A 144,179-nucleotide genomic window follows, 5' to 3' on the forward strand; every position below is an offset into this window, starting at 1 on the left:
TGACTTTCAGCTTGTGACGGCTACTTGTGGAACAAGGAATCTCCTACTCCTGGGGCCACCCATATCGAATAATCTTCTGAATGAATGTCATACTACCAGATCCACTTCCTCTCAGCAGCCTGCAGACTGTTAGGCATAGAGGAATCCAATGATGCTGGCCAGGGACCCAGCCCACATGTCCGGAAGCCTCGCAACCGCAGGGACTGGTGTTTAGACACAACCGCACCTCGAGGGACCTGTCCAGACCCTGAGACAATAGCGAATGAATGATGAGCGGTGCTAGACATGCTGTCGGGTGACCCAAGCAGATCAGATGCAACCTGAACACAGTGGGACTATGGAGAAAACATTTACATTTGAGTGGTTGAGCCGGTTGGAGGCAGAGATCTGGAGGCCTTGAGCCACTAAAAGGGCCTGTAAACCATATTCCCAATCGGACATTTAGTTCTACTCTGAGGCTGCGGCCTGGAGCAATTTTTTTGTGCTATTGCTCTGTGTTACTGTGGTTTCTTAAAGGTGGGTACTCAGACAATATTGCAGCACGCTCACTATGTCATGATCACTCACATACTGTGGCTCATCACAAACCTACTCCGAAACCAGGGTGGGCGGGCAGGACAATTACTGCTGGGTGACTCCAATACTTCACTCTAACCCTAAAAACATACACAATACTCTGAAACCCGCCACCCTTAACGTAAAGGGGCTCAATAATCCAATTAAGCGCCGGGCCGTCCTATCATATCTTGAACAATTGGGAGCAGACTTATGTCTTCTTCAAAAGACAAATCTGATCTCAAATGATTGGTACCCATTACGCTCCTGGGCTTTTGCACACCAATTTTCCTCCTCAGTCCCAAAGAAGGTTGCTAAACTGGTCCCCTGCTTCTTTCGTGGCAAAGTGTGGCCCAAAGGAACTGAAACCAGAGGCAGACTCTTGGCACACACTATGAGTATAGGCAATCACACCTTCCCCTTAACAACCCAAACAATGTTCCAAACAACGGACAGGAACCCTTCTTGTGCCATGTGGTGACAGAGGTGTTGTCTGCCCAAGACAGGGTGGTGTAAATTTGGTGTTCAGCAACGATCTAGATATTTCAGCACAATGTTATAGTCACACTGGAGTCTTATCACAAGAAGGGGGACAATGGATACATGAGATGAGCCTATGGGATATCTGGCGTGAACAACAATCACATATGCAAGATTAAGCCTTCTATTCGCACACCCATAAAGCATAAGACCGCCGTGATCACTTTCTGGGGGCAAGGGAGCTCCTCGATCCAATCATGGCCTCGCAGATTGAACCACAGTCTCTTTCTGACCATGACGCAGTATCCCTTGCCATGGTTCTCCCATTAGTATCTCAACCCTCTCTGTTGTGGAGGATGAGGGAAACTTTGCTAGATAGACCAGAGGTAGTGAAACATATCAACCAGGCGATAGCTAACTTTTTAGAAACAAACGATACACTGGATACCTCCATCAACGCACTATGGGACACCCTTAAAGTAGATGGGGAACTTATCGCACTTTCAGAAGCGGCTAACAAATAGCACAGGGATGAGAGGGAACACTTACAGCAACTACAACACTCCTTTTACAGCATCGGACGCGTGTGGCCATCTCCTGGCCATTTGGCTGAGAGCACAGCGACAAGCCGTGGGGTGCCGCAGGTGGCTCTGACATTGTAGGAGTCAGCCCCGTAGCAAAACCTTGCGTGTGTTTATAAAGAGCTCTACACAGGTCAAGTCCTAGACCCAGCAGGACCGGCCTTGTATCTCCAAGTGGCTAACCCCTGAACAGGCAGATACTTTAGTCTGTCCCATCCCAATAGAGTAAGTCAATTTGGCCTTTGCGTGACAAAACCCCCTAAAATCGATGGGACCAGACGACTTCCCAGCTCTCTTTTATAAGGCTTTTTCGTTCGCTCCGATACTGACCCGCCACTTCAATTCAATAGCAGGTCCAGACACAGTCCCATCCACGATGTTAGATGCGGCCATTGTGGTTCTCCCCAAATCCGGAAAACACAAACAACTGTGAAGTTCTTACAAACAAATATCCTGTCTTAAAGGGAATATTAAATTATTCACCGGCCAGAATTGCAGCGCGTTTGGGGCCCCATATGCCGGGCATGATTGCCCGGACCAGGCGGGGTTTGTACCTCATAGGTAGTGTGGGAACAATACTAAACTTATCCTACATATGATAGATAAGGCCAAGTGGTCTGGGAGGGAAACTGTACTCTTGAGTATAGATGTCGAGAAGGCATTTGAATGGGTCCATTGGCCTTATCTGGAGGCCACGCTTCTTCATTTTGGTGTCGGAAAGTGCTTCTGCACATAGGTCCTTAACAATTATGGACGGCCCAAAGCGACAGTCCAGATGAATAAGCAAACCTCTGCCGCTTTCCAAATCATTAGGGGTCCTCATCAGGGATGCATGCTTTCACCCCTGTTATTTGTCCCATACATGGAGCCCATGGTCCATTGCATTTAAAATAACACCGGTATTACAGGCGTCACGTTTGGTGGCAAAGAGCACACAATTAGCCTCTACGGGGATGATGTGCGGGTGGCGTTAGATAACCTGTGTATGGCCCTTCTGGCATTTCTTACCGAACTGGAAACCTTTGGGCAGACGGCAGGATTCCGCTGTCAATGTCCACAAATAACAGGCCCTTAACCTCTTAGCATTATCGTAGAGATCTGTGAGGTCTGCACACATAACATGACTACATTTGTCCTTCACTGGGCATCAAACACCAAATTTTAGCGCCTGACTCTCTGAGGGTAGTGTTGCAGAGCAGTCTAAGGCTTACTCAAGGGAGGTGGTGTGGGCTAGTAATTACCATTTGCAAGTGTGCAGAAATAACACTCAATAATTGATTGTTCAGTCTGTACTTTGCTTTATTAAGGTAAGAGCACGTTTATTAAAAACACACTACTCAATACTATGCACCAATTTACAAATATACATAAGCTGTTGGAATTACTTCGGAACATTGCATAACATCTCCAACCCTCCCCCGCAGGGGGGTGGGGTCTAGTACCACCACTCCCATGTATGCACATCATCTTGCCCCCAATGCAATTAGTTGAACATAACCTGGAGCAAGGGCCCTGTGCACTTGCACCATCGCAGTGGTGTCCCCCCATTACCTCAACAAGCATTAAACAGGGATACACCTGCCTTGGTGACACATGACCCTGACTGAGCATCTCCTGCTGACCATAAAGTATGCACCTCTACATCTTAGCTCCTTCGGCGCTCATGATGAAGCCAGCTCGTCATGAGCCACGGTGCTTGTGTGCTCATGACGAGCTGAGCTCGCCATGACCGTTAGAACACTCGCACGCTGGGCTAATTCCCCTGCTGTGTGAACATTCTAAGGAAACGGGTGTGGTCATGACGAGCACACGACCACCGGGCTGCATGACGAGCTGAGTTCGTAATGAGCACTGGGGCGCTGTGCGCGCCTCCCCTCCCCCCAGCACAGCGGGGGAAAGGTGTTAGGGCTAACAGTCTGGGTTCTTTACCTAAGCACAGCAGCAAGAATACATGTTTATGTACATTTCAGAAGGACATTTGGGTATCATTAGAATGCTTTGCAAACACAGCCCTTAAAGGCATAACAGATGAAATCACCAGATTAGGATTATGCATATACAGCAAGACACTCTGTCTGACAACATAACCAGTCTTTGCTTATAACATAACCATTACCATGTACTTCACATTAAACATTAAACTTTAGCCCCCTAAAAGAAATAACCATTAGTAAATGCAGTTCACCTCCAGGGGATGCCCTTCTCCAGACATCCCTTGACTCCATGGAAAACTTATCAATGCACCCTCAGCTGAAGAACAAAAGTTCCAGCCCACAAGGTGTTAAACACAGGCTGAGCCCTTGAGGGGTTATTCTTTCCAATTCCTAAGACACTTAGGGTGTGACTTTTCTCCAAGTGCAGGGGGGAGACTGCGCTTCTCAAGCAGCTCCCCCTGCACCTGCACATTCATGTGGTGGTAACCCCGTCCTCCTGGGGCCACCACAAGGAAAGAACATGCTGTTTTGACCCTGCAGGCCGATCCTGGTCTGCAAGGTATTATGGGTAGGCCCGCATATGGAAGCAGGGGCTCTCCCGCTGTGCCGGGGAGAGCCGTGATCATCTTTCTGGCACTCCTCGCCGCCTCCTGGGCCTCGGTGGGGGGCCCGGTCCCACCTGAACCCCCAGGTAAGAGGATGCGGCTCGGGAAGCCCACCCCGCCCGCTCCGCCAGTTGTTGGGGGGCCCGGTCCCACCCGGACCCCCGACGCCGACTCCGTTCTTCCGGCGGTCCCGGTCCCACCCAGGACCCCCACTTGCCTCTATGTTGGAGGGCAGCCTGGGGAGCCCACCCCCGGCTGCCCCTGCCGGCTCCCCGTACGACCAGCACTATTGAATATATGACTTTACCACGAATACAAATACTCCGCATGGCATTACCACGCGAATTTTACTTCGCAAGTGGCTGTACCACGCAGCTTTTTAGAACGCAAGTTCTAAACTCGCATTTCAAAAACGTTACGTTCACCTGCTCTTACTTCCATCCTCCATCGAAATATGCGTAAAAACACGTCTTCCAAAACTAAAAAAGGACTTCAATTATGACGTACTCGCCACGTCTTCGGTGCGGCTCTTTTCTTTTTTTTTTATTGACACTTTAGTGCGTTTTTTCATTGTATGTAGCCTGCTCGTTTTTTTTTTTTATGGGGGGGAGACCCCCCCAACCTCCCAAGGCCACGCAGAACTTACATGGTGGACGACCAAAAGGAATACCACTTGTGTGGTAAAGACGGTCGTTGAAGGCTCCCTCGTTGAAGAGACGTTTGCGGGGTAAGTGGATCGTTGAAAACGTCATGCGTGGAAAAGACTTTGTTGTAAATGATGTTTCCCAGCACTATTCTGTGCTGCCGGGGGAGCCGTCCGAGCAATTCTGGTCTGCCAGCGGGCAGACGCGGCCTCCAGCAGTCCTGTTGGGACCTCGGGGGAGTGCGGCGGCACTCCCGCAGCCTTCTCCTCGAAGTCGGGGCCCGGGATGGGGTACAAGGCCCCTGGATATCTTCGGCGGGGGCCAGGGTGGGCTACTCGCCCTCGGTTGGTTGAATTGTTATAACTTTCTGAATAGTGCTGAACCCTTTTGTGTTTAAAGCAGGCAGAGGAGTTTGGAACTAGAGTTGGGAAGACAACTGACACAAAAGGAATTGGAGGAAGTGTAATATAGGGCATGCCATACTGCCCACAACACAGCCAGTTTATAAGAACGACACTTCCTCCCTTTTTTCTTTTTTCTTACTTCCTTCTTAGGAACTGTGATTCTCTCTAGCGACAATTCTATAATTCAGGAGCATGAGCCACTGGACCAATATCCAGGTCCTTGTCCCCCCTGTTGCTTTTTAGAGCTACTAAGATAGCCACATATTGGTACCTCACACTAGTGCGTCTCCACAAGGTCAACCCAATACGTAGTGCTGAGTGCTGGAGGGGCTGCGGCTCCCCGAACACTGCTCCATCTGCTATGGGACTGCCCTAAGATCACATGCTATTCGGATGCAATCCTTAATGACATTGACACACACCTAGAAACAAAGCTACAAAGATTCCTGCCTACATGGTCTTAGGGCTCCCAAACATACTTTCTTTCCCACTAAAGTCTCGTAGGGGTGGGCAGATAGGGTTGTCCCTCAGACCGGCTCTCCAGAATATCCTCACTCAGTGGGGAACTGGACATACCCGGACACATCACGGATATCTGTATCACTTATAGTATATTCTAGGGATGGAAAAGATCACACTTACTTTGTCCACACAGAGCAACTCCTATCAGGATCTCTGACAGCCCATATATAGGTATCTTATCAGTGGAATTCTGGGAACTTGCCTGCCCCAAGTATCTGTGCTTGTTACGTTTGACAGATGTGACTACCTCTACACACCCAGCCAAGACCACTTAGGTTGCCCACCACTGTGACCCATGGGAGCCACGAGGTGAGGCATGACCACCGTTTCAAACCTCGAGTTAAGCCACTACTACCTGCCACATCCCTATGTTCCATCCATGCTTCTCCATGCCACTCCACTCTTCACACCTCCGCCTCACCACATGCAACGCCTCTCCTGTTCCTGTTCCACGTTTACTCCTCCCAGGCCTTCCCAGGATCTGCCCCAATGGACCAGTGTATCTTAAAGACTGTAGAGTTGGTATCTTCTTTCATAAGGTGTGCCACAGAAATAGTATAGTTGTGGACTCTGATGCAGGTGAATATGCTTCCAACTCTTTAACTGTTAATAGGAGAAGAAAAGGGGATTGCCTTTTATCCCTGTAGAAGGAGACATCTAAGAGGTGCAGTGCAATTTCCCTAGAAGTCTGTTTCTTTTGATAGAAATGTATTAAACACATCGGGACAGGAATGGGCAATGAGGATCTTTAGAAATCAATCGGCATGGAGTTCAGGGGATTTTGGTTGTTATGTGAGATGGCAACACATGAGTATTCACCCATAAGGCATATGTAAACTATTATGCAACTGTAATCTTAATACTGAAGAGTTCCTGTCCCCAGGGTTGTTACAGATGCCACAGGATATTTACATGCTAAGATTATGGTGAAACAAAGTGCAGAAATCGTGTGCAAATCTGAAATGGTGTCGGCAGTGGGATTGATATTAGGAGGTTATGGAATCTGGGTTGATCAGAGTAAAAGAAAAAAGGCAGCCTTTAGCACATGGCAAAACAGGAATCATGACGGCAGTGCATCGTTCCATTTAGCAGTTTTAGGATTTTGATTCCATGGGGCTAGATTATGTTAGTGAGAGGAGCTATGTGGGTGTTGAATAGAATGAGGGAAAATTATTGGGATACTCCCCAGATGAGATTGGCAGCGGTCGAGGTTTAGGGGGCCATGCTGACTGAACGATTAAGCGCACCCAGTGAGGACAAAGCCGACTTAGTGGAAGAGCAGTCATTGCATATATAGGAAAGTAGGAGATGCTCTCATGGTTACCCCCACTTTTTGCTGGTGTCATTATGTTTTTCCGACCAGTCTGTCTGGGATCCTGCTAATCAGGACCCCCGTCTCTGTGCTTCTTCCCTAAATTGGATCATGAGCACTTAGGTACACCCCAGATAGGCTACTGGTTTACGCTTTAACTCCCTAGTATATGGTACTAAGGTACCCAGGGCATATGTACATTAGGGGTCCCCCATGGGCTGAAGCATGTATTATGCCACCCATGGGAGACCACTCAAAATGTGACTACAGGCCTGCCATTGCAGCCTGTGTAAGTTGGAGCTAGCACCACTTATGACAGATATCGTTTTTCTCATATCTGAGGTCCCTGAACTTAAAACCTAGAAGTCACCCATATGGCAGGCGTTCCAATCCTGGAGGCAGAGTGCTCGGTTATAAGTGTGAGGGTGCCCCTGCATGAGCAAGACACCCCTACAATCCACAGAGTCCATTCTCGCGGGTTGTATGTGCATCAGCATTACAATACATAGAGTGGCCAAGCGTCATTACGCGATGGCTAACTCTAAACTGGCTGTAATGAACTCAGGCGTGTTTAGTATAAAACATGCTGGAATTATACCCCAACAACATAAATGGTGTTGCAGGTATGATTCCATCCACTATAGGGCCCCTTCAAGAAGCCTTCAATATTCCCGGTACCAGTCTTCCAGAACCAGACAGACAGCAAACTATGGCTGTTGATGACCAGAGACACAATTCTGCCCTCCTGCTGCTCAGCCAAGCTCAGGACAATATGTTTCCTGTCACAGGGAGGTATGACCACCTCCCATACAGGACTTAGTGTATTGGGCCATGGTGTGGGCACTTGCCAGAGCCATTTGACTGCTTTGAAGGGCACATTTAATGCCCTCCTTGCATACTCTAGTTGGAACCAGTTCAGGGAGCCGTTGGCTCCCACTCTTGTGCGAAACTGGAGGACACAGGAGTATCCTCCCCACTGTCCAGCTTCTCCTGTGGGAGGGGCCCCTGAATCGTCCCAACCCTTCCCTTAGGGTACTGAAGGGCTTATCTGTGGGTGGTTCCTTAGATTCTTCATGGGACAAGATTCAGATCAGAAACCACATCACCTTCAACCATCTGGGCACTTTGGACTTAGATGGACTTCACTTTGGGAACTGAGACTGCAACTGGGAAGACTCCTGCGGCTCCTGGTCTAGTCATCCTGCCAGTCTTCTGCATTGTCTGTGCTCCATACAAGTTCTTCTACAGGCCTGTGGACATCTAAGACACCAAAAGCAATCTCCCTTGAAGTGAAGTAGTCACTTCCCTGCATCTGCAGGCACGCTGACTGGTCTACTGTCCCTGAGCTCCCACGGACTCCAAAAGGTTCAGCAACACAGGTGGTGTTTCTGCAACTCCGTCGAAGCATGCACTGTCTTCACAGTAAGTTTCAAGCCAGTATCCCTCTTCGGAACTGCTGGAGCAGTACCCCTGTGCACAGCATTGTCTTGCCATTGCCAAGGCTTGTTGACTTTCTACACCAGAGATCTCTGGGCTCTAAGAAGCTCGATCCTCAAGCATCTCTTGCTCCAAGATCTTTGTCCTCATCGCATCCTCTGCACCATGGGCCTTCATCATTAGTGAGCTGCTTGAGGTGCTCTTGCCACTCCTGTGCCTTTGGCCCATGGGTTCTCTTGAGGGTCTTATTTAACTCCAGTGGGCTCCCCTGCTTGCATGGGCCTGCTCTGACTTACCTGCTCGTGGTGAGTCACTTGGACCTTGGTGGTCCCAAAACTGCACCTTTTTCGTCTACAACATTTGTTGCAGTTGCCAAGGCTTGTTGGTGCTCCCGATGGACACCGACCCCCTGGCTCTTGACATCCGACGTGGGACAGCTTGTGAATGGCTCCTGATATTCCACAGCATTGCATGGTCCGCACAGCTGCAGCTTCAAGGACAGGTCAACTCTGAATCTCCGACACCTGTGGGCATTCGTCTTCCGTGCCTCCTAGTCACTCCTGAGTGGCATACACTCTGTCCCCTATGCTTGCAGGTACCTCTCATCATAAATCCACCTTTGGGTTCCACCAGACTCTTTCACCTTCTTCGCCAGCTGCCTCTTCACTAAAGTCCTCCACTGTGGTCTACAGCGGTTTCCAACGTCACTTTGCACCTATGCACCCTGGTTCCCTGGTGTGGGTATCCTGGTTTCCCGGGTATACACGAGTGGGGTGACTGGGAAGGGTCCTTCTTCTTAAAAACTGCAACCGCAACTTACCTATTGACGTGTATTGAGTACACGGCCTCCGTGGGGTTTCTGGGTGCTTACCTTGGGCGTTTCCTTGGGTCCCCTGCTTTTCTACTTCTTCTGGACCCTGTCTCGACTTAGGCCGTGGTTCACATTCCACTTTCTTAGTATATGGTTTAGTCTCCCCTGGATACCACTGTGTATTTGTACTACTTACATGTTCTATTGCCAAAGTATTGTGAGTATATTTCCGTGTAGGAGATATTGCAATGTGTTTGGGAGTGTTTATAATAAATACATATTTTTATAACTATACTTTGTGGTTCTTTTTCACTTAACCTACACTACATGATTAAGTATTAATCAAACACGCTTCTTTACACTAATTCTGGACTAAGCTTGAAGATTGCTCTCCACAGGTACCACTTAGAGAGCTTTCTAAGGTTGTCAAAGACCATTTAAATCACCATAAGGGTTGTCTGGATTAGTGCAGGTTGCTACACTTACATAAGTGGGCACTATATACTTAGCGTGCCTTCTACAGCATGCCAGGTTTGTGGAGGTTTTGAATGAGGATCTGGTGGGAGACAGTGTTGAAAGTGGTGGACAAATTGAGTAGGAAGAGGTCTGCTGTGTCCCCTCTGTCCCTGATTAGTCAGATGTCGTCTGTGGCAGCAATGAGTGTGGTCTTGGTGCTGTGGTTATGCCTGGATCCGAATTAGGTGGGGTTGTGAAGGTGGATGTTGTTTGGATGGTCAGTGGTGGAAATGGCCCTTTCTAGGGTGCTTTCCCTCAACTTTTTGCTTTTCTCTTTCCAAGTTTTCATTACTCTGGATGCTCGCCGTAGGACTAGTACATTTGGCACTGACATACAGGATCAAAGTGCTGTCCTTGACTGATACATCCTGTGGATCGGTGTATGTATGATTAGCTGATTCGAGTTAGCAGTAAGTCCCTTGTTATGGGTAAGACTTATACCAGGGGCATGTATCTTGAATGCGACTGTGGGCCTGCTGCACTTGTTGCACCATCCACGGAGGAAGCTCCTCGATTATGCCACAGGTTTTCCCTGGTTGGGCCTGTGTGTTATTGTTACTCGGTTTGGCATTTCAAAAGCTACCTGCTAGGGTTTGCGTGTCTCCTGCTACATCGGAGTCCTCCCTGGTGACAGGGTGCAGTGGTGGGAAGAGGTTGGGCAAATGTGTGTATGTGTGACCTTCAAGAATCGTGAATGACACCGGATGGTGTGTTCGGTATGATGAGGCCACCTTCTCGCATTGGATTAGCATGAGGGAGTGTAGGGAAAGGCTTTCAAGCATTATTTCCTACGGGCAGAATAGTAACAGTATAGAGTTTGGTATTGGTGAATTCTTAATGGCGAATCCTCTCTGGTAGTGGGAGGCGGGTCGACATTATGGTGCTAGATATGTCACTTAGGGAAAGTGAGCATTTTAATGCTTGGGGCTCTGTGTGCCTGACCGCCTGTCTCCTAATTGAGCATAGGGTGCTAAGGGGACAGCCACATCTTTGCATTCCTGATAGAGGGCCATAAACAAGGGTTTCATGGGAAACTGTGGACCTCGGACTCTACGGGGCTTTTATGGGACAGTTATGTGGGGGTGAAATTGGCACCTGCATTGTCATGCTCCAAGAAGGGGACTATAACTTGGTGGATTTTACCTGGACTTTGCTGGCCTGCAGCTAAGTGCCAACTGTCGTGGCCTGGGTCTTGAAGTACTATCCAAGGGCTGGCGAGCTGGCCTTCTGTCCATGAGAACCAAGGGACACAAAGGATCCCACTGTCTCCAGGATATCCTAAGCACCTGATTCTGGTTGGGACACAGACCGTCCTGACATACATCATCATCTTGCTGTGCAAGAGGAGTCTGTACAGAAGATCATCAGCCATGTGAGGTGCAGGGCCATGAAGAGTTTGAGGAATGCAGGGGAAGCTTGCAGAGTCTGATGGGCACATGCTTGCAACCAGGGGACCTGTGCTTGCTTGCTCTCCAGAGCATGTGGTATCCAAGGGGTGTTGGGGGAACCTAGACCAGGATCTGAGGCTTTCCTCGACCTCCAGATAGTGAGAACAACATGGCCTGACATCGCACCATCTGTCCGAGGTCGTTCGCTCTCTCTCCCTGGACCCACAGCACAGGGTGCTTTATTATGGAAAATACGGTGATGAGACCCGGGAGGATTTGTGTGTCTTGTGGGCACCTGAAGCTGACTGTCGGGGTCTACGGCAGGTCACATCTCTGCTTGAGGCGAAAGCATTTCTCTAGATGGGTAAGCGTTCCAGCTTCCTGGGTCACAACCTTGTGTCTAAGGCGGGTTAGTGGTCTCACATTCAGGCAGGTGCCCTGGGGAACCTAGAGGTATAATCCGGATGGACAAAGCTAAGAAACTGTTTCTTTCCATGTTAGGTGGTTACGACTGTCTAGTCACCAGGGTACCAGCTGGGGAAAGGTGTATCATAGGCTGGTGGAGTTGAAGTACTGAGGGGTTGGGTCACGAGGCGTAGTTAGAGATGGGTGACTGTTTGACCTTTCTGCAATGGGAAAGTCTGACAATTGCATATAACTGTAAAGCGTAAATACAGTGTGTGTTCTGTTTTGATTTCAATAGAGAAGTTAGACAATTGATTATAACTGTAGAGTGTATATAGAATGTGTATCTTCTTTTGATATGTGTGTGTGTGTGTGTGTGTGTGTGTGCATGCGTGCATGCTTGTGTGTGTAATACAAAGACAAGTGTTTTTATACATACGGCGTGGAGTATATTTGTACAAGGGGTGTTGCGGGAACCTGAGCTGGGAGCTGAGGCTGTCTTTGGCCTCCAGATCGGGTAGACAACAGTGCCTAACATCACAGCCTCAGTCTGAGGTTGTTGGCTCCTTCTCCTTGGACCCACGCCACAGGGTGCTTTGTTTTGGAAAACACTGTGACAAGACATTAGGGGTGCAGGTGCCATCGGTCCCCTGGAGGTCTAATTTGGATGGATGAAACTAAGTAACTGTTTCTTTCCTTGTTAGGTGGCTCTGTCTGTGTAGTCAACAGGGTGCCGGCTGGGGCAACATGTATCATTGACTGGAGGCATTGAAGTACTGGGGAACTGAGTCACGAGACATAGTCAGAGACTGGTGACTGTTTGACCTTTCTGTAATGGGAAAGTCTGACATTTGCATATAACTGTAAAGTGTATATACAATGTGTGTTCCATTTTGATGTCAATAGAGAATTTTGACAATTGTGTATAACTGTAGTGTATATACAATGTGAATTCGTTTTGATTTCAGTGTGTGTTTTTTGCATACAGTGTGGAGTCTATTTGTAGCATATGAAGTGTGTTGCGAGGTGGGTGTGGTGCCAATACTTTATCTCTCAATAAAAGAGAGGGGCTCTTTCGTACCAAAGAGGTAGGGCACCAATTAGACCAAGGTCAAAATTTAAAAATTATGGCAAGATCAATAATTTAACTCCCATACGCACACACCAATAATCAATCAATATCATCAAAACATATATTTAAGTTAAAATGAGTGAATATATATACACAGTTTGGGCCCAAAAACAGCTTAATATGTATTCTTTTAAAAACATAGTCATTACTAAAAACAGCAATTTGTGGGATGCCTTTAAAAATAGAGCATAAAAAACATACATCATATTAAACAAATCACACAATATTTTATAGTCAATAAACCCTCATTAGACAGACAACACTTTACACTTGAGTCCTGAGAATAAGCCTGACTGCTCGGTGCCAAGCTACCAGAGGCTGAGCACAAGTTATCAAACAAGTGCATCATACTCATTCTATTTGGAACGGTGGATTCCGACTGACTTCGATGCGTCTTAGCCAGCCTGAAACCACTGGGTCTAACAGTCAGTGAGTCACTTGTTGATGAAATATTCCATAACTTTAGTAGGCTAGGGCAGCAAAGACATTGATCAGTAGTTGGCCAGCGGCTTCAGGTCCACTGAGGGTTTACTCAAGAGGGGTAGCACTGTGGTGCTCTTCCAGGCCCCAGGGAAAGTGGCTGTGTTCATGGAGCTTATGAGTATCGGGGTCAGAGCTGTGCTGTGGGTCCCTTGGTGAAGATGTGGTGTGAGCAGGTGTCCGATGGTTCTCCTGAGTCAATGGAGTGCATGGTGGTTGTGGGTTCTGACCTGATAATGGTGGGCTCTGGTGGTTAATCTCAACTGCAGGATGGCTGTGTTGGAGGAGGGGTTATGGCTGTTGTCAAAGTTGTTGTAGATGTTTCTGATCTTTCCACTGAAAAATGTGAGACCTTGGGCTTATGACAGGGTGATGGTTGTGGAGCTTGCAGTTGGTGAGGTGAAATCCCACACAATGGTGAAGATTTCTCTGGCATATTTTGTGCTGTTTTTATGCATTTGGTCAGTGCTGATCCCTTCGCGGATCTGATTTGCTGGTGGTAGAACCTGAGTTTAGATTTTTGGTGTTTTTTTCTAGTTTCATCGTACTTCTGTCACCATCTGTTTTCAAGTTGCTTGCAGTGGTGTTTGGTGAGTCTCAGTTCTTCTCTATACTAACTTGCTAGCTGGCTGGTCCTGGGGGTGGTCTTAGTCAGGCCCAGGTTATTGGCACAGGAGGTGATCCAGGCATCACATTTGTGAGAGGTCATTGTGGTGTTGTGATTGATGGGTATGGAGCTGTGAAGTTCGTATTTCTTCTGAGATCCTATTACCGTTTAGTAGGTCTGTTTAGGGAGGAGCTGTAATGTGCCGGAGGTAAATGAGCAGATCAAAGCGGTCCATCCACGTGAGGGGGATGGGCTCGTCTACCTTGATGTACTTAAAGTTTGTGAATATGGGGTTCAGGAGGTGTCCAGTTCATGGGTTGGAACCTCAATTTGCTGAGTGAGTGCAAGTGTGGTTAGATCCTCACAGAGGTTGTTGGTGTTGGGGTCTGAGAGGTCCTCCAGTTGGCAGTTAAGATTGCCAAGGACAGTGAATGAGCTGGAGTCAAACACCAGAAGGGCATTGAAGTCCACAGTGCTGTTGCCAAGTTGACCAGAGGTCCAATAGGCTCGTAGAGGAGGGTGTGATGTCAAGTTTAAATGATAGGTGTTCCATTCTATCGCTGGTGTTTGTGGGTGAGGTGCATCAGTGGATTTTTTTTAAGGTGATGGCTAGTTGTCCTCTCTGTGTGCAGGCCCTGTCCTGTCCTACGATCTTATATCCAGAGGGAATCTCTATGTTGATGTTGGGGGCTGATAAAAGGTGAGCCATGTTTCGGTCAGGAAGAGTAGGCCTGGTGAGAGGACGTACAGGATGTTCCAGGCTTCTGTGGCATGTGTGACGAGTGAATAGGTGTTGAGGAGCTGGCATGACAATGAGGGTTTAGAGCTGTGTGGGGCGGTGGTATGGTGTGCTGGGTTGTAGCCAGGGCACAAATGGGTACAGACAAGCTTGCCTTTGGTGCACCAGCAGCACACCTGCTGCGTGTCCACACTGCGGCTGCCATTAAATGGGAAGGGAGGAGTTCTGGGGCTAAGGGAGGGACTAGTGTGGGTAACAGCAGGAAAGCAGATGAGGGTACGGTCCAGGGAGGAAGGCAGGAATGCCATGGGGGAGAGGAAGGGCACCAAGGAGGAGCAGAAGGCTGGAAAAAGAAAAGTTGAGAGCAGGAGGCAGGTAGGAGGCAAAAAGAGATGAAAAAGGGTGGCAAATGGGCTGAAATTAAGCATGGGCGGAAAATCCGTTACGCTCGCGGATTTTGCGGATTTTCGGGAAATCCGCAATCCGCGAGATTTGCGAATTTCCCGCAAAATCCGCAAATCCGCGAGCAGCGGATTTTGCTCGCGCTGCTCGCACTGTTCGCTTGAGTTCGCGCCCCGCGAATAAGTGCAAAATTGCAGAAATACGATCTTAGCAAAACTGAAAGTAACTACTTACCAGGTTCAAAAGTTCAGGCACATCATTAGTAGCCATTTCCTGTAGTGCTTCCTGAGGGGCCCCTCCAGAGTTCAGTTGCCAGTTGAAACTATTATGTGACCCTGCTCTGAACCTCAGAATAGTTACACATATGCCACAAAGGTCCTGAATTACAGCTAAGGGAGACAAGCAGGAGCCAGGCTGGAAGTTAAAATCCATTAATCAGCCCCTAATTCATCATTGTCAGTTGGGGCAGGGCAGGTGTTGTAACTAATTTTGCAACAATGAAAGCACTTAGCAAGTGCAAAAGATCACTAATCAGGGCGCACTAAGGAAGCAGGTGCCAGCTAAAAAAATATTCTGTGACACATTAATCAGCCCCAAATTAATTCAGGTCACTTGAGGCAGGGAAGGTGTGCTTTGCTTTGCCGAAAATAATGTACACTGGACAACCAGAGGGTGTGGTGATGAAACAGAGGGTGGCATGGGTGGGCCAGAGGGTGGCATGAGTAGTCAGAGAGTGGCAGTGGTGACAGAGAGTGGCAGTGATGAAGAAGAGTGTCCCAAACAGGCTGGACACGTAGAAACAACAAGTTCGCAAAACTTGCGACCCGACAGGTAAGTTCGCAAATTGCGAAATTGTAAAAACCCTCGCGAACTGGCAGAAACACGGGCGAACACAAAAAAAAAAAAAATCCGCAAATTCGCGGGAATTCGCGGATTTTGCGGATTGCGAATCCGCAAATCCGCAAAATTCGCGGATTGCCAATCCGCAAAATCCGCTCATGCTTAGCTGAAATAAAAGGCTCACAAGTATTGCAAATGTAGGCCAAAAGCAGAGAGAAATAAAATGGCCATAGAGCACAGAAACAGTGAGAGTGCGCAGAGTGAGAGAGAAAAGGGGTAAAGGCACAAGAGCGGAGCAACAGAAATAGTGCGGAGAGTGGGACAAAAAAATAGGTAAAAAGAATTTTATGATAGGGGCTTAAGTTATAATTAGCTTTCTGAACTATAACTGCCAAATGTCAGTGGTTTTCCAGGTTAAAAATATAACATTATGATTAACATTGTCACTTAAGTATAGTATCACTGTTAGAATTGGGGGTCTCTGGTTGACACAGGTAGGTACTTGTGACAAGCAGGGACCCTCTCCTCTAGTCAGGACAAGGGGGTCAAACTCCTAAAATAACCCCTGCTCACCCTCTAGGTAGCGTGGCATGAGCAGTCAAGGCTTATTTCAGAGGCATTGTAAGTTAAGCATTTGTGACCATATACAGTAACCCAGTGACAACACTACAAATGGATACCACACAAGGTTTTATATAAAAAAGAAGTATTCTTTATATAGAGTTACCACAAGACCAATAAACGACAAAAAAAGAATCCACAGTACTATTAGGTTTCAAGAGTTCTGGTTAAAAAGGCTTAAATCAAGGTTCTGTGTGAGTCAGTAGCCCTGGCGGGCTACAGAGTTGTTGAAAATAACAGAGTCTAGCAAATCCAGCAGACCGGGTCGGAACGGGCCCACTCAAGTGTTGACAGACTCAAACACAGTACCTTTTCCTTGGGGCGGCCGGCACGGATGTGCGAGCTGGTTCCGGTGATCGTCGCGGTGCAGAAAGGAAGCGTTCCAGGTTGCGTTGCCCCTCGATGCGGTGCAGGCAGCGGCCCGTTGACAGTCAGCGGATCCAAGGCTTGCGCTGCTGGGCGAGACGGTGCTTCGATGCGGTGCTTGCAGCTTGTGGTGCGGCGAACAAGCCGGAGTTCGCGGGCTGGTGTCGATCAGTCCGGACAGCGGTGCAAGTCGGGCGGTGTGTCGCGAAGCATGCGAGGCGGTGCCCAACCCTGGTGCGGTCACAGGACTCGAAGTCAGCAGCAGTGACAACTTTGGTCAGACCAGTTCAATTCGGTGTAGCGAGGCATTGCATGTCGCGGTGTCCTTCCAGTCGAGGTGCAGTATACGGCTTGTTGACGGAGTCGGTGAGCGCAAAGCTTGCGTTGTTCGAGGCGGACGTTGCTTGGTTCGGTGCCTACAGGACACCGGGCTGGTCGTGAGAGTCCGTCAAAGCTCCCTGCCTCTGTAGCCACTTGTTTCCAGCAGCAATTCAGAAAGGCTGGTGAAGTCCACTTTTCCTGGGACTTCAGTCAGGGGGCAAGTTCTCTTTCAAGACCTTAGAGATCTTTGCACAAGTTGAAAGAAAAGTTCACAAAGTTTTTTCTCCTCCCTTTGGCACCAAGGCAACCACTGCAGGCCAATTTCTCAACAGCACTTCAGCTTGGGAACAGTCCCTCAGTTTCCTTCAGGTTCCTTCTCCTCAACAGAGGTTTTGTCTTGTAAGTCCAGAAGTGATCTAATTTCATGGGATTAGGGTCCCAATACGTATACCCCAAAATGCTTTGTTTTCTGAGGGGAGAGGGGCCTGTGCCCAGTTCAAGCCAGTTCTGAAGCACTCTGTTTACCAAACTTCTCCTTTCCTTTCACAGGGCAGGCACATCAGACGCCCCACAGGAGGTGGAGCCAGCATTGCGGAAGGCAAGTACAGTCCTGGAGCACTTTGTTGACAGTCTTCCTTCTCTTCTTTCAGTGTGCAGGGCAGACACATAAGACACACCACAGGGGGTGGAGCCAGGATTGTAGAGGGAAGGCCCAGCCCTATTCAACTCCCAGGTGCAACTCCTCTCTCCCATCTAGATGCAGATCTCCCTATTCACCACTGGGCAGCCCCAGCCTGTCTCCTGGAATTCTCCAGTCCTGTCACACACAAACCCAGACAAGGAATACACAACCTCGCAGAGGCGGACTCAAATGGTTAGGCAAGCAAACACCTACTTTCTAAAAGTGGTATTTGCAAACCCAGAATATTAAAATAAACTTTACTAAAATATGTATTTTATTATTATGAGACCAGGCATAATAAACTCGAATTTCTACCATGTTGCCTGAGTCTGCTAGGATTATAAACGTGTAACAATCCAGCAGCCCAATTTGGCTTATGGAAAACAGGTAGCTTTGCAATAGTGAAAAACGAAAATGTCTGTATTCACTACTAGGACATGCCCACACATCAGAGCTTGTCCTACTTTGTACTTACAATGCACCCTGCCCGTAGGCCTACCATAGGGGTGACTAATATGATGTCAAGGGAAGGTTTAGGGACTGGCAAGTGGGTGCACTTGCCCAGTCAGCATTACGGTACCAGACTGCACGCAGGCTCTAGAATGGCAGACCTTAGACACTGTTATCAAGGCCGCTTCTGTGGGTGGCACACCCAGTGCTGCAAACCCACTCGCAGCATTTGGATTTACACGCCCTGGGCACACTCAGTGCACTGTTCTAGGGTCTGACAAGTAAACCAAACATCCAATCATGGAACCACTAATCAATACATCCATTTACAGTAGGGAACACTTGCACTGTGGCACTGGACAGCAGTGGCACAGTGCCCAAAGCATCTAATACCAGCAAAAACACATGAGGCAACAGCAAAAAATGGAAGGGAGACCCACGCCAATGGTCCCAGGTCTAACATGTGTCCCCTCCAGCTGAAATGTGAGGAGAACTACCCTACCTCCTGGGAGTTCTCCTCTTCCATTCCAGCATCTGTCGCTAAGAGCATGCCCACTTTAGACCTCTCTAAGTGGGGCTTAAGGCGGTTGACATGCAGGACCCTCAAGGGGTTCCAAGGAGACCGCAAGTCCACCAAGTAGGTAACTGGACTCCTGCACTCCACAACCTCAAATGGTCCGGTCCACTTATCTTGGAGCGCACAGGGCTCCACTGGGGCCATGACCCACACTTTCTGACCAGGTTGAAGCTCTACCAGAGTAGCATTCTGGTCGTACCACCACTTCATCTCCTTCTGGCTGGCTTGCAGATTCGCCTCAGCGAGTTGCCTGAAACGCCTAGTCTGGTTCCTGAAGGGCAGCATGTAGCTATATACATCCTGGGGAGGTTTCCTGGGAGATTGCTCCCAGCCTTCCTTGACCAGACTCAGAGGTCCTCTGACAGTGGTCCATAGAGAAGCTCAAAGGGACTGAACCCTAGAGATTTCTGTGGCACCTCTTGGTATGCAAACAACAGGCATTGTAAGAGGACATCCCACTTATACCTCATGGGTTCCTCAAGACCCATAATCATGCCCTTTAGGGTTCGGTTGAACCTCTCAACCAACCCATTTCCTTGGGGGTGGTAAGGAGTGGTGAACTTGTAGGTTACCCCACACTACCACAGGGACTTCATGTACTTAGAAATGAAGTTGGTGCCCCGGTCAGACACAAACTCTAGAGGGAATCTTACTCGTGAGAAAATTCCCATCAGTGCTCGTCCCACCACGGGGGCTGTCACTTTCCTCAGAGGTATGGCTTCCGGGTACCGGGTGGCATGGTCCACTAAGACCAGGATGAACCTGTTGCCTATGGCTGTCTTGGGGTCCAGTGGCCCCACAATGTCAATCCCCACCCGCTCAAAGGGGGTACTGACCACAGGGAATGGCTTAAGAGGAGCATCCTGCTTCCTCCCACTCTTTCCACTTGCCTGGTAAGTCTGACAGGTCCTGCAATGAGTGTCTGAACTCTTGCGCATTTGGGGCCAATGAAAGTGGGTGACAAGCCTCTCAAAGGTCTTGTCCTGCCCCAAATGTCCTGCCAATGGCACATCATGAGCCAGCCCCAGTAGGAAGGTTCTGAAGCTCTGGGGTACCACCAGCACATGGGCTGGACCAGGCTCAGCAACCTTAGACTCACTATACAGGAGACCATTCCCCTAGTAGATCCAATGTGACCCAGACTGATCACCTGCTGCCTGGCTTGCAGCCTGCTGCCACAAGCCCTCAAGAGAAGGGCATTCTCTCTGCTCCCTGCAGAACTCTTCCCTGGAGGGGCCTCCTTCCTGCTGCCAATGGGTCAGCTCAGGTAGGTCCCCCAGTTCAGCTACTTGTTCCCCGGTAGACTCCAGGGCATCTCCCTCAGGGTCTACCTCCTCCTGGGCCGTGGGAACTTCAGGGGCCGGTTTCCCATGCCCCCTGCCACTTTTCTCTAGGGCAGGTTCCTAGGCCTCCCTCTCAGGCTCCAGGTCCTCTTGAGCACCCCTACTGGCTGCCATTAACCGGGTGGTCACTCACGCCCAGTCAGGCAGACTCACCATCCTCAGGTGAGTACTCTTCTCCACCTTCTCCCAAGGTGAGCTCTCCAAATCGTTTCCCAACAAACAGTCAATAGGCATGGTGGGCCTCTCAGCTACCTGAAGAGTACCAGAGACCCCCTCCCCCACTAAAAGGGAACCTGAGCCATTGGAAAAAGGCTCTCTGTGTTGTCGGTGTTAACAACTCGGCAGAATGCATGGGGGAAAACCTGCTCTTGAGACACCAGGTGACACCTGACAGCTGTCACACTGGCTCCTGTGTCTCTAAGATCCTCCACCTTTTGGCCATTGATGGTCACCCACTGCCCATATTTCTCAATGTTGTTGGGCAGTTGGTTTTCTGGGACCACCTCACAGTCTCCTAAAGAGACAAGGGACATCTCTGCGGGACCCCACCCACCTTGGACTTCTACCTCCTCCCCAAAGGCTACACTAGCCATCTGCTTGGGCGGAGCACCAGTGGGTGCTGGTTTACCAAACAGGCGGCACCTGGTATCAGTCGCCTTATGACCCAGGTCCCCACATCTGTAACATTTATGGAGTCCCTGTGGAACAGGATTACCTGTCGGGACGACTGGCTTTTTCTCAGGGGGAGGCTGGGAACCTTTCCCTTGGTTTCCTTGGGAATTACTTTGGGGCCCTCGGCAGAACTCCCTCTGTTTACCCCTGTCCCCCCACTCTTCTCCTGGGGACCCTGCCCACCTTTGGCTGAGTCTCTCACATGACCCTTGTGGACCCTGGTACTGACCCAGCAGTCCGCCTCCTTAGCAAGCTTCCTAGGGTTAGTCAGCTTGCTATCAATCAGGGTCTGGCGCTGCTCTGGAAAACAATTATCAGACAAGTGCTCCCATGCAATCAAATCCAGGAGACCTTGAAAATCCTTAACTTTGCTGCCCTTTACCCAACCATCCAATGCTCTGCGAAAGAAAGTGACATACTCTACCCAGGTACTATTTTCTATCTTTTTGCACTTCCTGAACCTCTGCCTATAGAGTTCAGGCATCAAACCATACCTAGTCATGAGTGCATCTTTCATGTGGCTATAGGAATTAAGGACTTCAGAAGGCAAGTCCAACAGCGTGTCCCGCCCCTCACTAAGGAACCTTCCAAACAACCCCGCTCCCCAATCTCTCTCAGGAACCTGGTGGGAAGACATGGTTACCTCATAGGCTCTGAACCACTGCCCAATATCATCATTTAAAAAAAAACTCCTTTACCACATCTTTGGGGATGAACACTCTACCTTCCACAGGCGCTGACTGTGTGCTGCCACCAGAGGGAGTAACCTCTAGGCTCCTGGCTTTCAGATCCAACTCCCTCAAAACTTTGTCATGATCCAACCGTAATCTCTTTTCCACTAGAGGCATTTTCTTGCTTTCTAGCTCCACTTCTAGAGCCCTTTTCTTGCTTTGTAGCTCCAGTTGCCCATTCAACTTGAGCTTGGCCATCTCCATTTCATGCATCCTGTTTTCTTTCCTGCCTGCCAACTCTTCTGGGGACAGACCTCGGGCAGAAACACTGCTACCCACTGGAGAGGGTGCACCCCTCCTCTCAGGATCCAGTGGCCCACCAAGCTGCTGCTCTGCATCCTCATCCACTAAATCACCAGGGGCATTTCTTGCCGCCATCCAGGCCCTCAGCGCCTTGTGGTAGTGCTCCTTCTTGGTGACTCCGGTCAGGGGAATTTAAAACATTTTGCAGAAGCTCTTGAGCTGCTTGTTGGTGTAACTTTCTAGTTTCTCTTCCTCTCAGTCACAGTCAGCTGATGCAACGTAGGCTGTCTCCTCCACGATGACTGAATCAGGCCTGATTTAAAAAAATTGAGATCTCTGGCAAAAACAAGTATCAGATGTACGTGGCTGCGTTATGGTCTGCACTCACTAAGTAGTGTTCACCAATCACTGTACATGAGTCACAAATGCAAATTCAGAATCCCTTCCGCTGCCTACCAATGTTAGAATTGGGGGTCTTTGGTTGGCACAGGTAGGTACTTGTGAAAAGCAGGGACCCTCTCCTCTAGTCAGGACAAGGGGGTCAAACTCCTAAAATAACCCCTGCTCACCCTCTAGGTAGCGTGGCTTGACCAGTCAAGGCTTATTTCAGAGGCGTTGTAAGTTAACCATTTGTGACCACATACAGTTACCCAGTGACAACACTACAAATGGGCATCACACAAGGTTTTATATCAAAAATAAGTATACTTTATTTAGAGTTACCACAAGAGCAATAAACGACAAAAAAAGAATCCACAGTACTATTAGGTTTCAAGAGTTCTGGTTAAAAAGGCTTAAATCAAGGTTCTGTGCAAGTCAGTAGCCTGGGCGGGCTACAGTGTTGTTGAAAATAACAGAGTCTAGCAAATCCAGCGGACCGCGTCGGTATGGGCCCACTCAAGTGTCGACAGACTCAAACACAGTACCTTTTCCTTGGGGGGGCCGGCACTGATGTACGAGCTGGTTCCGGTGATCATCACGGTGCAGTAAGGAAGCGTTGCAGGTCGCATTGCCCCTCGATGCGGTGCAGGCAGCGGTCCGTTGACAGAGTCGGTTGATCCAAGGCTTGCGTTGCACGGCGAGACGGTGCTTCTATGCGGTGCTTACAGCTTGCGGTGCGGCGAATGAGCCGGCGTTCGGGAGCTGGAGTCAATCAGTCCGGACAGCGGTGTGACTCGGGTGGTGCGTAGCGAAGCGTGCGAGGCGGTGCCCAACTCCGGTGCGGTCACAGGACTCGAAGTCAGCAGCAGTGACCGTGTCGGTCAGACCAGTTCGATTCGGTGTAGCGAGGCCTGGCACGTCGCGGTGTCCTTCCAGTCACGGTGCAGGCTATGGCTCGTTGACAGAGTCAGTGAGCGCAGAGCTTGCATTGTTCGAGGTGGACGTTGCTTGGTGCAGTGCCTACAGGACACCAGGCCGGTCGTGAAAGTCGGTCACAGCTCCCTGCCTCTGTAGCCTATTGTTTCCAGCAGCAATTCACAAAGGCTGGTGAAGACCACTGGTCCTGGAATTTCGGTCAGGGGGCAAGCTCTCTTCCAAGCCCTTGGAGATCTTTGCACAAGTTGAAAGAAAAGTCCACAACGTTTTTTCTCCTCCCTTTGGCAGCAAGGCAACCACTGCAGACAATTTCCCAAGCAGCACTTCAGCTTGGGAATAGTCTCTCCTCAGTTTTCTTCAGGCTTTCTTCTCCTCAGCAGAGGTTTCGTCTTGGAAGTCCAGAAGTGATCTAATTTCATGGGATCAGGGTCTCAATGCTTATACCCCAAAATCTTTTGTTCTCTGAGGGGAGAGGGGCCTGTGCCCAGTTCAAGTCAGTTCTGTAGCACTCTGTTTACCAGACTTTTCCTTTCCTTTCACAGCACTGGGCAGGCACATCAGACGCCCCACAGGAGGTGGAGCCAGCATTGTGGAAGGCAAGTACAGTCCTGGAGCACTTTGTTGACAGTCTTCCTTCTCTTCTTTCAGTGTGCAGGGCAGGGACATCAGACACACCACAGGGGGTGGAGCCAGCATTGTAGAGGGAAGGCCCAGCCCTATTCAGGTCCCAGGTGCAATTCCTCCCTCCCATCTAGATGCAGATCTCCCTATTCACCACCGGGCAGCCCCAGCCTGTCTCCTGGAATTTCCCAGTCCCGTCACACACAAACCCAGACAAGGAAGACATAACCTCGCAGAGGTGGGCTCAAATGGTTAGGCAAGCAAACACCTACTTTCTAAAAGTGGTATTTGCAAACGCAGAATATTAAAATAAACTTTACTAAAAGATGTATTTTATCATTCTGAATCCAGGCATACTAAACTCGAATTTCTACCATGTTCCCTGAGTCTGCTAGGATTATAAACGTGTAACAATCCAGCAGCCCATTCTAGCCTATGGAGAACAGGTAGCCTTGCAATAGTGACAAACGAAAATGGCTGTAATTCACTATTTGGACATGCCACACACATCAGGGCTTGTCCTACCTTGTACTTACAATGCACCCTGCCCGTAGGCCTACCATAGGGGTGACTAATATGAAGTCAAGGGAAGGGTTAGGGACTGGCAAGTGGGTGCATTTGCCCAGTCAGCATGACAGTACCTGACTGCACGCAGGCTCTGCAATGGCAGACCTTAGACACTAGCAGCATTTGGATGTACACACCCTGGGCACACTTAGTGCACTGTACTAAGGTCTGACAAGTAAACCAAACATCCAATCATGGAACCACTAATTAATACATCAATTTACAGTAGGGAGCACTCGCACTGTGGCACTGGACAGCAGTGGCACAGTGCCCAAAGCATCTAATACCAGAAAAAACACATGAGGCAACAGCAAAAAATGGAAGTCGAGACCCACGCCAATGGTGCCAGGTCTAACAGTCCCTTTAAACTTTCGTTTCTCAAGTTAATTTCTAGTTTACTTTATAAAGTTTTATATAGTATGCACATGATCCCAAGGGATATCAGAGCGCTTCACAATTACAGATGGTCAAGTTTAAGCAGGCATCAAATACATAACAAAGTCAACAGTTACAAAGGGTGCAACACATCATCACAGTAAGTACAATGGATGAGGGAGTAAGTCCAGTATCTTCAAGCAAAAGATCGGAGCCCAATTATGGTATGTTCTCGCACATAAGGAAGCGTTTTACTTCAATTTAGAAGGCAACCGTGGAGGTGAGACTGCGAATTTCAGGAGGGAGAGAGTTCCAGATCCGTGGAGCGGCGCCGGAGAAAGCTCTTTGACAAGTTTTCTTTTTTCGAACTACCTGTGGTTTCAGAAGGAAGGTATTAGCGCTTCTTGAGCGTCTTCCACCTCCAGATAGTTCTAGCTGTTGGCATAGGAACATGGGGGTTTTGAGAGGATGAGCTTTGTGAGTCAGGCAGGCGATCTTTAGCTGTATTCTTGCTTCAAAAGGCAGCCAATTTAGAGATTTTAGGACTGGGGAAATATGTGCAGATCTTTTAGTGCCCGTGGTCAGTCTGGCCTCCACATTCAATACAGCTTTACATGGGTACAAGGTATATTTTGGGAGGCCACATAGTGTGGCACTGCCATAGTCTAGCATCGGCAAAACCAGCGCTTGAACAACCTGCTTGAAGTCAGCTTGTGGGAGCAAAGGTTTGAGATTCCTGAGTAGTCTCATCTGGTGATTCATTCCCTTGCAAACCTTACTAATGTGGTTCTTCAAATGTAAGTGTTTATCAAGGGTGATTCCAAGCAATTTGGCTGAATCAATGATGATGGAGGGGAACTTGAAAGCAGTGAGATGGTTCAACCAGAGGACTATGTTGGGGGTATGATTCGGAGGAGGAATGAGCAAGAATTCAGTGTTAGAAGTGTTGAGTAGGAGGTTGTTCTCCGTTAGCCAATTTTGAGTGTTTATGAGGGTAGTGTTGAGTGACGTGCGATTGTCGCGGGAAGGAGATTTTCATGTTATCTGCGTACATGTGGAAGAGAATGTTCATTGAGTTTAGTGTATTTGCATGTGGTTCCAAGAATAGGTTGAATAGTATGGGGGATAAGGCGGACCCTTTTGGGACACCTATGGATACAGGTGTGGGCTGTGATAGGGAGTGGTCACCTTTATTCTTTGGGATCTGTGGTGGAGGAAGGGTGAGAACCATTGCAGCACCAGATCAGAGAGTCCCATCCTGCGTTCCATAACTGATAGTAGATTGTCGTGATTTACACTGTCAAATGCAGTGGAAAGGTCAAGGAGGATCAGGAGGCAGGATTCGTTGTGGTCGAGCATTTTTAGAATGTCATCGAAAACATGGATAAGAGCCTATTTAGTGCTGTGTCCGCTCTGAAAACCAGATTGGTGATGGTCTAGGAGTTATTCACTGGAGGAGGGCGCAGAAGTCTCAGAGTGAGAGACTGAGAGAGTGCTCCGATGAATACAAGCTAGGCCACCGCCCTGCTTTTTTGCTCTGTCGAGACAAATTATGTCATGGGAAGGAGGAACTAGGAGGTCTAGGATAGGAGAGGAGGAGGAATTCAACCAAGTTTCGGTAAGGATGATGATGTCTATCTCCTGGTATTAAATGAGGTCTAAGATATCCGAGGCGAGTTTTTCTAGGTTTGGTTTTAACATGAGGTCTTTTTTGTATACCTGAGTATAATGACACTTTAACCATTGCTTTTTTCAGTGAATGTATATGTTTTTTAAAATGTAAAGTAAAATCTTATTAGTATAGTTCAGTTTAGTGCCAATCTTTTCTTTAGTTGTTCTAGTAAATTTTCAGTAGCTTGCTTAATTTCTCAACTTAATGTTTATTATTATCCAGAGGTCCCAGGATGCTTCAGGAGGACCATTAGAACTTCAAGAAGAGCCCCACAGGAGTACCAGATCTGGTATATCTTTATCCGGAATTGTTTCGTTTTTGGATGCTGCAGTACCTAAAAATGGTACAGCAAGACCTCTGACACAAAGCACAAGATAATTTATTGCATCAATTGCTCAAAGGTGGCTGTTGCAGGAGGGCAGAGTAAGGTTGCAAGAGACAAATTGGTGTGCGAACATCTGTCTTACCAGAAAAAGTTGGTTGTTTGCTTAAACTCCAAGTTCAGATGCCCATATTTTGTTTAATTTGAACCCACACAAAAAATAGAAAAAAAATTGTTTAAAAAATAGAAAATGATTTTTATTAGAAGCCCCTTTATTGATTTAAGAAAAGAAAAATGTGATGTTTGTTATTTTTGTCTGTTTATGTCATTATATTATTACAGTTTGCTACAGCAGTCTATGCATAATAATAAAAGGTAAATATACTAGTGCAAGCCAGGTGAAAACACTTATATCAATAGATTTGGGGCAGATCTTCATAGATTTTCTCTTGGGTTGGTGTTACTTTTTTTAAACAGAGACGTAACACAAAATCTAGGTTAGTATTTATAAACCTACGCAAATTGCCATTTCGGTTGGTTTGTAACCAAAAGTAATGCAATGTAGCACAATGCGCTGCCTTGCGATTCTTTGCATCAAGACTCATCCCATGAGATGCAGGGGCATTCTCGTACATCCACCCATATATTGTGATGCAGATTTGCACCAAAATCCTGATGCTTTCTGAGACTGGCATTATAAAATAAATATTTTTATTTCTCCTTCTTTTTCCTCTTTCCATGCTGCATTCTGCAGCACACATATCAAGGGGAAATGCCTTAAAGAATTATTTTCGTTCAGGAAGGGACCCATATGTCACTGATTACGTATAAGAGGTTGCCTACCCATAAAAGGTCTGGTAAAAGGTGAAAGCAGTTCGTAGTAGGGGCTTGTCCTCCTAATGAGGCTCACGTGTCTGGAAGGAGTGAGCTCTCTGTGAAGACTTCTGTAGAAGCGAAGGCTGTGCGTAGTAGGGGTTTTACCACTGGTGCCCCATTGATTGTGCATGACATGTCCCCGACAGGCAAAGGGTCTGGTACAGGGCAATGGCTGTTCCTAGTAGGGTCTTGGGGATCTAATGGGGATTTGGTGTATGGAAGGAGTCAGTTCTCCATGAAGACTTCTTTTCAAGATGAAGGCTGTGTGTGGTAGAGGGCTTAAGAACCCATGTTTCATTGATCACACACAAGAGGCCACTTACTCACAATGTGTTCAGTACAGGGCGAAGGCTATTCACAGTAAGGGCTTGGCCACCTAATGGAGGTTGTGTGTCTGGAGGGAGTGGGCTCACGGTTAAGATGTCTGTACAAGCCAAACACTGTGTGTACCTTCATCTCATTGACTGTGCACAAGAGGTCATCTACCCGCAATTTGTCCAGTACATGGTGAATGCTGTGTGTAGTAGAGGCTTGGGTGTCTGGAGCAAGTGAGCGGTCCTTCGAGGATTCTGTAGAAGACGAAGGCTGTGTCCATTTAATTGATTGCGCATAAGAAGTCGGCTTCCAGCAAATGGAAAGCCGTGAAGGCTGTGCGTAGTAGGGGCCTGGCTCCTTAATGGGCTGGGGTGTATGAAGGGACAGAGCTCTCTATGAAGCCTTCTGTACATGGCAAAGGTTTTCATATTAGAGGGTTGGACAACTAATGAGGCTAGGGTGTTTGGAGGGAGTGGGTTCTCCATGAAGACTCCTGTACATTGGGAAGTCTGTGCGTTGTAGGTGCTTGGCCACTCATGTCTCAATGACTGTGCACACGGAGGGCACTTACCCACAAAGAGTTTGGTACAAGCGAAAGGCTATGTGCAGTACGGGCTGGGCCACCTAATGGGGCTTGGGTGTCAAGAGTAACTAAACTCTTGGTGAAGACTTCAATATCTCATTACAAGGAAAAGACTGTGCATAGTAGGTGCTTGACCACCCGAGTCTCATTGATTGCGCACAAGAGTTTGGCCATCAGCAAAGGATTTGGTACAGGGCGATGGCTGTGCTTTGTAGCAGCTTGGGCTCCTAATGAAGCTTTCTGTGTCCAAAGGGAGAGAGCTCCATGTGGAGACTTCTGTACAAGGAAAGAGTTGTGCATTAGTAGAGGAATGGACACCTAATGGGGCATGGGTGTATGGAGATAGGGAGCTCTCGGTGAAGTCTTCTGAAGAAGGCAAAGGCTGTGTGTCATAGGGGCTTGACCACCCACATCTCACTGATTGCGCACAAGAGGGTGGCTACTCACAAAGGGTTCAGTACAGGGTGAAGGTGGTGCATAGTGGCAGCTTGGACATCTAATGGTGTTTGGGAGGGATTGGGCTCTCCATGAAAACTTCTGTACAAGGCAAAGGCTATGTGTTGTAGGGGCTTGGCCACCTGTGTCTCACTGATTGCTCATGAAAGGTTGACTACCTCCCAAGGGTCCAGTAAATTGTAAAGGCTGCATATAGTAGGGCTAGACCTCCTGAAGATCTTGGGTGTCTGGAGCGAGTGAGCGTTCCATGCGGACTTCTGTACAAAGCAAAGGCTGTGCATAGTACAGGCTTGGCCAAACACATCTCACTAATTGTGCACAAAAGGTCGACTACCCTCAAAGGGTCCAGTATAGGGTAAACGCTGTGTGTAGTAGGGGCTTTGCCTACTAATAGGGTTTCCTGTGTCTGAGGGGAGAGAACTGTCCATGAAAACGTCTGTACAATGCAAAGGTCGTGCGTAGTAGGGGGTTTGACTACCTAATAGGGTTTGAGTGTCTTCAGGGAGTGAGCTCTCAGTGAACGCTTCTGTTCAAGGCGAAGGATGTGCTGTGTAGGGGCTGGCCACCGTTTCATTGATTGTGCAATAGAGGTCGGCTAATCACAAAGGGTCCATTATAGAGCAAAGGCTGTGCATAGTAGGGGCTTGGTCTGGGTGTCAGGAGGGAGTGAGCTCTCTTTGAAGACTTCTGTACAATGCAAAGATTGTGCATAGTAGAGGATTGGCCACCCGTGTCCCATTGACTGCGTCGGAGAAGTCGGCTATCCGCAAAGTGTCCAGTACAGGGTGAAAACTATGTGTCGTAGGGGCGTGACCACTTAAAGGGGCTATGTGTCTACATGGAGGGGGCTCTACATTAAATGTGCCCACAGGATCTTTTTTCCTTTGTTATTTTTTCACCAATCCCACTGTATTCCTGTGGGACCAAGCCATTGCGGACCCCCATGTACCCTTGTGGGAGTCCAACAGGGTCACATGTGGGTCCTGCAGGGTGAAATTAAAAAAATATTTTTACCCATGGGTGGGGGTACTGGTCCCTCTAGGATCCCCTCGTAACTATAAGGGGGTCTGAGTACTATAATCCTGCCCCCTTATATCTTCATTTGTTTTCAGTTTCAGAACATGGGGACTTAATCCCTGTGTCCTGTAATAGCAGCCGCAACTTCTCTGTTTGTGTTGCGGCCAGCCAATCAGAATGCATGGTCCTGAAACACACAGCAGAGAAAAAAGTAATCTCAGCCACTCAGACCACTCTTTTTTAATTTGCTGTACTGCGGAAGTACTGCTGTACTCCAGCAGAACCAACCATGTGGATGTCACTAACTGTTGAACCTTAATTTCTCAAAAACTGATGAACATATTTATTCCAAATCACACAAGGCACACTTTCGGCACAAAGGGCTAGCTTTCTGCCAAATGTGGTGTAAATCTGTTCAGTCATCATGCCTAAAACTCTTCTTAAAAATCCTATAGGAAATTGTGGGGGGAAAATGCATTTTGAGACCCCCTTTTTCTTAGTCCCTACTTGATGGATCACCCCAAAACTTTCCAGTGAGTAGCTGAAGGGAATGAACTTATTTTGGCAAAACTTTGTAAAGTTCGACAAATTGCGTGATAGATAGATAGATAGATAGATAGATAGATAGATAGATAGATAGATAGATAGATAGATAGATACAGAAACGCCCTCTACGCGGGAGCCCCGACCAAGCTCATCAAACGAATACAACGCATCCAAAACCCCTCGGCACGACTGATCCTCGTCGTACCACGCCACGGCCCCATCACCCCCCCCACCTGAGAAACCTGCACTGGCTCCCCGTCAACAAGAGGATATCCTCCAAGCTCATCACCTACGCACACAAGGCACTCCACAAGTCCAGCCCAGCCTACCTCAACAGACGGCTCTCCTTCTACATCCCCAACCGCCAGCTAAGCTCCGCCGACCTCTCACTCGACACCGTCTCACGCATCTGAAGAACAACCACCGGTGGGAGATCCTTCTCCCACCTTGCCGCCAAGACATGGAACACCCTCCCACTGAGCCTACGACAGACCCAAGACCTGCTGTCCTTCAGGAGGATACTCAAGATATGGCTGTTCGATCAGTAGCACCCCCCCAGTGCCTTGAGACCCTCGCGGGTATGTAGTGTGCTTTACAAATGATTGATTGAGGTACGTGATGCTAAAATTGTGAAAGGGCACATGTCTGACTTGTCCCCCCCTTTCACCACACCCAAAAGTATGCTATGTTATAGTTTTATAAAGCAATATACACCAGAGATATTTTGATGGCACTTGACGGAAGTAAAGAGCCATTACAGTTCCAGCGTGAGTGTGAGCAAAGGCAGATTACACATCTCAGGTGTACAGAACAGGTGATGATAGTGGCAGAGACTTTCATGGCTGAATTTGAAAACAGGTTTTCTAAGCTCCTTGGCTGGTGTTGGGACAGGTTCCATGGTACCAAGCCAGTAGGAAGCACGCCACAGGTCAACCTTCCCTCCTACTATCAAGACCTCCATTATATCAGAGTTTAGTTTGAGCAAGTGACTATACAAAAGCTTAGTGACCTTCCTCAGGCATGGTTTGTGAGCTGCTACCTACAGCAACCCGCCTCCTCTTCTGCTGAGTGTCAGAGAGTTGCTTGTAACCCATACATGAAGAATCATGTGAGTGGATGAGTCTAGGCAAAAGCTCAACTTAGATGAAGAAGATATGTAGAGGTGATACCCCGGGGACTCCACAGCACAGAGATATAGGAAGGCATGGAAACACATTGACTTTGTTCATTGGTTTGGCTGTAGCCACCTAAGAGTTGTACAATAGAAAGTCACCTCCTGCAGCAAAATCCATGGCCAGATCTAGTAAAATATGGCCATTTACATTGCTGCCAAGAGTAGAAAAATAAAGATTGTTGAAGACTACGATCAGAACTGTCTCCGTACTGCAAGAGGAGTGAAAATCAGCGTTGCGTCCCCTATCTGTGGCGTCCAAGAAAGAGCCCTGGCCCCTCGTACCGTGGGTAATTTAGTGGCAGCAGTAAAAGTAAGATAAGATGGAGGGTGAATAGAGAGGCTATTTTGAGATCTGTTTTTTTTATAATCAAAGCCACAGTCACTTCTCTATGAGGGCGAGGAACAGTCCTATTAGCTGAGAGTCATTAAGAGTCTTACCAAGAGGCTGAGCCACCATCGAGCCATCCTGCGCAAAATAGTTTGATACATATGCCAATCCATTGCTCACATGGCTATTAACTCAGAAGGCCCTGTTTTATTGCAGCAAAAACCTCAACAGTATGCCCCTTCTCTGTTCTAGCGGTCCACTCAATATCACCTCTTAAAAGTCTCGGGGGTCTTTAAGCTAGAATTGGGGGAAGAGCTTTGTCTTTTCGCACAGGGAAAGCCTGACACCAACTCATCCTATTGATTCGAGAGCAACAATATTATTTAAAATTGGGCACAACTTTAAATACATGATTATTTTGTCATTAGACTACTATCTAGTGGTCTCATATAATGCTGTGCTGCTTCAGCACGGCACTGCATCATTTTCATAGCTTGGGTACCCCTGGAAGTTGCTGTCTGCTTTTTTTTTTTTTTTTTTTTTATACATACTTTATTCGAAACAAGTTTCATAAAAGTACAACACACAATGTCCAAAATAAGCTATACACAAAAATTAAAATTTTCCACCAATAAACAGAATATTAACATAAAAATAATTTCAGACAATGGGCAAAAATTTTGACCTAATGAACCAAGCATTCGCCACATATTTAGCCACCCCACAGATCATATGCATTGAATTGACATTTGTTTGTAAAATACGCATGGCTAATCTATGTTCCCTCACCCCTAAATTCCTACAAACAGGTTTCAACCACCTATCTCTAGGTTTTTTGTAGGCTACACAAGCAAATAGGAAGTGTCCTAATGATTCTTTCGGGCAGGGACAACCTGGACATTTAACCCCTGTACCGCTATATCCCTTCCAACCTTCTTTGAATGTGTTAAGAGGTAAAATGCCGTATCTGAATTCCAGAAACAAAGTTCTATCTCGAGGGACCTGGATAAAATCCAAAAAGGGCTCCAATTTTCCAAGGGGCTTATGTTCAAGGAAGGAGTTGGTTAAGTGGCCCCAATTTTGGTTCCTAAGATCTTTTGCAACAACCCAATCCCAATATAGTTTCTTTACAATTGTTTTTGGGGGTGGCATTTGAGAGATCCAACTCTCCTCCAAACCTATGGCTTTCACGAGCCTCTTTAGATTATTCAACCATTTGATTTTGTTGGCTACATTCAAACCAATCAACTCATCCAAAACCATGGCATAGTTAGAGAGTTCTGGGGTCCTTCTAAGACGAACCCAAAATAACAAGGGGCGAATTTGCACCAGATCTACTATTGATTTTTTGCCCAGGTCTAAAAATAAGGGTTTCAAGGGGGACGATAAAGGTAGCGAAACCATATTTCTAATAAACTTATTTTCCGCCACTTTTAAAGCTTTTGTATTTTCCGCACCCCAAAGTTCTGAACCATAAACTGCCGCCGACAGAGCTTTCCCTTCGTATACTGCCAGGGTAGGGGCTATGGGTCTGCTAATCGAACGTTGCTGGTTTTTGAGAATCACTCCTGCCACCCTTTTAAGGTTTAAAACCATTTTAGTAATATGGGCAGACCAACTCAAATTATTACAAAGTCTAACTCCTAGGTAATCAAATTCTTGAACCACCTCCAGCGCGGTGCCATTCAACAAGAGGTTAACCTTCCTATGTTGCTTTTTCGAGGTTAACACCATCAACTTTGTTTTGGAAGTGTTTATTGTCAACCCTCTTTCTTTACAAAAGCTGCAAAACCGATCAAGCAGTTTCTGCAGACCCATAGGGGATTTAGACATGAGAAGAGTGTCATCGGCAAACAGGAGAGTAGGTGTTTTCTCACCGGCAAGGGTGGGGGCATCAGCCTGGTCCTCCCTCAAATGGTCTACCACCCCATTAATAAAGAGGGAGAACAGGGTTGGAGCCATCACACACCCCTGTCTCACTCCCCTGTTTACCGGAATCCTCTCAGTCAGTTGACCCTGAGATCCCCAGCGGATTCTGGCATAATTTCCATCATGAAGTTTAACAATAAATTGTAGAAGGTAACTAGGAAAACCCATATCAGATAAGACCGACCAAAGCTTAGTCCGTGGGATGACGTCGAATGCTGTCTTCAAGTCTATAAAAGCCAAGTATAGACTACCCTTCATGATTAGCACTGACTTCCAACAGACTGCACAAAATCTGAAGACCTGATCTATTGCACCTATATTACTTCTAAACCCGGCCTGAAAATGGGACAAGATGTTATTATCCATAAGCCAAGATTCTGTGCGATTTATGATCACCCTTCCTACCACCTTCTGAATGGTGTCTATCAGACTTATTGGTCTGTAATTAGAGGGGTCATCCCTTTCGCCCTTTTTAAAAATAGTTATCACCTCAGCGCCTTTCCAGGAGTCTGGAACAGGGTGACCAGCCTGGATCAAGTTCATCAGACACGAAATATACTTAGCCCATACATTTGGGTCATATTTTAACATATCCCCTGGAAGGCCATCTTGGCCTGGGGCCTTCCCGGGCAGTAGTTTAGAGATAGCATCTAATACTTCTTTCTGCGAAAATGGATCCATATTATGGATCAAAGTTTCACAGAGCATGTTTCCAGGGGTATTAGCTAATTGTGGTAGCGAGCTGTCCAAATTATCCTCGCAGTACAGCTTTAAAAAATGGGAATACCATTCCTGCTCCGTAATATGATTTAAAATCATTCCTGCACCCTTGCTATCTAAAATGTTGATTAATTTCCAAAAAGTAACAGCATTTTTCCCACGTGCTGCTTCCTTAAGCTGTTGCCAGTGCTCTTCCTCCCAGGCTCGTTTTGCGGATTTTATACTTCTTGTATAATCTTTCCTGGCAGCCCGAACGGCCACAGAGTCCTTACTTTGTATTGCTTTGGTTATTGCTTTCCTCTTGGTTCTACAATTACTCGTGTACCATGGGTTACTTGTGGTTTTAAAACCATTAAGGCCTGGTTTTGCCGGTTGCTTCTTACAAAAATGGGCTCCTATTTTACTTATTAGGTTACTATAGGATACCAACAAACTGGGACCGACTACCTTAACTTCAGAGTGGGGCAAAGCTGTCAGACTACTAATTTCTTTGGATACTAAATCCGTAATATTTTGGAGCTTCCCCTCATCACATTTGACTACATTCCATTTTAGCTTCCTATTATTATTTACAGGGAAGATTTCTTTAGTTAGCATCTCAGTTACCCGACTAGGTTCACGGCCACGTACCCAACTAAGCTGCATACATAAGGGGTTGTGGTCACTATAGGAGGACTCCCTAACCACCATGTCTATTACGTCGGGCCATGAGCGTGCATCTAAAAGGATGTAGTCGATGCGAGAGGGGCACCCCACCCTGTTAAAGGTCATGGCACCTACGCGATCTGATTTTGTACGGCCATTTAAGGCCCAGAGGTTATGATCAAGCACCAGGGCGTTCAGCTGAATAACTCTTGATGACCATTTCTTAATTGGGTTAAGATTTAGCAGGGGTATGCCTTGTCTACCTTCCACAACATTCGGACCTAGTACCTCTTCCACATCTAGGGGTTCGAATGTACAGTTGAAATCCCCCCCGACCAGTATTTTAGAACTGGTCGGGAGTTTTGACAACTCCACATCCAATAATTCCAGTATTGGGGAAAGAAGCCCTCCCTGAAGACCTCTAGCGTAAATGCAAAAAATTTCGTAAGTATAGCCCCCTAAACTATTCTTTAAAGTGATGTGCAAGATGTCGTTAGAAATGTGTTTGTTAGAAATAACACGGCAGTTCAGAGATGTTTTCACCCAAATCTGTAACCCACCAGAGGGGCGGCCTCTTCCCAGTGAGACAGCCGGAACATAGAATGTAGAGTAACCATTCATATATTCAGGGGATAGGCACCACGTTTCTTGAAACATACAGATATCAAAGGTATTAATAAAATTGTTCCAATCGGGATTTACTAAGTTTTTCTTTAGACCTGCAATGTTCCATGATAAAATATTGATAAGGGGACCCAGGAGCTTGGGTTCCAATTGACCTGTGGGTACTATATCCTGCAAACAGCTACCAACTACAGCTGGAGGTGCAATAAAATATGTACCAACACAGGTGGAGCCTACAGTAACCACTCTGTCTACAGGTATATTAGCTTCATCTCCAGGTGAAGCCTGCACCACCCTACTACAAAATTGGTCAATGGGCTGCTTGGTAAGTCAATCGACTTCCTCCAGACCATTGAAACGATTATAGCATTGGATAGGATAGTCCAACTGTGGGCCCAGCCATCCCTCCTTGGGCCTGTTACCACCATGATAGGTTCTACCTCTACCTCTACGCACTTCTTGCCAATCTCCTTTTCCAGCGTCTCCCCAGTTGTGGGAGCGATGATTTCCCGGGGTTTCAAATCTCCTCCAGCCTTGTTCATGCGGGGAGATCCTTAGCCAGCTCCATCTATTATCATGGTTCCCCGCGGGCATATAAAAGTATGACAAGGGTTTAACTAGAATCTCGGAGTCATTAATGCGGCTAGGCCCAGAGCAAATAAACTCTACAATACAAGGGTCTTCAAATGTAATCACCACACAGTCTCCTTTAAGATGTTTCTTTTTCTTTCCCACCCAAGGTGTTCTCTCTACCATAAGAATATTCTTGTTCATATTGGGTGGGGATGGGAGGTTTCTGTCCAACCAATGACAAACTTTATTTTTAAGACCCCAGAATGTTTCCGGGATATCTGTAGTGAGCTCAGGGACACCTGTTAATACTACCACAAAGGGGCAGGCGTCAGATGGTAAATTAATATTCCGCCGTGCCCGTGGTGTCTTCACAGCGGGTTGGCGCTGGATAATACTAGGCGCAGTTGCACTGGCCGTTCCTGTATGTTTCTTAACATCTACAATGACTTGATCGGTGGTCGCTTTACCAACCTTCTGCGCCATAGTAACGGTTGGGCAGGGCTTAGTTTGCTGGGTGGGTGCTGTTGTGGGGATCGTAACTAATGGGTGTGGGCTTCCCTTTGTACTAGGGGTATTCTTCTTAATTTCTTGATTTACTTTAACCCCCTTGCAATTGAGGTCATTTGATATAATTCCCAATTGGTTTTCTATGCCCTGGAGTCTAACTTCCAGGGGCAAAAGCAAGGACCTAATAAGGGTTGCTAGGGTGTCAAAGAAGGGCGCATCCACATCTTCTTCACTCACTACAGACTCATCAGGACTACCATTATCAAGAGTGCTACCCAGACTTGTATCGGATACAGTTACATCTGGTAACTCTAAGGGCAGGGGGTGTGATGCTCGAGGTTGCCTAATAGAGATTACTAGGGCATCCACAATTAATTCTCCCTCCTGTGAACCATTTCCCCCACCAACCGCGTTCCCCATACTAGATAAAATATTTTCACTAGCTATAACATCACCAAGCCCTTCTGTGGCAGATGGTATTGGAGAGGGTGTTTTCCCCACAATAGTGGGCCCCTCTAACTCCAAGGGGACTGTATGTATAATAGCTGAATTAGCCATAGGTGTTATAGGGGTTACAGGCTCAAGTGGGGCTACTGGTAATGAAGATACCGTTGACAATACAGGGGTCACAAGAGTAGTTGGTAAATGGGACGTATCCGATAAACGCGATTGTTTAATCGGAGTACAGGCTAGCGCTATATTACCCAATGATGACCTTTTGGCCAGGAGCAAATCTTGAGAAACCCTCCGTTCCATCAATATAATACCCTCATCAATTAGGGCGTGTGTACGAACAATAAAACTATCCAGAGTATTAGTAAGTTTTTTGGTTTTTGTGTTTTTTATCCCCGCCACCGCCTGGCTTCTCGTTTTCCGTGTTGACATTATATAACACCAGCAAATAACCAACACGGGGTAATATAGTTGACGGTAAAAGGGCGTAACTAAGTTGACAAACCCTATTAATGATATATTACAATGATAAGACTAATCAACTCAATAGTACCAATAGCCAAACAATATAATCCTATACAAAAAGAGATCACAATCATAACATCTACAATTGTAGAAAACTTCCGAGGGGGTATGACCAGTCCAGTCCTCTCGGTCCTCGGAGGGCCTCAGAGGGCCCGCCCTTTGCCCGGGCTTAGCCCCGGGCTATGTCCCGCGCGCGTTCCGCGTGCGCGCTCACCTCAATGCTTAAACAGGAGGGTTGGGGGCGGGAAGAGACACCAGGTGCGCTGGGTTGTAGAAGCGCTGAGCAACCTGGGTCTCGCAGTCCCGGCCCAGACAGCGTCCGCTAAAGTCCTGGGTCCTAGCTGATCAGGAGCAGGGTGCAGGGCAGCAGTTTAAAATCGTCCGTTTTAAAACCAAAGTTCCACAGATTCCACAGGTTGATCCCCGAGGCTACGAGCGGCACCCGCGGAGCGGGGGCCGCGAGCCTTATGTAGCCGGAGAGTGAGCACAGAGGGGCGGAGGGCTGGGGGCGGGAAGAGACACCAGGTGCGCTGGGTTGTAGAAGCGCTGAGCAACCTGGGTCTCGCAGTCCCGGCCCAGACAGCGTCCGCTAAAGTCCTGGGTCCTAGCTGATCAGGAGCAGGGTGCAGGGCAGCAGTTTAAAATCGTCCGTTTTAAAACCAAAGTTCCACAGATTCCACAGGTTGATCCCCGAGGCTCTCCGTCGGTACTTCAAACCGGCATCTGAGCCGGGTGTGCCTCAAACCCATCTTACTGGGGTTTTGAGGCACACCCGACTTCAACTTAGAGTACAAGAGAAAGAATGAGAATCACAAGTGAAAACAGCACTAGATGTCTAGGATGCTGGGTCAGATGTCCAGGAGGCCATGGAAAATGCACTTATTTATTTTACCATTTTATAAAAAGCAGACAGCAACTTCCAGGGGTACCCAAGCTATGAAAATGATGCAGTGCCGTGCTGAAGCAGCACAGCATTATATGAGACCACTAGATAGTAGTCTAATGACAAAATAATCATGTATTTAAAGTTGTGCCCAATTTTAAATAATGTTGTTGCTCTCGAATCAATAGGATGAGTTGGTGTCAGGCTTTCCCTGTGCGAAAAGACAAAGCTCTTCCCCCAATTCTAGCTTAAAGACCCCCGAGACTTTTAAGAGGTGATATTGAGTGGACCGCTAGAACAGAGAAGGGGCATACTGTTGAGGTTTTTGCTGCAATAAAACAGGGCCTTCTGAGTTAATAGCCATGTGAGCAATGGATTGGCATATGTATCAAACTATTTTGCGCAGTGAAAGGCAATGAAATTCAGAAAGGTGCCCCAAAATGAAGTTCTGACTGCCGAGATAATAGCATGGAACCCTTATTTGAACTACCTGCAATTTGCTTAGGAAATATTGAGAAATGGCAAACTAAAGTGAATTGGGCTGAAAATGTACAGAACACATCATGTACAATGATGCAGATTCTAATCAAGCATGCCGACAAAAAGGTCAGCAAAATAGAAGCAGAAATGGACAAATCGAGAAAGAAATTGAGGCTATTGACTTGAAAGAGGCGACTAAAAAGAAATACAATATTTTGGATAAGGCAATTGAAGAATATCAGGTGTATTTGTATGACAAAAAAAATAATGAAAATCAAAAGAGATTGTATGGGGTACAAGGAAGGAAGAATATACACATTCACACGTAAATATGATAGTGTGAAAGTACCAAGTGAGGGGAAAAGGGCACAAGATGAGACTATTGAGTCCCAATCTATTAGCTGTAGTTGCTTGATGTCAACAGAAAGTATTGCTTCACATGAGAGGGCCACCATCCACCTCCACCCCACAGGGCACATCGACTTTTTAGTGGAGATGGAGAGATTTAAGCTCAGAAACAAATTAACAAGAAAATAACAAAAACCTGAAGGGGTGGGAGGAAATGGAAAAACGAAAAAAGTAGAGGCTCCAGGGGCGCAAACAAGATCAAAGAAGAATTAGGCAAGGAGGATGGTGGGGATATCACACATGTAATGTTGAACAATGTTGTGCACTGTAATACTGAAATCAGTGATTTGGTAATTGTGAACTTGAGGGATAGATCTCAATGGGTATGAACAGAATGTTTTGAGTAAATGGCTGGGTTTTTGTCCCACACAAATGGGGGATCCAGTTGATGTTGTTTGACTTATATAAGGTCACTCGTCAGTTTACATTGAAAGAGCATTGCAATACGACTCCTATGCAGCCTGTTCCTAGATAGGGCAATACAGCCTCTATGACTTACAACTACTGTTATCAATGACAAATGATGAACAGGTGAACATTGACGGGTTAAGGGATGAATTGGACATCGTTGAAAATGTGAACACGGACTGTGGCCTCAAGCAACGTTCTAAGTTCATGCTCTCTAACGCACATCATAACATTTATAAATTCAATGAGAGAGTGACTAAGGATTTATATGGACTTTTTGAGAGACCCAGAAAAAAAGGGGGCAGAAGTTTCAATTTAACTCTAGCAGTAAGGGCTGCACTTAGTGACTTACAGCCAGATGACACCATTGTAATTAGAGGCTTACAAAGGCGGAAACTTTGTTATAATGAACAGGACCGACTATATATTCAGGACATCAACAGACAGTTGGCCGCCACTGATTGTTATGAATTAATCCCACACAACCTCTTGAATGAACTGGCCACAATTATTAACATCCCGATCAACTCCCTTTGGACCATAGCTCCTCCAGCACCAGGCTCCCCTAACTCACCCATCGTGCCACGACCTGACCAGACTGTAACCTATAGTCACGGTGCCCTTGCTCTCCCTTGACCCAACCACCTCTCCGATACTTCCCCCACACCTTCTCCCACTAGCCCTTGCCTACATCCCTCCCTCACCAGACAGCAAGCCTGCCCACTTTCCAACAGGAACTTAATCATCTTCCCTTCCCCTGCCCTCCCTTACATGACCCACTTGCCTCGCGCGACAATACCTCAGCGTGGGAATTCTCCATTAGGGGGCTTCCCCCACCCCTCCCGCACACCGGCCCTGATCGCCCCCCCCACCCTACCCATTGACCAACCCTCCTCCTCCCCTCTACGCGAACCATGAGCCACACTCTGATCCTGCCTCTAAATTCAGGGCAATTAACAATGAACTGCTAACTCTCCAAACTGCCAAACTTAAACTCATTATGGCCACCGAAGAGCTAACCCTTGATCTCTCTCCCAACATGCCCATACTTGAGATTCCCCATCTCTCTTCCACCAGGCCATCACTTGAGATCCCATATATGATCCCCGAATCCCACCGCCCAAAATTCGAACACCACCCCTACCCTAACGCCCATTCTAGACCCGTCAGATCCTTGAATCCACATCTAGAACCTGATATTCTCTCCCTCCTCCTTGAGTACACCTCTCCTTTTTCGAACATCTCTAGCCCTGCTATATGCTCTCGTACAGCCCCACTAATTGCACTTAACTCAACACTCCCTAATCATGATATTGCGGATCCCATCCGATCCATTACCCCTAACCCCCATAGAGTGCTCAGACTCAATGCCAATTCCCTCCTCCTTGTGTACATCTCTCCGTCTTCGAACATCTCTAGCCCTGCTATATGCTCTCATACAGCCCCACTAATTGCACTTAACTCAACTTTCCCTAATCATGATATTGCAGATCCCACCCGATCCACCACCCCTAAACCCCATAGAGCGCCCAGACTCAATGCCAATTCCATACACTTCAGTAACCTCTTGCAGATCCCCACTTCACAACCTGCACCCACGGACACCATGCACAAATCACACCTGAAAAGCATGCTACTTAACTGTAGATCAGCGGTGAAACATGTCACAGACCTTGCCAATCTCATCCTAGCCCAAGATCTGGACCTCCTTATCCTCACAGAAACATGGCTCCACGACTCCACTGGCCCTATCCTTGACCTATTAGTCCCTCCTAGTCACAACATTATCAGACTTGACCGAGTTATGAAATTAGGAGGTGGCATTGCATCTTCCGCAACTCTCTCACAGCAAAACAGTCTCACTCCGCTAATTTCTCCTCATGTGAATACCTCTCCATAGATATCAACAGCACACACAGACCCTTATGCAGCCTTTACATCTTCTACCACCCCCAGGTGATAACCTCCAACTAATCGAACAAGTTATGGAAACCATCTCCTCCAACATGGGGTGTCCTTCCCCCCAGATCTTCCGTGGTGACTTCAATCTCCACTGGAATAACCCCCACAATCAGGCTGCTACAGCCCTCAAAACCTTCCTTACCGAACTATCTCTCACTCAATTCTGTGACAGCCCCACTCACAACTTAGGTTCGACACTGGATCTCATCATTTCCAACCCCAACTCCATTCATCTCGAATCCATTCTCCCCTGTGACTGGTCTGACCATTATTTATCAACTTCCTGATACCTGAAAGTTGGAACCACAAATCTGTTCAACCACTCAAACTTAAACATTGGAAAAAGACCGCTCCATAACACTAGCGTTAATGAGCTCATAGATCGCTGCAATCTCTCCCTTCCGCCGCCTTCAAACATGACTGACGTCCATAACCTCACCGACCATTATACCAACACCATGCTATCTGCCCTGATTGATACGTCCCCTCTTCAACTTAAAAGAATACCCATAAAAGAATCCAAACCGTGGTTCAATGACAGACTAAATGAGGACAGACTACCTCTTCGACTAGCTGCCCGCAAGTGGAGAGCCTCTCCCTCCACTCATATTCTAAACACTCTAAGATCCCAAAGAAGCAGATACAACAAACTCATTTAAAAGGTGAAAGCCAATTTCTTCAAGCACCAACTTGACATAGCCAAAAATCGCCCGAAACGACTTTTTGAGCTTATTAAATCACAATCCAACAACACCTCCACCCAATCTCAGCACACCACTCTCCCGCAACCAAACTGTGATGCGGTGGATGAATTATTTCTCGAAAAGATGAATAAAATCGAATCCGACTGCTGCACTCACCCTCTCTCCCTCTCCTGATGCCTCGGTCTCCACATTCTTGCCCTCGCCTCCGGGTCTCTCAATCAAAAACAATGCCTCTTAGTGTCAATTCACTCCCCTCAATGAAATTACCCTCCTTAACATTCTCTCTACCCTTAAACCCTCAAATCACTTCAATGACCCGCTCCCACCTAACTTCTTTAAAGAAATTATAGGTTCACTAGCACCACTGTGGTCGAAAATCATCAACGCCTCACTGCTTCAAGGTGAGATCCCGGTCTGCTTGAAGGCAGGCCTAGTGCTCCCAATTCTAAAAAAAAACCCTTGGCTGACCCTATTGACCTGAACAACTACCGCCCAATCACAAACATATTGACCCTGGCGAAACTTCTGGAGAAATGCGTTCAGGAACAGCTTTGCAAACACATTGAGCAATTCCAGCTTCTCGACCAATTCCAATCGGGTTTCTGCACTGGGCACAGCACTGAAACGGCCATCACTCACATTGTGGATGATGCTCTCACTTTACTTGACCAAAATGAAACCTACCTTTTAATCCTACTCGATCTCTCATCGGGTAAAAATTACTATTCCCACTCCAGAGAGTGCAACAGTAGTTAAAGCGTTGGATAGCGTGGGGGTAAAAATTACTATTCCCACTCCAGAGAGTGCAACAGTAGGGAAAGCGTTGGATAGCGTAGGGGTAAAAATTACTATTCCCACTCCAGAGAATGCAACAGTAGGGAAAGCGTTGGACAGCGTAGGGGTAAAAACTACTATTCCCACTCCAGAGAGTGCAACAGTAGGGAAAGCGTTGGATAGAGTAGGGGTAAAAATTACTATTCCCACTGCAGAAAGTGCAACAGTAGGGAAAGCGTTGGATAGCGTAGGGGTAAAAATTACTATTCCCACTCCAGAGAGTGCAACAGTAGGGAAAGCGTTGGATAGCGTAGGGGTAAAAATTACTATTCCCACTCCAGAGAGTGCAACAGTAGGGAAAGCGTTGGATAGCGTAGGGGTAAAAATTACTATTCCCACTCCATAGAGAACAGTAGGGAAAGTAGATACTTTATATATTATTAAAAAAATATATATATTAATATATATAAAAATTAATTAAAAGTAATTACCACTTTAATATAATATAATAATTAATTAATTACAAATACTAATTTCATTTAATCATTACAATTAGTTATCTATTAATACTAATTAATTACAAATTAACAATTAATACATTTGTAATTAAACAGTTACTTAACAATTAAAATCTAATAAATACACAAAAATAATTAACATATGTAATTAGTTATAATTAAATTACTTCCCACCCTATTCCCCTATGAACCCACAACCCGCTACAGAAATTAAATTTCTTAAATTAACCTAATTATCAATTAATCAATTAAATAAAAATAATTGGCAATTAAAATTTAATTAATTACCAAATAAAAATATTTTAACAATTAATTATAAACAAATAACAATAAATAAAATTACATATTTAATTAATTAAAATTAAATTACACTACATAAATTAACATATTTAATTAATTATAATTAAATTACTTCCCACCCTACTCCCCTATAAACCCACAACCGGCTACAGAAAATAAATTAGTTAAATTAACATAATTATCAATTAATCAATTAAATAAAATGAATTGGCAATTAAAATGTAATTCATTATAAAAAAATAATTAACAAATAATTATAAACAAATAACAATAAATAAATTTACATATTTAATTAATTATAATTAAATTACTTCCCACCCTATTCCTCTATATACCCACGACCCGCTACAGAATTAAATTACGCAAAATTTAAATAACATTAAATTCATTATTTAAATTACATTATAGCATAAATAAACACTTTTAACACATAAAATACACCTTAAAAAATTCGATATTATTAAAAGTTTGATATTTTTCTTAACCTATATTATGTACTTCGATATTTTGACTATCTATATTTTAAAATTCGATATTACATTACTTACCTTCAAAACGATATTTTTGATGTCTATATTCTGTCCATTCGATATTCTGTCCAGCCTATATTTTGAACTCGATATTATGTCCATTCGATATTTTGTAATCAATATTTTGTCTGTTTACCAATAATTTTACACTCATAAGCAAGGAGAAAATTAGTCAATAGATGACTTTGTATCGAAATTCAGAGAATTATCTTTAAAATGCAAATTTGGTGCAATGACAGACGAAATGGTGCGAGATCCACTTATTGTGCAGTGTAAGTGCAAAGAAACGCAGGAAAGGCTTTGGGCGGCCAAAAACCCTACGTTGAAAGATCCTATTGAAATAGCAAAGGTTCTTGAACACTCACAATATTGTATGCGCGAAATGAACAAGAAAAAAGAAGTGAATTTTAGTAATGTTTCTTCAGCACCTAGTGGAAATTCAGAGGTCACAGCTGTTTTTAAATCTGGGAAATATTTTCAAAGAGGAAGACACAATTTAAGTCTTGTTACAGGTGTGGAGGCTCATCTCACAATCCAGACTACCGTAAATGTCCAGCCATTGACAAGAACTGTTTAAACTGTGGAAGGAAAAGTTTTAAACAAAGAGTAGAAATGATAGATGATAGTAATGACACTGTATCTCAGAACCCAAACTTATTTGGTGCTACTAATGATGTTCCTTTGCAGGTTGATAGAATCCTGAGTGTAGATGATCCCGATGATCAAATTGGTAGGAAGAACCGGCCCAAGGCAGAACTTAAAATCAATGATTAAACAGTTGATTTGATGGTTGATTGTGGATCTATGTACACCATTATTCCTAAATGCATTCATGACAAACTGTGGCGTAGCAAAGAGCTACATTCTAAAGACATCAATCCAGGGGGGTATCAGGGTGAAACTATCGATCTTATAGGATATATGAAATCAATGATTGAAATTAAAGGCAGATCAATTGAAGGTAAGGTCTATGTTGCAAGGGATGGACCACCCATTTTAGGATGAATGCATCAATTTGATCTGTCCATCATTATAGACCCCAGAGCTCCAACACAAGTACTAGTCATAGACAATCCCTCTTTGGAAGATATCTTAAAGGAAGCTAAGGATGTATTTAAAGAAGAGTTGGGTTGCTTTAAAGGATATGTGCATAAAATAATTTTGAAACCCAATGCGATTCCAGTTCAGCATAATGTACATAGGACACCGTTAGTAGCCAGAGAATCTGTTAAGAAAATGCTTCAGGATATGTTTGATTCAGGGGTAATTGAACCAGAGCTCTTTATGGGTTTCGCCAGTAGTTATCACTGAAAAATTTGATGGCAAGTTTAGGTTCTGATTGACCTTAGGTCACTTAACCAAAATGTGGTGGTTGACACATTCCCACTCCCTAACATTAATGAACTAATTTTAGCATTGAGTGGCGGAAAATTATTTTCAAAATTGGACTTGAAAAACGCGTACCACCAAATTAAACTGCAAGAAGAATTAAAATCTCTAGCTGCGTTCATTACCACAGAGGGCATTTACCAATGTGTCAGAATGCCTTTCGGCCTATGCTCTGCAGCTAGCATATTCCAAAGGATGATGAATGTACTATTTAGAGGAATTAAGAATGTCGTCTTCTTCCAAGACGATATTTTAATATTTGGGGACACAGTTGACCAGCATAACCATTCACTTTGTGCGGCCCTATTCAAAATTAGAGAATCAGGCTTAACTCTTAGACAAGATAAATGTACGTTTTTAGTAGACAAAGGGGATTACTTAGGGTATGAAATCTCAGAACAAGGGGTGAAGCCCAAACAGAGTCTTTTGGATGCAATTCGACTAGCTCCCATTCCTTCAGAAAAAAGATAAACGGCGATCATTCTTAGGATTAATCGAATATTATTCTAAATTCATTAGAGATATCTCAACTAAAACAGCTAATCTAAGATCTCTCTTAAAGAAAGGGGTCAGCTTTTCTAGGAGTAACATTCAACAAACTTGTTTTGAAAACATTAAAAAGGATATTTGTGATGCAGAGATTCTCACACCTTTTGACACAAAACTAGAGTCTGTACTTACAGTTGATGCAAGTGCTACAGGTCTTGGGGCAGTCTTAGCCCAAATTCACAATGATAAAGAGAAAACTGTGACGTTTGCATCAAGAACGTTAACTACATCAGAAAAAAAACTATGCAGTCATAGAACTAGAAACTCTAGCTGCTGCCTGGGCGTGTGAATACTTTGGGACCTATCTGTGGGGAATTAAATGTACACTAAACCTCTCATAAAGAGTGTTGTTACCAGGTGGTGATGCAAAGTGTTCAGCCATATTAGCCAGACTGGCTTCTCGTCTTCAGGAATTCTGTTATAACATAGAGTATAAAGCGGTACCGCTTTGTTCGCCATAAGTTGGCAGGGTATGCTCAGACGTGAGTCCCTTGCTCACTTTGCCACTGGATTCAGGCAAGCCTGGCTTAAGACGGCTGTAATGCCAGAAACCAGTCCTAGGAAGCTTGAATCCGGTCCAGGGAAGGCATGGCTTGGCGGTTCAGGCTGGACAGTTCCCATGAGGCACAGGGTCAGACTGATTTGCATTTGGCCATGTCTGAACTGGGGTGGCAGAGTGGGCTAAAGAACGGTGATGGATTAAACCCAGATCTGTTGACTGGGTGGGAGTGTTTGATTGGTTCAGATTCTCTGTCCATCACCACCCCCTTTTGTACTGCTTTGTTCGCAATAAGTTGGCAGGGTATGCTCAGACGTGAGTCCCTTGCTCACTTTGCCACTGGATTCAGGCAAGCCTGGCTGAAGACGGCTGTAATGCCAGAAACCGGTCCTAGGAAGCTTGAATCTGGTCCAGGGAAGGCATGGCTTTGAAGTTCGGGCTGGACTGTTCCCATGAGGCACAGGGTCCGACTGATTTGCATATGGCCATGTCTGAACTGGGGTGGCAGAGTGGGCTAAAGAACGGTGATGGATTAAACCCAGATCTGTTGACTGGGTGTGAGTGTATGATTGGTTCAGATTCTCCATCCATCACCACCCCCTTTTGTACCGCTTTGTTCGCCATAAGTTGGCAGGGTATGCTCAGACGTGAGTCCCTTGCTCACTTTGACACTGGATTCAGGCAAGCCTGGCTGAAGACGGCTGTAATGCCAGAAACCGGTCCTAGGAAGCTTGAATCCGGTCCAGGGAAGGCATGGCTTGGAAGTTCAGGCTGGACTGTTCCCATGAGGCACAGGGTCAGACTGATTTGCATATGGCCATGTCTGAACTGGGGTGGCAGAGTGGGCTAAAGAACGGTGATGGATTAAACCCAGATCTGTTGACTGGGTGTGAGTGTTTGATTGGTTCAGATGCTCCGTCCATCACCACCCCCTTTAGTACCGCTTTGTTCGCCATAAGTTGGCACGGTATGCTCAGACGTGAGTCCCTTGCTCACTTTGCCACTGGATTCAGGCAAGCCTGGCTGAAGACGGCTGTAATGCCAGAAACCGGTCCTAGGAAGCTTGAATCCGGTCCAGGGAAGGAATGGCTTGGCAGTTTGGGCTGGACTATTCCCATGAGGCACAGGGTCAGACTGATTTGCATATGGCCATGTCTGAACTGGGGTGGCAGAGTGGGCTAAAGAACGGTGATGGATTAAACCCAGATCTGTTGACTGGGTGTGAGTGTATGATTGGTTCAGATTCTCTGTCCATCACCACCCCCTTTTGTATCACTTTGTTTGCCATAAGTTGGCAGGGTATGCTCAGACGTGAGTCGCTTGCTCACTTTGCCACTGGATTCAGGCAAGCCTGGCTGAAGACGGCTGTAATGCCAGAAACCGGTCCTAGTAAGCTTGAATCCGGTCCAGGGCAGGCATGGCTTGGAAGTTCGGTCTTGACTGTTCCCATGAGGCACAGGGTCAGACTGGTTTGTATATGGCCATATCTGAACTGGGGTGGCAGAGTGGGCTAAAGAACGGTGATGGATTAAACCCAGATCTGTTGACTGGGTGGGAGTGTTTGATTGGTTCAGATGCTCCGTCCATCTCCACCCACTTTTGTACCGCTTTGTTCGCCATAAGTTGGCAGGGTATGCTCAGACATGAGTCCCTTGCTCACTTTGCCACTGGATTCAGGCAAGCCTGGCTGAAGACGGCTGTAATGCCAGAAACCGGTCCTAGGAAGCTTGAATCCGGTCCAGGGAAGGCATGGCTTGGCAGTTCGGGCTGGACTGTTCCCATGAGGCACAGGGTCAGACTGATTTGCATATGACCATGTCTGAACTGGGGTGGCAGAGTGGGCTAAAGAACGGTGATGAATTAAACCCAGATCTGTTGACTGGGTGTGAGTGTTTGATTGGTTCAGATGCTCCGTCCATCACCACCCCCTTTTGTACCGCTTTATAACATAGAGTATATTGAGGGCTGGAGAAACATACAAGCAGACTGCCTCTCAAGATTATCACTTAACTGGGAGACAGTTGACAAAGTTGCTGTTTAAAAAAAACAGAATGAAGGGACAGTTGCTTTTGTGCAAGATGTTTTGAATGTGTGTGAACCTCAAGCTTTAACTAGAATTGAGTGGGTCAATGCCATGTCTGCTGATAATTCTATGCTAGAACTTAAAAAATTGATAAAGCAAGGTTGTAAAAGGGAGAGCATGGTCTCCCTCACCAATAGGCCATTCGGCAAAATTTTAGATGAATTATCAGTGTACGAAGATATTGTTATCATGAGAGGGGACATGTTTATTCCTTCGGCTTCTTTGAGGCAAAATTTGATTAAACTAGCCCATGAGGGACATTTGGGTCAAATTCGAACAAAACAAAGATTAAGAACAAATTAGCGGTGGCCAGGTATGGATTCAGATGTGAACTCTTATGTTACAAATTGTGACATTTGCAAAGAGAGTGATAAACGTTTGAAAACTGGCATACAAGCATCTTCTGGTCACATCTCTGATCCTGGTCTACCGTGGTATACCATATTCATGGACTTCATTGGTCCAATGAATAGTCTCAAAGAAAACTAATGATTTGGAATAGTGATTGTAGATGTTCACACAAAATGGTTAGTGATTAAATTTGCCAGAGACATTACAACTTCAACTACCATCAATGTTGTGAGGAGTATTTGGAGAGATGAAGGTATACCCTCAGTGCTTATAACAGATAAAGGTACGCAATTAACATCTGTTGAAATGAAAATCTTTTTGTCCACTTGTGGTATTAAGCACAGCCGTACTTCTCTATACAACCCACAAGGAAATGGAATTGTCGAGAGAGCCAATCATCTAATCAAAGGTGTTATTCAAATGGCTATCTCCAGTAGTAAAGATGTAGACTCAATGGTATCAGAAATGGTTTGGGCATATTGCTCTGGTGTGCATAGTGTCACTAACAAAACACCTTTTGAGATGATGCGTGGGAGACCACCCAACACGAAATTGGTTCCCACTTGGATTAGAGACATTGTAACAAAAGATTTGATTCCTATCAAGTCAACTACAGTTACTCCACATGGAACTGTAAACTATAAAAAAAAATGAAAGAAGAGAATTTGCCCTGGAGACTGGGTAAAGATACGTTCAGGCAAACCTGGAATTCCATTCAAAAAGTTTTTAGGTCCTTTCAAAGTTAAACTTACCTTACCATATTGTGTAGTTTTAGACAATGGCGAAAAATGGAACTATAAGCGGGTGGCTTTGTACCAGAAAAGTAATGTGGATACAGGTGTTGTAGTCAAGAGCAATCGTTGTGACAATTTTCTAGACAATACGTTTTTGTCTATGTCTGACAATGACCTCATTTACAATTCTCAGGAGAACTTTGCTCCTCAAAGAGTTGTACAGGGAGGAGGTGAAGCACCTACTCCTGTTCCGTCAGACCCTCCTGGGGTACGCCAACCCATCGAGAGGTAAGACTTTACAGAAATCATTATCCTCCAGGATACCTAAAGGATAACATATGTAAATGGTAATTTTTCTTTTCGTTTCTCAAACGATTTAATGATTCTTAAGTTTATGTCTGTAGATAAGTTGCCTAGTATTCACTTTTGCATTTATCTTACATGTGCTTCTTTCAACTTTATATCTCTCAAGCCATATTAGACTTTTGTTTGAGTATTATTTTAGTACTTTCCTTTGTGTCTTTTGTTTAAATAAGGGAAGAGGATATGTTGTAATCATCTATGTTAGTTATGGAGTGAGGGGCACTGTGCCTAGTGTGTTCCACATTCCTATGAGGCTGGAATAGTTCCACGCCTTGGCAGTTACTGATTGACCAGCCACAGATTTCTACTCGGAGGAACTTCATTCAATAAATAAGTTATTCTTTACGACAAAATCTTTCTGTTTATTTATTTATTCTGAGTTTATACAGCGACTGGTTACACTAGCCAGTGTGTCCCCGCGCTATTCAGTGGCCAAGGCAACCCCCCAGTACACCTCACAAAACTAATGCAGTTAACCTTTTGGGAACAAGTATGTTTTAAGTTCTCTGCGGAAGACTTTTTCCGAGGGCTCCGTCCGAAGTCTAAGAGGAAGAGCATTCCAACTCCGGGCCGCCAAAAGGCGGAAGGATCTGCCACCCATCCTGGCCCTAATGGTCTTTGGGATACACATTAATCCAGTACCTTCAGACCGCAGAAGCCGTGTGGGTTTATACAATGTGAGCAGGTTTCCCAGGAAACTGGGGCCATTCCCATGAGCGATCCGATGGCCTATGCAGAGGGCTTTGAACTGGATACGGTCCTTGATTGGCAGCCAGTGTAGCGTCTTCAAGGCCTCCTTGGAGGGAGATCTTTTCGGCAGCGTCAATACTAGGCGTGCAGCAGCGTTTTGAATATGCTGCAGTCACTGGAGACACCTCACATTGGCTCCCAAATATAAGGCATTCCCGTAGTCCAGCCTGGAAGTAACCATGGCATGGACCAGGGCCCTCCTAGCTGACACCGGGAGCAAGTCAAGCATTTTCCTCAGACAACGGAGGATGCCAAAACACGTTCCAGCTACACGTCTAGTATGATACTCGAAAGATAGTTACTAGTCCATCCAGATACCAAGGTTCCTGACATGATCTTTAGGTTGGGGTAGAGGACCCAAGGTCTGGGGCCACTATGCAAATGTCCAAACTGACGGAGACTTGCCAACAATTAGCACCTTGAAGCATTGTGCTTACCACACAAACACTTGTCATTTCCAGACTAGAATACAGCAGTGTGACTCTTTGTGGACTTCTTAAACTCAGTTTAGCACCTATCAGAGCATCTCTAAATGCTGCCACTAGACTTATCACGGGCTCTAAGAAGATCAATCACATCTCACCGGGCCTTAAATCGCTTAATTGGCTTCCCTTTGAAGCTAGGATACAACTTAAGATCGCTTGTATGACTCATAGAGCATTACACTTCAACACCCCACTCTACCCGACAAACAAACTGGAACTTTAGGGTGGCTCCAGATTCACAAGGAGCACCGGCACACTGCTGCTCAAGCTGAAGAAATTTAAGAAGCTTAAAACCTACAATCGTACATTCTCTGGCATCGCCCCGAGAATCTGGAACTCCGTTCCAGTGGATACAAGACTAATTCCCTCTCCTCTTGCCTTCAAAAGGGAAGTCAAAAATCTACTATTGAACAAACTGCTCTAATGAACAATGCAATGTCCTAGTTGTTGTGCTCCTACTGCCTCTAATTGATTGTTTATTTTTATTTTTTTGTCTGGTTTGCCCTTGATGTATATTGCCCTTCTTTTTCGCTATCGCCCTCCTGCTTCCTTTATCCGACCAATCTCTGCTTGCCCCTGTTGTATATTGCCTAACTGTTTCCATAACTTCTCTCATCTACCTATTCTCCTTTGTCTACCTATACTTATGTAAAGCGCTCCGATACCCTCTGGGGTCATGTCCACACTATACAAAACTTTTTAAAATAAATAAATGAAGCTAACTGATTGTTAGGAAAGGTGCCTCATATCGGATGAGGAATAAAATTACCTCACTGTTACGAACCCACGCTTCCAATGCATATTTGTATTGCCCAAAATTCATAAGGATGGTGTTTTTCCCCCTGGGAAGACAGATCATCTCGGGTGTATCCTCTCCCACTGAACAGCTTTCTAAATATGTAGATAAGTTTGCATGCAACTTACTGGCATACATACAGGACAGCAAGGACATTCTCAACAAGTTTGAGGATGTCGCTTCGTCACAGGACTTAATGTGTGTGACGATGGACGTTGCAAACTTATATACTTGCATACAGAAGACCTTTGGGATTGGGGCTGAAACATCCTTCCTTTGCACTAAACTGTAGATTTTCTAGAACATAACCAAATGATTGTTGAGATGGTCGACATCATTCTCTCAAATAATTACTTTCTCCATGATGGTTACTGGTACCACCAGAAACAAGGTACTGTGATGGGCTCCAGGTTTGCTCCCTCTTATGCCGGCCTATTTATGGGCTGGTATAAGCAGGAGCATGCCTGGGGCTGATGTGACTCCCTGTGGATGGATTACATTTTGTTTTTGGGGAGGTACATTGTCGACATAATTATGTTGTGTAACGGGACAGTTGATCAACTTATGGCATACCACACTTATATCAGTGACAATCTGTACAATGTCAGATTGACCATCAATTACTATAGTGAGAGGATGGAATTTCTGGATATGTTGTTCTATGTGGAAGGGGGTTCAATATAGAGTACCATGTACAGAAAAGTAACAGCCTGTAATGATATTCTGCATGCCACCAGCGCTCACCGCAAATCAATGGTGGGCATAAGGCGATTTTGCAGTAGGATGGAGACGTTCACCACCAATATTGAAAATGCAATACAATGCTTTAAGATTAGGGGATATGAGGATGGAACTCTGAAGAAAGCGGAAGGAAGGATTAAACAGGTGGTAAGAGAGGACACCCTGATCAAAAATCCGAGTGGGAACACAGGAAGCACAGCCATTTAGCTTTTGTCACCAAATACACAATGTTCAGTGATGACATTTATAAAATACTATGGAGGCATTGGCGCTTACTGATTGAAGTTCCATGGGATCAGGGACATTGTTTCCAACAAGCCTAAAGTGACTTTTCACCAGGGCAAAAGCACAAGAGATTGGTTATGCCCGAGCTATGTAACCATGTCGAAGGGGGTAAAGTTGTGGCTTTCCACCCCGGCAACAGGATTCTTCACATGCCAAGAATGCAATGTGTGCAGGTTTGGGAAAATAAGATCAAGTAATGTTGCCATCAAACCAAACAGATACATGAGATTCATCATTTCATTATTTGAAAAATGATATTTGTCACATATATCATTGGTTGCAGATGCACCATAATATATGTTGGTAGAATGGTTAGATCCCTGAAATCTTGGATCCAAGAACACATCTGGGCCTTGAGAAGGAAAGACATGAGATAACCTATGACCTTACACATGATGGAACACCATGCAAATGATGCTTACATATGGTTCCATGGCACTGGCCATGTACTTTCCAAATGGAGTAGGGTTACTGTTGAAGCGCAATGCACCAAGTTGGATTTCTCGCCTAGTAGAAAATGGCCACAATACTAGAGAGGAATTCCACTATTTTCTGTGAAAGAATCCATCGGGAGGAATACCTACCCCTTAGATTGTGATACGATTTCTGCACTTGGCATAAACCACGTGGGACTACAGATGTGAATTACTATTCTAGGTATAACATGCACCATTGGTCTGTGAAACATCTTTTGTAATTGCCATAAAACTAGGATTCACGCCTCAGAATCCTTTAGAATCACAGATGTGGGATTGTTCTCTGTTTAACATGCATTACTGTGCCCAAGATGCTCCTGGGTTGACACCTGGCATTGCAAATAACTTTGGAATTTATGAAAATGATTCACACTATGAAGAGTGGATTAGGTGTGGTTGATGTTATCATCTTTTTTAGACTTCATCATCATGGGACCTGACATCCCAGGTAAATCAGTAAGGGTCCGCATTCATGACATCGGACCGCTGTTCCCATTTCCTTCCATAAAGAACGCTGATTTCAGTGCATCCTATGATCCTTTGATTTGTGCCCCTCGTGGAATATGTTTACTTTTCCTGCGAGGTTAGCCAGTTATAATGATATTTACCCCCTACTGGATCCCTTTGGATATATTATTGGTTGATTATTTAATTTCTGTTGGTCCGTGGGACTTTGGATGCTGGCTTCCATGTTTATACGACGTTGTCCAGTATGTTTTAACATGGCAGGCTGTTTCCTGGGTGGTCTGGCCAATCACTCACAACCTTCCAAGGACAGGTGTGATTTGTTTGGATAATTGGGACTCCCATAAATGCGAGCACGAACAACAGGGTGTTGGTTTTTGTCATTGCACTCTACATACGCTGTGTGAGGGAAAACTGGTGTGCGACTTTCTGGTGCCTATTAAGGTATGTGGTAATAGGTGTTTTTGGGCACTATAGATTTAGGATAAATATCGTTCTGCCCCTAATCCAACCTTGATTCTTTCCTTTGTTTTCTAGAACATAAGATGGAGTATAAGTGCTCAGCCCACTCCATCGGAGAGCTCGATTACGGTGTTGAGAGGACACTGGTTTGCAGTTCCTCAGTGCTCTCTATATGTTACTTGATCATGCAAGCTGGCTGCAATTAATGGGTCCTGATGCGGACAACAGGCACATATCGCTTTTGTAATTGGATCCCACTTCATAATTTCCCTAGTGTAACTTTCAGGTATCCTATGGTGAGAGTACTTGTGGTATGTTTGGACATTCGCCCACTTCACATGTTATTCGCCCTCTATGTACAATTATCCAACATGTCATCTGATTTTAATTTTGATCTGTCATAGGTGGACTTGAGTAACCATAATGCCTTTGGGCACTTCTCAGAAACAAGCAGGTACTTCTGTTTCTCCATTTCAAGCACGGTTCGCTACCAAGCATCCCGTTGAGTTTCATCCTTTGGTTCGATCATGTTAGGTTCAATAATCATTGATGCATGTTTTTTTAAAAACAGAAAGAAAGATACTTCATGACTAAAGGTGACACAAGAGAATTCTCATGGTTTACGGGTGGTACATCAAAACACTGCAGGATTGTGTCTGAAGTGTGGTTTATGGGTGGTTCCTGAAAGTCCTGCAGGATTCTTTTTAGGTCGAGCTGGAGTAAGCATCCGTAGGATGCAGTCCAAGTTCGACAACTATAGTTATCAACTTCGGGGGGATTAGGGACAAGAGGGTGCCACGCGCATTTCCTTTCGAGTTTGCTGGATTTGCAAATTTGCGATTCCTTAAAAGCAATGCCTGATTATTTTTAAAATTGCAATTTCGCAAATAGGGGGTGCAAATTACCACGAGGTTGAACCTCGTGGTAATTTGCATATATGTGTCAAAATGCCCAAAGATGCATTTTTAAACACTGTCATGTTACAGACACACATGTCCTTAGGACATGTGTGTGTGTAACATGCACTTTAAAATACATTTCAGGGGTGCAGGGGGGGGTTCCTTTGGACCCCCCCCCCTGCACCCATGGAATGCATTAACATTTTGCGAGTTCCAAATTGCGAATTCGCAATTCCCATTGATTCCTATGGGCCTTTTGGCCCATAGGAATCAATGGGAATTGCAAAATCGCAATTTTATTGCCATTCGGTACAAAATTGCGATTTTTACCGAATCTCAATAAAATTGCGAAATAATTGATGCATTGACATTTGCGATTCCTTATTTGCGATTCCTTATTTTTCGCAAATAAGGAATCGCAAATGAAAACGTTGATGCATCTACCGGTAAGTGTCTATTTTCACAAACTAAAAATATTCCTAAAAAATTGCCTGTCTGACTTAAACGCATTCTTTCAACTGTTTACAGGATGTGCAGAAGTGCTGGATCCAGGATCCACCACTGAGTAAGAAAAGGTGACAATAACACTCTTACTTGGTAAGTGAATTTTCTTCCATAGGGTAACATTGACTGGTTTCACTTGGAAATTGTTCTAAGTGTGGAGTTTTGGAACTTTAAAATATCTCTAAAAAATCTGCAGGACTACGAATTCCGATTTACTCAGCTGTTATCAGGAGAGACCTCAGTGCTGCATCTTCAAGCCCAGTACTAATCATGAAAAGTAATTCTAACCATACTTACCAGTAACTTGAATTTCCTTCCATAGGCGAACATTGACTGGTTTCACTTGGAAATTCTTTTAAGTGTGGAGTTTTGGAACTTTAAAATATTCACCTAAAATCATCTGAACAACGAATTCCGATTTACTCACCTGTTATCAGGAGAGAACCCAGTGCTGCATCTTTTAGCCCAGCACTGACCCTGAAAAGTAATTCGAACCATACTTACCAGTAACTTGTATTTCTTCCATAGGAATCCATTGTCTGTTTTTCACCAGAAAAGTTTTAAGTTTCTATTTTCACAAACTAAAAATATTCCTAAAAATTTGCCTGTATGACTTAAATGCATTCTTTCAACTGTTTACAGGAGATGCACCAGTGCTGGATCCAAGATCCACCACTGAGTAAGAAAAAGTGACGATAGCACTACTTACCTGCTAAAGGAATTTCCTTCTATATGATAACATTGGGGATTCTATGTGAAAACATTTCTAAGTGTCAACTTTTAAAATGCAATAATATTCCTTAAACATCACTACTGTAACTTACAAGCTTTTACTCAACCGTTTACAGGAGATGTCCAAGGACTGAATGTAGGATCCAGTCCTGTGGATAGAAAAGTAATCCATAAAGTATCTAATTGCATTGAACTAGAAATTCACATTGAGGTCAATTTGCATTGTGTTTGAAATTGTGTTGGCCATTGCAACTACTGTAACTACTGTACTTAAAAGTCTATTGCCTATTTGCAAAGTATTTAAACTAAAGTAATTCATTCTGAGAAAGTATATTTTGTAATGTAATGTATAATGTAATTATAATGTAATTTAAAAAATAAAATATCTAGAAATAAATAGTTTAAAAAATGTAGTAAATCAGTATCAAAAAAGAAATAACAATTAATATATTTAAAAATTATCATTTACAAAACCTTCGAAATTCACTGAAAAAACCATAGGTTTCAGGCCTGATATAGTTAGGAATTAGCATTTAAAAAACCTTGCAAATTCACTGAAAAAACATAGGTTTTAGGCACGTTATAGTTAGGAATTAACATTTAAAAAACCTTGCAAATTCACTGAAAAAACAATAGGTTTCAGCCACGTTACAGTTAGCAATTAGCATTTAAAAAACCTTGGAAATTCACTGAAAAAACCATAGGTTTCACTCATACAAAACCATTTAAATTCCACCGTTATAGTTAGTTTAGCTAACTATAACTCGTGCGCCTGCAATCCACTGCTGATGACGTCACATATTACATCACTCATGACATGGGCAGTGACATCACTCATGACATCACTGATGACATCTCAAATGACATCACTGATTTTTTTTTGTAAATATCTTTTTATTGCAGAAACATCAGAAAGGCATACAGTATATTCGATCCATTCCCCTTGGTGCTCCGTTGAAGCGCTGCTCCCTCACCCCTGTATCACACAGCCATTCAGCTCACACCCCGGAGGTTGAGCGGCAATATCATGGGGGAAAAAAGAAACTGCGCTGGAGCATTCTGTATAGGTCAATAACTACCAGGTGGGTGGGAAATGGCAGAGCTGCTTTTCGGTCCCAACGCTCCCTCTTCCATGCCCCAAGTCCAGTTGAACCAAGAGTCACTTTTCACCCTCCTTGAACAAACCCCCCCCCCTCAACACTCTCATCTCCACCTACCCCTCCACCCTCACCCAGGACCACCCCTAACCGCCCTCCCACACCCGGCCCCCAGGCGTGCCAGAGTATCACCTAACCGAGTTCTCAACCCTCCCAACTAGACCAGATCCGAAGCAGAGCACCAGGATTTGTCAGCGACCATTCGTAAGTCATCACATTGGAATGCAAAGGTAGGGGAGCATCAGAGTGGGCCTAAGCCATCCCCCCGTCAGGCGGGCGCCCCGCCGGAGCCGGACTATGCATCGGGGAGTCCTCCTCTTCCATGTCCAGGAGCGTGAGATCTAGGACCAGCCCCTCCCACGCCCCGGCCCTCTCCAGTGCCATGTCATTGCCTATCCTGAGCGCGGCCTGCAGACGAAGCTCACCCTCACACCTAGCCCATTTATGCAGCTCAGCCTTCCAGCGCTCTACCACAGGGCCCCTGGACGCCTTCCATTGGGACGTAATGGCCCGCTTCGCCAGGAGGAGCCCCAAGTCCAGAAACTTGCTAGTAACTTTGTTTTTTGATGTGTGTGGGAACCAGTGTAGTATGCAATGTGCCATGGTGAGTTGCAGGTCCCTCTCCGTCACCTCCCTCAGAACCTCCACTACTTCCTTCCAAAAGGTCCCCAGCTCAGGACAGGACCAGAACATGTGTTGGAAATCGGCAGGATCTGCCGGGCAACGTGGGCAGGACGCCGGGTGGGCCGGGAAGTACTTATGTAGTTTGTCAGGGGTCAGGTAGGCCCTATGTAGGACATAAAAGTGCACCAGCTGGAACCTTGCGTTGCGCGTGCCATTCCGGGCCCCTTCCAGTATGCCATTCCATGCCTCCTCGGGGATCTCAGTCGCCAAATCGGCTTCCCATTTCGCCTTCAAGGCCAGCAGTGGAGCGACGGATTCCGAGACCATGCGTCGAGATAGGCACGTGACAGCCTTGACCGTCCCCGCCATCATCACGACGTACTGGCAGCCCAGAGACAATGGTGGCTCCGACATGCCCGCCCTCCAGTGTTTGCGGATCGCCGCCATTAAAGCCGCGTGAAGGAGGAAGTCCCCACCCGCCAGCTCAAAGCGGTCCTTCAGGAGGTCGAAGGGCAACATCGCCCCGTTTTCGTAAAGATCACCCATGGATGTCAGCCCTTGCTGATCCCAACCGTCCAGCCCGCGCCACAAGCCCCCGTGCGGAAGGGCCCCGCAGAGTTTAAGTGAGATCTCAGGTGCATAGAGAACCGTAATACCGCATCTCCGGCGATATCTGTTCCAGCATTTTCGGGCCGTCGCAAACTCCTGAGTGAGGTGGAAATCCCCCATCGGAAGTCCCAGGACAATCCGGGACAACACCTGGACCGGGCCCGCCGGCTCCCCTGATCCGTCCTCCCCTCTCCTGGCCCGTGCTACCCACTGTGTCAGCCATTGCAGCTGCGCCGCCAAGTAGTAGAGCTCATAGTCCGGCACTGCCAGTCCTCCATCCGCCCGGGGGCGGAGAATTGTGGCATGTGCCACCCTGCGCCTGCCCACCCCCCACAGAAAGCCGATGACCATCGATCGCAGCCGTCGAAAGTAGCTCGCCGGGATCCAGATCGGGAGGGTCCCGAAGAAGTAGAGCAGCCGCGGTAAGGTCACCATCTTGAGTAGCACCACCCTCCCCATGAGTGATAACGGGAGCGTGCCCCAAAAGTCAAAGTTCCCTTTAGTGTGCCTAATCCCCGATGTTCCCCTCAAGGATATCGGCCCTGTCATGGAAGATCGAGGTGCCAAGGTATCGTAGACTCCTCTCTTCCCAAGTCACGCCCTCCGTAGTTTGCGGGCATGCTCTCCGTGGGCGGGCCGGGAATAGGTGGGACTTCGCCCAGTTCACTCGGAGGCCCGAGATTCTACTCAGCGATTGCAGGAGAGTCTTAGCTCCACGCAGGGAGTCCGCCGAGTTCGCCAGGAACATCAGCAGATCATCTGCGTATAATGCGATGTGGTGTACCTGGCCATATACGTCCAGGCCCTGATATGCCTGGCCCATCCGGGCTCGCGCTGCAAGAGGTTCGACGGCCAGGGCAAACAGCAAGGGGGAGAGAGGGCATCCCTGACGGGTGCCCCTGCCCACCCTGCACATCTCAGAGATAACCCTCCCAGTTCTAACTCTCGCCGTCGCGTTCTGGTAGAGCAGCCTCGTCCAAATTACGAAGCCTTCGCAGAGGCCCAGCGTCCGTAGAACATGGAAGAGATAAGGCCATTCCAGGCTGTCAAAGGCCTTCTCCATATCGATAGCAAACACCACTGCCTCGTCGCCGTCATAGGTGTCAGCCTCCAGTATATGCAGGAGTCGCCGTATATTAAGCGCCGTATTGCGGGCCGGGATGAAACCCGACTGGTCCGCATGGACCAGCATGGGCATGTGGGGGAGCAATCGCGTCGCCAAGATCTTGCTCAAAATCTTGTAGTCCAGGTTAAGCATGGACAGTGGGCGGTACGCCGTTCTGTCCCACGGTTGCTTTCCCGGCTTCAGCAGGGGGACAATCAGCGCCTCCCTCGTGGTCGCAGGGAGACAACCCAGCCGCTTTGACTCATTGTACAGCCACGTCAGCCGGGGCGCAAGAAGATCCACGTAGGTGAGATAGAATTCCATAGGGAATCCGTCGGAGCCCGGCGTCTTATTCCTCGCCATGCTCTTGATGGCGACCCGCACCTCTCTCTCCTCGATCTTGTCCCCGAGTCGTTCCGCGTCCTCCTCTCCCAGTTCCGGCAGGTCAAGACCCTCCATAAAGGTCTGGAAATCCTCCAACGAAGGGAGGACCCTGCTGCGGTAGAGTTCCGTGTAGTAGTCGTAGAACAACGCGTTGATCCCCTGCTGATCAAATCTCGCCGCCCCCGCGTGGTCTCTGAGCTCAAGGATGACCGAGCTCCGACGGGCCGGGTTGGCCAGCCAGGCCAGAAGAGCTCCCGATTTGTCGCGTTCCGAGTGCGCTCGCGTGAGGTAGGCCTTGTAGTCAAAGCACCTGAGGCGCTCCACCGCCTCTCGCGCCCCCAGCCGGGCCTCGTGGGTGTCCGGCCGTTCAGGCCTCGCCCTCTCCAGCCTCCGCAGGGTCTCGTCCTCTTTCTCAATGTCCTCCAGTAACGTTCTCCGCACCCCCGATGACGTCGCAATGCACTGGCCCCGTAGCACAGATTTGAAGGCGTCCCATTCCGTCGCGGCCGAGCCCGCCGTACCCGCGATCACCTGGAAGTACGCTTCGATGCCCGAGGCAATTGTGGTACGGAAGAGCTGATCGTCTAGTGCCTCAGGGCGGAGTTTCCAAGCCGGAATCCTCGGGCGGATTTGCGACCAGCGCATCCGCACGAGAAGCGGGTTGTGGTCAGAGATCGAGCGCGTGAGATACTCACTGTGGCACACCTCCGCGTGCACGTCCTGTGAGCACAGAAAGGCATCAATGCGGACGTGCAATTCATGGGGAGCGGAGAAGAATGAGTAGTCCCTGTCCGACGGGTGGTTAGCCCTCCAGGAGTCGACCAGTCCCCACTGGCGTTGCCAGGCGGAGCGCGCGAGTGCAAGTCTACCAGCTGGTGCATTCGGTAGGGGGGGGGTGGGATCTGTCCAGGGCAACGTCGGCCACACTGTTAAAGTCGCCGCCCAGGAGCAAGGGCTCCACTAAGAACTGGGCTAGTTTATTGGACAGTAGAGAGAGGAATGCAGGTTGGTCCACATTCGGGGCGTACAAGCAACCCAGGTTAAGGCCCCTCCCATCCAGCTTGCCTCGCACCATTATGTATCTCCCCTCAGGGTAAATTATCTGTTGTGTACACTGGCTCAAATGACATCACTGATGACATCATCCTTGTGAAAGAGTGGTAGACCTCCTCTCACCCTAATATAACCTATGATACACACATTGGAAAATAGAAACTAAAATTTTCAAAACAATGGAAATACCAATACCAGTTAGAACAACCTACTCAGTAATTCCAAAATCTACATACACATCCACTCATTCACCAACGGTTCTATATAGTCACTCAAACATGTGCTCACTCATCATATGTACTCATACGCCTTTACATCCTGTTATACACCTACACTCATACATAGTTACTCACACACATACTCACACATGCAAATGAACTATCAAACATCAATTTACTTGCATATACAGCCATACACACACCACTACACTTACTTCTACAGAAACGTACACATACTTACTCTCTTAAACAATCACTTATAGAAACACATACTTATTTATACAGGAACTCTTCCAATCTCTCACTCTCACATATACTCACTTATATACATCAATTCTCACATATACTAGTTTAAAACATATGTACTTACTCATAAAGACACTATTGAGACAGTCATTCACTCACTAACACACGTATGCACACACTCATCCACCCATACAATCATGCACCCATGCGGTCTTCAAAACACATACAGTGAGTCACTCATTCATGCATCTATGCGCTAACTAATATCCCCCACGGAACCATACAGACACTCATACTGATACTCAAAAAACCAACTAATAACCCATATACACACTCATGTAGCTACTCACCAACCCATGAAGCCACTTATACACAAAGTGAGACACTGATACAGATATTTAAATATTTAAACATTACTCGCTAATACATGTATTCACTAAGATACACTTAATAAGTCAGTTATACAATCAATAAAAAAAAAAACCATCCATTTAGACACTTATTTACCCATTTATTCTTCCATCGACCTTTAAATATACATATATAAAAATTATTTATTTTTCAGAGACACACATTCACTGGATGATGTCATCAGTGATGTCATTTGAGATGTCATCAGTGATGTAATGAGTGATGTCACTGACCATGTCATGAGTGATATAATATGTGACGTCATCAGCAGTGGATTGCGGGTGCGCGAGTTCTAGTTAGCTGAACTAACTATAACGGGGGAATTTCAATGGATTTGTATGAGTGAAATGTCCAGCTAACTATAACAGTTGTGTAACCTATGGTTTTTTCAGTGAATATATATATATGGCAGCGTGAACAAGGGCACTTGTGCTCGAAACGCGTCGCTGGTTTTGGTTCTGTGTAGCTAAATAAATAACAACATTTGCTGACTTTTGTGGTCCGTATCCTTTTTGTTGTTGGCGCGGAGGCTGGGACCACGAGCGCAGAGCAGACAGAGGAGGAACTTTGTGCTCATATATATATATATGATCAAGGCTCCGTTTGAGCCGAAACGTTGGTGACTCTTTCTGCGTAAAATAAATCTTTACACACCTCGAGGTCCGTGTCCGGAGTCTGCTTGCTGTGTTGCGCGAGCGTGCGAGCTGGGAGACAGACGGTGCACAGGATATATATATATATATATATATATATATAGTGCTCCATTGTCCACCGTCCACCTTAGGGCATACTGCACTCTTTGTGACGGGTGCATGAAAAAAAGGAGGTGGGTCCATTTGAATAATGAAGGCTTGTGTCTCCAACGGAAACATACTGCACTCACGGGGTTCCATCAACAAATGCTTTATTCATGCGAGGACGCATTTCGGCGTTTGCCTTTCTTTGCTCAAAGTAAAACAACCAGCGGCATGTGTATTGACAATGTCTTTTAAAATGGTAGCTGAATTCTCATTGGCAGCAGTGCAAGAGAATTCATCAACCATTTTAAAAGACATTGTCAATACACATGCCACTGTTTGTTTTACTGCGAGCAGAGGACGGAAAACACTGAAGCGCGCCCTCGCATGAATAAAGCATTTGTTGATGGAACCCCGTGAGTGCACTATGTTTCCGTTGGAGACACGAGCCTTTATATATATATATATATATATATATATATATATATATATATATATATATATATATATATATATATATATATATATAAGAATTTTAATTAAGGTGTCCCTCGTCGGTCCTTACAATGCTCCTCACATTGTATTGCCAGGTGTCAACTGCGGGGGATAACTGGTCCGACTACACAAGACATTGCGTTCTAAATTGGATACAGTTTTCACCTACTCATGCCATGGAACCTACATACCCACATTGCAGTGTGTGGCTGCTGAATAGTCATTGGCCCTAAAGGTTTATGAGAATACAAATTACCCTGCCCTGCATTACTTTATGTCAGGTAGGCATTATATGGGTGGTGCTAGGGCGCCCCTGCACATCCATCAATGTATTTTGATGCAAAATCATATTTGCATAGAGTTGTGGCTTGGGGGAAAACAATACGTAAACTTTTTGTTAGGGTCCTATTGCTGAATACCAAGGTTGCAATAACCTTTTTCTTTCACTACCCTAAAATTGCTTATTCTTGCATGTTCTTTCTTCAGCCCCTTTTATGCATTCATCATAGTTTTCTTATCTCTCACTTATCTGCCCTTTCTGTCATTCTCTCTTGCTTTAGGTCATGGTCTGTTGGTGATAAATGAGACCCATTCTCCTAAAATGAGTGCAGGTGGGTAAGGCTGAATAAGAATACTTTGCACAGGAGAGTGGTCTCGCCTCTGGAGAGCACAGGCAGCTAAAGCTATCATATCTACATGGAAATGTGCTACATTTGGAATATCATGCCGGGTTGAGTAGGCTGGTGGTAGAGTTAGTTTGTTCAATCCTAGGGTAAAGGAAGCTTTACGCTGACAAAGGGCAACATTGTTTTATGTGTAGCTTACAAAAGTGTGAATCTTCTGCCAAAATCAGGAGGGTTTGCATGCATTCTCTAATTGCGCTCAAATGTACTCATGATAGAACTGCTAAACATATATGCGAGGGCTTAAGATCTGATATGACTTCTTGTGATGCCACTTCCTGTAAAATTGTGGCATGTGATGCCACTCCCTATTATGTAAATTCCTGTGATGCAATCTCCGTGATGTCACGCACAGTGATGTCACTTGAATACTGCCTTGCTAGGTTTGTCCCCCCACTTCTTTTTTAGGACGTGTGCCCTGTCGCTAACCAAGTGAGGTCAGCACAATCCGAGTTCAGCTGCATACAGTATTCATATGTGATACTGTAATTCCCAAAACAGATTGTGCACTAGGGTTGCGCCAGAAAAGTGACTTAACCCTGATGCAAAATCTGGGCATCAACTTATACATTTATTTTTAATTAAACTGTGCCACAAAGAAAGTAACAACAAGAAGAAAACTGACAGTAAATCTATTCTGGTTAATTGGTTGAAGATACTTTATTTTGAAGAATCTTATAGGGTTAAGGCACCTGCTGCAGAAATCTGTGTGTTCCCAGTAAATATAAGTGAATAATAATAGTAAGATAACTCTGTAGGTTAAAAATGAACTTGCTACAAAGGTCTGTGTTTTGTCTAGCCTCAGTTTTGTCTCAAAGTAGCATAGAGGGTTAATGCAAAGCACATCATGTAACATGCAAATTACAGATTTTATTTTATGTAGGTAGGTAAGTGGGTTACTGCTTTGTAGGTAGGCAAGTGGGTTATGCTCTGAACAAGAGCTCCTTATGTTACTTGCAGTTGAATTGTAAACCTTCTAATATAGCACAGTGAGCTGTGGAAGATGATATGAGACTTCTATACCCTGTAATCCCTCACTGTTTTATGTAACACATCCTGTACAATGATTTACAAATGCCCATGATTTATCGTATATGTGATGTAAAGCGCTCTGACATCTTGCATTGGGATGAGTAGCGCTATACAAGAAAAAATAGTGGTACTTAAATTATTCCAACTCCTCCTCAGGGGTAGTTGTGTCAGGGATTCTGCTCATACACAGAACTGTGCACAGAGACTTGGAACCGCAGCGAATTAGGGTGTACCAAAACTCAACTTAGTAGCCAAAATCCCCTACCAGACTAGCAATCAGTCTCTCATTGGTTCTTCCATACCCCCAATGATTAGACAACCCAGAACATGGAACTTAGAATACCTCAGGCAATGTGGAACACATGAACATTCTTTCGTTATACTCTCATATCAGTCAAAAAGGGGGAGTAAATGAAAACACGTACAAGTTTGAAATATTTATTTCTAATGCCGTGTTCTCAGGCGCAGTATCTTAGCTAATGCAAGCAGACATATTATAAGCAACAAGATTATCAGCACAGTTACTATTCCATAAAATACAAAAGGAGAAAGCATGTTAAATGCTAAATGGAAATAGGCTAGATTACACCTAGATTTCACCCTCCCTTGCTATTAGGTTATTTTATATCTACAGAAGGTCTCTTGGGTTTACAAGGGCGGCCCCATACCTCTGGTCCTAGTAGAAATGGATCACCTAATTTCCTACGCAAACTCTCTGCATGCGAATGTTCTCCAAAGTGTGTTTGCATGCTTGCGCAGTGCATTATTAAACGCGCCAAAATCAGAGATGGCCATTGCTGCATATATCTTATGTCTAGCACGTGCGCTGATCAGACCGAACAACAACCACTGTGTTGAAATAACCTTGAATGCCTCGGCACTCACTGTTCAGACAAAGCTTACCAAGCAAGGTTGCTACTATAGGAAAACATATTATTCTCGTGTGAAGCAAAACAGTCTGCTAGACTCTAAACATTTGTAATAATGTGTGCCGTGTGCAAAGGCAGTAGAAAGGAAAAATGGCGTTTAAACTTCTAATAAGCTCATGCTAACTTAACACAGTGTAAATGCAAGGCTCATCCCCATGACAAGTAAGTGCTATATAAATTACATTTATTTTTTGTAAAGACTGGGAAAGACCAACACAACTGACATTCTTACGGTGTATCCATATCTCGTAAACAGAGCCTGAACAAAGTGAAAAGCTGCCTCTCTAAGTATGTGTGAAGTGCTAACAAGGTGTGAGCCTTTTTCTCCCTTCTGCTGCATTTGCATCTAGGCTTGAGGGACCTGACTGCTCCCAGCCAGGAGCAGTAGCGGTCGGTCGCGGGTGTGCTGCCGGGCGGTGACATGGGGAAGGGCAGGGTGGGGGGTAGTAAACTATGGATTAGGGTAGAATACAGGTTAGTAAACATAAAAATAAATAAAACAAATTTCGTTGAGCACACTGCATCCAATGCCGATGCAGTGCGCGCAAGTGGCTTTCTTTGTTGTAAGGTTTAGAGTTTTTGTTATAAACAAGCGCAATAAAAAGAAGCGGAACATATTGAAATTTGAATGGGACTTTTTTCTTTGTTAAAATATCAAGTGTGGTGCACCTCTATTTGTATTGTTGCCATAAAAAGAATTGATGTAGAAAAGCAGCAATGTAAATAGTCGCCAGACTAATGGAACCAGGACACTCAACTGGGAGAATTGGAAGAATCTTCTACAGGACTTTCAAGGTAACAACACATTTAGCTATGTCTTGTTAACATGAGGTTTTAAAGTTGGTATCTTTAAAAAACACAAGACAAGTTTTACCACCTCGACTGGTGAGGGGTGGGACCAATGCTTTTGGAGCACCAAGAATTATACCAGAGATGGATATTGCCTTCTACCACTTACGCGTCCACTTTGCATATGTTCACCTGTAGGTCATTCTGAGTTATGCAGTAGTCACAAAGGCAATGTTTGAATTTCTGTTGAGTGAGGTGAACACAGATGAGCCATTTGACGTCGTGGGATTGTGTAGCAGATGATTTGAAAGCTTCTAGGAGAACCAATTGAGATCTGTCCTGTAGGAAGGAATGTAACCTGTCTAGAATACGGCCTCCCACCTCCCTCAGACGACAAAGGGGATGTCCAGAAAACAAGCGTCCAGAATGCTGTGTCAGGTTTAGGTGTTCAGGATGCCATGTCAGATGTCTGGAAGGCCACATCAGGTTTCCCAGAGTTAATGGAAGGTGCCTAGCAGACCGTGTCATGTGTTCCGGAGGACAAGCCAGGTGTCCAGAAGGCGACTTCCAATGTCTTGGAGTGTGCTTTCCAGAAGGCTGTATCAAGTGTCATGTTGATGCTGTCTAGAAGACAGCATCAGGTGTAGCGTAGGTGTTCAGAAATTTATGTCAGGAGTCTGGGAGGCCACATGTAGCATCCAGCAGACCACAACAGGTGCCCAGGAGGTCACAGTCTGGAATGCTGGTAGACATTGGGGGCTCATATATGCGGAGGACTTTTTCGCCCCAACACTCTTCCGGTGTAATGTCAGGTGTCTACAAGGCTGCGTCAAGTATCCAAGAAACTGTGCCAGGTGTCCAAGAGGCCACGTCAGGTGTCCAGAAGAAAATGTTAGGTTTCTGAAATGCGGGGTCGCGTGCTCAGGAGCCAAAGTTTTTAGTCCAGAAATTTGCGACAAGTTTCTGGAAAGCCACATCAAGGGGCATATTAGCAAGAACCTCGTTAAAATTATTGCCGTTTTAGCGGCAGGAAACTGCCGCTAAAACGGCGATAATGGGCTTGCTAATATGCGTTATAGAATTCCAATAGAAGCCCAGGTTAGAGGACATCTAACCTGGGCTTCTATAGGAATTCTATAACCCATATTAGCAAGCCCATTATCGCCATTTTAGCGGCAGTTTCCTGCCGCTAAAACGGCGATAATTTTAACGAGGTTCTTGCTAATATCCCCCAAGTGTAGCTGGTGAGGGCGTTTTAAGGTGTAGGTGTCAGGCCGCTACCCAGAAAGCTGTGTCTGGTGTAAGGGTGTTGAAAGCCACATCACGTGTCCGAGAGGCCGCATCACGTGTCCAGAAAGTCTCGTCATGGTTCCAGGTGGCCGCGCCGAGTGTCTGAAATGCCATGTGGGATGTTCAGAAGGCTGCGTTGGGCCGCTTTGTGTCGTGGGCGGCATTGCGCCCTTCCCCGGGGATGCCTTTTCAGCCTCAGCTGCTTTGGCGGTGCAGGGAGTAACGAACCGATCTCTAGGTCCCTCCTGTGAGGAGAGCCGACCTCTCGTTCCACACCAGGCATCTCTGCTATTTTGGTCCTCATTAAGTTACGGATTTCAGCGCGTGGAAGAGAGCCGCACAGAAAAGCCAGCGGTGACTCACATCTGGGATGCAAAGCTCTGCCCACCCGGGCCCTGGATCAGTAATTACAGAGCAGGGGGTCACCGAGATGGAAACTTTAATAAGACTTATTAGAAGTATTCATCTTAGTGTGGCAGATAGATGAATGAGATGAAAAGGCAGCCTGACTGACATTTCACTTCACCCTCCTCATCTATACACGTTGGCTCGAGATGTAAAATGCAGCTTTGAGCGGCGAAAGATGTGATATTATCTTTGGAACGCATCACCTGGTCGGAAGTGATGCAACAGGCTGTCGCCAGGTTTTCCCGCCTAGCTCTGTCTGTCCAGTTCTCCTTACTTGCGAACAATTTCCTCCTCTCTGTCTCTTGAGTCCATCTCGCTATACATCAATCTGAATATATGTATGTTTGTACGTCACTTTATTTCTCCGTTTGCCTTCATATTTCTTCTATCTCTGTGTTTAGTCTAAAAATGTGTATGTATGTGTCTGTCCCTATTTTTTGTGTCTTTTTTCTTAACTTTTCCTTTCTCTGTATTTCACAATATCTCTCTATTTCTACATGTCTCTGTATGTCTCTACTTGTATATGCCACTCTCCCTGGATGCCTTTGTCTCCTTTCCCTTTCTATGTGTATCTCTATTTTCTCTATCTTTATTTTAATGTATGTCTTTCCATGCCCCAATTCCTCGGTCTACCAATTAGTAACTGTCCTTTTACACTACCTATTCCTGAATATTAAAAACCTGAACTACACCGCAATGCTAAGCTTCCCTGAACACTAAAAACCCTTTCTATCTCTTAACACTATTCTTCTCTAAACCTACCCCCTTGCTTCTCATTATTGCTGCCCTTCTGTTAATACTAAAACCCTTACTACCCTTTTACACTACCCATCCCTAAACCCTAAAAACCCAGAGCTATTCTTCCCTGACCCCCAAAAAAACGTTCTCACTCATTAACAGTACCATTCTCTGAACCCTAAAAAACCATTGTCATTCTTTAATGCTACCAGTCCCTGAACTTTACTAACCCCTCAATATCCAATATTATTACAATTGCCTGAATCCTGAAAAAAGCCCCTTACTCTTGGGTGCAGCTGGCCCCAATAGCATGTCTCTTACGCACCACTTTTAGAGGTATATATACAAGCCCCCATCGCTACAGGAATGTCACTTTTTTAGTCTTACCTGTGGTGATAGGGGCTTTGCCTTATTTACAAGGCGTCATGGCTTAACGCTGCCTTGTAAATAAAGCATCCTTTTATGCTATACTTAGTGTAAAAGGGGTGGGCAATGGGTGTTGCAGTGGGAGTTCCGCCACAAAACCGATTTGATTTTGACGCTGCCACATATTTACAAGGGTGGCATAAATGTAGGGCAGTGCCAAAATTAAGACCAGCGAAAACCTGGTCTTAAACAGGCAAAATGAGGAAAAATGCTTTTATTTCTCCTCATTTTTGCTGTCTCTTTGTGTGCTGCTTTGAGCAGCCAAGAAAGAAACAGCAAAACACCATGTATGATTGTTTATGTGCAGGACGGTGGCCTTTCCTGCACATAAACAGTCATTTTAAAAATGACAAGTTGCAACTTCTATATGTCCTTCACAAGCAGCACACAGGAGTTACAAGACGCCATTCATGATTGTTTATGTGCAGGAAGGGACACCTTCCTGCAAATAAAAAATCCTTCCCACAATGCAGGCCCCCTTGCGCTATTGTCCAAGGGTGCCTTAGTTGGTGCTAGGCAGCTAAATTTAGCACCAGCGCAGGGACAAATGCAGGGCTGCACCGTATTATTGTAAATAAGGTGCAGCCCTGCGTTTCTAAAGTGAAGGAGCGTGGCATTAGCCTTCTTGGCATAATGCAGTGCTCCGCCACTTTAGTTGTAATATACCCCCTAGTGCTGTAAAGAACAAGTTTTTTTCTCTGTTTACAGTGCTCAATTTATGATCTTCGGGAAGATCGAAGGCTAATTGGGTTTTGCCAGGATTTGAGCATGTGATCGGCTGTTTAAGGCAGAAGCGTTTAACTCATTGAGCTATTCCGCTAGCATTCTTCTCATACTTTTACAGCTGGGAGCAGCAGCCAGTGCAGGTAAGCACGGTGGAGCATGGGGGAATGTTGACCGATGACGGAATAGGATTTATTTATTTAATTTTCCCTATTCTGTCGTTTGTCAACATCAGCCCCCACCCGCCCGGCCCGCCTCACCGCACTTACCTTCACCAGCCGCTGCTGGCTGGGAGAATGGAGCACAACAGAGCCCATAAATAAAACAAACAGTTATGACCTGAACTTTAATCAATGTTTATCCAGTGTGTTATAAATATCCAGATTCAAATAATATACTTTGTAATAAAAAATATACAAACACACACACACACACTACACTGGTGGAAATAGCGCCAGTTAATTTTCATTTGGTCAGACTTTCCACTGGAAAGGCATTTTTTGTTTTCTTAATATCCCTGCCTGGCATTCATTGAAATCTGCACAAAACTTCACAAAAACAGTTCATCCACTTTGGCTACTTCGTGGAAAGAATTGCGTTGATCTGTCAAGAGGAGACTAAGAAAAAGATGGTCCCCAAAAATGAGGGCGTGTTTTCTCCATTTTAATTCCAATAGGAAAGTTAGTGCTATGATACACGGAAAAAAAACGCTGACCGGAATGACACCAAATTTTGCACCAAGTTGGAACTTTATTCAGGAAGAATGCTTTTAGTGATTTGGTGTTAATCTGTTCAGCTGTTTTTGACAAATTAGCATCTAAAGAGGAGCTGAGGTTGGACATGAAGGTATCTTAGAAAAGTTTAGAGATATCTAGGTCGTTAATTCATGAAGGACTGCGTTTTTATGCAGACCCACAATTTAAAAAAAATTCTCTGTTCTGATTGTCTGCAGGAGTTTTCTCTCCTGCCAGTCGTTTTAGTACCTCAAAACAATAAGGATCTGATTGGCTGGCAGCAAATTTGAGAAATGTAGTGATCTCGATGACAGGACTTAGTCCACAATTCCTGAACAAAAGATTAGTTGAGAACTTGAAATACGCACTCATAAGCAAGTGGTGTGAGCAAAGCTACAGAGGGAAGTCCAGGAGGGCAGAATGGCAGGGCCAATTGGGACACTGCCTTTGCCCAATTTGGCACTGCCCCATTGAAGCAGTGGCAAAAAAAGAAAGAGGTCCATTTTTACTTATTCAGCACTTTTCATAGCCAGAATGAAAGACATCTATTATTTTATTCCAGGGAAGGTGATATTGCTATCATATTCCTCTGTGGATGGTGGAACAGGTGGGAAACGGTGCACTCATGGTGAAATGAGACATTAAGTCAGCTTTTCAGATGCTGCCAGTCCATCCAGAGGATTTTTAGTTACAGGTCATATAATTTGAAGGGCAACAGTATGTCAGCGGCATTGCGAATGGGCTGTGCCATATCTTGTGCTCTGTTTGAGCGGTTCAGCCCCTTCCTACAGTGGGTATTCACGTGGAACACGTGGAAGACAACGGTGATGCACTATCTTGATTACTTCTTTTTGTCGGTCAACTCAGTTCAGTGGACTGTCAACAACAGTGGGCAAGTTTTCAAGAGCTTATGGGTGACAACATCTGAGTGCAGCTGGCTCCCAAAAAGACAATGGGGCTGGCCACAGCACTGTCATTTCTGGGTATTGAATTAGACTCAGTGTCCATGGAGGCGTGCCACCCATTGGACAAGAAGGAGCAGATGCAACTGTTACTTAATGCAATGTTGGGAAAATCCAAGGTGATTGCAAACGATGTGCAGGTCACGCTAGGGAACTTGGATTTTGCGTGTAGAGTAGTCAGGATGGGTAGGACCTTTTGTAGGCATTTGGGCATGTCCTTAGTTGGGCTGTCATTGTGTCACATCCACATTCGATTGTCCGCGGGCACAAGTGACAACCTGCGTATGTGGTGTAGATTCTTGGAGGATTACAATGGTATTCCAGTGGTGACCCAAAAGGACTGTCTGGGAGCGTGCAGGTAAATTTGGACGCTTCTGGGGGCTTTGGGTTTGAATTGCATTGGCAAGGCAGGTGGTTTGATGAGGAGTGGCCCGGCGTAGAAGCAAGGGGGCAGAAGCATTGCTTTCCTTGAGTTCTTTCCACTAGTGGTAGGAGTGACTCTTTGGGGGCAGGAACTGGCTCACAAGAGGGTGATATTCAGGGTAGACAATATGGCAGTGGTACATGTGGTGTACAAGCCATCGACAAGGGATGAGCAGATCCCAAAGGTGCTCCATGTCTTTGAGATGGATTGTTTGAGACATGATGTAGTCTTTAAGGCGAAACAGGTGCCAGGGGGGTGTTTAGACAGGCTTTTTGGCCCTAGTTGGCAGTAATATAGACTTTAATCTTGCTCACATCTAGGATATGTATTCCTAGCTTGTGTTGGCCCTTTTAGGCCCTTTCTTTCAGACATAGAAGAGGCCATCTATTGCCTATTGGCTTTGGCCTGTCATTTTTGCTTATAGTAGAGGTTGGATCCTGTGGTCCTGACTTTATATTACACATTGGTATGGTTTATGTAGGTACTCTGACAGAGCTAAGGGTTATTTCATTCTTCTCAGGCGTACAGGCCCAGAACTAGAGGGACTCCATTTTGATGGAGCTGAGAGGCTTCAGGGGTAAAGGTAAAGTTTATAGTTAAGGCTGTTGTCTGCTAGAGGAAAACCAGTCAGGACTGCTTCTTATCCGAGGAATGTGCTTGTCTCTTGGGCCCAGACGTAACAAGCAGATGCGCACTGCGGTTGCGTGGAAGCCTTGGAGCTAGCACAGGAATTCGGTGGGAGGCAGCCCTCTGTTGGAAATTTCCATGAAGGGAGAGGAATCCATAATAACGAGCTGCAGGAGAGGAGGAGTGGTCAGTGCAGTCTGGAGTCAGAGCAGTTTGGTTCTTGCAGAGGAGAGAACAGGATGTCTGCTGGAGCTGCAGAATAGAGTGCAGTTCTGGAATGGAGAAAGAAGACAGACGATTGCTGAAGCTGAAGAGAGAGCAGTGCAGAGAGCATCAAAGCAGATGAGGAGCTGAGGCTGTCAGCTGGAGTAATTGAACCAGAGACGTGGTGTTGTGGTGACGGAGGGAGAGACACAGAGCCCTGATCCCACCAGAGAGAGAGAGAGCCTGATCCCACCAGAGTCAGAGAGAAATCTTCCTTCTAATAGGTGAGGTAGTCTAAACTAGTCCCCTTTACAATTACACCTTAATCTTGTCCTTATTCCCTAGGCTATTGTATGTCTAATCCTTTTCTTTCAGCGGTGTGTTAAAAGTTCCTGTTACCCCGCAGATAACCTTGTATTGTATGTCTAATCCTTTTCTTTCAGCGGTGTGTTTTTATCATTGTTGTAATAAAGATACAAAGTGAACTAGTGTGCATAAGTTATTTTTATGATAAAGCTAGCCTTTCTTCGAACCAGTTGCCGTTGAGCAACTGATGGATCAAAAGGGAGTAGGAGCGCTTAAATCAGGGAATAACTTAATCACATAGGGTGTATATCTTTTGTCCCCATACAGTGGAGGTAACCTTGTCTCCTAGTCAGGTATTACTGTTTGAACAGATGTTACCCCTGATCAGGTAAGTGATAGTGAATAATTAGGGAGATAGGAGACCTGCAACTAAGGGATAAAGTTTATGCTAGGTAATTTGGCCATCCCATAATATTATTGTAGTAGTGAGCCCGTAGTGAATAGAGAGAGAGACTTCCCAACATAGAGAGACAGAGAGCTGAAGGTATTCATAGGAAAGTGGTCGTCATTGGTAAGTGGCATTAGTGAGAGCACTGATTGTGGTCAGTGTTTAGATCTGCCGGATTGTAGATCGTGTGTAAATGAGAGCACTGGGGAGGAGACCAGTGTTTAGGTCTGCCGGATTGCGGACCGTGTGTGAATGAGAGCACCTAAGACAGAGGGGTGTGTAGGTCTGCCGGATTGCGGACCGTGTGTAAATGAGAGCACTGGGACTGCAGGCCCATGTGTGTAGACATGCTGGATTGCGTGTCGAGTGAGCACTGAGGGAGATCAGTGTGTGAGAGTATATAATCAGACCTGCCCCGGGGTAGATTAGTCTGGGTCTAAGTGGCCGCGAGACTAGTTGGTGTGAATAGGATATTGTAGAAAACCTATGCTTGTATATTGCGAGTTCCCCATCCTCAGGTAGGTACCCAGGTGCCTGGATAGATGGTCCTGAGGAGGGATGTGGTTACGTTCCGGCTGGGTTAGAGGGGCTCTCAGGAGCTGATCCCATCTGGTCCGAAAATCCTGTCGGTACAGGGGGACAATGACATTGCAGGAGCTTTGTCTCATTCACAGTGAGAGAGGGTTCATGGTCTGGCCACAGAGGCAGACAAGAAGACACCTGTACTGGCGGACTTGTGGAACTTAGGAGAGAGAGGATGCTTCAGTTGGTGGTAAGGTCTTTGGCGGCATCCACCAGGAAATTGTATTCAGGATCTGTTACAATGCTTGAGTAAGTTATTGAAGAGACTTAGATATCCCCATATTATTGTTTTGCATCTAGGCGAAAATGATTTGGTGCTCTACAAGGGACTGGCTGTATGAAAACAAATAAAGAGAGAGGCAGTGGTCAGGAATATTCGTCAATGGAGAGGGGCAACGAAGCCCACCGCCACTGATAAGGCATGGTAGTTTTTTGTAGGGTTGAAAGGTTTGGGTGGATAGAACATCCAGAGTTGAGGTGTGACGCCCCCGAATGTTTTAGAGGAGATGGGTTTAGTTTGTCTCATTATGGGATGGAGCTATATTTGTTTCAAATAAAGGAGGTGCTAGAGAGATAATTGAATGGGAACAGGTGCAACAGAGGTTCCTGGGGAGGGAGTCGGGAGTAGGCTTTTTTGAGTTGTGGTGGGCGGTTTCAGTTGCTATGGTTATACATTAAGGTGGTGGTTGTGAAGGATCACTGACATAATATCGTCGACCACAATATCGAGTTGCAAAAATATTGGCGATATAATATCGACTACCATTATATCGACATCAAATACTTATTTAAGAACCTACAAAAATATCGACTACTAATTATCGAAAATAATAATTATTGACAACAATAATATCGAAAGACAAAATATAGAATAAACAAATATAGTGTATTAAAAAATTAAAAAGTACACAACAAAAATATCGAAAAAAAATATATAGATAACACTAATATCGAAAATAATGGAATATCAACTCAATAAAAATACCTAAAACGTTTTAAATACAATCCAACTATATAATTTAAATATATAATACACTCCACAATAGATATAATACAAATAAACATTTTTTACAACACATACAACAAAATTAAAACTTTTTAGCATATATCATCCAAACATTGCAGTGAATTTATAAACAGGATACTTTTAACAAATATGTGCAAATTATTATTACATACATTTTAAAAAGAAGAAAAACAAACCTGGTTTACTGCAAAAGTATTAGGTAAATAGCATTTCCGCAACACCAAACATAGCAATTAAATTAAAAAAAAATCAAAACAACCAATGAAAAGCTCCCATTCTTAAATCATCCAATCAAATGAAGTAACTAATCAAATACACACTATAAAAAGATTACTGTGCTACTGCTATTCCCTGCTTCTAACTCTAAAGAAAGAAGAAGGTGACACTCTGACCATTTGTTTCCTGAGAAAACTACTTTTCCAGACAAGACTCCTACAGAAATAATTAAAGTAAGTTAAACTAATTTTTAAATAAAACTAAAGTAGTAGGCTAAAAGTGTAACTATTTCTCAAAACAGTTTAAATAACATTTATTTTTTACCTTTTACATTTCTTCTACAGACATCTCAAAAACACAGCAATAAAAGTTGAACTGATTATTTACTACAAAATCCTTATTGTAAGTATTTTTAAATGTTCTCTAACACACCAACTGCATTAATTGAACCCAATTTTTTTTTTTTTTTTAGCTTTACATTTTACCCACCCCCCATCCACCTCCCCCGCGAGACCAGGTAGCAATTTATACAGTCAAATATCAGTAGATACACATTACAGTTCAATCATTTTCTGAAAAAAAAAGAGATAGATACAAAGAAATAAAAGAAAAAAGAAAAGGAATCCAAAAAAAAAAGAAGACAAAAAGAAGGGGAGGAGAGAGAAATACATTAACGAGGAATAAAAATAAAAGAAGACCTCATGCGTCTAACAAGATATTACTATATCAAGTATCTCCCATTGTTCCCCCTAATCATTCTCTTCGATCCATTCGAGAAGGGGACCCCATATCTTCAATCCTCTTCTACGAGTCTTATAGCCTTTATTCCTATAGATGGCAACTTCAAGGCTACATGTCGCCAACAGTCTGGCCCTCCACTGTATATATGATGGTGGTATCGTATCAAGCCAAGCTGATGCAACACACAGCCGGAACACCCCCATCGCGACAAAAATTAACCCTTGTATCTGTTTTGGCCTATCGCTGTTTGATACCCCCAGCATGACTTCTGCTGTTGTAATGTTTACCTCATGGTGAGCTATCTCTGTAAGAAAGCCTGATATTTCGGCGATTAAATTAGTTAGCAAGTCACAGGAGGCAAACATGTGGATAATATCTGCCGCTGGGAATGCACAACGTGGGCAGGTTGTACCTTTCCCGTTCCCCATTTAGCTATTTTAGATGGAGTATAAGACAATGAGAAAAAGGTCTTATAGTATTGTGCTTGAAGCCTAATGGACATAAGGCATGAAAGTGACATTTCATATGAATATGCCACACTTTGGGTCGAGAGTCCGAGTTTAGTCTGCCATGCCACTATGTGTTTGTTCATGTCATCTGGTAGCAAAGCATTCAGAGCCCCATAAATCTCACCAATTTTTAGGGGTATTTCCCTATTTAGGTTTCCTATGAATGCACACGATTGAAATTTGATTCGGCCACCCCCTTTCTTCAATAGGAAATCTCTCACTTGAAGAAATTTAAAGAAGTCCTTATTAGGAATATTGAATTCTAGTTTTAATTCGTCAAATGATTTAAATCCATTATTCGAAAAAAAACAGCCAAGCTGAGTGATCCCCAGATCCTTCCATTTCTTTATATAGTTATCATGAAATATCTTTGGCAGATCTGAGTTCTGATTCACGGGAGTGTAGTAAGAATAGCTACCTAGTCCTAATAGCTTTTTAACATCCCCCCAAACTTTGCTAATATTATTGATGGTCTTAAATTTGACTTTTTTAAAATACCCGTCATTAACATGTCGCCATAGGCATCCAGCGGCCCCTTCTCCCAGAATAAGTTCTTGTGGTGTCAATATATTGCTGCTTCCTGTGTTACCAGTTATAAGACTCGAGCTATACCTTAATACTGCGGCCTAATAATATAACTTGAAGTTGGGGAGCGCCCAACCTCCACGTTCTCTTGAGTTAGTGAGCCACCGCAATGCCCTACGCGGTCGATTATATCCCCAAACGAACCTAGTAAACAATGTATCTATATTTCTAAATACCTGTGGAGAAAATTCTAAACAAATAGCCTGAAAAAAATACAAAAACTTAGGTAAAAACAACATCTTAACTACGTTAGTTCGACCACCAATAGTTAGGTGTAGATTGTTCAATCTGGTCAGTTCTTTTTTGGTGCGTTGTATAAGCGGATCTATATTAATACTGATGATAAGCTCTATAGTACCACAGATGCTAACCCCTAAATAAGTGGCCTTTTCAGTTACTCTAGAGTCACTCATCATAATCTTGCTATTCAACACAATCTGTGTCATGCTTGCATTCAATTTATACCCAGAGGCTTTACCAAAGAGTAGTGCTTCGACTTCTATCATATTTATAGCATTTATAGGGTCCCCTGTGACAATGGCGATGTCATCAGCATATCCTAGACATTTTGTTTCCATATCACGCACTCGGATAGGAGGGATTAATACATTATTTTCCAACCTCCGAATAAATGTATCTATATAGATAGCAAATAATAGGGGTGAGCAAGGACACCCTTGTCTTGTTCCCCTGGTAATAATAACATTTTCTGACAGCATCCCATTGATCAAGACACAGGCCCTAGGGTTTATATACAACTGTTGAATTGCAGTTATAAGCTTCTCACCGATACTACAATTTGCCATTGCCTCCCACAGGAACTTCCAGGAGACCCTATCAAACGCCTTCTCCGCATCTAGCAAGATTAGCGCCATAGGGTCTCCTGTAGTTCCCGTGTAGTCAAAGAGGGAAATAACTCTTTGTACGTGGTCAATAGTAGACCTTCCTGGCACAAACCCATGTTGCCTCTCAGAAACTATTTTATGGATCATAGGTGCCAGCCGTGCTGCTAATAGCTTGGAATAGATTTTAGAATCCCCATTTATCAGGGTAATTGGTCGATAAGATCCCAATTCCTGTGGATTTTTCTTTTTCTTTAGAAAAACTATTATTTTAGCTAATGACCATGACCTCGGTGGGTTCCCTCCTTGTCCAATGAATTGGAAAAGTTCTGAGATAATCCCCCTAATTTGTGGCGCAAACTTTAAATAGAACTCTGTGGGTATTCCATCCAAACCCGTCGCCTTACCATTAGGCATAGAGTTCACTGATAATAAGATTTCTTCCCATTGTATGGGGCTATCTAGTAAATCCCGATCATCTGTATCCAACTGATCTATGATAGTTAGACCCAGATATAACTCAGGTTTGCGGCCCGCAGTATCAGTTTCATGATATAAGTTCTGATAGAAATTCTGAAAAGCTTTCCTAATATCTGAAGATTCTACTCTCAGGCCGGCTGCGCGGTCAATGATTTCTTTTATTAAAGTACTTGATCTTTCTTCCCGGGTTCTGACAGCTAATTGGTGACCTACCCGTTCACTTAACTCGTACGTTTTCTCTTTTTGGGAATTTGCCCTGACAATCGCCTTTTCAATTAAAATTTCCGAGATGTAGTTCTTTGCGATTGCTACCCTACTTACCACAGAATCTATTTCCCTGCCTTCATGTACTGCTTTGATCAAATATTCCTCAGCGTTACGTAAATTATGTTCAAGAGCTATCATTTTAACCTCCTTTCTTTATTAAGCAGGAAAGAAAAACGCATAGTTTCGCCCCTGATGCAGGCCTTCAGGGTATCCCACACTATGTCCACTGTTGCGGACCCCATATTTTCGGACAGGAAAACCGGAATCCATGTTCTCATATGTTGACAATGTCCTTCGTTATGCAAGAGTGCCTTTTCAAATGTCCATGTGTTTAGCAAAGGTTTATCTGCGCCACACGTAAGGCTGAGCATTAATGGATTATGATCCGAGAGGATTCTAGGTAATTTTTCTATTTGACAGTCTGATTTTAATGCATTAGACATAAACATGTAACATATCGTCCAGATTTGTCCACAACGGATCTTAAAAACTGCAACCCTGCCCCTTTTGCTAAAATCGCCACCCCCTTGGTACGTGATCCTTGTGTAGTGGCGGAAATGAGCCGGTATCCGAGTGTTTGAAATAGATGCTTTTGTGCCCCCTCGATATGTGTTTCTTGCAGACAAATAATATTGGCAGATGAAAGCTTGAGTCCCTCTGCCACTTTCTGCCTTTTCTTTACATCATTGAGGCCACATATATTCATTGAAAGTATTTTTAGTTTAGCCATAACGGTTGTTTATTATTACACAATGAGTGTTTTATATATTGCGTTCTTAAAACGGTAACTGCCGCCCAGTAGTTTCTTTCATTATGTTTCTCTGTGTGTACCTCAAGCCCCCGATAAACATCTTTGGACCTGGTCTCACCCCTCCCTCCCCCCTTTTACCTCCACTTGAGGCATCCTGGGTCCTGGAGGATCCAGGTGTGGGCGTCCGTTTGGTCAGTACGCCTTTGTGCACCCCCCCCCCCCGCCCCACATGAATTTAATAGTTACATAGGGTGAAGATCTATGAAAATGAGAGTTTAACTCCAGTTATTAATAGTCATATATTATACCATATTTGATTAGTGATTGATATTGTTCTCCCCATATTTTTCACAAAAAGATTCTTTATATAGTACATATGGTCCAATCCACATCATATCGAAAGATTTCTTTCTTGAGCATTATTGATATTATTTTTTTGCGGTCTCTGAGATTTCTTTGAGGTAATTTTCAGCCTGTATTTCGCTAATGAAGCTGCGTGTTGATCCCCTAAAGACTATTTTTAGTCGGGCAGGGTTCTGTAGAAATACTTTCTAATACACATGTTATCTTTATTCTATCTTCTTCGAAGACATCCAAAGAATTACTCCAATAAAGCTAAAGACTACACAAATTAAAAATGTACGGATATTTTGTAAATTATTTAAAAACCCTAAAATGCTAACTACAAGACAGCTTCCCCCTAGAAACCGCTCAAAATGTAATAAAATAATAGATTATCTAATTATTTTCATTTTCTACCAACAGAAATATAACAAGGATATACAAGAAAAAGCTTGAAAATCAATCAATCAATCAGTGACACTTATTAAGCGCGCTACATACCCGTAGGGTCTCAAGGCGCTGGGGGGAGGGGGGGGGTGCCGCTACTGCTCGAACAGCCAGGTCTTCAGCTTCTTCCTGAAGGAGAGGTGGTCTTGGGTCAGGCGCAGGTCGGACGGGAGGGAGTTCCAGGTCTTGGCGGCCAGGTAGGAGAAGGACCTTCCTCCTGTGGTCGCTCTTCGGATGCGGGGGACGGCGGCGAGGGCGTGGTTGGCTGATCGGAGGTGGCGTTTGGGAGCGTAGAAGTTGACTCGGCTGTTGAGGTAGCTCGGGCCTTGGTCGTGTAGGGCTTTGTGTGCGTGGGTGAGGAGGCGGAAGGTGATTCTCTTGTTGACGGGGAGCCAGTGAAGGTCTCTCAGGTGTCCGGAGATGTGGCTGGATCGTGGGATGTCGAGGATTAGTCTGGCTGAGGCGTTTTGGATCCGCTGGAGTCTCTTCTGGAGCTTGACGGTGGTCCCGGCGTAGAGGGCGTTGCCGTAGTCCAGTCGGCTGGTGACGAGGGCCTGGGTGACGGTCTTCCTGGTCTCTGTGGGGATCCACCAGAAGATCTTCCGTAGCATGCGTAGGATGTTGAAGCACGCCGAGGAGACGCTGTTGACTTGCCTGGTCATGGCGAGGGAGGAGTCCAGGATGAAGCCCAGGTTTCGTGCATGGTCTGTCGGTTTGGGTGCGGTGCCCAGGGCGGGAGGCCACCAGGAGTCGTCCCAGGCGGAGGGTGAGGAGCCCCACCTTCTCAACATTTCGAATTACAACAAAGAACAAATGTAAGTATAATCATAGAAATATTAATGCATATAAAAACATGTATAGCAGTATTTAAACTTGAAATATATTTCTTTCTAATCTTTCCTAGCACTACAAATAGAAACATGACTGAAGGTGCAGAGTTTGTTATATCACAGAAAAACAAGCTTTTACTATGTTAAATGGGGTATGTTTATACCCAAGAAAAACAGTCAGGACGCAAAGTATTTTGGAAATGTAGCAAATACAACTCTAATAAATGTTATGGTAGGGCTACAACAGAAGAAGCTAATGTACTATCTACCAAGGAACACAATCACCCCCCTAATATAACTGAAATTGAGGTCAGGGATGCCCTTGAAAGCATAAAAGAAGCAAGTACAGGGACTGACAAACCAACAACCCAAATACTAAAAGAGGATCTCTTAAAAGTTCCTCAACACGCTTCTGGCCAACTCCCCTCAATTGACTCCCTAAAACGCACAATTGCAAGACAAAAAAGAGTCACAACAACTACTCAACCTTACCCTAAAACGTTAGAAGAAGTTGTTATTCCCCCTGAACTGAGTATAACACATAATAAGGAACCATTCTTACTATTTGACAACAAATGCCCTACCAACCGAATTATAATGTTTGGTACTGCTAACAATCTAAGAAAATTACAAGAGTGCCAAAATTGGATGATGGATGGGACTTTTAAAACATGTCCTAAACCATTTTACCAACTCTACAGCATACATGGATTGTGCCATCATTCTAACATCCCATTTATTTACTGCTTGTTGCCCAACAAACAACAAAATACTTACACAGAAGTCCTAAACACAATAAAACAGGAAACAAATAATTATTTTCCACAGAAAATAATTATTGATTTCGAACTAGCTATGATCAATAGTATATTAAAAACTTTTCCACACACAGCAATACAGGGTTGCTATTACCATTTTAATCAAAGCATTTGGAGACATCTCCAAAAATCTACATTAAGCATACAATCGCTCCAGTAAACCCCGACAAAACAAAGTGTTGTAAGTTTATTAATAAAAGTAACATATACACACTTTTGTTAAAGAAAAAAACGCATGGTCTTCTTCCAATCCAAATCGATACCCTTAAAAGCCCGAAAAATAGTCAAAAAGAGTAAAAATCGATCCATGAAAACACGAGAAAAGCAGAGAGAGTATAAAAACAATACTTTAATAAAGTAATACAATCTCTTCTCCAAAAAAAATGCATCCTTCTCCCGAACGAAATGGCCGAAATCCCGGAACCTGTAAAAAATATCAAAAACAAAACCACCCACACAAAGCCCCCAAACATTTCCAAATATACATAAACATTACTGTAAAACATTAAAATACACATATTTTTACATCAAACTTAGAAAATACACTAGGCCTCAAACACTCACGACACCTCCGTAAAAGCCAAGTAACACCTAAAGCATACCAAAGCCACAACTAAACACACACAGTAACACTGCACACCTCCAAAATACACTCAAACACTACTACTCTATAACATTTTTTAGTTAAAATTCACCTTACCTTTCGCAACGCGACGCAGCATCCAACCGCGAGCTTCTCCAGTCCTGAATGAAGAAAAATAACCTTACGCGGTAAAAAATAGTCCCATTTAAACACTAATAGAAACGTAAACATATTAAATACAATGTTCTAAGTAAAAATAAAATATACTACTAGACTTAAAATTTTGTACATTTTTTTCTACCACTTATAAAAACAATCTTACAATAAATGTCCTTAGCAAATTAATAATAAATAATAATAATGTATTATTAATTATTATTAATACTTAATTTAATATATTTACATTGTAATAATTACATATAACCAATAAAACTTAAGTTTATATATTATTTACATTGATGTTTTATTTTTAACCTTACTATACAAATATGTAACATTTGTAAATTAATACTAATAATAGATAATACATATTATTTATTCTTATTATTAATCCTATTTATGTATATATATTGTAAATAAATACAAATACAAATTTACCCTTAAGTGATTATGTTCAAAATATGTTTATGTTATTTGTTAAAATATTTAATAATTAATTTATATTTATAAATTAATAATAACAATTAATATAATATATTAATTATTATTAATAATATTTGTATGTATGTATGTAAATAATTTAAAAATACATATCAAACATTGTATGCAACTTTATCAATGATTTACTATTTTATATTGTATTAAGATTTTTTCATTATTTAACCCCTTCGCTGCTCATGACGAGCTCAGCTCGTCATGAGGCACGGTGAGCTGTGCCTATGACGAGCTGAGCTTGTCATGTATAATGGTATTCAAAGAATGTTAGCACAGGAGGGGAAAACCATTAGCAGCCAAGGTGTTAAAAGCTTAGTATATACTTAATAATAATTAATTACAAATATTAATTATTATTAAGAACATTCTATTTAATATGTATAAATGATATACAAAATATATTTAGCATGTAAATGTAGCAAATATATACTTACCTGTTTATTATTTTCTGTTCATGTAAATATTCGAAATATTTAATTAATAATTAACATATTATATATTAACATTATTAATTAAATATTTATTGAAAATTTAAGAAAAATGTTTATTAAAAAAGAATAAAAAGTTAAAAATTGTTGACAAACTTTATACCAATTCTGAAACAACACTGTATATAATTTTTGAAAAAAACTGTTAAAAAGAATTTTTTTTTAAATGTAAAACATTTATGAATATAAATAGATGTAATGTAATACATTCAATTTACCTAATTGTTTATAAAAAAGCGTACATAATTTTTATACTGTACTGTACATATTATAACTACAATCTGTAATTTTCAAAAACTGCATGTCTACTTATTTTACAAATAAGAATAAAATGTTATATTTAAATTGTGATTATTATAATAATATTTATATATGTACATCTACCTTTTTCCATTAGTAATATTTATTCTACAATTATAATACTACATCATAATTTTTTACATTATTTTTCTGAATTAATTTTCTAACATATATAACTTACTATTCCCACTCCATTCTAATACCAGTTAAGTAAGGTGCTGTACACTGACCCAATATAATTTACTATTCCAAATCCAGTCAGATAAAAGTCTGGGAAGATGCTGGACAATGATCCTATTTAATTTACTAGTACCACTCCAGTCAGATTAAAGTCTGGAAAGGTGCTGGACACTAGCCCAATTTAATTAACTATTCCAACTCCAATAAGATTAAACTCAGGGAAGGTGCTGGACAGTGACCCAATATAATTTACTATTCCAACTCCAGTCAGGTGAAATACAGGGAAGGTGGTGGACAGTGAGCCAATATAATTTACTATTCCGACTCCAGTCAGGTGAAAAACAGGGAAGGTGCTGGACACTAACCATATACAATTTACTATTCCAACTCCAGTCAGGTGAAAAACAGGGAAGGTGGTGGACACTGACCATATAAAATGTACTATTCAACTCCAGTCAGGTGATGCTCAGGGAAGGTGCTGGACAGTGACCCAATATAATTTACTATTCCAACTCCAGTCAGGTGAAATACAGGGAAGGTGCTGGACAGTGAGCCAATATAATTTACTATTCCAACTCCAGTCAGGTGAAAAACAGGGAAGGTGCTGGACACTAACCATATACAATTTACTATTCCAACTCCAGTCAGGTGAAAAACAGGGAAGGTGGTGGACAGTGACCCAATATAATTTAGTATTCACTCCAGTCAGGTGAAATACAGGGAAGGTGCTGGACAGTGAGCCAATATAATTTACTATTCCAACTCTAGTCAGGTGAAAAACAGGGAAGGTGCTGGACACTAACCATATACAATTTACTATTCCAACTCCAGTCAGGTGAAAAACAGGGAAGGTGGTAGACACTGACCATATAAAATTTACTATTCCAACTGAAGTCAGGTGAAACTCAGGGAAGGTGCTGGACAGTGACCCAATATAATTTAGTATTCCAACTCCAGTCAGGTGAAAAACATGGAAGGTGCTGGACACTGACCATATACAATGTACTATGCCAACTCCAGTCAGGTGATCCTCAGGGAAGGTGCTGGACAGTGACCCAAAATAATTTACTATTCCAACTCCAGTCAGGTGAAAAACAGGGAAGGTGCTGGACACTGACCATATACAATTTACTATTCCAACTCCAGTCAGGTGATCCTCAGGGAAGGTGCTGGACAGTGACCCAATATAATTTACTATTCCAACTCCAGTCAGGTGAAATACAGGGAAGGTGTTGGACAGTGAGCCAATATAATTTACTATTCCAACTCCAGTCAGGTGAAAAACAGGGAAGATGCTGGACACTAACCATATACAATGTACTATTCCAACTCCAGTCAGGAGAAAAACAGGGAAGGTGGTGGACACTGACCATATAAAATTTACTATTCCAACTCCAGTCAGGTGAGACTCAGGGAAGGTGCTGGACAGTGACCCATTATAATTTAGCATTCACTCCAGTCAGGTGAAAAACAGGGAAGGTGCTGGACACTAACCATATACAATTTACTATTCAAACTCCAGTCAGGTGAAAAACAGGGAAGGTGGTAGACACTGACCATATACAATTTACTATTCCAACTCCAGTCAGATGAAACTCAGGGAAGGTGCTGGACAGTGACCCAATATAATTTACTATTCCAACTCCAGTCAGGTGAAAAACAGGGAAGGTGCTGGACACTGACCATATACAATTTACTATTCCAACTCCAGTCAGGTGAAAAACAGGGAAGGTGGTGGACACTGACCATATACACTTTACTATTCCAACTCCAGTCAGGTGAAACTCAGAGAAGGTGCTGGACAGTGACCCAATATAATTTAATATTCCTACTCTAGTCTGGTGAAAAACAGGGAAGTTGCTGGACAGTGACCCAATATCATTTACTATTCCAACTCCAGTCAGGTGAAAAACAGGGAGGCTGCTGGACACTGACCATATACAATTTGCTATTCCAAATCCAGTCAGATGAAAAACAGGGAAGGTGGTGGACACTGACCATATACAATTTACTATTCCAACTCCAGTCAGGTGAAACTTAGGGATGGTGCTGAACAGTGACCCAATATAATTTACTATTCCAACTCCAGTCAGGTGAAAAACATGGAAGGTGCTGGACACTGACCATATACAATTTGCTACTCCAACTCCAGTCAGATTAAAAACAGGGAAGGTGGTGGACACTGACCATATACAATTTACTATTCCAACTCCAGTCAGGTGAAACTCAGAGAAGGTGCTGGACAGTGACCCAATATAATTTACTATTCCAACTCCAGTCAGGTGAAAAACAGGGAAGGTGCAGGACACTGACCAAATACAATTTACTATTCAAACTCCAGTCAGGTGAAAATCTGGGAAGGTACTGGACAGTAAACAAACATAATTTACTATTCAAACTCCAATGAAGTGAAAGTCAGAGAAGATGCTTGACACTCACCCAATTTAATTTACTATTTAAACTCCAGTCAGATGAAAAACAGGAAAGATGCTGGACACTGACCCAATTTAATTTACTATTCAAACTCCAGTCAAATAAATGTCAGGGAACATGCTGTACACTAACCCTATTTAATTTAATACTCACACTTCAATAATGTAAAAATCAAGGAATGTGCTGAACACAGACCCATTATAAATTACTATTCTCACTCCAGTCAGATTAAATTCTGAGAAGGTGCTGGATAATAATCATATGAAGTTTAATAATCCTAATACCATAAATTTAAATTAAAAATAAAGTTTTTACGTCTCACTCTATATCTCATAACCCATATTAAACAAACCTCACATTGATATATTATATAATTTTATTCTAAAATTGTATTACATTTTTTAACAGTCCAAAATATGTTTCTATATTATTATAATTTACTAAAATTATTTTGCATTTTTGAATAAATAATTAAAAATTTTATAATTATCTTTAAAATTCCTCAATACATTTCTGAATATGTTTTTTTAAATAGTTATTTTTTGAATTTATTTAATAAATGTAAAATTATTTATAACAATTTCACTTTTTTTGCAAAATTTAAAAATTTTTAAATTCTCTAAAAATTGTAATTAATTTACTATAAAAAATATATTCTAAAGGTTATTAATCACCATTAAACACAATTAACCCATATATATATATATATATATATATATATATATATATATATATATATATATATATATATATATATATATATATATATATATATATATATATATATATATATATATATATATATATATATAATTTCTAAATTTAAAATTTTAATTTTGTTTTTGCATATAATTAAAATGTATACATAGTTTTAAATGATCCCCACCCTTATCCTTTATTAACCCAACATCTTGCTCCTAAAATAACATAATAAATTATTACAAATTATTTTATTTTATTTTTAAAAAATGTGAAAACACTCCCCACCCTTATCCCCTAATAACCCAACATCCCGCTCCTAAAATAACATAATACATTTTTTAAAAAAATATAAATATTTTTTTAAATAAACTTTTTTTTAAAACACTTCCCACCCTTATCCCCTAATAACCCAACATCCCGCTCCAAAAATTTTAAATACTTTTAGAAAATTGTTTAAAAAAATATAAATGTAATTCTTTAATTTTCTAAAAATTTTACTATTTTTTTTAATTAAAAATTATTATTTTAAAACACTCCCCACCCTTATCCCCTATTAACCCAACATCCCGTCACCAAAAATAAACATAAAATACACAACTAAAATTATTCTTACATTTAAAATATTATAAAATTTTCACAAATTCTACAATATGAACAATTCTTTTTTTTATATTATTAACATTATATACATTTTTCGATATTTTTTACGGTCTATATTTTTTTGGGATATGATTTACATTCTATATATATTATTTCGATATTTTTAACTACACTAACAATTCGATATTAACACTACACAATATTTTTGATTCGATATTTTTTACTTCGATATTTACTTAATGAAAACTATAACGATATTTTTAACATCGTTATAATTTCATTCGATATTTCTCTACAATCAATATTTTTGACTCGATATTTAGTCCATTCGATATTTTGAAGTCAATATTATGCCCAGTTACCGGTTGTGAATATAGGGAAATCAGGCCAGCGGGGGGTTGTAGGAAGCTGGCTCTTTATATGGTATTGCAAAAAGAGGTATACCATGCGGAGTCCAGGTATTCCCTTACCAGTGGACAGGGGCTTGATGTAGGAATCCCAAGGTGCTCTTCTAGGGAGTAGTGTGGTCGAGCAGTCTTAGGCTTATCCGAGAGGAGTGTTATACATCTGCAAATACACACAGTAGTCAATAAATGATGCATATGACTCAATAAGGAGATCCACACCAATTTATAAAATAACACATATCTTTATATATGTTTAGGCACCAGAATCTATATGATAAGGTAAGTATGTTTTTCTAGAGGAATACTTCTGCATTTAAAAAGTCAGCATTTTTTATATGCTGCAATGATATCCAATAGGAGGAAAAACAAGTATGGCATTCAAGTACTGTACAGCGACTTAAGAGACCAATCTCCTAGACTTAAGGTGAGTATAGAGAAAGGTCCAAGGCAACACTCTCAGGTCAGCTGGGACGGGCGGGTGCAGAGGTGCTTTTAAGCGCCGGGTGCCCAATGTTATCCTATGGGAATCGGTCTGGTTAAAAGGAGGCTGCAGGCTTGGACCGGGAAGCAAGTCAGTCTAAACCACACGAGGGGGCTCAGGTCCCATGATGCTGGGGGGGGAGGTTAGGGACATATTTGGTCCTCTACTCCACAGGCCAGGGGCGATGAGTGCAAAGGTGTCTTCAGGTGTTAGATTTTTCGCCACCAGGAGCATTTGTGGTAGAGGGGGCCTGCAAAAAGAGGCTGAGGGTGGCAGCAAGAAGTACACAGTGGGTAAGTCCAGTTTGGGCTTTGTCTCTGGAAGGCCGGTGATCACGCTGGTACCGTTGGCCCACTGCAGCTCGAGCTAGGAGGCACAGGTGCAGTGGTGCTTTCTGGTTTTGGGTTTTGGCAGTCCTCCCAAGCTTTAGGAGGCACAGCAGCTTGCAGAATGAACAGCAAATGGAACGGTGCACCAGGTACAATTTGAGACACATGGGAGTCCAATATGTATTTTATAATTTTATTTCTTCTCTATATCGATATAAAAAACATCCAGCCGTGTTTCATTCAAATTGCTTATTGAACTTCATCAGGGCCTATAAGTGTCTCATTCATAGATATCTTTCCATATTAAAGTTCAATCCCTGTGAGTCCTTTTCATAGTTTTTTAAAATGTAATTTTAAAGGCCTAGGGCTTTGGTTGATGGGATGTAAACCAGTCTTTAACACAGCGACCTTTTTCACACAATAAGAGAGCATGTAGTCTGTGGGACACCCTTTTGGTCTAATGGGCTTTGGCAGGCAGCTGACTGAAGAGAGGTGTGCCCCCCAGGGAATCTGGGACAATGGTCCAGCCCAGGCGACATTTAGGCTTCATTAGGCTTTTCCTGGGCTACATGCCCAATATATATGTGGCCATTTCATGATCACAGGCACCATTTTGGCTAGTGACACAGTGGGCATTTCAAGCTGCAAGTAAAATGTTTCCCTCCCATCTGGCCCATGAGTATATGGTTACTTCTTGCATAGGGGGGGGAGGGGGGGGTTAATTGGGTCCCTTTGGGTTGTTTGCTTTTGAGCACAGGTGCACAAGGGGGGGATCTTTTTATGTGTTTGTCGCTTGGAGGAGGTGCAAGGTGGTGGGCAGCTTCAGTTGCCACAGTTATACATTAACATGATGGTTGTGAACATAGGGGAATAAGGACAATTGGGTGGTAATAAAGTTAAGCCTGGAGTGAGCAACACATTTGAAGTTAACATCTAACTATCGAAGTATCCTGAATCTTAATAGATGTAGATTAAAGTGTTAATAGATGTAAAGAAAAACAGTTCAATGCCAGGTTACGAGTTACAGTTGCAAGATAAAGATCTGAAGGAGGTGGGAGTATTAGGGTTTGGGGTGGTAGAAGTGAGAAGTGGCGAAGTATTGTATAGTGAGGTATAGTTTCGTGAGGCGAAGGCATAGTGTTTTGGCCGATGTGATGTGCACCTGTCTTCAACAAAGTAGCCTTTTTCACACAATAAGCAAATATGTGGTCTGTGCTGCCCCTTGTGGCCCAAGTGTAATGAGGTGGCTGAGCTGGGAGTTCTTGCGTGGCATTACTTTTCTGCTAGGTTCAGTGGATCAGACAAGCAAGTTCAAATTGGAAAGGTTCTGCTTGTATGCTTGTATTAATTATTAACAGTGTAGCATCTGGTCTTTAATAGGCAGTGAATGGCTGCGTTGTCAAAGAGCGACAGTAGTGAAGGAGACTGTTGAGGGGTTTGTAGGGGCTTAAAGTCTAGTAGTGTTTGGCAGACATAATTCCACACCCTGAACTTGATTACATTTATTTGCATTGGCCACAAATTTATTATGAGAAATAGGTGAGTTTTTTTTGCCCATGATGTGTTCATCAGTGCCAATTCAGAATGATCACAAGAGGCAGCGCAAGAAGTTTAAAGGGCAATCAGAATGCTGAACCTGTAATGAGGACATGGATATTTATGCCATGGGTTGGATCAAGACCATCCTGTTATCATACAAGTTAATGTGTAATTCACATCTCTGGTTTTGGCTCTCCATTATAGTCAGTAACTTGCCCTAAAATGTTTGAGGTTTTTGAGACACAGAAGAATTTGCACAGTTTGTCAACATAGGAGGGTGTGTCTGTTGCATGAAACAGGAGCTGGTGTGTCTTTTTTCTTTTCCAGGATCTCTGAACTGGGTATTAGTTCTCTGTGTTTGCGTCTGATATGAGTTTTTGAATAGACATGGTGGCAAAAAGTACAATTTCAGGTGTGTTATTTTCTGGATCCAAGTGCCTCACTTGGTAAAATGATCTTGGTTTGTTGGTTATCATACAGGAGGTAACCAGAAAGAGACTAATGTCATGACTTAAAGTTTGGTAAATACGTTTGCATCAATATATAATGCACTTGTAATAAGGCAGACGGAAAATATGTCACATTTGTGACGGCGTATACGTCTGTCAACGCTAAATCAGTACCTCAGAGTCTCAGAATACAATTTCAAAATGTAAAATGTATGATATGAATAGTACAATTAATTTAAGTTGTAGTTTAGTACCAAAAGGATAATGGATTCACACTGATTAAATTTACTAGAAATACCGAAAACAGGGATAAATTATTTGCAAACTATGACTTGAATTTCTAGTTCACAATGATGACATCAGGTTATTAGTAGAGCAATGTTTGCTGATGAAACAAGTTGACAAAAACTAGCATAAAACATATTTAACTAAAATCAGAAAAGTAAATAGTTATTAAAGCATCATATAATTTATATTTATTAACAACCTTGAGATACAAACCTCATAAAAATGCATAACACAAGAGGTTATTCCTGTTAATCTCTATCATAAATAAAAGCTTCCTTGAACCAGAACACCATTTAAAGTATTGGATCCATTCATATATTAATCTTTACAATCATTCATTTTCCAATTAGGTTTACATGTGTGTTTTCCCCAAATGGAAATCTGTAACAAACAGCTAAATGTATTTATATGACTGTAATCAAAATAGGCATTTACTTTTCTAGACACATATCTGTAGCTAACATTTTCCCTCTGAATATAATCATCTTATCCAAACTCTTAGCCCTGAAAGCAAGGAGTCATGGATACATCATCAACCCCGCTAAGTCAATGCTGCTTTATGATGTGCAGCAAAATCAGGAATGTTAATAACACCAGTATTCTGATTACCAGTTTTAAATTCCCATCCTGGAAGTTTTATCTTTCCAAATAAATCTGTAAAAAATTGAATCTAGTTCCTCAAATACACTAGCTGTCAATTTAACTGTAACGAGGGCTGAAATATGTAGTATGTATTATAACTGATGTAATAAATACTTTGAAAGCTTCAACCCTGACTCACCAAGACCTATATCAATGGGACCATTTCTCCAGACATCATATTAATAATGAATGGACTTAACTTTTTTAAGTAACGGTTTCTTGAACCCGTTTAGTGAATGAAATGGCTACATACGTAATATTGGTAGTGAGCATGTCAATCCGTGAATTTCCTAAAATGTGAGGTAAACAAAGCATTTTTTGTAAAGAATTATGGGGCATATTACCAAGGGCCTTATCGCCCCTTTAGCAGGAATATTTCCAGCTAAAGCGGCAATAATTTTATCGCCCTATCACCTAGCTGTCGCTAACACCAGTTAGCGACATCTAGTAGGAGATAGCGATCATCTTGGGGCCCACTTTGCATGTCAGCGATAATTATCGCTAATGACATGCAAAGTGGGCGTGCCAAGATGTTAGCGACTGGAAACAGTTACTAACATCCCTATCTCCTATTACCAACTTTTGGAAATATTCGCGCTAAGCGCGAATATCTCCAAAAGCTAACTCCTGGCCAGAGCAGTTCTTAGCCATGTTATCCAATGGTAGGTGGATAACATGGCTAAGAGCATTAGCTCGTTAATGCATGAATATCGCTGACTTTTCAGCGATATTTATGCATTTCGGCCGATTTTTATCGCTTAGGAGATAAACCTTGATAATAGCTAGGCTCCTAAGCGATAAAAATAGGCGATGCACGGCGTTAAAATAATTACCGCTAACCAAGCATAGCGATAATTATCGCTTATGCTTGGTAATATGCCCCAATGTTTTTAATACATTTCATTTATAATTAGATATTATTGAGCAACAATTGAGGATATTGAAATAGCTAGAATATATTCTGCAGGGTTTCAAACATATAATCTATAGACGTTAAGGGCTTGCCTTCAACAAGTTCTTCGAATAAGAATTAATTTTCTGACCAACCGTAATAGAGGCTTTATAATCAATAAGCATAAAAGTGGACAGAAAGGACATCCTTTTTAGTGTCTTTAACCGCATCGCTGCTGCGGTGATTTTTGCGCTGTGCGGCATTTTTAAAAATACCGAGTTACATGACGAGCTCAGCTCGTCATCAGCACACGCCACCCGTGGCTGATGACGAGCTGTGCTCGTCATCAGCATCGAAGGGGTTAAATAGTCTAGATATGATAACATTAACAACAAGCATTGGTAATGCATCGGTTTTGCCTATGTGATGAATAAAATGCTGTTCTTCCCAAGTTATTACCTTGTGAACTCTTAGCCGTTGCTTGCTCTGCCTTGTTCCCCAGCGCTCTCACACTGACTCCCTTCCCATCCTGTCAATGAAAATTCAAACAGGCTGGATAATGTATGTTTCTTCAGGAACAGGAGCTGGAGATCCTGTAAGGTGCGCTGTCCACTTCCCGCCTATGATTGGCGGTCTATTCCAAGACATTGAAAAGGGACAAGTCGGGTTGAGCAGTTGAATGCTGAACCATTAAATAAATGTGGCAGCTATTTTATGCATGTTTTATATTGTTCTTAAGTAATTTATTAATGACACTCTTCCCATAAATTTATGACAAAAAGACGATGCACCAAAATAACTGAATTTATATTTAGATATATTTATTCAATAGAGTTAATATGCAATACAATAGATGGTTACAAATATAACTAATAAGAACAACAAATAGGAATGTAGCTGTCATGCTCTGTTATTCTACAACAGTACAGCGGTGTTCCAACACGACTCAAAGTGAAGTTACGCTAATACATTTATTTTCCTGAATGCTCATTATTACCTCCTGTGTTTTGTAGCAGGCTTTCCAGTAAGTTTGTACAGCTTTTATTTTGATGGGAAGTGACATGGAATCACGTCTGAACAAGCAACAGGGAGTGGAGAGGATGTGACGCAGCAGCAGAGTTGCTGACACAAGAACTGGGGACCCCGGTTCAAGTCTGAGCTGCGCAATGTCCTGAGATTATGGGCAAATCACTTAATCTCTCCAGTGATAAACTGCACTATATAAATCAGCTACGAAAGAGGCAACACTTTATGAAAATATAGTTCCACCAACGCGGATGTAAACAGTATTTCGGTGACGGGAAGCAGATAAGGAACAAGCAGTGGTAAATGCAGGCAAATATGTTACAACTAACTCTGGGCGAAGCACTACGCCGCGCTCGCGGAGTTTGCGAAGTTTGCGCAACTTCGCACTACACAAGCTGCACGTAGCACAGTGCGAACACGCGTAGTGCAGCGCTCATTTTTTGCTTGTTCGCGGTCCTGAACGTCATGTTCCCGACCGCGAGCAACCAAAATGACATCCCGGCGAGATTCTCAACGCGGGGAGGTAAGGTTTCTCATTGTGAGTGGTTGCGCATGCTCGCGACCGCTCTCAATGAGAAACTACCAGTTTGCGTTGAGAAAGCTGCAGCTCAAGTAATAATCTACTAGAGCAGCAGAAAACTACAGCTCGCACTGTGCAAGATGCGGTTTTCAATGATTGCACAGTGCCGGATGCTTGTCCGCACTGTGCAATCATTGAAAACACATCTTGCACAGTGCGAACATGCTACTACGCAGCTCGCGTAGTACTACGTGAAGTTTGCGTAGTGCGAAGTGCACTTCGCGTAGCGCTACTTCGAGAACTACGCCCACCCTTAGTTACAACCAATAGAGATGGAGGAAAATCAAGTGGCAGGCTAAGGAACAAATGAAAAGCCAGAAAGAGAGGAGACAGGATATAAGCCCCTTTTAATTTTATATTAAAAACAATTGATTTCTTGCTGTGCAGATGAAGCCTAAACATTTTAGCATCCAAGCCAACATATTAAGCTTCATCCATAGTCACAAATGTGCTTCTAAAATTAAAATAATCCATTGCTTTATACAAAATGGCCTGAATAGAGTCAAAAGGTTTCTCTGCATCTTTAGAAAAATTTACAGAAATACTGCGAGATAGTACATGACAAAGCAATAACAATTGACAACCGGCCTTAAATAAATCATCTTTCATCTCAAAGGAGAAATGTTTTAATGACCCTAGAGATGATCTAATACATTGGCATACACTTTACAATCTTGGTTAATATACAAAAGTGTTCTATATTTTGTTACATCAGTAACTTCCTCATCTAGCTGTGGTGGTATACGCAGAAATTAAAAAGTCCTTTGAAATTCAGCTGAGGTTGCAATCTGTCAGTCCTGATGTAACTTGATGAATAGAGCGACCGTAACGAACTGCTCTTCCTGTGACAAAGAAAGGTCAGATAATTTAAAACTAAATAAAAGCTATTCAATCATGCCTGAATCAGGTGGTTTAGGAGCAGACTATAATTCTAAATAAAAGATGAATAATAATTCTCCCCCTAATATCCTGAAGACTGAAACCTGTAATCTAGCATATTTAATTCTTGCATAATTAGATACCATGCTCCCATACCTATAAAGTCCCCAAAACTGTTCCCAGATCTACTAGGTATGGTATGTAAGAACATACCTCATCTGGAAGTAATGGAGTATCTCTCATGTTCTGCATAAGTTGCTAGGGTTCCAGGTGTTATGGCCCAGAGAGGGAGGCCAGGGTGAAGAGCAACAATAAAAGACTATAGCCATGAAAGGACCACCATATTCCTTCATTTTAGCTCTCTTGAATAGCAGCCAAGAAAGGGTCATGAGCAGCAGACAACAGAGTTGATCTGATAGTATAGACTGAGAGCTTTATTAATCCAAGCACCCAGGTTTTTCACATTTCTCAGAGGGGTCAAGGCAGCACCCCTGAAAGATAAGCTGAAAGCAGGCAACCAAGGAGAATTGTGACCTAACAGTTAAACATGTTGAAAACAAAAAGAGCTAGCTATTACTTAGAGACTCAAGATGTGTGTGTCAGAAAAAAGCATTTGTTTTTTATGAAGGCCCTCACCCACCAACCTAGAAGGTGGCATGCTTCATCATCGGGCCCCACCCAAGGCATTGAGTGTGCCTCGGTGTGCTGCGAAGTCTGTTTACAGCGGAGCGGATTGTGTTAAGTGAGTGTGCAGTGATGGTGTTGAACGTGTAGGTTTAAAAGCTGTCCTAAGGGTTCCAGTGTCCACAAGGGTAATTTTAATAGTGCGTCCTTGGCAGTATTAAAAACAAGGCACCGGATATGTATGGAGATGACTTTGAGCTCCCACATCCAGTGTGGTCAACATGTTTCGGCAAGGCCTCGCGTTAATTCTGGCTTTCATCAGGACCTTTATGTGAAATGTGAATTAAGTAGGTGGTTTACAGAATGTGTTTTAACCCCCTAAGTGACGCACTCGCTAAGGTGCGATATATGTAAGAGGATGGTTTCCTTTAGTTTTGTACCTGTTATGGGTAAAAAACAGACAAACAAATAAATAGACAAACACACACAGATGAGTCAACATCAGGTCAGGCACATTAGCATTGTGTGACATCATGCTGTCGTGCCAGTGTAGTAATTGGAATATAAGTGCGGTACATGTCGGCGCGTGGTTCTGAATTATCGTTTTTGATAATATGCGGTATTGTGCTATAAGTTCAATAGCGGAAAACATGTGTATATATATATATATATATATATATATATATATGCAGTGACAGTTGTGCCAAAGAAAGCATGTAAAGGATTCACTTCTTACTCTGATAATATTAGAGTAAAACTCCATGAGTCCCCGGAGGGTGTCCGGCTTTATGTCACACTCTGGTGGTTTAAAAGAAGAAAAAGAGAAGTCAGGCGTGACCCTACAGTAGTCAGTAGTAACAGTTAAACTTCCATTTTAAATGCAATATTTCTGAAGACGGTGCTGTTCATCAAGTGCAGATCTGCTGACAAATTCTCTTTAGCTGCATCTTGAATTTCAGAGATAGACTTATCAATACATAGGATAAAGAGGGTGTTGTCTCGGCCAGAGTTGATGTGAAGCACTTAATGAAACTCTGTAGACATTGACAAATGTAATTTTTAACCTTCTCCATGGGCCATGAAAAATAAACAAGATAAAAAAGACAATCTGAGACAATTTTAATATAGTTCCCGCTTCATAAAAAAATAGGGGTCACTATAAGAGCACCTTTGGAATCTCCAAGGTGGAGCCCATCCAGATATGGTTAGAATATATGTGGAGAGAACTCGATGATGAAGCGTACCACTGGAGTGAAACTGCAGTGGATGAGAGAGTCCTTAAAATAAACCAATAGGCAAGAGAGGACTGTTTTTGATGGTGACTCACCTGTAAGGCGTGGACACCCCCGTGTGATTTTGATGTTGTCTGTATAAGACATGACCCTAAAGCCAAAGCCTATTTCCCCCAAAAAATGCTGCGCCTTCTGTGTTTTTTACACATTTAAAGTGCTTTGCATTTAAGCCTAATAACATTTTCCCACAAAAGGGATCCAGACAAAATTTGCATCCTTCCCCCCACCCCATCTTGTGGATCCTAAGGGTAACAAGGGTTTTTAAGATTTCCCAGGAGGTAACTGAGAAGATGGCCAAATTATACCTCAACACAAAAATGAGGAAACAAGGTGAAAGTATTATGGAAACTTAATATCTCCCAATAAACATATTTCTAGATCAATCAAGGTACGGTTCTTCTTTAACGAATTCTGTGAATACCACTTTGCTCTAGAGCTCTGCTTATTCAAAGGAAACCCCTTTTGGTTTATTAAAAATGTCCTAACCCACAAAGCTTTGTGGCATGCTTCATCATCGGATCCTCAACCTATGAAAGACCATACATTAAAGTGGGCACAACCAGAGTACTGGAAGCTTGTTGGTACTGTAGGTAGAGATAAAAATAAGGTTACAATTATCTAGGATGCAGTCAAAAATGAGGTAATTTATTAGTGGTCATCCTGACAAGATTAAAAATTAAATGTACTCCTTTAGTACAAAAGGGATGTTCTGAGGGTGTTGATGGCCTCTACTTCCTTCCTCTAAGTCTACATAGTACGGCCATGTCAGGTTGCCCTCACTGGTCATGTGGCCTTCATCAGGACCTAAATATCCTTAAAGAATATGCAGGGAAATAAACTCTTGTCTCCTTAGTTCACTGGTAAAAGTTATTGCAAATGCTTCAATGCATGCAAAAAACGTGTGGTTATGGAGGAGACTCATTGGTCACCCCCACTAGGGGGTAAATAATGGCCCCCATAGGGAACGTGGTGGAACCGGGTCTAAAGCCACAAATTCAACAAGCACTCTGGTCATCAATTCTGCCTATTGTGGCATCTGCACCCCTGCAGTAGGGGCACTGTTGGCACAATAGGTGACCAGAGCGTTTGATGAATGTGTGACCACAGAGCTGATCCCACCACTTGCACTATGTGGTGAAAACAGGTGTGAAACCCATGAGTGAACCTAGAAAACTATACATTTATAAAAAGAAGACACAATTCGTCTTGCACAGGAATTGCAAGCACAAACTGAACACGCAAGCAAAGAACTGCTAGAATTAATGGATCAATTGCATTATCTGGAGAGGAGGGCTGAGGATGCAGTGGGCCGAGCTTGTAGGAGCAATCTTTGGCTCATTGGCTTTCTTTAGGGTTTGAAAGGCCATGATACGGTGTCCTTTTTGGAAATCTGGATCTAAAGCTTCATGCCCCCTAAAGGGCATTCTCCCCCGATAGAAAGAGCACATAGGGTCCTGAGGTGTCGACTTTCCCCACGCCCTCAGCTTTCTGGCCACTTCTAGGAAAGTTGCTTCACCAAAAACACAGATGCAATTCTGCAAAAGGCTTGGTTTGCAGACCCACTAAACATTCAGTCAGCACATAGTTCAATTCCCTGACTACACTGCGGCAGACTGACATCAGAGAGCATCTTTTGCTGGAGTTAAATGCAAGCTTCGCACACTGGGTCTGACATTCTCTGTCTTGTTTCTGGTAAAACTGCTGATTACTGCCCCGAACAAATCACACTTTTTTTTAAGACCAAGTGGCTTCCTCGGACTGGGCAGAACAATTCTCCTTCTCTGCACTCCTGCCATTGGTGGAGGGATGGGAGCGACCAGGACAAGAGTGTGCACGAAGGAAGCACCTACGTCACCCCAAGACAGCTAATCAACAAAATGTGGTCCCATCTGAGAGCCAGGCAGAAGAGATTCAACATTCGGCTCTTGACGCCACAGCAGGTTTCTGCTCCAACACCAAGACTGTTCATTCGCGTTTCTTGCCCTGAACTGCACCCTCAGGGCAGCAGTGGGCTTGGTGGACACTGGAAGGTCAAAATTACTATTGTAACTCCAGTTCTAGAATATATGGGGCAAGAGCAACTTTCTCCCAAATATTCCAGGAGGCATATTTAATATTCCAACCACAGTCCTGGAACCTTTTGGGGAAAGTTATACATTTCCCTAGCATTTTTAGGAATGGTTGAAAAGTAGTTATTTTGAATCGCTGAAAGTAATACCCTGAAGGCAGAGCTCAGGGCAAAAATCTAGGAATGCCACCAAGACAGTGGACACTGATCACATAAACTCTTCAAGTGACACTGATTCTACTTCTTCTCACCTGTCGACTACAAGTTTAGAGCTCCTGGGTTGTGCCTTCCTAGACAGCGGATGATTTGCTTTGATATAATGAAATGCTGCACAGTGCGCAATTACCACACAGGCGCACTCGCAGTCCCCATCCCTATGGGATGCCTTTAGGTCAGTGCTCAGGTCCCCCTCCTCTACCCTTCATGAGCACTAAAGACCCCGTATAGACATACACCTGGGGGCCGATTATGATCGCGGATGGACTTGCGTCCGTCCGCGATCATTGAGGAGGAGGGGACGTCCGCATGGGCTGCGGAGTCCCCTCCTGTGCGATTAGGATGTGACCGCCACCCTGGCGGTCACATCCTCTATTTTTAACATTGCCGCGGGTGCCGCGGCTGCATTTGCATGCAGAAAGAGGCTATGGTACCCCCCATGTGCACCCCCCACCCCCCCTTCACCTAGGGGGCCCGCAACGGGCCCCCTAGGTGAAGATCCGTATGCTTTTCCACGGCGGAAAACCCGCCGCGGAAAAGCACTTTTAAAATCCCATCCTGATATGGCGGACGGTGTCTGAGAGACACCGTCACCACATCAGAGCTTTTCCGCCGCGGTTGTAAGCCGACCGCGGCGGAAAAGCTGCGGACGGAAACCAGGACCCACCAGCCATCCTAATGTGGCAGTGGGTCCTTGGTCAGTCCGCTGCGGTTTTTCCGCATCCTCGGGGCCGGCGGTGGCTTCCGCCGGCCCCGAGGATGCGGAAAAACCGCAATCCTAATGACCCCCCTGGTATGGTGATTCTGGCCCTCTACATCCGCTGTCATGCGTAACTTACCCACGTGTCCCTCTCACACAATCATTAATATACTAAGGTGATCAGCGTAAACTCTTAATTTCACCAGGATTCCTCAGGTTGCTTAGTTACCCTTTGTTTCCTTGTCTCCACTTATTTGTTGGCACAAATTTGCTTCCCCCAATGGAAAACCTTCAATTTATTTTTAATAGTTGGCCTGGAAGTGGTTAACTACCTGTCCTTCACAGGTCTGGTTTTTCCAGTTTCTTGGCGAACGCAGACACTCATGCCCTTTGCTTTTGCGGGTTCTCAGCGGCATATGGTGTAATTGTAACCCCTAATGCTAAAGTATATTCTTTTTACTCTTCAGCACATAGTCTTCAGGTGGGCCTGGACATGATCCATTTCTACGGTGTCCTATGCCCCCTCTTGATAAAAGCTGGTTACTTAGGCCGCACTCAAACAGATCAAACTCCCCCACATGTTGATTTGTCCTGTGGCCACAAGCACTTCTTGACACCAATATGGGGTATGTAGCAGCACTGCTAAAGTACACTGCCTTCTGAGACTCACTTCGAGAGAAAATGGCTAAATATCTTGACCTTAAAGAAGGCACTGCCTCTTCCACTACAATGAAGTGAAAAGCATTCATGGTACTGATTAGAGGCCACTGCATAGCTGAACTGGCTTTGTTAGCCTGGCTCGTCCAACAGGAAAATATGCAAACCCACATTACCCCTATGAGAACCGACCCAGACACATTGCTCGCATGCAGCATGATAGCCATGTGGTCTTTACAAAATACTGTCAAGTGTTATACACTCCTGGTCAGTGCCCACTCTCCCATGAAAGGACATACTACTTGGATAATATTTCTCTACCCTGCATTTCCTCAGAGCAGCCTCAAGACCGTAAACAACCCGTATCCAGGAATGGTGGTACTTTCGCTTGCTGCAAAAAAACCTCTGGGTCCTGATGGGATACCTTTGGACTTTTATTGCGCCAACATTTATCCCCTTGCTATGAGACTTCAGCAATTGTATGCGGCTGCTTCCACTGAAGGGTTCCTTCCTCCACTCTCCTTATAAGGCCATGTTAGGGGCATATTATCAAGAAACGGGGTTAAAATTATCGCCACTTTAGCGGCAGGAAACTGCAGCTAAAGCGGCGATAATGAGCTTGATAATATGCCCTTGTGAATTCCCATGGAAGCCCATGTTCTGGTGTGAACCTGGGCTTATATTGGAATTCTCAAGGGCATATTATCAAGCCCCTAATCGCCACTTTAGCAGCAGTTTCCTGCCGCAAAAGCAGCGATAATTTTAACGCCGTCCTTGATAATATGCCCCTAGACTCTATGACCAAACTGGGAAAAGATGCGGTGGAGAGTGCCTCTTACCGACCGCTGGCAAGTTTTTTTCTGTAGCAGGATACTGGTGGATCAGTTGCTCCCCCTTTTACCTTGGCGCGTCCCTCTGGACCAGAAGGGCCTCGTTCCAGGAAGAAGCACATTATGAACTTCCGACGCCTATTTAAGGTGATGGAGTTTGCACCTTAACTCTTTCCTAGATGGATGTGCCTGCTCTTAGTCTTAGAAAATGCATTTGATTCGCTTGTCTGGAAATGCGTATTTGAGCTGCTTTGGCAGCTGGGGCGGGGTGATTACTTCGGGCGGCCCTACGTTCGAGCGGAGGAGCGTTGCCCCACAAGACCCAGAGCAGAAAAATAAAACAGTAATAGCGTTTATTTATTAGTTTTATTTTTCATCAACATATTCTGAACTAATTGTCAAGATGTGTTGGGGCCCAGTACCGCAGAGTGGGAGCAGCAGGGATCCGTGCACTTCAACTACACATGTCTCTTTGGTCAACCAGAGGAGAACGTCGTGCTGCGAAGGTAAGTGACTTTTTTTCTATCAAAAATGATTGTTTATCCGATTGCTAGCTTTTACCAGTCTTCTTACTACGAAGTTCTTTCACACCCTTGAAATTCTACTTGGCCAATTTATCTGGTGGCCTGGACCAGTCGCAGCCTTTGCAGGTAAGAGCGGTGGTGCGGGTAGGGGGAGGGGGTTTGGGTTTATTCGACAGATAACAGAATAGGGAAAGTAAATTAGATAAATAAAGAAAATCACTTACCTTGCACTTGCCGCATCACTGAGTCAGCAATACGGCGAGCGCAAGATAAGTGGTTTTCTTTTTTAAAATGTTATTTTCCCTGTTGTGTCATCTGTCGACTTCTCCCCCGCCCTGCCCCACCTCTCTTACCTGCACCGGCCGCAACTGGTCCTTGACGTCACAGGGTTGTGCTAGCCATGCATACTTTAACAACCTACTGAGTTCGGTAGGCTGGGCATTCATAAATTTGAACATTATTATATTGCCTCCCAGCTCCAGTGGCTCTGCATTAGGATTGCAGGTCTAGGGGATGCTTCCATTGCACATAAGGCCTTGGATGGTGCCCGGGGGTTTCATCTTTTCTACCCGATAGGGCAAACTGCTTACACCTCTCCTTGGCTGCTGCACATGGGCTTTATCTGCTATCAAAGGGAACTGTGTCGCACAGCCTCGACCCCCGCCCTTCTTTATGCTTCTGCTACCCCGTGATTTGGTTTAGCATACATCAAACAGGCTTTGGCACTTCCCAGTTTCAAATAGTGGTTCATGCTAGGCCTGGAGACCTTCGGTGACCTTGGACATGCCAATTCAGCGCTTACAGTACTCTATATTGGTAGCACTAGTAGTTCATCACAACCCCCACCCTTTTACAGGAAGGTGGGACTAGGGAAAGCAGCACAAACGCGCTATCAGGACACTCAAGGCCAGTTAACATCTTAGAGAAAGGAGTCGTATGTATGTTGGATAATGGCCAACGACCTTTCACAAGTGAGTAGCCTCACACTTAAAACCGAGCCAAAACGCATGTGAAATAAAAATAATTTCAAGTCTCTCTATACAGCCAATGAATACCCCTTCTCATCTTTACAGGCAAAAGAAATGCGTTTCTGACAGCAGATTTAAAAGCTCTTAATCCAAGAAATACAATGTAAATCCACTTTATGTAATCATGTTTAACCAAATATTTGAAGTTTGATAATCAACCTGCTACTTTTAAAGAATTACAGGAAAACCAGGGAGATTCCTTGTGGCAAAAGCCTGTATTTGTTTTTTAGCCAGTGTAATAACCTTCCACTCTTAAAAGCCTATTGGTATTAGCAAATACTTTTCATACTTTTCACAATAAATAAGCCAGGCTTGTTGTCTTTGTCATAACTTTCCACAACAAACAAATCAGACCTATGGCATCGAACATCATTTGTTCCTGTGAACCATTGGGGCCTATAGCTTTTATCATTGGCTTATCACCGTAATCAGACTTCAACCTAGAAAATAGGCTTATAAATGTACTTAACATTGGTGAAGCAGATCTGATGCTGTTCAATACTAATTGATGTGAGCCATGGAACACAAAGTGCATCACTGGAAACAGTGCTTGTTCATAAAATCAGACCCCATTAATGCCATCCCATTCCAAGGTTATTCCCCACGAATGAGCATGCTTCACTCAATCCAACCGACAGAACACCCTCTCCTTTCACTTTTCAGTTTGAAATAGTTTTCATGAGAGAGAAGCAAATGTTTTTGTCCTTGCAGCGGTTGCCTCTACAATTTATTTACGCGTGCAAGTCTAAACAGACAACAATGAGCTATTCTGCCTCCTCCTCTTCCTTTTATGTATGCTTCATGCATGGGTTTCCAGTTTTCAATCTCATTGTCGGAAAGCAGCAATCAAGGTCGAGTTGCAAACATTCCTATAAATGGCTAAAATGAAGCAACAAACACAACACGAAAGAAACTGATCTGAAATCTGGAGCTGGCACCACAAAAGCAGGATTTAGAGTACTTTTCAAAGCAAAAAAAAAAATACAAAGGTTGTTCACAGGGGTAAGAGGGTCCAAGGCGACCGTTCCATTTTACTTGCTTGGCACTCTCCAGTAGGTGCGCTTTGTGTCCGCTAACCTTAAATCCATTTTCCTTCATTACACTTATGTACAGAACCACTCCTGCCATCACTTTCTATCCGGTCCCCATGTAAGATAGACGCACCCCATCTTGCCTAAATAGATGTTGGTATTTTAAGATTAGGGGCTCTAATTCACAAAGACATTCTTGATTCTGCACTTGGAGTTTTACTATATCGCATGGGGGCAGAGTTTTGAATTTCTGGAAGTCACAAGGCGTTCCCGGAGTGCACCTGGAAACCTGCAACAGTCTCAGATTAACTCGTGTGGTCCTTAAAATGATTTGTCATTTCCTAATTACAACATAAAAAAAATATTTGTGGATAATTGCATGTATTGCACACAATTGTTTTTGTGAAAAAGACCTTTGCAGTGGTGACATTTTCAAATGTTATGGGCTGTTTGAAAGGTGGGAATGAGTTCTGGGGAAGATAGTGACTATCCACAAGCTTTTGTGTGTTCTCAAACTTTCCATGAAAGCCTCTCCTCTGGTAGGGGATTTTCATATGTGTATATTACATCATACCTGGGGAATATGGAGCATGAGTAAAACAATTTACAGTTCTAACTCACCTTTTATGGATCAATCCACTTGCATGTGTAAGTTGAACTTACGTGTGTAAATGGTTTTGACAATGGGCCCCATGCCATCAAATCTCCTTCCCTTGTGACACCGACCATCGCTCTGTTTAATACTCTCCTTGCCTCATCGTAGCTACTCTCATTCTGGGAAAAGCTCCACAGCGTCCTTGCAACAACTGCGTCCAACTCTGAAGACTAGGCAAACAGCGCTTTACCTCTCTTATCAGTTCCAGCCTCGTTGATAGGATCAAGTCATGTTCATCTAAGGGAATCACTAGTATGACTGGACCCCTTGTTTGATTGGTCGGTTCAAGTGAAGTGAGCAATAGCTGAAACCACCTCTTCAAGGCAAAAAAATAATGTTAGAATTCTCAGACTAGCAACCAAGCGGATTCCCATCATTCTGCTTCTTGGCGTGCTCCCCTCAACATTATTACATTACAGAATGGTTGCTAATCCAGATCTCAATTTTCCATATCAGACCTCTTCCATCCCATAGGCATAAAACAAACAAGATCTCACAGAGGTAAAATCAATTCAAACTCCCTTTAATCTACTATTCCACTGAGCACATACTCTATATATCTTCATTGCCAAAAATAGCGTTCTTTTCCCTAAATCTATTTTCACCCCCTTCTGTAGCAGAAAGTGTACTCAATGAGTCCATATCAAATATCTTAGTCTGCAGCATACAGCATTTTGCACATTTTTTCATTACCCCCCTTTTCAGGCCCTCTCATCCACATTCATGAAGACTTTGCCTCTCTCTAGCCTCTGTTCTTGCTATACCTTTCCAGTGCCTTTTCTGGGCATAAACATCTCTCTGCCAATTTTCCAAGCTTGAGAAAAGGTTTCCGGAGTGGTTTCACGGTTGCTAGAAGGAGCTAAAGAGAGATGGGAAGGCTGAGAATTTAACTTTGGCAAGGGGCAAAGAGGGCATTGCAACCAAGACATTGTTGGAGGAAGTAGATAAAGCCAGAATAGCAATCCCTGACAGGTATGCTCATTTGACAAGGTAAAGACTTCCCCCTGAGTTTGGAGCCAAATTATTTGGAATTTAGGAGGTCAGTTTAGACTAATACAATTTTAACATGGCCTGAGGGTGGTTGGGTGGATGTCTTTTTTGAAAAAGGCTATTGAATTAGTTTGGAAATGTAAATCTGGAGCGGAAAGGGAATTCTGATCAGAGGGGAAATATCTGTAGATAAGGCAATGCCTTGATATTGTGCCAACATTTTCGAATGTTTCTGGAATGGGCAGCCAAGCTGGGGAAACGATATAGCCCTCTCCAGATTACTTTTTATTCTTGGAAAAGGTAGAGTATGAAGGTAAGTGCACTGAAATGTTGGAAGAACTTGAGGTTCTTCCACAGGGACAAGGGGTGCCTCTGCCTTCTGAAAAGACCGAAGACCCAGTTTAACATTTCCTTTGGCAGTGCTGTCAGGGGCAATGTGCGGTGCAAGCTGCAGGGGTCTCCTGACGAGGGCCTTGGCATTTTTTTTTCACAAACTAAGCACTGGCTGAAATAAAAACATTTGAGACATTACAGATCGAATACGAGTTGTCCCCTAATCAACACTACAATACTTGCAACTTCAACATGCTCTGGCTCTGAGGGGTTAGATTGGGCGGATACATCCGTCAGCAACCCTCAGGAGCATGTGTTGTTGATGGGGGAGTAAAGCACAAACCTGCCTCGCACATTTACTTCACCCTAATTAACAACAAAGAAGATAACTTGCCCAGACTCAGAAATACGTGGGAGGGAGACCTGCAGCCCTGGAGGATGTTGATAGGGAAGCCGCGCTGATGTACCCCAGGGAGGCTCTAGCCTCGATTGCCTCTTATTCAACTACAAATACTAAAACACATATATTATACCAGGAGAAATTAGCAGAAAATCAGGAGAGCGCCAATACCTGTCTGAAATACCTTCTGGGAATACCCGGGGAAATTTCAGAAGGTTTCAGGAAATTGAGATAATTTTATGGGGTGGAGGAGAGGGGCTTGCCTAGTCAGACAGAATCATCCTCATGAGCCCCTGACGGTGCAAAGGGTTGAATGATCTACTGAATAGAAGGCCGATGGAAGACTTGCGAAGAGTGGACTGCACAAAATACGCCTGGGTGACCCTTGTGGATACTGCATTGGAGGGTCCGCGTCTGTGTAGTGGCAAATATCATGCTGTGAGGTGTCTCCTGCTGAGCTGTTTCTTTTGGGATAAAGCAAATACAAATATTTAGAAAAAAAAGAACTTCCATTTCTATTTGCCTGCTAGGGAATTTTTTAAACAGGAAATGTCAACCTTCTAATAAAAGAACCACTAAGGTGCACATGGTACCTAATACCTCCAAATAGTAACAATTCCTGTATCTTCTCTGCCAGTAAACATTGCTAGTGCTGGAATTATTTAAGGGAGTGCCTACATATTATGTAAAGAATTGGAAGATATTTATTAGCCAAGAAATCATCCACATTTGTAGGGTTCATCACTAGAAGTTACAGAACAGGTGTTAATAGGGCTAAAAGTAAAATAATGTGGTACCACAAAAAATGATGAACGAACTGCTTCAATCAATCTCAGCCATTAGTGTTTATTCCGAGCTCCATTCCAATCCATTGTTTTAGCTCGGTTGTGCCATCACAGACAGTAAACAAGCAAATGCCAATCAGTCTTGGCCTCGTCGTACAAGCGTGGTCCACACTGAACTGCCAGGCAAGGTCTCCGCTGAACGAGAGTACAAGCAAACCCAGACTTTGGCTTTGGTTGTGCCTCATAGTTGAGGTACAGTTAAGTCCTATGACAGTGCGATTACAGGCATCTGAGTATACATCCCCTGCTTAGGTGGGCTGACAGAACACAAGAGTCAGAATGGCCCCCCTACCATGCCGAATGGCCCAGAGCAAATGTGAGGCGGACCCGCTATAGCTGAACTGCCCGAAGCGCAATGGGAATTCTGTTGCACTCAGTCTGGGGGGGGGGGGGGGGGACTATTCCTGAACTACAAGCTCTGGCTTACACACCTACAATTCCTGCACATAACTTATTGCACACACTACAGAGTGCATAAGCTGGGCCTTAGAGACACGCCTAATTGTGAGAGAGACAGCGTGGCAACTGGAGACATTATGCCCCAGACAAGGCTCTGCCCACAGGTACAGCACTTCTGGAAGGAGGTGGGTAAGACTATTGTTGTATATTCGTTATGATGAATCAAGCAGAGACTTCTAAAGTAGACAAGAAGTTTAATCACAGCACAGGAACAAACGTGCCTCCCACCATCGGGCCAGGCTCCAACTGCCACAGCTGGAATACTAGCCAGGTCACCAGCAAGAAAGAATATTCACAATATTCTGATGAAGCAAACTACTAAAGACATAGAGAACAGACAACCCAAACCAGACAAAGTAAAATCATATTTACAACACATCTCCCTCCCTTGGAACACAGAAACGAAAACAGAACAAATAAGACAACAAGATCAACAAATGTAATCATCAAGATATACAGGTGGACGACGAGTACGAGAATTCTTCATACTGTTATTGGTAGAATCATTGTAATTACAAGAACTGAAGCTTTGATCTTGAACACCTCCAAAGCACGAAGCATCACCACCACCCTCTTCCCTCCTTATTTCAGACAGAACAGATGAATTCAAACTACTTTGGGTAGATAAGATATATCCATTACTGTTTATACAAGAATCAAACATAACATCATTAGAATTGACATTAGAATGTTTGCGATATAGAGCAACTCTACGATAATTCAATTTTTCACCATTTTCCAAAAGAACAAAATGAGGCAACACCTGTTTGACAGAAAAAGGACCTCTAAACTTCGAAAGCCCTTTTGAAATTCTACAAGGTTTAACTTTAACAAGATCCCCAACAGAAATCGGCAAATAAATCTTATCCACCATTACTTGGGAGGGACACTTTTCATTAAACATTTTAAACCAAGAAGGTGTCAGTTTTGAATTAGGAGGTCTACCACACATTAATTCAAAAGGAGATTTGAGATCCTGCTTGTGGGGAGTGGAGCAATAAGCCCACACCATCTCTTGAACTCGTTCATCTGAAAAACAACCCAACGCACACGTCATTTTAATAATGCCCTTTACCAGTCTGTTAACCCTCTCACACATACCGTTACTCTGTGGGTTATACAAACTGGTCCGATGATGAGTTATTCCACAACTCTCCAAGAACAATCTCATTTTATTTGACGTCAGTTGGGTCCCATTAACAGTTATCAAAATAGAAGGGAAGCCCTCATCAATGAAAACACTCTTTAGAAAATTAATTGTGGAATCAGTGATGATTTCTCTAACAAAACTTACAATGAGTCATTTTGAAAAACAGTCTACAACCACAATTGCAAAGCGTTGGTTAACAGGCAATTCATCCAAGTCCAAGCAAATACTATGCCATGGCTACTTAAGAAAGGAAATCCCCCCAACATTTTGAGCACTCACAATTTTCAACCTCTTCTCCCCCTCTTTGTAATAACTACAATGTTCAACACATTCCACCGCATCCACATCAATTGATGGCCACCAAAAATTCTCTTTTATTCTTCGTTGGGTAAGCGTTTGGCCCAAGTGCCCCTCATGAGCCAGAGTAAGTAGTTTGTGTCTTAAGGAATAAGGAGGAATAAATCTATCTCCCCTCATCAAACACCTCGCCATTGGAAAGTGATAAGTCATCCAACACCTTGATGAAAGGCCGGACAGAAGGCTCAACTGTACTCTCTCTTCTGGTCCCCAATTTAATAAGGTCAATGACCTTCTTTAAAACCACATCACTCTCCATACCTGAAGACCACTCCTCCCAGGTGAATGAACCGCCACTAAGAGATATAACATCTTGAACAAATGCAACCGCACTTTCTTCCTGAGACCCCAACATAACACTAGTACTTTCTTCTAGTTGAACAGGAAGCCTGGACAAACAGTCGGCCTGGATATTTTTCCAACCCTGAACAAAATGTAATTCAAATTGAAAATCCTGTAGTCTCGAAGCTAACCTCGCTAATCTGGGTGAACCTTTTCCCGCACCCCCAGGAGCCAATACATTCACTAACGGTTTGTGGTCTGAACGTAACACAAACCTGGTTCCCCACAAGTATGTCCTGAAATAGTACGTGCCCCAGACAGCAGCAAGCGCCTCCCTCTCTATGACAGAATAATTATGTTCTGAGGAGGTCAGAGGTTGAGAAGCGAAAGCAATGGTTTTCTCTTCATTCCCATGTCTTTGTAGAAGAACTGCACCTAAACCAATGCTACTTGCATCCACCATTAAAATTGACGAGCGTTTAATATCAAAAGGCGTTAGAACCGTAGCAGTGGACAACTCACTCTTGATCAGATTAAAACAGGTCACATGCTCTGCTCCCCACACAAACTTAACACCTTTTTTCAGTTACTCTGCCACCCCAGTTCAGACATGGCTATATGCAAATGGAGGGTATGCTCAGACGTGAGTCCCTTGCTCACTTTGCCACTGGATTCGGGCTGGACTGTTCCTATGAGGCACAGGGTCAGACTGATTTGCATATAGCCATGTCTGAACTGGGGTGGCAGAGTGGGCTAAAGAACGGTTATGGATTAAACCCAGATCTTTTGACTGGGTGTGAGTGTTTGATTGGATCAGATGCTCCGTCCATTACTACCCCCTTTTGTACCACTTTTGGCCGCCATAAGGGTGGCAGGGTATGCTCAGACGTGTGTCCCTTGCTCATTTTGCCACTGGATTCAAGCAAGCCGGGCTGAAGACGGCTGGAATGCCAGAAACCGGTCCTCGGAAGCTTGTTTCCGGTCCAGGGAAGGCATGGCTTGGCAGTTAGGGCTGGACTGTTCCCATGAGGCACAGGGACAGACTGATTTGCATATAGCCATGTCTGAACTGGGGTGGCAGAGTGGGCTAAAGAACGGTGATGGATTAATCCCAGATCTTTTGACTGGGAGTGAGTGTTTGATTGGTTCAGATGCTCCGTCCATTACCACCCTCTTTTGTCCCGCTTTTGGCCGCCATAAGTGTGGCAGGGTATGCTCAGACGTGAGTCCCTTGCTCACTTTATAACAACAAATACTCCAAAGGAGACCTACTATGAGACCCACTGGATCAATGTAGGCAGCACAACTAAGAATAAAAACCTATGAATAGGGTGAGATTAAACACCAGCTCACTAGGGATGTGTATGATATGCTAATCATATCTATGTAATGGGGGGGGGCAACACTAGTTGTTTTTAGTTACCCTCACACACCCTAGTGGTGTCATGCTTCATCATCGGGTCACCCAGACTCCTATAGGTCGGGGTGGGCTCAACCACAGTGTTGGGAAGCTCTTGTGATAGTGAAGGCAAGTGGATATAAATAAAATACCTCAATCAGACCCCAGGTATCCCTTTATTCATGGGTCTGGTTGGGTTGTTAAAAATAAAGTAAAAATGGGTCTTACAAGGATTTTTAAGGTCCTATGACCCTAGTGAAGTGCTGACATGTTTCAGTCCTTAGGTGGCCATAAAGGTCCCGGACTTTCTTCAGGGCAAGAATGAGTTACCCCCTTATGTGTGGGGATATTAAAGTGGGGGAATTCCCTACTCTATCAATGTAGCGAGGGAAGAGTAGCTTCTCCTCATGTTAATGTGTTAATAGTGTTATGAGATGCCAGGCTCCATCTGCGGAAAAAATTATGGCAAGAAACATATTATCAGATATAGACATTCTCCATATTATTGTGTAAAATCCCACGCGTGGAACACTGACTTCACAGTGAACATGCTAGTCTAGTGGAGAGCACGAGTACTCTCATTCTATGTCACTCAATCTTTTATGTAGTGGCATTTTCATGTTGTGACACCCAATAGTTAGTGTCAAATATCACACACTATTGTAATCAAAGGATGTGACATTGTGAAGTGAAATACGAAACTAGTGGTCGCAGTCTCAATTGCAGTAATAATTCCCATAAAAACACACACATACATGTTCAAAAATCGTGTTTACCGTTCTAAACATCAACACATTCATGCATGTCATGCAACTGTCATATCTTCCATAGTAGCACTTACCCAAATTATGTTGGGCGTAGGCTTCTCAGTCAGCAAGACAACGGGGCATGCTCTCCTAACCAAAGGGTGTTAGTTAGGTAAGTATCGGTAGCGGTAATGTTGTAGTAAGCATAAGACTAGCGAGAGCCTCCAGTGTGTAAAAGACCGATTCTATACGGTCCGAGGTTAATGCGGGATGGGGCGGGCGTACTACTTACTTATTGTGAGGACGCTCCCTATCGGAAAACAAACAGTCTCGCCTCCCGGCTCGCGGTTGCTGTTCTTGCCGGAGCCGGAGGAGAGCAATGTTTATTTCCGTGTTGTACGTGACGCTTCTGACGTCACGGCCGGAAACAGTCCCATTCATGGCTGAGTGGATGACGGGAATTGTAGTATTAAGCCCCAGTATCGGGCTGAATGACAGGGCTACGTAAAACGGGGGTTAGTCATACAAACTACTGTTTTTTGGGGCGCATATCTCTTTTTAGTAGGTATTGACACCTATGCTATAATTATACTGCAGCAATACTTAATTGTATAATGAAGTAATGACCGTGATGTTTGCCAATGTAAAGCGTATTTGCAGTCAAATTATGGAATTCTTCTTGTTGCATAGAACCATGTTGCAGGAGCATATTTACATCGCGACGAAGTGTGATATCATCATGATACATTAGAGATTGTGGCACAATATATAGAAATATATGCCATGTAAAAATCATACTTTTTGCATTTGTCATGACTGTTTGTGTAGGGCTTAATTAATAAATTAGAGATTGTGGTACAATATATAGAAATATATGCCAAGTGACAATCACACTTTTTGCAATTACCATGACTGTTTGTGCTGGGCTTAATTAATAAACAGTCTGTAATCTGTTGGATCACGGTGACTAGTTCTTATTTTATTGATGACTCCGTTTTCAGCCGTACTGGGGTCAAAAATGGTAGGAGGCACAGAAAGTAAGGTTAAGCAACTCAGGAGGCTTTATATTGCAGACTTAACTAAGATCAGTCTGTATAGTTTAATATACGGTTTGTTTCATTCAATGTTGACACCAGGGACTTCCATAGTATCCTTAGTTTTTAGTCTGTTGCTGTACAACTGGAATGGGAGTCGTGGGTCTATCTAACCATAGTATCATTTTCTCAATTGTGCCCAAGGTATGGAATCATTAAGGCCCATGATGTGAGTTTTGAGACGATAGACCCACCGCTGTTCTTTCTCTAGTAGTATTTTTTGCAGGTTATTGCCCGGCTTAATTTTCTCGATCACCGTCCATTTTATATCTGTGTCCTTATGATGTTTCTCAACATAATGAGCTGTAAGTTTGGTAGCGGTTATTGCCCTCCTTATTGTGATACGGTGTTCACTGATACGTGTCTTTATCTTTCGGGAGGTCATTCCCACATAGGACAATTGACATGGACATTTGATCAAGTAAACTACTGCCTCCGAATTACAATTTGTGTGGCATCTTTGTTCCCAAGGTGTATTTAAGCCAAGATCCAGATGTGTAGTGTGTTCAGTAAATTCACATGCCACACATGTCCCACATGGATAATGTCCCGTCACTGGAGTGGTATTCCAAAGAGTCGTTTGTGTATTTATTGTTGGTTTGAAGCTATTGGTATGTACAAGTGAATCTTTTAGACTCTTATTTCTTTTAAATGAAAACATCGGTTTCTCATATTCCAGGTTATTGGATGTCAAGATGTTCCATTTTTTATTTATGATCTTTTTGATCTGGTTTGACGAGGAATTAAATGTGGTTACACATATCAGTTGTTGTGGTTCAGTTCTCTCATTGGTTTCGAGTAGGGACTCCCTCGTTGTGTTCCGTGCTCGCTTCCTGGCATTTTCAATTATTTTTATAGGGTATTTTTTCTCTTTCAATTTACTTGTCAGGATATCCCCTCTTTTTTTAAGTTCTTGATGACAGAACAGTTTCTTCGAACTCACAGGAATTGGCCCACGGGTAAATTTTCTCTTAGGCTCCTAGGATGTGCACTATCAAACCGTAAGAGACTATTCTTGTCAGTGGGCTTGGTGTACAATGATCTGGACAAACTCCCATCTCTTGCAATGATGTTTATGTCTAGGAATGGTATCGTTTGTCTGTTGTAGTTCATTGTGAACCGAAGGTAGGGGTTGAGATGATTTATCCATTGTTCGAAATTCTTTAGGATTGTCTCATCACCCTTCCATATCAACAGAATATCATCTATGTACCTGTACCACCTACAGATGTTATTAGTGTAGGGGTTAGGTGCCCAGATGTTCTGATCTTCAAAGTGGCTCATGTACAGGCACGCTAGACTGGGGGCAAAAGTACTGCCCATAGAAGTACCATGGACTTGCAAGTACATTTGGTCTTCGAATTTGTCCATGATCAGATTTAATAGATGTTTTGTATCTTGTACATAGGATCTAATGTGTTTTACCAAGGGGCGTAGAAACCAATCTGTATATTGCGAGAGAGGTTCCAAAATGATCCACAGCCAGACACAATGGGTCTGCCAGGTGGCGGTGTTTACCTTTGTGGATCTTGGGGATTGTATAGAACATCGAGGTCCTTGGTTCCTGTTGGTTAAGGTAATTGTGCTCTTTTTTACAAATCCATCCCCTTTCCAAAGCGTCCAATGTTGCTGCGCTGATGGTTTTTCTCAGTCTTTCAGTTGGATCTCTGTTGATCCTCTGGTAGAATTTGTCATCTTGCTCACTTTGCCACTGGATTCAAGCAAGCCGGGCTGAAGACGGCTGGAATGCCCGAAACCGGTCCTCGGAAGCTTGTTTCCGGTCCAGGGAAGGCATGGCTTGGCAGTTCGGGCTGGACTGTTCCCATGGGGCACAGGGTCAGACTGATTTGCATATAGCCATGTCTGAACTGGGGTGGCAGAGTGGGCTAAAGAACGGTGATGGATTAAACCCAGATCTTTTGACTGGGTGTGAGTGTTTGATTGGTTCAGATGCTCCGTCCATTACCACCCCCTTTTGTACCGATCATTCACTACAGTCACTCTAGCATTAGCCTTATTCTCACACATTTTAGCAAAATGCCCTACTTTCCCACACTTCAAGCACTCTTTATTATTGGCAAAGCAAAATTTCGCATCTGAACTATGAGTGTTACTGCCACACCTTGAGCATACCTTGCTTTGCCATTTGTTATTTTGCTCACCAAAATTTTTCTTTTTCAAAACATACCCTTTTTTCCTAACCAAGGCTACAGCCCCACCTTCATTATGACTATTGTCACTATTAGTTAAGCAATTGTGAGACATTTCACCTATTTTGTGTTCAGAACTACTTCTTTGTAATTCCTTCATACACTTTTTGGATTCTTCGATTATCTTCGCTAGATCAATTGCAACCTTCAGAGTTGGGTTTTTCGCTGCCCACAGCCTCTTCTGTATTTTACGATTGTTGCATTGAACGATCAGTTGGTCACGTATGAGTTCGTCAGTCTTTTGGCCAAAATTACATTTCACTGACAGTTCACGTAAACGGGCAACAAAATCATCAATGGAATCCTCTTCGCTTTGTTTGTTCTTGAAAAACTTGTACCTGTTCATCACCAGGTTCTCCTCTTTCGCAAATATTGTTTCGAGTCTAGCTATAGCCTCTTTAAACTCATCAAGTGCAGATTGCGAGCCAGAAGGCAGAATTTGTGGCAAATATTTGAATATTCGCTGACCTTCTTTAGCTAATGTGGTCAACAAAGCCTTCTTATGTTTTGGTGAAAAATTCTCCCCATCCAAGACTTCTATTTAGTTGTAAAACATAGCTATCCAATATTCCCAAGAAATAGTGTGATTCCCTGGTTCACTTAGGACCTGAGGTGGCAAAGCTACATTAAATTCTTGAGACATTAAAATGCTCAAAACTTCTTAAAATGAGAAAAACCAAACTTAAATTTGATGAAGAGTAATAACAAATTAAATGAATAACTTAATATTAGTTCCCCTCTCAGAACACACCAATTACGTAAATATCACTACAAAATGTCGGTTGTTTGTAAGTCAATATCAAGTATAAAAATGAATGATGACCATACAGGGTTACAAAAACGATAGTCTTACTGTTCTTTTTTTTTCTCCACTTTCTTCGATGTCCAACTGCAAAGTAATGGTGAGTGTGTCACCGCGGAATGTAACACACTACGCTGCACAGTAATCACTGCACCCCTCGATGATGTCTCTAACTTGTAGCTAAGTCAGGTAAATGCTGCGCAGGTGGAAATCTAACGTCGACAACACACGAACGCTTCAGACAATGAATGCTGTCACTGAAACATGGCCGCCGACGTTCTACGTGCCTACGTCAAAAGGGTCAGATGTCATTTGCCAGGAGAGGAAGACACGTACAGACGCTTCGCACGATTCCATAGTAACGCAGCTGCTTGGAGACTTCGTCGTGAAGGACGCTTGTAAACAGGTACGTCACAGACCTCAAGAGAGCCATTAGGATCACAGCTCCTTAGCAACACTGTTGTCACTGACCCTGGAAGACTCGCGCTGTAATTTAAATATAGCTCACCAAAGGGTAATGTCCATCCGCTTCACAGTATTGCGAGTTAAATTTCTTTCAAGTTTAATTTTCCACAAAGTGAAATATTTGTAAGAACTCACATTAGCACGCTGTGGCTTCGTTAGAGGTGGCCGCACCATTTGTTCTCTGTTTCTTTAATGCCGCTGTGCTGCTGATCAATTGAACTGCCCAGCCAGATGCTAATTTATGTCCTCTTCGCCAGATTGTTGTATATTCGTTATGATGCATCAAGCAGAGACTTCTAAAGTAGATAAGAAGTTTAATCACAGCACAGGAACAAACGTGCCTCCCACCATCTGGCCAGGCTCCGACTGCCACAGCTGGAATACTAGCCAGGTCACCAGCAAGAAAGAATATTCACAATATTCTGATGAAGCAAACTACTAAAGACATAGAGAACAGACTACCCAAACCAGACGCAGTAAAATCATATTTACAACAAATATCTGACAATGTGAAGAACCAATCACAATCACCCCTCTGGTGGCATTGCAAGACCTCTCTGCTGAGTAGAGAAACTGCTGTCATTATCACTGGTACTTGCGAAGAGCAGAGTAGCCATTAGATGGGGACCTGGCCCAGGACCGACAAGTAAGAATTGGCTATATGGTGTTAATACATTGTAATGAGCAACTGATGGGCTACTGGGAACGTATGCCCCTGGCATCACTGCCTTAGAACACCTGGGCACCAGTAGAACAATACCTTCTACAAACCCAGAGACATTAAATACTTGGGGAAGGAAGAGTTGAAGTTCCCATAACTCCAAGAGTTGCACTGAGGTGTGGGTCGAAGATAGGGACTTAATTAATGCTGAGGTAATTATGTGTAAGTGCAAGCGGTTATTTTGTTATTTTTTATTTTGGAGTTTTTATAATCTTGTGTTTATTCAGAAAGCTAAAATGCACATAACTATATGAGGATGTGTATAATTCTCAGAAATGCACATCAAACTAGGTTTAGACCAGTAGGCAGGAAAGGTTCACCTTGAGGAAGTCTACGATTTATGTGCTCTGCATACACACCACATCTGCGTTGCCCGATTATCCCTGATTGGGCAGCATCCTGAATGCTGTTGATAAAGGTGCTGCTCGCCAGATGTCATGCTGTGAAATGAGGCTGTCGACGTTCAGCATCTGGTATTACTGCTGAAAGATCCGAAAATTGTCTCTGGGGCTGCGTGAGGGTTACGTTGCGGTGACATCACAAATCCCCCTCTGCTCATTATTAAAGCATTTAAGAATACAATAGCATTTTATTGTGCAGACATTATAATAAGCTCAAACAAAAGCCCTTGAGCAAGCAAAACTGTGATAAGAATTACAAATAAAAATGGTAGTAAGCTTAGTTTTTAACATAAGATGACATATTTGAAAAATTATTTTGAATAATATGGCAGTTAAAAAAAAATGTAGAGCAGGCACCTCTTCTTAGGACGACATGCATGATATACACTTGAACTAGGGATCGCCTTATATAGTGCTAATGTTGAAATTAGTTTGGCTAAAAGCATTTTTGTTGAGTTCGAAATAATTTTATTGAGTTTATATTAAGCATAGACCAAACAAAAAAGAGCACTGATGAAATACCATGGAGCTTGCAATATTGCATTTGATGAACATTACATCTGTACAATAAGAATTGCAGTATGATAGAAACTAACAATATAAAAAAAACAAAAGGGGAGAGGGAACAATATGTATCCATAATAAATATTACGGTACAGAGCCATATAATAAAATCAAACAAACTGAACTTGATACATAATATATAACGCAATTAAAACTATAATTCTATATAGTTATCAATTGGATTCCATAACAAATGGTAAATGAATGAATTATGAACAACACCCAACATAGTCAAATCAGCTCCATCTCTGGTAAAAAGTATCCATGCGCACCATGTATGTATTGATAATGAGGAATTTTTCTAATTGGAAGTAATGGATTTGAGAGCAGCAGATATTAAGAAGTTAAAGAGTTTATTATCTAAATCTGACCATTTTGTTGAGAGTAATACCGATTTACAAATCAACAAATTATATGAAAGTTTAACTGATAAATGAAAGATTTTTATAATAACATTCCAAACCTCATTGCAAAACTTATAGACAATATTGCATCCAAAAAGAATATGTTTAAGTGAACTTGGAGCTATATTACAGTGCCAACAGGTGGAAGAGTTTAGTAATTTTGCTTTGAACGTTTTAAACAACGTCTATAAACAATTGAATAATGAAAGCATTAGTTTAAGATATGGATACTGGTAACCACCTCGAAACACTGCTCATCCAAATATTCCTCCATAAGTCTTGAGAAAGAGAACAATTGAGTTCATTATTCCAAAAAGAAGAAATAAAATGAATATTATCTTTATCAAAATTATTAATTTTTTTTATAAAACATTGACACAGCATGAGATGAAGAGCCAATTGCTTGAATGTATGTTTCTAAATCAGATACATTTCCCATTGGAAAATTGCTAGGAAATGAATCCAGGATAGAATTACATAAAAACTTGTTTTTAGAAATATCTGAGTTAGGTAAAAGAAACTTCTGTTGCAGTTCTTCAAAAGAAAAAAAAGAGTTATGATATATATCTTTTAAGTAAAAGATAACTACATTTATCCAAGACTTCCAAAATCGTATGTTCCAATTAAGATTTATACTAGGACTGTACAATAAGGATATATTTAGGAAGCGACAAATAGGTGTTTGAAATAGATAATCTTTATCTTGCAAAATTAGTTTAGTAGATTTCAATATTGCAGCCCTTCACAATAAAGAACTAGAAGCAGACATCGAAAGTAAAGTAAGTAATGTAAAAGGTAACAGCAAACATATTTCAATATGAAGCCATGCAGGAACATTATTAAGATCTGTGTTGGTGAACCAAAAGGTGCTTTGTTTTAAAATCAACGCTAAGTCTGGCATACCAAAACCACAATTTTTTGTAACTTATACGAGGTGCTTCATTATTCAAAATGAATTTGGAGATTAGCATGTCTAAATACTTAGAACACTTAGGTGGAAGTTGGTTGGGTAAGTAACATGGATAATAGATAAAATATTTTGGGAACAATAACCATTTTAACAGAGTCAACTTTACCCCACCAAGACAAATGTAAAGCAGACCACTGAATGAATTTTATCTTTAATAGTATTAAGAACAGAGTTACAATTCAGAGCAATCAAATGTTTAATAGTGTGAGAGAAAAGGCTTCCCAGATATTTACGTTTTTCTTTTTGCAATATTAATTCATCTTTAGGAAGCATATCTGGGGTGCAGTGCATATTTAAGGGAAACAATTCTGTCTTATTAGTGTTTAAAGTGTAACTTGAAATTTGATAATATTGCTGAACCATCTTTAATAGAGGTGGGACAGAAGTATCAGGATTACTAATATATAATAAAACATAATCTGCGTAAGCGGAAATCTTTATAGTAACCTCATGAATAATGATACATTCTATTTCTGTGGATGTCTAATAGAAATGTGTAATGCTTCAATGGCAAGGAAAAAAGGTAAAGGAGATAAGGGACAACCTGGCGGGTACCTCTAAAAAGTGTAAATTCATTAGAGAGTTGACCATTAATAAAAAGTCTAGCCAATGGGCCAGAATAAAGAGCTGAAATCATAAATGAATTGCCAAAATTAAAAGCAGATAAAGTAGCGAAATAGATACTGTCACTTTACTTTTTAAAAAGCTTTTTCAACATCTAAACACCAGCAGGAAGGGGTAAAGATGACACAGCTTCAATTGCATGAAATAATAACCGAGTGTTAGAAATGGGGGTCTCTAGTTGGCAATGGTTTGCACCTCTGTCTGAATAGGGACCCTTGCTTCTAGTCAGGGAAAGGGGAATACACTCCTAAAATAACCCCTTCTTACCCCCTTGGTAGCTTAGCACGAGCAGACAGGCTTATCTCTGAGGCAGCGTGTAAAGCATTTGTGAACACATACAGTAATACAGTGAAAACACTACAAATGGACACCACACCAGTTTAGAAAAATAAGTAAGCTTTACTAGACTTAACACAAGACCAAAATAAAAAAAAACACAATTCACTATCAAGAAAATGACTTTAAAATTGTAGATATAGCTTAGTTCAATGTAGATGGTAAATGCAACACTTTACTCTCAAAGTACCTTGGATGCGTCATGCAAAACAAACAAAAGGGTCGCAGGGGAGGTGATGCGTCTGTTCCTTACCAGAGAGGAGGTGATGCGTCGGTTTCTTACTGCATTCAGGTTACAATGCGGCAAGATGGCATCTCGATGCGATGCGACGATCCGGTGCGATGCAACGCAATGGTGCCTTTGATGCGATGCGGCGGATGCGATGCATGCACGCCCAACAGTCGTGCAGCGAAATCAATGGTTTCTTGAGGCACGACAGGACCTGCGACACGCTTCTTCGGTGATGCGACACTCTTCTCTGGCGATGCAACGGCGAACAGCTGCAGCGGAGACAACTTCCGCGATGATGCGATGACAACTGCTGCAGCGGTGACACATGACTTCCTCCTTTCATCATGCTTCCAGCTCCCAGTGACACGCAGTCTCTAGAGGGCACAAAACAACAGCAGACACCTCTCTATAGGTAGAATTCCCAGCAAGGAAATTCAGGGGGAGTTGGTGGTGAAGTCTTTGTGTCCCTGAGACTTCAGAACGGGAGGCAAGCTCAGCTTCAAGCCCTTGGAGATCTTCCTCAAGATAGTAAAAGTACATACAATGTTCCTTTTCTCCTTTCCTTGGCAATAAGTAACCACTGCAGACCAACCCCAAACAGCACACAGCACAGGGGCAGTCTCCTCATTCAGCTTCCTTGGTTTCTCTCTTTGGCAAAGGGTTTGTCTTGATTCCCAGAAGTGATCTAAAGTTCTGGTTTGTGGGCCCCAATATTTATACCCCTAAATCCTTTGTTCTCTGAAGGCTGAGTGTGTCTGTACCTAGTCAAACCCAGTTCTGTCCTCCTTGGTGCAGCTTCCTGGCAGGAGGTGAAGACAGCATTGTTTGAGAGCAGACCTGGGGCAAGGTACCTGAAAGGAAATCTCCTCACCCCTCCTCTCTATTCTATGAGGGCTCAGGCCAGTGAAAGGAAATCTCCTCCCCCTACTCTCTATTTAATGGAGGTCCTATTCAGCCCAGCCCTGACCCATCAGACTGCTGGAGCCAAGGCCCTCTGCAGCCCCCTGTCACTCACAAACCAGACATGGAATACACAAACCAAGCAGAGACATGCTGGATGGTTAGGCAAGAAAATACCTACTTTCTAAAAGTGGTATTTTCAAACACAGAATGTAAAAATCACCCACACTAAAAGATGTATTTTAACATTCTGAATTCAGGCATACTAAAATCGGAATTCTACCTTGTTCCCTGAGTCAGTTAGGATTATAAAATATTATAATCAAACTGCCCATTCTGCCTGGTGCAGATCTCCCAACCCCTGTCCTTCTGACAGTGCGTGAAGATTCCCCAGGACAGAAGTGGTGTTACCATGGTCACTCCTAGGAGATTTAGCCCTTCTGACTGGTCCCTGAAACACTGGTGCTCCCACTGGGGACCTTCTCCCCCTCTCAGCCCTACATCTGGACTTCTGCACTCTCCACTTAGGAGTTGCACTGCCAGACACCAGAACTGATGGAGGTCTGTTTACAGACACTCCAAGTTCTCCTGACACTAGGAGATCCCCCTCACATGAACTACTTGTACAGCTTAGGCTCCCTACCTGGTGTTCCCCTAAGGAACCATCCAGGCCCTGAGACTGAGGTTGGGCACTTTCGGGACATATCCCAGTCTCACTCCTTCTCCTACGAGACAGGACGTGAGGGCCTACAACCTTCCCACTACAATGGGACCTAGCAGGGCTACTCTGAACCTCTCCCACCATTCTGGGCTGAAAGGTACCTGAGTCACTCCTATTAGGGTCACTCCCCAATGCCTCTTTGGACCCTCTGACCCTCTGGAGTCCACCAAAAGGTCTGCCTCCCAGGTGAGCTCCCTGGGATCAGAGAACTCCCACCCCAACATGTGTTGGCATAGCTCTGGAAAACAGGGACTTACAATATGCTCTCCTACCATTGGATCACAAAGCCCCCCACAGGTTTTAACCAAACTATCCTTCACCTCACCATCCAGTGCCTCACACACATACGCCACACCACTCTCCTGAGATTGGCAAGACAGTATTGGACTGTCTCTGTCACTCTGGGCAGTCTCCACACTCACACACCAGGATTTCAACCATGGGGGAACCCCTCTCCCTGCACCTCTCATCTAGAGTCAGTAAAGTGTCCCGCCCACCACTAGGACCATGAACCCCTGCGTCAATTTCTCAATTTACCTCAGGGACACTGTACACCACTGAAGCTACCCCAAATCCTTGAACCCCCTGGTGTATGTTAACCCCCTCCATCAACTTAGGTGCCACATCTCTGGGTGTGTGTACTGCTCCCTCAGCACTAGACAACACAATGTTGCTGCCACCATCTGAGCTGGACTCCACCTCCAACCCAGCCAAGCTCACTTCCTGAGCTACACACATTTCTTCTTCTTGGGTTATGGCCCTCTTAGCTTCAGCCCTCTTAAGCTCCTCATCAAGCTCGTTCAGCCTCTGCTCACAAGCCAGAAGCCCTTCATCATTTTCTGTTTCTCTCTCAATTTCAGGGAATTCCTTCTCCTCAGACTCATTTGGTAGTGTTAGCATCCAGCATGGTAGTTCATACTAAAATAGGGCAGTCTCTAGATCCTCCTTGGACCTTCTATTCACAGGCATCCCTCTTTTCATACAGAACACACGTAGCTCCCTCATTGTATACATGAACATGTGCCAGAAGGAGGGCGTGGCTTGGAGCCGTGGATTGCGGCCGCCTAAATTGTGGGCTCCGCAGCTGAGCCCCTATAAATCCTGATAAACCGGAGATCCAGACTTCCCACCCCGACCAGAGGAAAGGGGAAGGGTTTGTGCTCCGTTGACAGCGATTTGGGACCGGGACCTGCCCTAATATCCTGGTGTCGTCCGTCGGAAAGCTAGCCGGTGCCACGATCGGAACAGATCAAGATGGTGGTCATGTCCTAGAAACAAAACTAGAACCATCGCAGATCGGCGAAGCAGCTGAAACTGGTGGAAGACCCTGAGTGCAGGGGAATTGAGTGGCGCTGATACCCAGACACCTAGAGGACGGCTACTATAGCTCGTAAAGAGGTGCGGAACTTCTGAAGAATTGAAGCTCAAAGATGACTTGTGGTTTACTACGTAGCGCCAGAGACCTGTGGGACGCTGCGACAGGGATTATTGCAGACTCCCCATGAGGAGGACAGCTATCAGGAAAGCCTGATCCGGCGAGTAATGGAGCTGGCGATCCTCCCTGGTGCGGGACACACAAGCACAGCGGGCCGGAGGGACGAGAGAGCCCCGTCCACCGGTGTTGGACCATTGGCAAGCCAAAAGGGAAAAAAGATGGAGCTCAACAACTAGCAGACGCTGAATCGTCGGGTCGAGAGGAACAGGAAGAACATGAGCAACTAGACGACCCCCAGTTACAGCGTCAGCTGGATAAAATTCTGGCAGCGATAGCGGACTCCCGAGCGGCACTGCAGCAGGACATAGCGCAGGTGGCCACGGGATTGGGCCTACTACGCGCTGATCATGGCAAGTTGGCGGACAGAGTCAAGACGGTGGAGGGAGCGATCAGCACCATTAAACCTCTGCAAAAAGACCTCAAGGCCACAATGACGAATGTTCTAGATCGCATAGGAGCACTAGAGAAGCGGGGCGAGGATGCTGAAGGACGTAATCGTCAAAACAATATCCGAGTAGTGGGCCTGCCGAAAAAAGCGGAAGGGACAGACATGATGCAATACCTCGAGAACTGGCTCAGAACTGTGGTAGCACCCGAAGGCCTCTCTACTTTCTACACTCTAGAACGAGCGCATAGAATCCCGGCCCGACCACCCCAGCAGGGCCGACCTCCGAGACCGGTGGTGGCAAGGCTGTTGCATTTCCGTGATAGAGACTTGTTGCTGCAGAAAGCATGGACAAATGGTCCCTACTACGTGGGGAACACTAAAGTTAACTTGTTCCCTGACTACACATACAAAACACAACAACGTCGATCCTTCTTCCTAGCCGTCAAGAGGGAGCTGCGAACTGAGGGTCTCCAATACTCCCTGTAGTTTCCGGCTAAGCTGAGGGTAATTGTTGACGGAAAAACATATTTTCATGAAACCCCTGATGAGGCCTGTGCTTGGCTGGAGTTATACAGAGCTGGGAAGGAGGACACCAACCATGGAACACAGCGGATTGTAGGTCAATTGCCCCAGAGAAAATCGAGGAGACTTTGAAACAGACTGCGGAGGCCCTTGCTACAACAAACAGGAGCGGAATATCGGGATGTGCTCGAGGTAGCATCGGCCTTGTTAGGGGCACATGAAGGAACATCACTGGGAGGGTCGGACTCAGAGAAGGACGGCGATCGCACCGATACTGAACATTCGGAGGTAGACAGTGTGCATTTGCCTAAGGTTACACCATCAACAGCAGAAGGCATGTTGGATGGGAACTAAAATGGCTGCTGGACTGTGTTGATGACGTCACCGCTGACAAAGCGGACTTCTTATAGTAGGTTCCACCCAGGGACTATGAGTCGGGGGAGGAGGGATCGATATAGTTCTTATTTCTCCGGGGCTCAGCTGGTAGCGAGAAGTACACAGACACTGGTCGGCGGCCCATTGGCGCCTGGTCCCCCTCATTGCCCTTATGGCGTGCCCTCAGTGACGGCTGATGGGCTTAGGAATGTGGTACAATTGTTATTGGTTTGGATCGGAGACAGCGGTGTGTTACTGGGTCCTGTTCTGAGGGGGAGGGGCGGTGGGGTAGTTGGGGACACAGTTGGAGGAGGATGTTGACCAGTGTAGAATAAATGTATGGTCCGAGAAGCAGATGTTACTTGTGGGGAATGGGAGATACCGCTGATTTACGTTGTATTACCTGGAACGTGAGGGGCCTACATACTATGACACGTCGCCACAAGATTCATGCGTATCTGGTTCGCAGAGGGGTCCACATAGCATTACTCCAAGAAACCCATTTGAATAAAGAGGAGGGCGTGGCATTACAAAGACGGTGGAGGGGGCAGGTATATAATACCACCTATTCAGAGTTTGCACGAGGGGCTCTAATCTGGATACATGCTGGGGTCCCTTTCCAACTTACACGGCAGACAATGGACCCTTCGGGCAGATTTTTGGCCATAGAGGGAAGACTTAGAGGCAGGGATGTAACGTTCTGTAGCCTTTATGCACCTAATGTAGATCAACTAGGTTTTCTGACACAACTTTCTGGTGCGCTGGTGTCCTATCTAGCGAGCTCCTTGATAATTGGTGGAGATTTCAACTCCATAACAGATATATCGCTGGATGGATCGCATCCCCCATTAGCTGACTCACCGATAACAGACTGACTAAAGGTAAACAGGACTGGCAGAATGGGTGGAATCTGGTGGATGCCTGGGGTAGGCATCACCCACTAGACCGGGATTATTCTTATTACTCCGGTATGCACGACCTTCATGTCCGATTAGATGCGGTGCTGTGTTCCCCAACTGTGCTGCCCAGTGTAGTACGAACTGAATACTTGGCCAGAACAATCTCCGACCATAATCCACTGTTATTCACCATGCACTGAATGAATGGGATATCGACTATCCCCACTTGGAGGCTCCACCCTGAGACACTGGAAGACCCGATTTTCCAGAGAGAAGTGAGCGAGGGGATCACCCAATATTTTGCAGAGAATACTGGCTCTGCCTCCACAAGGGCGATTGAGTGGGATGCTTTATGGTGACGATCAGGGGTATGTGTATACGGAAACACGCAGGAGTGCGGAAGGTGCTCCTCCAGGACCTAGAGCGAGTCGAGACTAAACTGCCTAAGGCAGAGTTGGCACGACCTACTCAGCCTGAGCTTTGGGAGGAGATCAAGGCAGCGAAGGAAGAGGTCACTGCAGGAATAGAAAGGTTACGCTGCTATGACTACAAGAGCTCATGTGGAGGGAGACAGGGCGGGGACGCTGCTAGCCTGGCTGGCCAACCCGACCAAGGGGGGCTCCCCTGTTTTGGCTCTGGTTGATGATGATGGGGAGTGGGTGTACACCCAGAATGGGATCCTGCAGCGTTTTCTGCGCTACTGAGAAGAGTTCTACAAGAGTTCACTAGTGGCGAGAGACCTGGAAATTGGCTCCTTTTTGGAGGGACTTTCACTGGATCCGGAACAGGCGACATGCCTTGGTCGAGATATAGAGTTAAACGAAATTAGAAGTGCTATCAAACGCATGGCTAGAAATAAAACGCCGGGAGTGGACGGTTTGCCGATAGAGTTCTACCCCCAATATATAGATATACTGGCACCAAGACTCCTAGAAGTTTATAGAGAGGCAAAGGAGCTGGGCAGGTTGCCTGCTTCAATGCGAGAGGCCTTAGTGATTCCCCTCTTAAAACCAGGGAGGGAGGGGACAGACCCGGCCTCCTACCGTCCTTTGACGATGCTGACAACCGACTATAAGATACTGAGCAGTATATTGGCGACCCGACTGCTGCAACATATGACCACACTGGTCCATGAAGATCAGGCTGGTTTCATTCCAACGAGGAACACATCCACGAACATCAGGAGATTAGTAAGGTTGCTTGAAGAAGTCCAACCGGAGGCCCCACTGCCAATGGTGTTATCGGTGGACATTGAGAAGGCTTTTGACAGCCTGGAGTGGCTTTATTTATACATCACAATGGGGCGTTTTGGCCTCGGGCTGGCTTTATCAGCTGCACGAAAGTGCTCTACACATCGGCTGTAGCAAGAGTGCGCGTTGGATCGCTGATCTCCACACAGTACCCAGTGAATCGAGGTACGAGACAGGGATGCTCGTTGTCCTCTTTGCTGTTCGTGTTGGCGGTGGAGCCGTTGGAGTTGAAGGATCAATTGATAAGCCACTCTGATGGACTATGATGTAGAGGAAGTCGGCAGTACATTTCCTTGTACGCTGATGACCAGCTGCTGTTCCTCGATAATGCCGGTGGGGCGCGGATGAGAGCTGGATCTTTGCTTTCGGATTTTGGCATTGTATCAGGGTTGAAGGTGAACTGGTCGAAAACGTGCCTGTTCCCGTTAAGACAGGGAGAACCCCAGTCGGTTACTGAAAGGGAGGTGAGGTGGGAAGCCACCTGTCTGAAATACCTGTGAGTGCATATCTATCATAAGGCAGCCGGTATGCTAGAAGGTAATGTGGGGCGTGGCTTGAGGGCATTGAAGAGTAGCATGGCCTTTTGGGCCACACTCCCCCTGTCGGTGACGGGGCGAATAGCGCTGTTAAAGATGATAGCGCTCCCCCGACTTCTGTACTTCTTCAGGACTCTCCCAGTGTGGATCCGGTGTTCAATGTTTAAACTGTTGAAGTCACTCATAGTGAGTTTCTTGTGGGGGACGAGCAGACGCCGGGTAGCGTTGGCGACGCTTATTAGACCCAAAACTGAGGGAGGACTAGCGGTCCCGGATTTTGAGCTGTATTGCCTGGCGGCCCAATTCCAGGTTCTAACGCAGGCAGTGGCAAAAGAATTTAGGGGTCCGGATCAGCAGCGAGGCAGGGGCATACCACGCCATGTACTGTCCTACATAGTGCTGCAGCAGAAACTGGATCTTAAGGGTCTGTTTATGGAGGAGAAAACACTGAGACTATGCTGGAATCGCTCACAGTGTAGGGCGGGAGTGCGACATCCATATGCACCTGAGATCACTCTAGGAATGATAACAGCGCTCCTGAATGGCGGTGACTTGACTCCTCTACTGGAATGAGAAGATGCAGGAATCCAAATAATAGGTGACCTGCACGAAGACGGGGCCTTGTTGCCCTTTCAGACATTACAAGAGAGATTCGACCTGCTGAGGGGGGGATTCCTATTGCACGCAGCGCTAACTAGGGCACACCAATTACACTGGCGGGAGGGGCTAGCGGAACCTAAGACGAACATGGCATGCCAATATACCATGATTCAGAAAGGGGGGTGGTGATGGACAGAGTAACTGAATTAAGCAGAACACTCCTACCCAGTCAACAGATCAGGGCTTGCTCCATCACCGTTTTTTAGCTCACTGCACCATCCCAGCTCAGAACCTGGCTACATGCAAATTAGTCTGTCCCTGGCCCAGTGCATCTTGGGAACAGGGCAGACCAAACTACCAAGCCAATTCTTTAACTGGAAAGGAAACAAGCTTCCAGGGACCGGTTTCTGGCATTACAGCCGTCTTCGGCCCGGCTTGCTTGAATCCTGATGGTGCAGTGAGCAAGGGACTCACATCTGAGCATACCCTTCCACGCTTATGGTGGACAAAACGATTCAGAAAAGGGGGGTGGTGATGGACAGAGTAACTGAATTAAGCAGAACACTCCTACCCAGTCAACAGATCAGGGATTGATCCATCACCGTTTTTTAGCTCACTGCACCATCCCAGCTCAGAACCTGGCTACATGCAAATTAGTCTATCCCTGGCCTAGTGCATCATGGGAACAGGGCAGACCAAACTACCAAGCCAATTCTTTAACTGGAAAGAAAACAAGCTTCCGGGGACCGGTTTCTGGCATTACAGCCGTCTTCGGCCCGGCTTGCTTGAATCCTGATGGTGCAGTGAGCAAGGGACTCACATCTGAGCATACCCTTCCACGCTTATGGTGGACAAAACGATTCAGAAAAGGGGGGTGGTGATGGACAGAGTAACTGAATTAAGCAGAACACTCCTACCCAGTCAACAGATCAGGGCTTGATCCATCACCGTTTTTTAGCGCACTGCACCATCCCAGCTCAGAACCTGGCTACATGCAAATTAGTCTGTCCCTGGCCCAGTGCATCATGGGAACAGGGCAGACCAAACTACCAAGCCAATTCTTTAACTGGAAAGGAAACAAGCTTCCGGGGACCGGTTTCTGGCATTACAGCCGTCTTCGGCCCGGCTTGCTTGAATCCTGATGGTGCAGTGAGCAAGGGACTCACATCTGAGCATACCCTTCCACGCTTATGGTGGACAAAACGATTCAGAAAAGGGGGGTGGTGATGGACAGAGTAACTGAATTAAGCAGAACACTCCTACCCAGTCAACAGATCAGGGCTTTATCCATCACCGTTTTTTAGCTCACTGCACCATCCCAGCTCAGAACCTGGCTACATGCAAATTAGTCTGTCCCTGGCCCAGTGCATCATGGGAACAGGGCAGACCAAACTACCAAGCCAATTCTTTAACTGGAAAGGAAACAAGCTTCCGGGGACCGGTTTCTGGCATTACAGCCGTCTTCGCCCGGCTTGCTTGAATCCTGATGGTGCAGTGAGCAAGGGACTCACATCTGAGCGTACCCTTCCACGCTTATGGTGGACAAAACGATTCAGAAAAGGGGGGTGGTGATGGACAGAGTAACTGAATTAAGCAGAACACTCCTACCCAGTCAACAGATCAGGGCTTGATCCATCACCGTTTTTTAGCTCACTGCACCATCCCAGCTCAGAACCTGGCTACATGCAAATTAGTCTGTCCCTGGCCCAGTGCATCATGGGAACAGGGCAGACCAAACTACCAAGCCAATTCTTTAACTGGAAAGGAAACAAGCTTCCGGGGACCGGTTTCTGGCATTACAGCCGTCTTCGGCCCGGCTTGCTTTAATCCTGATGGTGCAGTGAGCAAGGGACTCACATCTGAGCATACCCTTCCACGCTTATGGTGGACAAAACGATTAAGAAAAGGGGGGTGGTGATGGACAGAGTAACTGAATTAAGCAGAACACTCCTACCCAGTCAACAGATCAGGGCTTGATCCAGCACTGTTTTTTAGCTCACTGCACCATCCCAGCTCAGAACCTGGCTACATGCAAATTAGTCTGTCCCTGGCCCAGTGCATCTTGGGAACAGGGCAGACCAAACTACCAAGCCAATTCTTTAACTGGAATGGAAACATGCTAAAAAACGGTGATGGATCAAGCCCTGATCTGTTCACTGGGTACGAGTGTTCTGCTTAATTCAGATACTCTGTCCATCACCACCCCCTTTTCTGAATCGTTTTGTCCACCATAAGCGTGGAAGGGTATGCTCAGACATGAGTCTCTTGCTCACTGCACCATCAGGATTCAAGCAAGCCGGGCCGAAGACGGCTGTAATGCCAGAAACCGGTCCCCGGAAGCTTGTTTCCTTCCCAGTAAAAGAATTGGCTTGGTAGTTTGGTCTGCCCTGTTCCCATGATGCACTGGGCCAGGGACAGACTAATTTTCATGTAGCCAGGTTCTGAGCTGGGATGGTGCAGTGAGCTAAAAAATGGTGATGGATCAAGCCCTGATCTGTTGACTGGGTAGGAGTGTTCTGCTTAATTCAGATACTCTGTCCATCACCACCCCCTTTTCTGAATCATTTTGTCCACCATAAGCGTGGAAGGGTATGCTCAGACATGAGTCCCTTGCTCACTGCACCATCAGGATTCAAGCAAGCCGGGCCGAAGACGGCTGTAATGCCAGAAACTGGTCCCCGGAAGCTTGTTTCCTTCCCAGTAAAAGAATTGGCTTGGTAGTTTAGTTTGGTCTGCCCTGTTCCCAAGATGCACTGGGCCAGGGACAGACTAATTTGCATGTAGCCAGGTTCTGAGCTGGGATGGTGCAGTGAGCTAAAAAACGGTGATGGATCAAGCCCTGATCTGTTGACTGGGTACGAGTGTTCTGCTTAATTCAGATACTCTGTCCATCACCACCCCCTTTTCTGAATATACCATGATGGCAGCTGGGATTTTCAAAGCGGTCACGTGCCTTTACTCTAGGATACTCACTGAGGGATTAGCTCCCTTGGAGGTGTTGAGAGAAAAATGGGAAGTTGACATAGGAAGGCCCATTCCTGCCCCGGCATGGTCACAGATCATGCACAGACCTGGAAGAGCACGAGAAACGCGAGATTCCAGCTAGTACATTTTTATATTCTTCATAGAGCCTATTTGACACCAAAGAAAATTCTGAAATATTTTCAGGCTCAGGAAGCGGCGTGCTCTCGCTGTACGAGAACAGGTGCTGACCTACTGCATATGCTTTTGTCTTGCCCTGAGATGGGGGACTATTGGAAGGAGGTAGGAGAGATACTGAACACCATTACGGAGCGACAGCCAACCTTCGATATAGCCACTAGTATATTGCATTGGTTTCCCCACACATAGAAAAACAAAATCACAAGTAAATTTATAGATATGGGACTATCACTAGCGAAACGAGAAATAACAAGACGATGGAAAGCGACGGTGGGTCCTAGCAGTGAGAAATGGAGGACTGAATTTGTGAAGTGGGCGACAAGTGAGAGCACGCTTAGATACCAACTGGCCCGACGATTAAACACAGATAGGGCATTGGAGATGGCGGCGGCTTGGGAAACATTAGTATAAGCACTGCAGGACTGCCAGATAGAAGAAGACAGTGAGGTGATTGTAGAATTGGCGGGTACCCCGAACTAGGACAGGTATAACTAGAAGCTACATAAGAAGTGACTCCTGTTCCCACACGACTGTATAGATCCGTGATATAGTACACACCGGCAACATGAGGGGAGGGGAGGGGTCGCAACACAAGTTGGGGGGATGTTGGGATGGTAAAAGAATTGAGAACTGTTTATTGTCATTAGGGTTTCCACCACAATGTGGAGATTGCATTTTCTTCTATTATTTTCTCCTACTGTATAGAAGATAGTGGGATTACATCCTGGAACGGGGACTGAACTAACTAGATAACTGAAGGATTGAATGTAACATGTATGATGTTTGTATAAAACCCAATAAACTACATTTAAAAAAAATGAACATGTGTCAGAAGGAAAGTCCCATCTTGTCAAGACTTCAGAGGTGCAACAACTAACCAGAGTCTTAGTAAACAAAGACTTCTAGGAGGACACGAGAAAACAGAAAAAAGAAGTATGTGGTTGAGTTATGGTCTGCACTCAATAGCAATGTACACCAATCACTTTATATGAGTCACAAATGCAAGTTCAAATCCTCACAGCTGACCACCAATGTTAGAAATGGGGTCTCTAGTTGGCAGTGGTTTGCACCTTTGTCCAAATAGGGACCCTTGCTTCTAGTCAGGTAAAGGGGGATACACTCCTAAAATAACCGCTGCTCAACCCATTGGTAGCTTGGCACGAGCAGACAGGCTTATCTCAGAGGCAGCGTGTAAAGCATTTGTGAACACATACAGTAATACAGTGAAAAACTACAAATGGACACCACACCAGAAAAATAAGTAAGCTTTACTAGACTTAACACAAGACCAATAGACTAAATCCACAATTCACTATCAAGAATATGACTTTAAAATGGTAGAAATAGCTTAGTTCAATATAGATAGTAAATGCAACACTTTACTCTTAAAGTACCTTGGTTGCGTCACGCAAAACAAACAAAAGGGTCGCAGGGAAGGTGATGCGTTGATCCTTGCTTCGGGGGAGGTGATCCGTCGGTTCCTTACTGCAGCGCAGGGGAGGTGATGTGTCTGTTTCTTACCGGAGAGGAGGTGATGCGTTGGGTTACGATGCGACAAGATGGCACCTCGATGCGATGCGACGAACGGTGCGATGTGACACAATGGCGTCTTTGATGCGATGCAAAAATTTGGATATGATTCATGTACGCCTGACAGCCGTGTGGCGAAATCGATGGTTTCTTGAGCCATGACAGGCCCTGCGACACACTTCTCCGGTGATGCGACACGCTTCTTCGGCTATGCGACGGCGAACAGCTGCATCAACAACACTCTTCCTCGGCGATGCGATAACTACTGCGTCTTGCTCGTTGCGTCACACTTCCAGCTGCCAGTGACACACAGTCTCTAGAGGGCCCAAAACAACAGCAGGCACCTCTCTGCCGGTAGAATTAGCAACAACGAAATTCAGCGGGAGCTAGTGGTGAAGTCTTTGTGTCCCTGACACTTCAAAACAGGAGGCAAGCTCAGCTTCAAGTCCTTGGAGATCTTCCTCAAGATAGTACAAGCACACACAAAGTTCCTTTTCTCCTTTCCTTGGCAATAAGCAACCACTGCAGGCCAACTCCAAACAGCACACAGCACAGGGGCAGTCTCCTCCTTCAGCTTCATTGGTTTCTCTCCTAGGTAAAGGGTTCGTCTTGATTCCCAGAAGTGATCTAAAGTTCTGGGGACTGGGCCCCAATATTTATACTACTAAATCCTTTGTTCTCTGAAGTCAGAGAGTGTCTGTACCTAGTCAAAACCAGTTCTGTCCTACTTGGTGCAGCTTCCTGGCAGGAGGTGGAGACAGCATTGTTTGAGAGCAGACCTGGCCCAAGTAGCTGAAAGGAAATCTCCTCCCCCTATTGCCTATCCTATGAGGGCTCAGGTCATTTAAAGGAAATCTCCGCCCACTCCTCTCTATTCTATAAGGGATCAGGTCAGTGAAAGGAAATCTCCTCCCCCTACTCTCTATTCAATGCAGGTCCTATTCAGCCTAACTCTTTTTTTGAAAATGTCTTTATTGGCAAAATAAGGTCACTGAATACATTACAATCTTCCGATTAGCGTATCTCAGCATTGTGACATACATCTCAAAATGTAACCCAGGATTATCATTTTCCATTTTCTGTTAACAGTAACATCCCTCAACTCCCATACACCCACCCCCTATCCCTCCCTTTCCCAGCACTTACTCAATCCTCAAATCAGTACTGTGCTGGTTTTGCTTCAATCTCTATGTTACTGTAGGCATCTGACGGGGATACCGGTCCCCATGTATACATCATACAGTTACAACAGTTTGTGTCTTTTAGGTCTGCATCTCGATTCTTGGGCATGGTCGTTCGTTTGCATGTTGTTTCCCCATGTCGGGCAGTAGCCTCGTACTAGTCCCCATGGTCTTGTACGCCCTGTTCTAACGCTAGGAGTAGAGCATTCCATTCTATTGAGATGGGACATTTCCTGAGTCCTCTGCGCTCTTCCCTGTGTAGTTCCTGTCCCTCAGCTTTGCCCCACCTTATTGGCTCCCCACTCCAGGTCTCTACTTCCGGTGGCCTAGCAGATTTCCACCTCATCGCCACCGTCCTCTTCGCTAATAACAGTGCCAGATTTACGAATCTGGAATCCACACTTCTCTTTTTCTCTTTATAGCATAGCACCAGCAAGCAATAAGAGGTGGATGTGTAAGGTATACCTGGCGCCATGCCATTCAAAATGTGGTGTATCGCACCCCAGTAGCGTCCCAGTTTAGGGCAATCCCAGAACATGTGCATTATGCCTGCATCTTCCTGTTGGCATCTGGGGCAGTTGTCAGCCGCTACCGGGAACATTGTGTGTATCTTGTGAGTAGTCAAGTATGCCCTATGTACAATCATTAATTGTATGAATTTAAAACCTAGGGTTTCGGGACACTTTCCTTGGCAGTCTCAGTACCATCCCCCATTCCTTGTCACTCAATGCTCTTCCTATATCTACCTCCCAGCGTAACCTCAGAGGTTGCAGGGGGTCAGCCCTGCCCTCTCATATTCCAGCAGTCAGCCATTTTGTCAGGTGACTACCAGTTCCCATAAGGTACTGCATAGTAATCAGTGTGTTGGTGACGGGCTCCGCTCCATCCTCCAGCCAGTGGGTGCCTATGTAGTGAGTCAGTTGTGCATGTTGCAGAAATAGTGCTCTTGGCGCTTGATGGAGCCTGGCGAACTCCGCGTATGTCAGTAGCCTGTTATCCGAGAAAAAATCCCCGATTTGCGCCACTCCCGCATCTTGCCACACCCGCAGTCTCCGTTCCGTGAATGTGCCTGTCCCCAGTGGGATGCCCAACAGTGGTATCGAGGGTGCATACCTCGAACGTCTATTGGTGTACCTGACCGCTCTCTTCCAGTATGCGAGAGCCAGTTTAAGTAGGGGTGGAGTCGTAACAGGTGCTCTGGCCCCGGCAGCAACAATTGATGTATAACTCCCCGGCTTCTATCCTCCTCAGTCATGCTCAGCTCTTGTAAGTTGCGGCCTGCTAGCCAAAATGCTAGCCACTGTCGTTGGCACGCACAGCCGTAAGCGAACAAGTCAGGCACTCCCAAGCCGCCCCTAACCGTGGGAAGTTGTAGTTTGGCCATGCTTATGCGTCTTCTGCCCTTCCCCCACACTAGTTCGACTAGTAGTGTATTTAGCTTCTTAAAAAAGGGCATAGGGATAAAAATTGGCCAATTCGTAAAGAAATACAACAAGCGCGGCAGCACCACCATCTTTGAGATAGCCACTCTTCTTGCCACCGATAATGGCAGGGTATTCCAGAATTGCACCTGTGTATTTAGGTTGGTCAGGGCTCGTCCCAGGTTACAGTCCATTAGATCTTGTGACTGTCGGTATATCTTGATACCCAGGTATCAAGATACCTGAAAGCAGTGTGGTGGGAACTGGACGTGTGTTCCTGCCACCGAGCCCCGGAAGCCAAACCCGTATGACTTCGTCTCGTTGATGGCGAGGCCCGACAACTCGCGGAAGTCCTCAAAGATCCACGGCAGTGGTGTCACCTGGTTATTCATGTCCCTTAGGAACAGTAGTATGTCGTCGGCATATGCCGATATGACATGGTGAGTGTGAAGCCTATTTATGACCACCGTGGTCGCCACTGATCGCACTTTCAGTAGTAAGGGCTCCAGGGCGACTATGAACAGCAAGGGCGAGAGCGGGCATCCCTGCCGCGTACCCCTCGCTATCTCAATCCGATCTGAGATGCATTTGTTGGTTCGAACCCGTGCTGTGGGTTTCCGGTACAGCAGGGACACCCAGGCTATGAATCCGGCTGGGAACCCAAATCTGGTCATGACCGCAAACATGTAATCCCATCTGAGTGAATCAAAGGCCTGTCTTAGGTCCAGTGAGATACAACCCTCGGTGCCACTTCCCCCTGCGTCCGGAGACATTAGTTGACTGAGTCTCCATAGATTTAGAGCCGTACTCCTACCCGGCACAAACCCACATTGATCGGGGTGTATCATTTCCAGGATGTGCTGGGATAGGCGCATAGCTAGTATCTTACTGAGGATTTTGGAGTCAGTGTTCAGAAGTGACAGCGGTCTGTAGTTGTCTAGACACAGAGTGTCCCTCCCTGGTTTCAAAAGGGAGACAATCAGGGCCTGTAGTGTTGTGTCAGGCAGTTCGCCTCTCTCCAGCGCTTCACCGTATAACGCGTGAAGGCGGGGGACCAGTAGGTCTATATATGTCAGGTAAAATTCCGCCGGGAGCCCGTCTGTCCCGGGTGCCTTGTTTCTCGGCTGAGCCCGAATGGCCATTCTAATTTCTGCTGTCGTAATGGGCTTCGCTAGTTCCGTGCTGTGTGCTGCACTCAGCTGAGGAACACATATATGGGAGAAAAATTCCTCAAATGCCAATTCCGATAGTGGAGCGTGTGGGCCATATAAAGTAGCATAATAATGCCAGAATACCGTGTTAATCGCCCGCTGTTCCTGAATCAGCTCCCCAGAGGTATCCTGTATCTCCATAATAGGGGTGACTGCTGGGGCGTCCCTAGTCAGACGTGCCAAAAGCGCACCCGCTCTATCTGCCTGAGTGTGCTGTCGTGCGGTGTACTCCCTATGGTCTAGCATTCATAGTTCCTCCAAGAGTTCCGCATGTTGTATATTAGCCTCCTGCAGTTGCGTGAGGGCGCCACCCATGCCTTTGGCCTCGTTTTCCAGTACCGCTAGACTGTCTTCCACCTCCCGCAACTTTCCCAGTACCAAGAGTTTGACGCCTACTTTGGTGCCCATGGCCACTCCGCGAATGGTAGCCTTAAAGGCGTCCCATTCGACCTGTCTGGAACTTGCCGTGCCCGTATTCTCGGTAAAGTAATGCGTGGCGGCGTCTAACAGTGTGGACTTAAAGACCGAGTCTTCTAGAAGGCTCGGGGAGAGTCGCCATGTCGGTATAGGAGTGGGTAATCTTCCCCATTGTAGTGACAATTCCACCGGGTTGTGATCCAACAACGTCTTCCCCATATGTCCTACCTTCACGATTGTTGACGTGAGTGTCTTGAAGCAAAAGATACGGTCTATCCTAGTGTGTAGTTTGTGAGGTGGGGAGTAGAATGTGCTATTCAGCCTAACCCTGACCCATTAGACTGCTGGAGCCAAGGCCCTCTCCAGCCCCCTCTCACTCACAAACCAGACATGGAGTACACAAGCCAAGCAGAGGCATGCTGGATGGTTAGGCAAGAAAATACCTACTCTCTAAAAGTGGTATGTTCAACCACAGAATGTAAAAATCACCCACACTAAAATATGTATTCTAACATTCTGAGTTCAGGCATACTAAACTCGAATTTCTACTGTGTTCCCTGGGTCAGTTAGGATTACAAGATGTTATAATAAAACTGCACATTCTGGCCTATGGGAACAGGTAGTCTTGCAATAGTGAAAAAGTAAATTGGCAGTAATTCACTATCAGGACATGCCACACACATCAGGGCATGTTCTACCTTTTAAATACAATGCACCCTGACCATGGGGGTACCTTGGGCCTACCTTAGGGGTGACTAACATGTAGAAAAAGGAAGGTTTAGGGACTGGCAAGTGGGTGCACTTGCCAAGTCGACATGGCAATCCCAGACTGCACACAGGCTCTGCAATGGCAGGTCTGAGCCATATTTTACAAGCTGCTTCTGTGGGTGGCACAACCAGTGCTGCAAGCCCACCAGCAGCATTTGATTTACAGGCGCTGGGCACACATGGTGCACTGTAGTAGGGTCTGACAAGTAAATCAAATGAGCCAATCAAGGAGTCACTAATCCATTACAAAAATTTGCAATAGAGAGCATATGCACTTTAGCACTGATCAGCAGTGGTAAAGTGCCCAGATCTTTTGACTGGGTGTGAGTGTTTGATTGGTTCAGATGCTTCGTCCATTACCACCCCCTTTTGTACCGCTTTTGGCCGCCATAAGTGTGGCAGGGTATGCTCAGACGTGAGTCCCTTGCTCACTTTGCCACTGGATTCAAGCAAGCCGGGCTTAAGACGGCTGGAATGCCAGAAACCGGTCCTCTGAAGCTTGTTTCCGGTCCAGGGAAGGCATGGCCTGGCAGTTCGGGCTGGACTGTTCCCATGAGGCACAGGGTCAGACTGATTTGCATATAGCCATGTCTGAACTGGGGTGGCAGAGTGGGCTAAAGAACGGTGATGGATTAAACCCAGATCTTTTGACTGGGTGTGAGTGTTTGATTGGTTCAGATGCTCCGTCCATTACCAACCCCTTTTGTACCACAAGCCCACCAGCAGCATTTGATTTACAGGCCCTGGGCACACAAGGTGCACTGTAGTAGAGTCTGACAAGTAAATCAAATAAGCCAATCATGGAGTCACTAATCCATTACAAGAATTTCCAATAGAGAGCATATCCACTTTAGCACTGATCAGCAGTGGTAAAGTGCCCAGAGTCATAAAACCACCAACAACAGGTCAGAAAAAATACAGGAGGAAGGCAAAAAGTTCAAGGATGACCCTGAAAAAAGGGCCAAGTCCAACACCTAGTATTATCAACTGAATGCCTATTTTTCATGAAACCAGTTTGATCAGTATGAACAATAGAGTCAAGTACAGTTGTCAATCTGGTCGCAAGAATTTTCGCATAAAGTTTGCAGTCTTGAGAAATTAAGGAAATAGGGCGGTAATTTGACATAATAGTGGGATCTTTATTAGGTTTTGGAAGCACTATTATCAAAGCTTCAGTAAAGGATCCTGATAAACTAAAGTGAGTAAATAATCTAAGTAGATGGGGCATGAGATAAGGAGAGAATTCTTCATAAAATTACGCAGGTAGATTGTCTGGCTCTTGTGATTTACCCAGCTTAAGTGATTTAAGATCAGATTTAAGTACAACCATTGAAATCGGTAAATCCAATTTTACATTTACTCATTGGGTAATTTTGGGTAGGCCACAGGATTGCAAGAAATTATCAACAGTACCCTTAACTACGGTTGAGGGATTACTGTATAGATTTAAATAGTAGATCAAAAATCCATTAAGAATTTCTTTGTGTGATAGTGCTAGTTTACCATTTAAGCCATTTATTGCATTAATTTGGAATTATAATTTTTAATATGCAAATAATTTGCCAAAAGACGCCCTATCTGTTAGCTTTAAATTGAAATTTAGCCTTGTTATTCAAAATGTGTGTCCCCGCTCTTCTACTAAGCAAGGAGTTTACTCATAACTTAGTTTTTGTAATAGTATTGTATTGTAATTGCATTTATATAACACTTACTACCCTAACGAGGCGTCAAAGTGCTTTCTCGGCAAGTAGCACGCTACTCCGGAACCCAAGAAGGATTAGTTTTGAATTATGGTGAAATATGAAAGTAATTTGAGTGGCGGATAGCTTAGTCAGTTACTTGGATTCAAAAGGATAGCAGAGGGATAGAAGAGGGAAAAAGGTTTGCATTTATATAGCGCTTGTTACCTCGGATAGACAGTTGAAGGGCTATTTTTTTTACAAGTAGCACGCTCCTCCAGAACCCATAAAGGATTAGTGGTGAATTAGTATAGTAAAATATGAAAGTAATTTGAGTGGTGGATATTAGTCAGTTATTTGGATTGAAAAGGATAGCAGAAGGATAGAAGAGGAAAAAAAGGTTTGCATTTATATGGCTCTAGTTACCCCTAATGGGGTGTTGAAGCACTTTCTTGCGACTAGCACACTACTCCAGAACCAATAAGGAATAGTGGTGAATTAGTATAGTGAGATATGAAAGCAATTTGAGTGTTGGATATTAATCAGTTATTTGGATTGAGAAGGATAGCGGAGGGACAGAGGAGGGAAAAAGATTTGCATTTATATAGTGCTTGTTACCCCAGTTGGGGTGCTGAAGTGCTTTTTTGGCCGGTAGCACGCTACTCCGGAACCCATTAAAGGATTAGTGTTGAATTAGTATAGTGAAATATTAAAGTAATTTGAGTGGTGGATTTTAGTCAGTTATTTGTATTGAGAAGGATAGAGGAGGTATAGAAAAGGGAAAAAGGGTTGCATTTATAGAGTGCTTGCTACCTCTAATGAGGTGTTGAACCGCTTTTTTAGACAAGTAGCACGCGACTCGGAACCCATAAAGGATTAGTGGTGAATTAGTATAGTGAAATATGAAATTTGATAAGTGGACATGTTAAGCTGTTATTTTAATTGAAAAGGATAGTGAAGGGATAGAAGAGTGAAGGATTTAGAGATTCTTTTTTTTGGGACGACTTAGCAGTAGTGGGAGGCTTGGGATGAATAAAAAGGGATGTGGAGGGGAAGAGTCAGGGGAAGAGTTTAGAAAGGCTAGTTTTGGGGGATCAGTATAGTAAAAAAAGGTGTCAGATGGTGCAAGGAGGGGTAGAGTAGGGGAGAGTATAGGAAGGGCTATTTTGGGGGTTATAAGTGGTATGGGGTTTGAGATAAATGAGAGAGTGGATGTAGAGGATATATTGATAGAGGTATAGGGTGAGGAATAGGGTAGTGCATTGGAAAGAGTAGAAGAAAGACGTTGGAGATGAGTCAGAGAGTTGAGGAAGAGGATATATTGAGAGAGGTATAGGGTGAGAAATTGGGTATTACATTGGATACGCTGAATTAGAAGATCCATATAGATCCATAAGTACATGAAAAGTTTATAGATGCATAAAGGAAGAATCTATATGTAGATTAAATATATTGACAGAGGTATAGGGTGAGAAATAGGGTAGTGCATTTTCTTTTTGTTGAGGAAAGTAATGAATACATAGATCAAAGTACATGGAAGGTATATAGATGCATAAAGGAAGGAAGTAAAAGTAGATTAAAGATGCATTTAATAAACTCTGGTTTTCAAGTGTTGTACTTAAAAATGTATTTATTTAATCATTTTTTTAAAAACAATTATTCGATGTGTTTATACAAAGCAATACACATGTAAAGGTACATATCTATCGCACAAATAAATGCTTATATGCAGAGGGATAAGCTGTATATTGCGGTTTGCATATGGTGCTTATGTGGGGAAAAGCCAATTCTTGTGAGGCTCACCTGGGTATTCCGCAGGAGTGGAATGGAAGGAACGGATGCTAGATCCCAACTTCCCTCATCCACCTCCTTCGCCCAACACAGTCAAAGCAAAAGAGGGAAGGTGGGAAATAAGGGGAGACAAAACAAGAAAAGGGAGAAGGGGTTAAATCCCCTGGCTCATCCGATGCTGTATCACCAGGGCACCCTAAGAAAAAGACACAAGGGTAAGTATATAACATACACTAGCAAACTGTTGTCTGACTATTACTATTTCTGTTTTTTATACCTGGGAAGGATGTGTGGTGAACATATACAAATCGTATAAGGCGCTAGGACCTAGGATTCACATAGGGTACCTAGGAAATTAAGGGCACACTAATTATTCGTAAGGACTGCGGGGTTTAGTGAACTAAAAGTGATATAACTAAAGCGTACCAACCTTCAGTAAAGCATCATCAAATGTAGATAGAACCAAAACCTGGTATTCTTGTTTGCCTAAACCAGGAAAAAAACAAAAAACTAATTTTCCTGATCAGGAGAAAACAGAAAATAAAAATATGCAGAAGAAAAAGAAAAAATTATGTTGGGTCTGTAATACACCTAATACTCGTGGTCTCTGTACAAATATCACAAGTTTGCACATGGCGCCTAATAAGAAAAACAGACAAGAAGCCACAACTTGGCGAAAACAAACACTCCTCAAGGCAACAAAGGAGCCAAGCAATCAGTACAGAAATGCTGAGAAACAAGAAATACAGCGTAACCTACCACCACCAAAACAAAGATTCCTTTTTCTAAAAGGACTAC

This window comes from Lissotriton vulgaris, chromosome 7 (assembly GCF_964263255.1).
Source record: "Lissotriton vulgaris chromosome 7, aLisVul1.2, whole genome shotgun sequence".
NCBI classification, from domain to species: domain Eukaryota; kingdom Metazoa; phylum Chordata; class Amphibia; order Caudata; family Salamandridae; genus Lissotriton; species Lissotriton vulgaris.